General features: G+C 40.6%; 4 protein-coding genes across 4 annotated transcripts; 2 read left to right on the plus strand and 2 right to left on the minus strand.

Moving 5' to 3' along the window:
• Window positions 1-1,165: 1,165 nt before the first annotated feature.
• Window positions 1,166-58,180, plus strand: pde1ca (phosphodiesterase 1C, calmodulin-dependent a). Its single transcript, XM_030079983.1, has 17 exons — window positions 1,166-1,250; window positions 8,279-8,329; window positions 9,846-10,005; window positions 33,236-33,349; window positions 34,084-34,266; window positions 35,035-35,101; window positions 36,358-36,474; window positions 37,180-37,320; window positions 38,074-38,174; window positions 38,474-38,602; window positions 38,788-38,889; window positions 39,039-39,159; window positions 39,382-39,463; window positions 39,739-39,859; window positions 41,421-41,596; window positions 43,570-43,866; window positions 58,020-58,180. Exons 1-17 carry the CDS (start codon window positions 1,166-1,168, stop codon window positions 58,178-58,180), a joined length of 2,208 nt encoding a protein of 735 aa, XP_029935843.1.
• Window positions 58,181-59,423: 1,243 nt separating this feature from the next.
• On the minus strand, window positions 59,424-62,743 carry ppp1r17 (protein phosphatase 1 regulatory subunit 17). The gene is made up of 4 exons (XM_030079799.1): window positions 62,705-62,743; window positions 62,063-62,155; window positions 60,260-60,424; window positions 59,424-59,561 (listed from the first exon to the last, which is right to left on the minus strand). The coding sequence occupies exons 2-4, from the start codon at window positions 62,130-62,132 to the stop codon at window positions 59,491-59,493; spliced, it is 306 nt and encodes a 101-aa protein (XP_029935659.1). The 5' UTR covers window positions 62,133-62,155; window positions 62,705-62,743; the 3' UTR covers window positions 59,424-59,490.
• A 5,375-nt stretch (window positions 62,744-68,118) lies between these two features.
• itprid1 (ITPR interacting domain containing 1) lies at window positions 68,119-99,637 on the minus strand. Its single transcript, XM_030079874.1, has 17 exons — window positions 99,476-99,637; window positions 99,159-99,267; window positions 98,013-98,064; window positions 96,264-96,301; window positions 94,152-94,205; window positions 90,478-90,526; window positions 87,001-87,078; window positions 86,626-86,828; window positions 84,359-84,870; window positions 83,257-83,317; window positions 81,633-81,745; window positions 76,612-79,080; window positions 74,795-74,922; window positions 70,851-70,962; window positions 70,039-70,332; window positions 69,540-69,590; window positions 68,119-68,331 (listed from the first exon to the last, which is right to left on the minus strand). The coding sequence occupies exons 2-16, from the start codon at window positions 99,244-99,246 to the stop codon at window positions 69,543-69,545; spliced, it is 4,299 nt and encodes a 1,432-aa protein (XP_029935734.1). The 5' UTR covers window positions 99,247-99,267; window positions 99,476-99,637; the 3' UTR covers window positions 68,119-68,331; window positions 69,540-69,542.
• An 18,704-nt stretch (window positions 99,638-118,341) lies between these two features.
• Window positions 118,342-125,600, plus strand: neurod6a (neuronal differentiation 6a). The gene is made up of 2 exons (XM_030079984.1): window positions 118,342-118,422; window positions 124,818-125,600. The coding sequence occupies exons 1-2, from the start codon at window positions 118,342-118,344 to the stop codon at window positions 125,598-125,600; spliced, it is 864 nt and encodes a 287-aa protein (XP_029935844.1).
• The last annotated feature ends 18,579 nt before the right edge of the window (window positions 125,601-144,179 follow it).

Consider the following 144,179-nt stretch of genomic DNA (forward strand, 5'->3'; position numbering starts at 1 on the left):
TGTAAAAGAGATCTCACATTCACAGTGGGACTTACCTGCTTAAATAAAGGCTAACTAAATAAGATTAAAAAAAAAAAAAAAAAAAGAATTTAAACAATCCCAGAGGGGTATTCATAAGTCACATTAGCATGTGACTGTGTGAGTAAATGTAAACTACCAGCAGGTCAAAACAACCTTAATTGAAATCTATGTACATGTGTGTATGTGTTATGTGCATGATGTTGCATGCATGTGCATGTGCACATGCACACTTGATAGCTCTCTGTGTATGTGTAAACTGGTTAACTGGCAACCAGGGAGCAAGGCTGTTGTGAGGTTTTGTGCACAGATGACCAGTTACAGTACATGATGACATCATTACGCACACGCACACACACACACACACACACACACACACAGCTGCTGTGCTTTGACAACACTGTATGCACAGACACATGAATTCATCACATCACAGAGAGCCTTGAATATAATTAATATAAGCAACACCGCTATTAGAGAAACATTTACATTCATAGGAAAAATTGGAAAAATACAGAGAGCTAGACATGAATAGAGCATTGGAGGCAGGTACAGAAGTGGAGATAGACAATGGCAAAGAGAGGTAGAGAGCTGGAAAAAGAGAGGGAGCTTGGAGAGAGAGGAGGAGTTTTAGAGAGGCTAATCACCTGACTTTAGCATAGAAGTGGGGTGGGCCACACAGAGGACCACAGAGGATAAACAGAGAGAGAGAGAGGGGTCTCTTTCCCTCTCCCTACATTTCTCTTGATTCTCCTGAAGCTGTGTTTAGTGCTGAGAGTCAGAAAAAAAAAAAAGATGTAAAAGAGAGCGAGGGAGATACAGTGAGAGAGCTGTCTATTGTCAGTGCCCCTCCAGGATCACAGTGGCCTTGAAGGATGAAGAGCAGGGAGGCGGAGGAGGAGGGAGTTCAGCCTTCCTCCTGAACACAGTGAGCTAAACCTGCACAGCACTGCCAGCCTTCACCAGGACTATCAGAACAATCAGGGCCACAGACACCTAGGGAGGCAGGCTCTGGCTTCACCCCAGCAGGCGGCACCTCTTGCGGGAGAGCTCCGAGGCAGAGAGCATATTCCCTCTGCACATACACACACACACACACACACCTACTGACAAAGCCTGGAGACAGGACTGGACAGAAAGAGCTGAAATGACAGAGCACACATCTAAGAAACAGGGATTTAAAAAGTGTCGGAGTGCCACTTTCAGCATTGATGGCTTCAGCTTTACTATCGGTAAGAGGTGGTGGCTGTCTGTGTGTGCGTGTGTGTGTGTGTGTGTGTGTGTATGAGTGTGTGTGTGTGTATGTGTGTCTTGTTAGGTGCCACTGTCTTGCTGAACAGATGGTGTTCTTTGCTCAGGTTTTATTGTATCGTTAGTATGTGTGCTCAGTCTCCTGCTATACATCTGACTTTACTATCCACAGTCTGCAGCAGTTCTTTGAGCCAACAGCATCGGTGACTTTATATCATCTTTCATCTGCACTCTAAATGAAAACTAGATGAAAAATGCAGTAATTTTGCCGTGTCTGAGGCGATACTTTCAACACTGTCATACCTATGGTTATTTATGGCATTGCTGCTTTATTCAGTAAAGTATCAAAAGAAAATGGGAGAGAGAGAGAGTGCAAGGTTACACGCTATTAAACTACAAGATACAACACAGATAATACACAGTGTTCCTCTGCAAAATGATGGGAAAATAGATCAATCCCAGATTGGTGCTTCAAGCAACCATTCAAATAACGCACGAGCAATCTCAGTAAAAATACATAAACAGCTCTACACAATTTCTGACATCATACTTTGTGATTATATGGAACGTAATTCGTCTTTCATTTGAATTTAGTTTTAGTTTAGTTCAAATTCCAGCTTTGCATGTAAACAAACTTATGATAATATAAATATTTTCTGCCACTTTTGCTAATAATTATAATGTATATAAATAATAGTAAATGCTGCATTCAATTCATTTTATTTTTATTTTATTTGACCTTTATTTTAACAAGCATAGTCATTAAGAACGGGTTCTTATTTAATTCAATAGGATACATCAAATCAGATTCGAGTTTACATTAGAACAGAGGCTTTGAATTTGCGTCCCAAATCCCTCACATCTGGCTGGAACATGGAGATCCACTGGAGAATTAGTTAATGATGTCTACATACATAACCAGGCTAGAAACAACAGAGCTAGCTGAACAACATTACGCTGTGGCTGTGGATCCATTCAGTAACACTCTAATTAAAGGGAAACTGCCTGATAAGGTAGATTTGATTTAGGTTTTACTGTATCGTGCTGACACACTAAACAGTGTGGTCCTCAGCGCAGGTGTATGTTAGCCCCGAGAACCCACTGCACTGCAAATTCTGGAAATGCAAACAAAGAGAAAATGGTACATAGTAGTAATTTGAGCATTACGTGTTACTCTTTGTGAGCCTCTCCCGTGAGAGGAACCCAACCTACTTTGATGAATTGAGAGTGCTTGTGCAGCCTGTGTGGTGGGATCGACAAAACTGCATTTTCGCCGCTGCAGACTCTCATTCTAATCAGTTCCACATACGCCCTCACACAAAACACCTTTTCATAGCAGCCATTTTGATGAAATAGCAGGGTAAACACAGGTCTTACCAATAACTTTAGCTAAGATTCTGTTCCATTTAGGGCTAACAGAGCCAGGGTCCTGCTATGGTTAATGCTGGCACACTGAAAGGGCTCTGCCACACTTACATGGGACAGTACCTTAATTCAGTGGTTCTCAAACTTTTTTCAATAATGTGCCTTTGAATACTTTTTTAGCCACTGTAAAAAATGAAAAAAGGATCCTAGGTAAATTTCTTTCTCCTTGTTTTCAGTGGTATTGCTGCTACATTTCAAACACAGATCTGTTATCTTTTGTCTGGCCTCCTGGTCATAGTGAACAAATGTCTTCCACTTTGATTTAACACATACACACATTTCACACCATTGTTTACCCTGCTGTTTCATGTCAAAATGGACGCTGCAAAAAGTCCATTCCCCAAAACGAAGTAGACTCTATTACTTATGCAGCTTTCCACTGATGGAGCTTCCCACCTCTGTGTTGAATGGATTCCATTGCAACCAATATGGATGCCCTGAAGAAGATAGAAAAACTTTGATCTATCCACTGCCATTACCTCGCCAATGAGGGTCAACAACAATGGCTAACATTACGTTTTTGCCATTTTATCTAGGTGGGTAGGCTGGAGCTGGGGCTCTCGTGACCCTGTTCATTTTGAGTTGGTGTTGCTGATTTTTGCATGCAGGTGTGCTGTAGGTCTGGACAGTTTTGTGGTTGTTTCTCAGTGAAAAAAAGCCACCTCTAACAGGAGAAGAGGACAGTCAGATAATGCCAGCAGCTAGGGACTCATGGCTGTATTTTTCCATGGCTTCATGTGCTGGACGGGACAGATTATGCAGACGACTAGAGGGCAAGGGACACAGTCTTAGGAGCATTGCTCAGGCAGGGACAAGGCTCTTTGTCAGTTGAAAACCTCCTCTAGGACATGGTACACAGCAGGCATGGAGGAAAGGCTGGGGGCGTCAGGCAGTTGGAGAGGCAAAACATGCCCCAGCTGAGACAGTTCTGGAAGCCCAGTTGATATGGGGGTTGTGACGCTTAAGACAGGGTCGGCCCAAAACAAGTGGCATATGCGGGGAGTAGATTACATGAAAGCTACTGGATTTACCAGACAACCGGAGAGGAAGGAGCACAGTGTGGTGGGTGACACTCGCCAACAACTGGGGAAACCAGGTTGACATACTGGAGGCTGATAGGATGACGGCAGGCAGGTGAGCTGCGGACACGCCCACAATACACACAAACACACTAAGACAGACGGGGGACACTGAGTAACACAAGGGAACCAGGGAACACAAGGAAACACAAGGAAAGACACAAGGGCACATGGCCCTTATAGTTACCACACAAACAAACATCAAAAGCACATTTTATTTTCTACTGAGCCTCACCACTGCGTCCTGAACCTTCATTACTTTTATTCACCTGACAGACTGATACCTGTCCTTTACTACACACCTAAATAAAACAAGTACATGAATTTCTACACTATAACCTTTACATTCTGTTTATCAGTTAGCTCTCAGAAATAATAACAGGAAATGCTTATGGAAATGTATTTTGTGTCAAAAAGTGGGCCATCTTTTACACTATGTGAGAAAAGAGTAACATTGGACTTTGTTTGTAAAGCTCCTCTCCAAAGACTGCCATCCTATGTCCACCATGCTTCTTAAAAGTGCACTATGCAAATACCAAAGGTCAATGGAATGACTGAAAAAAAGGAATGAGCACACATCAGTGATTCAGACTGACAATAACAACCATTCCATCAAATCCTACATTTATTCCACATTTATCCAACAGTTCCAACAGTTAGTGCTGACCAAAGAAAGACCGCTCTTACATTCAGTGCTCCATTTGCAGAGAATGAATAACAACAAACCATTATGCTCCATACTCTGGTTACAATGTGTAACTTCAGAAATCTTACTAATGTCTCAGCCCACGTTACACATTAATAATCTGTGACAATCAGAAATGGAAGAACTATTGCTACTGTACCGTGCCCATGTAGGAAAAAAACCCTACTGTATTCACCATAAAAAATATATTCACACATGTAGATAATAATCTATCTATATTTACTCATTATAATTTTTTTTTTTTGTGGTAGTGTTGGGGGGTGGGGGGGTTCTTTTCTTTCTTTCTTTCTTACTTTCTTTCTGTTTTTCTTTCTTTTGGTAATTTTATGTAATTTTTGCCGCTTTTTTTTTTTTTCCTGCCGTAATTTGATTCCCAAAACATAGCTAATTATAAATACGGACTTTTTTATAAAACTTTTTTTTTTTTTCTTACCAATTTCATGGCTGTTTTGGTAGTCTGAATCTGGGAGCAAAGCAATCCTTGACTCTACTTGTCCAGTGGTTGGACTGCCCTTGTAGACCTTGGTGTTCGTGTGTGTGTGTGTGTGTGTGTGTGTGGACTGATTACAGTAACTATGGGGACCAGCCAGAGATCAGAACATCGTCATGACTGCTGCAGATATGTGTGTGTGTGTGTGTGTGTGTGTGTTGTCAGTTGTTAGGGTGTTGAGCACAGGGAGTCATTATCACTAATGAAGTGGCCTCTCCCATCACTGTCACCCAAATGCACACAGGCTGCTCTCTCCCCCTCCACTCTTTCCTGGCTGGTCTAATGATTGGAGAAAAGCCAGGATGCAGCCACCTTCCCCTATCTCCTAACACACACACACACACACACACACACACACACACCCTTTAACAATCAAGGTAAGATCCTGAGTCTCCTGGGTCACTATGGTTGGCTCAATACTCTCTCTCTCTCTTTCTCTCTCTCTCCCTCCCTCCCATATTCTCTCATCATATTCTGATGACTTTCAGATCCATTGGACAAACTTGTTTTCGTTAGTTATCACAGGTTTTCTGCTATTTTAAATTCTGAGCAAAACATATTTTTCTCTGTCTCTCCTGCACACAGTGTATATGGACTAACCTTCCACCCAGTGTTGCTATGATAGACTCCAGCCCCACCAAACTGTTTAGGAATAAGTGGATATTTGGACTTCCTAGAGCAGCATTTTGAAAATACAAACAGGAAGTGAGGCTTATTTCTTACATGCTTACATGCTAATTCATCCTGCTCAAGCAGTCATTCACATGAATGTTTGGCCTTGGTGTTATGAGATGACTGAAAGAATGCATTAGATGACATTAGAATTTGCACCATAGTATCACTGTCAGGTCAACCTTGCAAAACATGTTCATTTTAGTGTTGACATGTGAATCGATGTGCTCTGTAATATACACAGCACTAGAGAAACCTTTTTATTATTTTTTTATTTTTTTATTTAAAATTTTGCGTGCACAGATCATAAATTTTAGTTTTTCTTGTGAATTGAAATGCCAGTAGGTCATAAAATCAGAACTGTCCATAAAAGTAAAACTGTAACTTTCTGTGTCTGTGTTGGCCTGGGACACCCATGGTGCCAAATGCTCACACCTTTTTTGCTGATCATCTCAAAACATTGTACAGTCATAGTTCACATTTTACTCCAGGGTCTGGCATAGATGAGCCTATGAGACCTCAGTGCATAGAGGGTTAAGAAACGCACCTTTTCTTTTCTTTGCAACTAAGTTGAGCATGCATCAGCAGCCCCACTGGGCACCACCAGCTTCTACCTAGGGCATTCTGCAGCACACTAGAGGGCGCTGATGGAGGGGTGGGGCTCATTGGTTGAGAAACCTCAGTCTAAAGAACACGTGCCCATGATTTACAAAATGGAAAAAACTGACAGCAGCTATCTGTGTAGTTCTGGACAGAGGGTCTTTGATTTCGGTGCATTATGACATGGGGATGCATTATGGAGACATATTAAGAGGCTCTCATGGTGTTACAGTAAGCAGGAGGATCCTGAAGGTGCATGAACTTAACCATCAATACACTGATTTGGATCAAGTCAATGAATTCTTTGTAAACCAACTTCAAGGCAATGGCAGATTGCATGACTATAGATGGACTTAATACAGGTGCACGACCAAAAGAGGGTCCACCGGAGAGGAAAAAGGGATCTTTGCAAGCAACGGTAACACAGGACAAGCACTGTGCTTTTTTATAGTGATTTGAGGCGTTGTCTGCAGTAAAAACATTGTGATTGGTCACAGATGCACATCTGTATGATAGTGATTGAATGTGTATGCAGGCCTGACAAAGAAATAAAGCGTGCAGTGTTTCCTGTTTGATTCAACCAAGGCCAGCCACAGATAAAAAGAAGCATTGAACCTGGTTGTTCCTGGTGATGTAGTGTTGATGGAAAAATACAAGGATACAAGGAAGCTTATTGGTCATTATACAACAGTATGTATAATGAAATTAAAATGTGGTTCCCTCTTGATTGATCAATTGATTGTATAAAATATAAAATTATTAAACATGGAGGAGTGCAGATGGTGCATTTAGTAGTCTCACAGCCTGAGGGAAGAAGCTGCTCTGTAGTCTGGTGGCACGGCAGTGGATACTTCCGTATCTTTTGACTGATGGCAGCAGAGTGAACAGGCTGTGGCTGGGGTGGGTGTTGTCTTTTAGGATCCTTTTGGCTCTGCGCAGGCACCTCACCTCCCCGATATCACTGATGCTTGATAGATGGGTGCCAATGATGTTTTGGACAGTTTTAACCACTCGTTGCAGAGTCTTCCTGTCCTGGGCCGTGCACATCCCATGCCAGTTTGTGATGTTTCCAGTCAGGATGCTTTCAATCGCTCCTTTGTAGAAGTTGACAAGAACTTGGCATGGGAATTTTGCTTTCTTAAGTTTCCTTAAGAAATACAGCCGTTTCTGAGCTTTTTTAACCAGGGCAGAGATATGTGAGGTCCATGACAGGTTCTCTGTTATGTTGATTCCCAGGAACTTGAAACTGCTCCCTTGCTCCACCTCAGCTCCATTGATGTAGACAGGGTGGTGTGTCTTTGTCTCCTTTTTTCTAAAATCAACTATCAGCTCTTTGGTTTTGCTGACGTTGAGCAGTAGGTTGTTTTTTGTGCACCATTCTGCAAGATGGTTGATTTCCTCCCGATATGAAAACTCATCATTGTTGGAGATCTGGTCGATGATGGTGGTGTCATCTGCGAACTTCACAATAGAGTTCTCTCCATGTCGGGGGTTGCAGTCGTGGGTGTACAGCGTGAACAGGAGGGGGCTGAGCAAACAGCCCTGGGGTGCTCCGGTGTTGAGCACTAGAGTGGAGGAGGAGAGACCGCCAATCTGTGCTGACTGGGGTCTGTTTGTGAGGAAGTCCAGTATCCAGTTGCAGAGAGTGGTACTGATGCCCAGAGTGTTCAGTTTTCCAATCAGCTTCATGGGGGAGATCCACCCTATAATCACACCATATCTATGTTGTTGTTTAATTGTATATTTTTCTTGTTTTCAAAGATACGTTCTGTTGAGATATTTCCCGCGCAACTACAAGACAGCTAGCAGAAAATGTTTCAGTGATCTCTCTGCCACTTGAGTCAAAGCATGCAAAGTTACACAGTGTACCTTTAATTCTTGATTTTTTTCAGTCAGTCAGTTGGCATTGAACATCCTAAATGCTTTGAATAAATGGCCAGTTTTGTTCCTTCACTTTCTCTCTTTATTTTTTCTCTCTATTACACTTGACCTCTTGGATTTGCTTTTGAATCATTTCTCTGATCTTTCTCGTTACAGTTGCCAATGAAGCTGGTGAAAATAATCAGCGAAGGCTGGCTCGCTTCGCACGTGAGTTCACCCAACAGTTTGCCCGTTTCTGACTGTTTACCAGGAGGGAAAAGAAGCCATGATGTTGTTGCATGTTGTATCCACTTACATAATAAACCAATAACACAACAACACTTCACATAATGTGTAGTTCACAACATGCAATAACCCTGTTGACATAATAGATTTCCCATTAATAAGACAAAATTACCAGCTCTTAACATATATTTCCTATCAATCCAACTGACATCATAGGGTTTTCTTCACCAAAGACATCATCCCTTTTTTAGACCTTGCAGTGTACTTGAAAATCATATTTGTGAATGAGTTATTGTTGGGTTCATTTTTTACAAGTAAAAGTTTTAGTCCTCTCAGTATTGTACTCCAATCGTGTAACAACTATTACATAAAATGTGCGGTTGGTTTTATGAGTTTGACAGGCGACTCAGTATATTCGCAGGATTAACCACAGCTTGTGCAAATCGTTATTATGTCAAACGTTCATTAAATCAACAAGAAGTTACTTTATGATCAGCTGTAACATACAGTATGTAACAGTCAGTGCAATATGCTCATCAGAGCCAAGCCCATGCAGGCCAGCTGTATTAGCTCCAAATGGTCACTAGAGGGCAGCAGACATCAAACATTTATGTAATGGTGGCAGTTACCAAAACACAGTGCCAAAAACACAGTACCTCTGTAAACTATGGTGAGAGTTATTATCATTGTGGTTAACCATGAATGGGTCCTATTCACTAGTTAGTTATATGTCATGATAAAGAAAAAGGTCTTTAAAGAGTGTATACACACCAGTTCTGTTGCATTGTTCTCCAAAGGTTGAAACTTTCAGCCATGCTGCACCTCTGACCGGAGCCAATCAGTGAAGTCACAGTGAGAATTTTTTATCAGGTGTCAATGGAAAGGTTCTCAAATCTGCTCAGTCTATAAAGGAACATGTAAAACTTCAGACGAAACTTGAAAGGCACTGAAATGAGGAGTTATGACATTGTTAACAGTGGTGAATGCTGACATGCACCATAGCATGGCCCTTTAAAGCAGTGGTTCTCAAACTTTTTTCAAAGATGTACTGCTTTTGAAATATTTTTGTCAACCAAGTGCCAGTGACAAAACTAAATAAATAAATAAATAGGAAAAAAGCCTATATAAAGAAGTCCAATCCAGCTCCATTAGTGTCTGAAACAACAACCTGATACTGATATTTGGAATACTAAATGTAAAATGTGGTTTATCAAAATTACATTCACATTTTTATTGAACTTATTATAGCATAGGCTAATTATTTTAGGAATTATGCATGACTGATATTTTTTAGTAATATTGTAAAAAATCTCATGCACCCCCTGCAGTACTGCAGCATGCCCCTATTTGAGAACCACTGCTTTAGAGCCCTGTAATGACAGAGAAAACTCATGTTAACTTTATTAACACTTAAGCGTTTTATATATTGACATTCATTGTGAAATATGTGTGAGGTAAAACATGTGTTTAAGATGTCTGTTTTGCTGATACTGCCCAGGCTCCCAGTCCCAGAATGCCCTCTGGAATGCTGTCACAGCTGGTGTCGGCATCACAGAAGGAAGAGGAATTCTGATCGATCCACGAAGTGCTGAAGAGATCCTGGCTGACGAGCTGCCGACAACTGATGCTCCTGATGCCATGGAGAAGACAGCTATCAGGTCACACGCTCGCTCACTCACTCACTCACACACACACACAAACACACACACACACACACACACACACACACACACACACACACACACACACAGAAAACAGAGACAAACAGAGACTTTGGAGACACGGCCGATCATGTACTGGGTGAGGGGAGCTGTTTTGAGGTGATACACAGACAAAGAAGCTCCACCAGTTAGCATATCTGTACATATGTGCTTTCCTTTGGTCTTAGTGTTCTCCAGCTCTATGGGAACCTGAAGAATATGTTCCGCAGCTCTGTATTCTGGGGGTTAGGGTTAGGATTAATGTATGTTAACAAAATGCTGAACTGGGGAATATAGCACCCTGGGACCATAGGACCTGGGAACATCGAACCTTGGGGACATAGGACCCTGGGAATATAGGACCTGGGAACATAGAACCTTTGGGACATAGGACCCTGGGAATATAGGACCTGGGAACATAGGACCTGGGGACATAGAACCTTGGGGACATAGGACCCTGGGAACATAGGACCCTGGGAACATAGAACCTTGGGGACATAGGACCCTGGGAACATAGGACCTGAGAACATAGGACCTGCAAACACAGGACCCTGGGAACATAGAACCTTGGGGACATAGGACCCAGGGAACATAGGACTGGGGAACAGAGGACTCTGGGAACATAGGACCGGGGAGCATAGAACCTTGGGGACATAGGACCCTGGGAAAATAGAACCTTGGGAACATAGGACCCTGGGAACATAAGACCCTTGGAACATAGGACCGGGGAACATAGAAACTTGGGGACAAAACGACTTCAGGGCAACTGGTAGAGAGACAGATAACATCCAGCTTGCTCAAATAACTGGCAGTTCTTCACTAAGATGTTTCACATCATCTAACACAGAAACACTGATCATAATGATACTAATTCCTTGTGAAAGATTAGCCATAGCACGGTTGTTTTGATTGACCATCAAGGTGGTGGAACAATGAGTTGGCACCTAAACCACCTGATAGAAAAACCTCCCTATGGGTTTATGTTAACTGGTGACACAGGTTTAAGCCTAATGGATACCTGTATTTTATAGCAAAAAAAAAAAAAAAAAAAAAAAAAAGAAGAAGAAGAAGAAGAAGAAGAAGAAGAAGAAGAAGAAGAAAACAAGATGCAGAGTCCTTTTTTAATCCCTGATTTAAATGTGTTACCTACCTTTGAAACACTGGTAGCACTATTTGGCTATCACTGAAGGACATTCTCCTGAAAATAAAAAAAAAAGTGATTTAACTATCTATAAAGATGAAGAGGGAACATTACATGCTATTATCTACTGTGCTGTCGTCTGCTCAGGGCAGACGAAAATCACCATAAACACCTTATCAAAAATACTGCAAAGGGACGAATTCCACCAGGAGAGACTGTACTATAAAAAGAGAATTTTAAATAAAGGAAAACACATGAAAGAATGCTTTACCCCAAGAAGGACTGTTCCCTCAGGCCTCTGCTTCTCCTGTTTTCTGTCAGAGATGAAGAGTCTCATTTTCAGACTTTGACATTTTTTAAAGAGTGATCCCACACAAAGACGTTTGCTCATAACCTCCTCTGTGTTCTTTGAAAATTTTCAGTTTTCAGTAAAATTGTCTCTTCCCCTGGAAGAGGTGATATTGTTAACAGGCTGTTGCAGAGAGGCATACTGGATTCACACCCTCAGTTCTGTGAAGCCCCTTTGGACATAAAGGGATACTTAAGCCATAATGCATGACATTTACGACAAGTACTCTCCGTGGGCTGCCGTCAGTCCCAGCTGAAGAAAGTTTTGCTCACAAGCCTTCATGATGAACTCATTCCAAAAATGCCAGCCTTCTCTGATCCAGTGGGAAAACTGGGCCCATAATTTTACAAGAGCAAAATGCCATCAAAAGTTTTGTTTAAAAAGCTTAGGCTCATATGCACATAACTTCCTAAATGCACAGCTCAAATCGTACTGCAAAGATTACCTCCGCAAAATAATCGTCTCATGTCCAGCTCCCTTTTATCGAGTGAGTGAGGGTCAAAATGCATTACATTTATATTTACATCCCAAGAAATACTCATGTTGCCCCTTGTGACGTGCTTGTCCCGTACACATACAATTGTCACTACAGGTGAGATCTGTTGCACACACACACACACACACACACAGATAATATATACCTATTCCTCATGCATACACACAGACGCACCCTTACCCACATAGACAGACTGATGAACACACATTAATGCACACAGAATTTTTTTAAAAAAAGGGTTCCTTAAATTTAATGGGTGCTGGGTGGTTTTGCAGCTTCACTTCTCTACACAAATAATATTTCATTAATGTTTTCTATTTGTAAAATGTAGGTGCATTCTTATTTTTCCAGTTTTGCAGTATTAGCTTCTTATAGACAAATGACGAGAAAAGAATCTTCCATCCAGTTGTGTATCTTATAGTCACAACATTTTGAAGGAGATTAATCCTTTGTGAAAACACAACACTGTAATTCCAGATTCTTGCCATCCAAATTTCAATATCCTCCCATGGCTTTCTAATCTTCTCACAGAGTCACTCTGTGTAACACATTTTGAACATCTATCAACTTGTGTCAAACTCATGAATTTTGTCTCTGCTATAATAAATTATTATTATCAGTTTATAATGAATTAGGTGCAGGTTTTCATTAGTGCAGCCCTGCAGTGTGTACAAGCAGACTGAACAAGCAGCTTGCACAGCTTTAGCTTTCTTGCTAACCGTCTATTTTCTGTTGTGAGTATTAGATTTTAACCAATCATTTATGCTTGTTTATTCACATTGTATTGCATGGTATGCTGCCATGGCCTTTGGTAAAGCTTGTGTCGGTAACTTTTTAGAGTGGGTGGTTGTCAAAAATTTGACACATGCACAGAAGCGGAGCAGGTGCACAAAATGTGATTCAGATTCAGATTCAGGTTCAGATTACCTTTATTTGCCATTTTATGATGCATTTTAAATGCTGGTGCAAAGACGGTTTAGGCCTGCTAGTAGGAGAAGGGGAAAGGGAGGCCTGAGTCATTCATCAGCCTGGCAGCTGATGGGAAAAAACTGTTTCTGTGCCGGGCCTTCACAGCCTTCGGCAGTCGCAGCCTTCTGCCTGAAGGAAGCGGGGTGAAGAGGCCGTGACCAGGGTGGGAGGTGTCAGCCATGATCTATCTTGCCCTCCTCAGAGCCCTCATGTCGTACAGGGACTTGAGAGAGGGCAAGGGGCAGCCGATCACCCTCTCCGCTGAGTGAATCACCCGTTGCAGTTTGGTGAGGTCCCTGTTAGCTGCAGCAGGGAACCAGGTGATGATGGAGTGGGTGAGGATGGACTCAATGATGGCAGTGTAGAATTTGACCATCATGGTCCTCGGCAGCCTGAATTTCTTCAGCTGCTGGAAGAAGAAGATCCTCTTCTGGGCCTTCTTCAGGAGGGCCACGCTGTTGAGATCCCACTTCAGGTCCCGACTGACGGTCATGCCAAGGAAACGGCATGACCGGGAAACGGATTGGACTGAGATTGTGATGCTCCCCAACAGACTGTAGTAAATGAGATTACAACCCCAGGACGAATACACAACTGTTGTATTTTTTTCTGAATGCATTGGGCAATATCATTTCAAATGGGAGTCCTTGGTGTATTAAAAGTCAACCTTGGGGTCCATAAGATAAAAAGGTTGAAAACCACTGCTGTAGACCAATCATTACGTTTGACTAGGCTTTTGTTTTAGTTGGTATAGTGTTTTCTTGTGGCTTCATGAGAGACGGACACAATCTGCTTGTGCCATTGCTTAAGAATTTTTCTCTGTTGGCAACACACTACTGAAAAACTGATTGGTGGGCACATGACCATGTGAGGTGTTGTGTTTCGATCCAGATCAGCAGCTGGGGTGGTTATGTGCATTCTACAAGAGAGCCACAAGAATAGCAGAAAAGAAAAATGTGCGTTATGATCAATCAATACAGCTTTTGTGAGGTCCCGTTTCAGAACGTTAAGGTTGTCAAATAGTACATATAAGCCAGTCTGTGTAAATCTGTGTAATATGACCCTGCACATTGCCAGACAGCCTGGTTACACTTTGATTCTCTGTGCCATGATCGTCTAACCTGTCTCCATCTCTCTACTTCACTATTCTCTCATTTATTAAGAGGTGGAGCGTGAAGGATCCCTCCCTCCTCTCTCTTGCCTCTTCTCTCAGCCTCTCTCTCGCTCTGAGTGTTCAGAGCCAGCTGAGCCCCGGACACACAGAGTCTAGATAGTGGAGCTGCGGCAGAGAAAAACAAGCTGCTCCACTGGAAGAGAGGTGGAGACTTAGAGAAACAGCTAGGCAGACAGAAAGGGATGTGGAGGGCAGGAGGTGCCTCCTGTGTCACTGTAATGGAGGAGGGATGAGGCGGCTGAGAGGATCAGGGAGAAGGAAACAAACTGGTCACGCTGAGCTGTAAACTGGCCACTGTGACTTTTTGTGCTCCGGTGCTGAGCTGACTGCAGCTCCATGTCTTTCTGCCTGGTGGATTTCTTTGACATGGATTCGCCTACCAAGGAGATCGAGGACTTTGAGAGCAACTCGCTCAAGTATCTGCAACCAGAGCAAATCGAGAAGATCTGGCTGAGGCTACGGGGACTGTGAGTATTTTTTATCACTTTAACTTTCACTGAATACTATGACAAAGTTCATCTATCAAATATTGTAATGCTGATGTACATCAAAGGACAGGTCAACTATGATAAGTTCAAGCCAAGATGTAACAAAATGGTGATTCCTATCATTTATAACCTTACATACTGTAGCACAACCTCACCAAACTTACCTCCTGCTGCAGCTTCTTGCTAGGCTTCAACACTATAACATTTACTTTTTGAGAACACGACACTCTCAGCAAATTCAAATATGTCTCGCATCCCCAAAATTGTTGTAAATGGTGCTTTCTGACAAGTTTTATTTCGCATTTACCACGAGTCAAGTCAAATCAAATCAAATATACTAATAAAAGCTGCTACAGCTGGCCAAAAGCCAAAATCTAAGTTTTTTTCAAAAGAATGAAATAACTGCATAATAATAACAATCATAAAATCAACAGTACAATCATAACAAATCACAAAAATCAAATATCAGCATGAGAAAAAAACACAACATGAAAAACTCACACACAGTATACAAGGACAGTAAGACTGCTATACATGCACACTGCCCTGCTGCTGACTCAGCTAATGCTGTGTTCACTTCAGCTGGAATCTTGGAATTTTCACCTTGCAACCTTTCGGCCTGTGACAATGCAGCGTTCATGCTGTCACCTCAGGACACATAGCTGCTTACATGAAGAAGAAACTGTGAATCCTCCAAAGAAAAGAGCATCCATTGTGATTTTGTGTTCACCATTTGTGTGACTGCTGTCTGTTCTTGCCACATCTTTCTCAGTGTGTGCACCGGTCAGGAAATAAAGTTATATTGAAATATACTGACTTTTTTGGACAAGACATTGCGATAATTATTACCAATTATTACCACAGTAAATGTGAAATTCAACAGGTTAGAATACACAAGATTGTGCTATGTATAGTTATGCATGATGAATGTCAACACTATGTCTTACATCTTGGTTTGAAAAATACCAATTCTGTCCTTTAAATGTATGACTGCCTTGGCAAGTGAGATAAATTAGAAGATGTATACAAATATTTGGTGCATTTGATCAGTTATTAGTTGTGGATCACCAAACTGACTTACTAACTAACTAGGAAACATTTTCGAGATATGACGCCCAAATGCTTGGTCTTTGTTCTGTCATGTAATGATTAAAGGTTTAGGTCAAAACCAAATAATCGACATCCATGTTGTACATTCTCATACCAATTAGTCATCCCTAAAGGCTTGGGGTGCCTGTGTGGTACGGTGCAATGAGGGTGTTTGTTGGACTGAAATTGTGTGCCTGTGTTTGCTTTAAATATTGTTCAGTCCTCTGGGTTTGGACGGGATGGATTCAATTTAAATCTTTTTAAATTCATTTTGTAATCCAGACACGGTGTTGGCCCAAATAGTGAAGCCAGAATCTGAGGTTGTTCATCAGCATTGATTTCCAGAGGGTTTGTCCTCTCCAAAGAAGAAAAAACAGCAAGAAGAAACTAGAGGAAACACATATACAAAGGCAGTTTTTCTTCATTTAACACTCATCAGTTAGCTTACAAATTAAAATGAATGCAAAACATCCGGGTAAAGCCTTAACAAGAATACTCCACTTTCTCATTGTCACTCCTGAAAAGAGAAATCTGTAGTAAAACAAATAGAATAGAGCAGATGTTGGTATCCACATGGCTTCTTTTCAATGTCTGATATTGCTTGGGTTTGTAGCCCTTTCACCACCTCTGTTGCCGTGCTTAAGCCAGCATTAGCTTGCCAGACCGCCCACTGGCCCCTGGACACTTATCCCAAAGGGAAAGTTCACAAGGCAATAAGGTTAATGTAGTGTAAAGCAGGGGGCACACACACACACACACACACACAAGCATGTTGTACATGCTGATTTGTGTGTGAGAATGCTGTCGTTTCACAACAGAACACAGTTACGGTGTGGAAATAACACGTCCACATCCTGTCTATTTTTGTGTATTCTCCAAATAGCGAATGCACACAGAGATAGCTGTGACCTTGCGTTGACCTTTGAGGAATCACTGCCACCACCTCCCTCCTGTGGCTTTATTGTGAGGGAGCTTGGGACAATGATGTTGCTGCATCTGTTTTGACCGAGTGCCCAGAGTGCACACAGATAATATTTACATGATAGAAGTGTTTTTGTACAAGGGATATGAATGATGGCTGACAACAGCTGCGCACACAGACATGTGCACACACACCAAGGTAACAGTGGTTTTTCTTGTTATGATGATCACACATCAGCTGGTCTGAGCACAGTGGCCTGTTATGAAAGAGAAAAAACAGAACGAGATATTGTTGTACTTGTTTCAGATAGAAAAACATGTATTCAGAGCAGCCACAAAAATGAGGAACATGAACAGCTTGATCAGGTCAAATAAGGCCCTCTGCAGAGAATTAGTGATCCTGACAGATCCTGACAACCACTACATGACGCACACACAACTGTTCACTTCATTCAATTTGGCATGTTGCTAATGGATGGATAACTAGCCCAATTAGTGAATCGACATCTTGCATAATGAACAGTTGTGCTGTATTTTACTGAGCATATAAACCTGACCATATGTGGCCAATGTGATGACTTTGCACAGCTGTAAAATTTATTCAAAATGACCATAAACAGACAATACCAAATATATCATTATTTAAGACTTGAGTTGATCAAGCTTAATGTTGCTTGAAATAGCCAAGGTGTTGGGCTGGAGCAAATCAAACAATAAACTGGTTCTGAATCAGTTTACTACTGTTGGAATAGCCTGAAAGAGTTAATATGGTCGTCTTCCTACCACCACCAGTCACTTCCAAATTTTGTAAAGCCACTTGAAAGTGTGTCAACACGGTTACAAAATCTGCAATGCTAACGCTGCAAAAAAAGTCGAACAACCATATGCAAAACCTAAATCAAATAATCTAACTTAGTAAATGATGTGACTTATCAGGACCCCAGGAACCTTCAAATTAAGTTGGTGCCAGCTTGCCAAAGACTGGCACTGTAGAGAGGTAACGTGTCTGTCAGCCAAGTTCCCAGGCCATCCCATCCAGTCACTTAAAACACAGCAACCAAAAACACTGCAAATTAAATTTTCCTCCTGGGCATGGAGCCAAAGTGCTGCAGTAGTTCAATAAACATCACAACATATAAACTGGGACTTGAACAGTGGCTTCATCATCTTATAATCACAGGTGGATCTGCCTGCTTTATGTGTCACTGAGCAGTTATTTTCCCTGTTTTGAACACCTCCTCCTCTCTGCGCCTGATTGAAGCAAACACGTTGATTGAGGGGTTATGAAATGGTCTCTGCAGAGATCACTTTGGTTCCCACGAGGCACTTCTCGTAATTGGATGCGTTTTCATATCAGCCATCTCATCGCTGTAAAAGCATGTGTGCATTTGACACTCCACGCTCAAGTGTTTTCTGCAAAATGCACATTAGCATTTCACTGTCAAATTGATCATTTAGAGCCTGCCCGCTGAAACCTTAACCTCGTTTGGCGTGATTAAATCAATTAGATACAACTTCTCTCATGAAAGCCCTTTGAGACTGTAAATAGTGACGAAGGGCTATAAATAAACTTGAACCTTGACACGAAATGCTTTGTTTTATTGTAATCAGGTGGCTTTAAAGAACAACAGTCATTCTCTGTAGCAGCTGCACTGGCATGATCATGAAGCGTAGCTAGCATGTGTATTAGAATGTATAACAAGGGCACAAAACAGTTTTTTCAGTTATTTGTCCAACTAACCCTGAGGAATTATACTGCACCCATTAATAACCAGTGTTTGGTAGTCTCTAGACATATATCCATTGATGGATTAACTAAATATGTGGGCTATATGGATGATAGGAGGGGACATGGATGGATTGATGATAGATGGATGCATGAAATATGTTGGAGAAGGGATGGATGTGTCTATGGAGAGAGGATGGATACATGGAAAATGCATTCCAATCAATATGTTTGAAAAATGAAAGCTTGTGGTTCATGCTTGAAAACTGATGAGTTGCATCCCTTTTGTCCCGCAGGAGGAAATACAAGAAGACGTCCCAAAGGTAAGGCTGCAGGAGCATGTGGACTACTTGCCTGCCCCCTCAGATGCCTCAAGAGGAAAGTAATCTGACAACCCTGACATGAGCAATAAAACAATATCAACATTTACACTGAGTTGTCTGGTAGTCAATCTGATCCTTTACTGCTGCCTGTAGGGATAGCTCGGGGATGGCTGAGGTCAGAGGATTCTGTGTCTGGCTCAAGGGGCCGCGACTCCATGCAGTAAAAACAGTTTGTGACACTGCTTTCGTTAGCCGTGTAAGCGCGATCTTTTCTTATAAAAGATGCTCTTGGTTCTCGGTTGCATGCATCCGTGTCAGACGCGCTCCAGCACTATTGTTTTTAAGTGACCATAAAATCCAAACACTTCTCCTCGGGTTCAAGGTATTTATTTCCAAAAAAACTTAGGGTGCTTTCAGACCTGTGGCCCGTTTGCTTTGTTCCGATTCAGGGGCTAAATCGACACAGTTGTTTCGTTTTTCGTTTGGGGCGTTTGTGTTCACAGGGCAACCATCTGTAGCGGTTCAAAGCTGTAAACAAATGCCATGCGCGAAAAAACTGTTCTCTCATTGGTCAGAAATTAGCCCGAAAGAAGGAGTTTCCTCTTCCGTTCTTACCCCGGAAAAAACAAAAACCATGGAGCATCTTCAGCGTGTGTGGCTAGTTGGTTTCTGTGTGTTTCTATGGTTAATGTACCGGTGATCTGTAACCGAGGAAAACATCCAGTTCTACCGGGAATCAAGACTGCACAGGGAAAATAATATCATACTGCATCTACTGAGAAGACGTGCCGCGACAAGGAATTGCTGACGAAGATGGGCTCTGACGCTGAACCACAGTTCTGAGTGAGTTGTGTCGGTTGCTGTGTCGATTATGTTCTCACTGCAAACGAACCGCTCCAGGGCTCGAATGGAATCGAGCCGAGACCACCTCTTCTAGGTGATCTCAGCCCGCTTGTTTTGTCCCGCAAACGAGCGCGATCGCTGTGTTCACATATGTCCAAACGAACCGATCTTTAGGGGGAAACGCTCCCTTTTTTGGAACAACTGCTCCAAACGGGACAGGTCTGAATGCACCCTTAGACTTCTTACCACAGAATATTTCATAAACCATAAACCAGAATATTTCATGTTCATATATCATAATTCATCAGGTAAATAATCATAGTAAACCAGATATAATAAAATATTCATCAAAACATAAATCAAACATTTGGCTCCAACAAGCCGGATGGGCCAGATGTTTCACCTCTAGTGTTTCACCTCTAGTGATGCAATCTTCCTTTTAAAGATTTTTTTGCATTTCTGCATTATTAGTCAGAGGCAGTGGAGATAGACAGGGAAGGGAAGAGATGCCATATAGTGAAGGTCCTGCACTGGATTGGAACCCAGACCTCTGCACTGATGTGTGGTACCATCTTTACATGATGACCCTCCAGGGAGCTAATCTTCTGATGCGAATCAAAAGCAGCGTTTTCTCCGGTGCCTGGCAGTCTCACTGACACCACACACTGAGTACGTTTACATGCACACCATATTCCGGTTCGGCTCAATATTCCGGTTAAGGTAACTGCGCCGTGGCAACTGGAATATTCCGTTTACATGTGACTTGGCATGCCCCCGTGTTTCGGTGTATTCCACTCTCTGACGTAATGCAACACTCAGCCGCGGGGGGCAGCAGCACGCGTATAGGCGTCTGGTCTGCCGAAAAAACAGACGAAGAAGTCTTCTTCCTCGTCTTCTTCTTCTTTTTCTTCTTCTTCTGTCGCTATTTCTATGTTTTCTCCCATCTATATACTCCGTGATATTTAAGTCTTTCATTAGCTAAAGGTGGACTGCAGTCTCCTGGCTCTTGCTACTGTTCGCCCTGCCGTTTTCCCCGCTTGCAGGTAACCATAGCAACGAAGACGCCACAGAAGTCCTTGTGAGTCGAGCATGCGCAGTCGTGACTGAATATTCCGGTTCGGGGAGTTTTCCGACTAAGGTGGTTACATGCCCCAATATTCCGGTTGGAACAGGAATATTCCAGGGGGCTTATTCGGAATTCTCTCCAACCGGAATATGACCTTAATCGGGTTCGGTGCGTGTTTACATGACACGTGCGCAACCGGAATATTGCGAATATTCCGGTTAATACAGGAATAAGGTGTGCATGTAAACGTGCTCACTGTTGCAGGATACAGAATGCTGAACTAAAATGCCTGGTAATCATTTACACTGAGCTCAGGTAGTGTTTAGTAGTGGGATTTTAAAACAGAGTTTTAGGCAACCATTCAAACAGCAGTGTGTAAAATAATGTGACCAAGCTCAACATAAGTAAACTGCCATTGGTTGTTCACACAGCTTATTCCCAAACAGTCAGCGCTACATGTTCATGGACTCTTATTGTTGGTGATGGGAAAGACTTTTGGAGACCATGCTTTGATGCACATGTGCAGTGCATTGCTCTGATGATGTCTTGTAGGCCAGCAATTACAGGCAAATCTTTTTCTGCTCTGCTGCAGAATGTGGGACTTTGAAATATTATGGTGCCATCTTTTGTGAAAACATTTGTAGGTACACTGATCATGCAGAATAACCATTCCTCTGCTTAAATGTTCGAATTGTCCGACTAATTTCAGCTGAAGCATTGATGCTTAACTAAAGGTGGTGAGATGCCCACAATGTATCATGACACTATTGTATTAAACGTCATCCCTGCCATTTTAGGGAAAGTGGTGTTGTTCGGCGGGCAGACATAACTAGAGCTGTTCAGCCGTGCAGAGTGACGGTTTGCCACCCCCAAAGGCCACAGGCAGCCAGGACTTGATGTGCCATTCCAATGTGGCAAATAGAGAAGATTTAGTGCATGTGAGGATCAGCACAACATCAGAAGCATCATACATGCATCACTGAGCTTCTTTTCACTTTGCTTCCCATTCATGCTGACCCTAAACCCAATTTGGGCTTTACTGCCTTGCTCAAGGGGCCTTTGAAATTCAGGACTTCATTTTCTAGCCAGCATTAAACCTGCATTAGATGCTAACCAGGCTTAATACTGGCGAGTTGCAAATTTCATCTGGCATTAAACCAGTTTTGGTTGTTTTTGCTGGGTTGGGATGCTCATGGTCTGAACTGAACTTGCCAGCACCAAGACGGGTGGGGTGGCACAGCTGGTTGTGTTTCTTATGCAGATCAGCGGTGATGTGCAATTTTTGTGCCACTTTGGTGTTAATCATTGCCTTTGCCAGCCAATATCAGGCTTTACTGAAAGCAGTGTGTACTGTTTTCCCAGCATTAGGTGACTGAGGTGCAGTAGCACACATATGTTTGCTTGTTTCACACTGATATAAATTCTTCAAGCAAGAGAAACAACTACTCGCATATTAACAACATGATTTTAATTTGATTAAGGTGACAATACCTGTAAAGCTGGTATTAAACCCATAGACGTCTGCAGGCCTACTTGGTTAGATAAAAGTTCAATAAAGTTCTGTCCAGCATCTGTCCTTCACAGCTGCCTATATGATGTATAACAGGCTTCCCCTGTGGTTGATTTAATCTCTGCAGCCATCAGAAAGCAACAGCAGCAACATGCTGGTCTATCCAGATTAATCAAAGTGGTGTGCATTTTCAAATTGTGCAATTGTGCACATGTCATCTAATGTGAATAGCTAGGTAAATCTGGATACACTCCTGATCAAAATCTTAAGACCAGTTGAGAAATTGCAAGAATTTACATTTTGCACTGTTGGATCTTAAAAAGGTTCTAAGTAGAGCTTCAAAATGCAAAACGAAGAAATGGGAGTGAGACCAAAAAAAATTTGAGTAAGCAATTTATTGCAAACAACCATTAAACTGAAATAGGCTGTTCATCAGCTGAACAAAAGTTTAAGACCACTGCCTTTAAAAGCCCAAGTCTTCGCAGAAATATGGATTCAGTGTCATTTTCTGTCAGGTATCCACACTGTCATGACCTCCTGATGGCAAAGGCAAAAAAGCTTTCTTGGTAATCACCTCAAAAATTAGTTTCGGCATGCTTGAGGCTAGTGTTTCCAGGAGGCTAGTGGGAGTGTAGTGGGAGATTTTTTTTTTTTTTTTTGTCTCACTCCCATTTCTTCTTTTTACATTTAGAAGCTCTACTTAGAACCTTCTTAAGATCCAACAGTGCAAAATGTAAATTCTTGCAATTTCTCAACTGGTCTTAAGATTTTGATCAGGAGTGTATATCCAGGTAAACTTGCATCAGCTGTTACAGAGGTTCACAGATGTTTTTGCTTCTGGGCACACCAAACACATTGGCTATAGCTCAAAGTTTATCCACTGGAAAACATCATCATTAACTCTTGGCACGTGCATGAGCCTAATGCCCACCCCCTACAATCAGCCATAAATGGTGATTGACACACCCCTAATTAGCTCATTTCCATATAAATACCTGTTGCCACTCTTTTTTTTTTTTTTTTTTTTTTTTTTTTTTTGGCATGGCAACTAAAAGGACAGCGAGGTCCTTTAACAGCACCAAAGCCGCCATTGCTGTCACAGCCATTACACATCAGCCTATTTATAGCTCATCATAAGGACTATTAACTGATCACAAATGAGCCTCTAAATCAATCCACCCATCAATCTGTGTTATGTGTGACTCAGTGCAACAGACATAGATAGATAGATAGATAGATAGGTATACTTTATTGATCCCAAACTGGGAAATTCACAGTGACATATTGTCACTCATAACTAAATAAAAAAAAATAGATAAATAGGTTTTGTACAAAATCATACAGCACAATGAAATTGGATATTAGGTATATTGAAATAAAAATTTACAGTAATAATGTCACATAAGTTCATCCTGTAATGTTATTTTCTACCACTTCTCCACCAGCCTGCAGCCAAAACTTTGTGTATGCTTGGTGTGAAGTGTGCATTTTCCTTTTTTTTCCTTTCTTTCTTTCTTTCTTTTTTTTTTTTTTTATAAATAATGATATCTGTGCAGAAAATAGCGTAGGCATGTCTCTGTGCATACGTAGCATTTAAACATCTGGCCCCTCATTGAAACCATCTCCAGAAATGTAAATTCACCCTACAATGCTGGTGATTTGTGCTGTACATATTCATGTTTGGGTGCTGTATAGTCACACCAGTGTATATCAGTGATTCAGACTAAGGGAAGAACATAGAGTCATCATCAGTGTGCCTGTAACACCCTCGTGGCCTCAGTTTACCTTCAATCCCTCGATTTTTTGTGAATCAACAAAGCAGAAACTGTAACTACGAAAGTCCACAAGCACTAAGTATGAATGCATAAAATACTGCAACTTATTTTTTAAATTAAAAAATTGGAAAAAGTGGTGAAAACTTTGAATAGTGTCCTTTGGTTCCTCTAAAACCTGAAGGACGTTTCCTCAGCGGTCTTCAGCACCAGACAGGAGCACCTGCACCAGAAAGCTGTCTTGCTGGACTGGGTAGAATAGTGGTCATTATGGTTTCTGTGGATGATGTAATTAACTGGAGGCCTCCCACTCACCAGACTGATCTGTTTCTTGGAAGTGCTGCAAGAGATGTGAGGTCTGTGCTGGTTGCTAGTCAGATGATTTGGTTTTTCTGTGCTTACCAGGGATCACTCTGTTTTACTTTCCCCCCTTCACTGCCCTTTTTCTAAAGAGCCCTGAAAGGGACATTAAAGAGAAAACATTACACTTGTGGCAAAAAGGGAGGTTAAATTAAATACTTTTGCATTCTCCTGAGAAACTTTTGCATTCCCTTGCACAACTATGCGTTCTCCTGAGAAACTTTGTGTTCAGTCGAGAAAGTTTTGTATTCTCCTGAGAAATGTTTGAGGAAGATGCAGGGGTCAAACGCCAAAGCCCCAATGTCTATATGTGAAGCCAAGCCAAGTAAAACTTTACAAGCTGCTGCTTTGTTTACACTAAAAGACATTCTTAAAGTCATCCAGAATGAAGTTCCGCACAAGTCTTAAAAATAAAGAGAAAAAAAAATCACTGGAGAACACGCTGCGACATTCTGAAGAACATTCTGCAAGGGAATGCAAAACTTGCTCAGGAGAACACAAAAAGTATTTACTTTTTTAAAACCTCCTTTGTTTTCTCCTACATGTTATCTTTTCTTCCCTTTGTCCCGTTAGGGCTCTGTATTTTTCCCAATCACTCGCTCTCTCTTGCTCTGCTTTATCATGTGTGAAATACGCTGCAAGCCTGCTGGCTCAGTGAATTCCACATCCGTCTCATTTGTGGCTCTGTTTCAGCATTTTACATCACACACCACTACTTTATGGAAAATAAGGGACAAAAAAAAAAAAAAAACAGTTGATCTTGGTGAGCTCAAGATTCAAGATTCAAGATTTTTATTCGTCACATGCATGATGTTCGGGTACAGCAGCAGTGAAATGCAATTGCAACAACTCCAGCACTGTGCAAGTAAAAAATAGATAAGAATAAAATAGATAAAAAATAAAATAAAAATAAAATAGAAAGTATATATAACACTCCTATATACAATATACAACCTATGTACAATATACAACAATATACAATAAGTCCAAATAAGTACAGAGTAAGAAAGGGAATAAGAGAACAGTGAATGAATGGGAACAATGCTCAACTGACATTTTTGTCCACCCCCTATTTGTGCAACTACAAACAACAATTCATTTTTTCACTCCCAACCACTACTGAGCATCTTATTGTTGCTGGGTGGATCTGTTTTAATATGCCATTTTATTTTACAGCAAAGCTACGCAGTAAAGAATACTGAATTCCAAATGCTAAAAAAGTCTCACCCATCAGTTAGGAGTCTGATAAAAATGTGAGTCGTTCACACTCCTACTTTCCACACTGCGTTCACATCTGTTAGCCCTGGGCTCGCTCCTCACATACAGTAGATCTGGGCTTACAGACGTTTCACACTCATTTGCAAACTTGCAATGTGGGATGTCCTCGCCTTTAGTCCAGGGCTTACACACATACAAACACGTTCTCAGTCAAAAAAAACAAACAAACAATATCTTCCGTCTCCTGATCTTTCTGGATGTTAGAGACGGGGCAAATACAGTTTTAAACAGTTATTAGAGCAAAAATACCATTCATGTGCCCTTGTATGTGCATTTTAATTTTGTAATATTCTCTCAGCTCTTTGTGGGTTTTTGTGTGTCACTGATTCTTGGGAATTTGGATAAATCATGTCCCACTAAGAAAAATGCTATTTCTGTTGGAAATTTACAACATTTTAATGATACAAAAATATGTTTTTCAAATTAAAAAAAAAAAAAAAAAACATTACGGTGACGATGTTGACAAAAACAAAGTAGCCTAATAACTGGAAACGCCTATTTTATGAAAAAAATGCAAAATGAGGAGGTTGCACCGGTACATTGCTGAACAGCCAAGACCTTGGCTTATAATGATATACCTTCAGATTTTGTAATTTAACGCACCTTTTTTTTTTTTTTCAAAATTAAAACCTGTTTTATCCAAATTCCCAAGAATCAGTGGTATTTATACCTGTGCATGTTCACATAGGTATGAAGACACACACACACATGCATGCACACATGCACACACAATCCCACTTTTCCCAGCGCTGATTCTGTCTCTCCTTTCTCTCTCTTCCTCTGTCTCTCCACCTCTCTGTAATGGATTACTAAAGCCCTTAATTAGCCCTTTATCCTATTACATAATGAATACATCCAGTATCCAGACAGAGGCTGTGGGCGGGTCTACAGGCAGCTCCACTGAACACCAGGAGGCAAACAAACCAACAAACAAACACCAACAAGCTAAATGTACCTGATTTTGCCACTGTTTGATTGCAGGGATCACATTGTGTCAACTCTCTCTCTCTCTCTCTCTCTCTCTCTCTCTCTCTCTCTCTCTCTCCCTCTCTCACGTATGCACCACTGTAATAACCAGGTGCAGACTGGGCTGTCCTATGTCTGCAGAGATCAATCAACACGCTGCAGTCAGGCGGAAAAATAATGGCATTTCCCCATCACCGCTGTCCCATTACCACCCCACTACCACCGCTGTGCCATCTTTCCACCAGCAAGGACAGATTGAGGAGCGAGGAGGCCCCTGTGCCTCGCGTTTTTAGAGCAGCATCAAATATTCAGGAGTATTTTGCAGTTCAGTGCGTGACAAATTCATTTGCAGGCAGCTAATTGATGTGATGCTTCCTGTCAGGGTTTCCTGTATGGAATTAGATTGGATGGAGCCTGATGACCCTACAGACCACTGTTGTTCTCTCGCACTCGTCTGTTTCCATCACTCCCTTCTCATTTCTGTATGTTAATGTCTTCCAATCTCTCTGTGCATGTGCGCCTGTGCTCAAGGTCAGCTGGTAGAGGTCAGACTGAAGCTTTGGGTTATTCATGGCTGTTTAGTGTCTTTACACGTGCACCCACTCACGCAGAAGACAAAACAGGCTGCGTCACAGGCATTATGCTTTTAAAGAACCATAGCAGTGATTTTGCATGTTTATTCACAAAATGTATAAACTTTACGCAATCTTTTCCCACAGCAAGAAGTTGTATTGTAGAACTCCCATATCATTTTTCATCCCTTTTTTATCCAGCCATTGGTTTCCATTTATTCCACTATGATATGAATATTAACTTTCATCACCGTAATAACATCCTCCACATCAGTTTTCCTAAAAGCAGCAGCACTGTTGTGTTTTGATGACTTTAAATTGGGCAGAGTGAATCGCTCCCTCCACCAGAGAAAATAGTCCCCTGGGAGTCATTTGCTTAACACAGAGAATTATCAGTTCTGTTTTGACTAATGACTTTGCTACTTACAGAGGCAGAATATTATAAGGTGTGAAAATTAATATTTGAAAGCAGAGGGATTTTGATTATATGTTGTGAAATCGTTAGTGATTTGCAGCATGGTTTGTTATAATGTTAAATGTGGATAACTTGTTGTAAATAGTGAAAACACTCAAAATCACTAGCATGATCCATTATTCTCAGTCATACATCTGTTCAGAATACATCATATTGCCACTGAGCAGTAATCACTGGAATCTGGAATCACTGAATAATGTTAATGTGTCTCATCTGCATGAGTTATGTCTGTATTGTGTAATGAAATACTCCTCGGAAACAATAGCCTGAAAAATGCATAGGTAAAGGCTCAAAATATACCAATATATTAATGTGCGTGATAAGTTATTAAACTGCCTCAGGGTTTAGTGTCACAGGGAATCAGATGCAATGTGGAAACACCTCCCCAAAAAAAAGCACACAAGTGGAAACTGCACAGAGCCAGCAGAGCTACAGCAGCTCCCCGGTGTCCTCAGGGATGCCAGACACAAGAGGGGTGTGAGCTGCTAGAACTGTGTTGAAAATCTGACGTCAGAGTTAACCAGCCAACCAAAATAAACCCCGAGGAGCTGGAGCAAGGACATCACGGGCACTCATGCAAACACACTCACTCACTCACTCACTGTGGCTGAGGGCTGTTGGTGTTGCCTAAAACAGAGTTCCTCTTATTGAACCATCACATCGCTGACTTCATTGAAAACACTGTTAGTACTAGTCAAAGTCCATGGGGTTAACCTGCATCTTAGAAAAAAAAAATACATGTAAGAGATATGAATGAATTTTGCATTTACATTCATTGATTCGTTTACTATGTTTAATAACCACCACAAGGAGATTACAGGAAAATAGGAGCTAAGGCATATGGGGAACATAAGACATAACAAAGAGCTGAACTCCAAACAAGACTTCACACAGACAGAGCTAATGAGCTGGCTGGGAACAGCTGACGATACAGGAGAACAGGAGGAAAGCTGGTTGGCTGAGGAGAAGGCAGGACGAGGGCTGGGATAATGAGACTAACAAGCAGCAGGTGAGGAGAAACTAAGCTGGGCGGGGCTGGTGGAAGACATGGGCGACACACAGGGCACGGCAAAAAAGGCAAAACATTGGAAGCACTGGCAAAACTGAAAATAACACTGTCCACACAGGGGTTGGGACATATACACGATTTCACATACAAAATCAAATTGGAATCAAATCCTGTTATTTTTTTCTGAATAAAGATTACTTTCTATCCTGATCAAGAGCTTTTTTCTCTCATCTCCCAGGCTTCCTCCAAATAACTAACTCTACTGTAGCTATTACACTCGTAACACCATTACCATTTGTACACTTTCTAAGACCTCCGCTGACATCCGTCCTACCCTGAGCTTGCAAGTTATAAATGTCACTGTGTCCTCTTGAGAGATTGTGAAGCCGCATTGCTCCTTAAGGAGTAACTAAACTGCAAAAACTATTTTTTCGAGTTCCTCTGTGACATTTCCTTATCCCATCATTTTAAAGGAAGATGTTTTGAGTAAAGAGAACCAGGGAACACTTGCTACATGGGAGACATATTTACTAGCTGACATTGATGCTTCTGTCTGTCTTTGTCAGTCTAGTAGATTAGTACACATGGGTGTTATTTTGGGGACAATTAAATGGGTGTGTTCAGTATCACATTTTCTTTTTTCCCCAGTTGCTTCCCTTGTCTGCTGTGTGTTGTCTGGAAAATGCTTGTGTGATTTGAACACACAGCCCTCTGATCTGCTAACTGTAATGCTTCTCCTGGCCTGAGCTGACATGAGCTCCACTCAGGGCTTGAACACCCAAAAATTAACCCTGGCAAGTAATTCCAATTCCAGTAATTCCAGCAGGGGGTAAAGCCACATTGCTCCTTAAACAGTAACTAAACTGCAAAACTGTTTGTAGCACATCTGCCTCCAGTTCAGAGGCTGTGTTCACATCATGTCGGGGTCATGCTTTTTCTAAAGAACAGCAGATGGGAACTGTGATAAAGCCACATTTTCTCCTTAAACAGTAACTAAACACCAAACCCAAATCAAAGTGAAGACTGTGCTCTAAAGGTGAAAGGCAGGGTTCCTGGTTGCTACCAAAGAACTGGAACCTTTCTTTAAACCATTAGAGCAACAAAACACCAAAACTACTCTTCTGAGTTACTACATGATCAGCGAGTGTGCAGACTGCCGTCTCGTGTTGCAATGGTAGCACGTCTGATTCCAGGTCCAGCTGTGTGTTCAAATTACGTCCGAGTTCCATTTTCATAGTTTCATGGTATTTTAAAGCGCTGTGTGTTTTGATCGTTCAACTTAGTGTAAAGTCATTTTTATGTTCCATTTTATGTTCTTTTGTGGCTTGATTGCCTTCTCCAGCAACACAGTAAAAATGTCACAGCACGAGCTATGAGACTCTTATGGGGAACTCTGCACATAAATCCATGCTGTTGGCGGATTTTCTTTTTTAAGTAAATCAAGTGAACCCGCGCACTTATTTACATGGTAGAGATTTTTACACAGGTGTTAGGGGAATATAAAGTGGAAGTGTCAACAGTAGAAGATCATTAAGCATCATAGCATCCCCTAGAAGCCTGGCTGGTGTTCTCTGGAAATCACTTGAAGTGATCTTAGCACTACCAGTAATGCTTCTCCTGACCTAAACTGTCATCAGATCCACCCAGGGCTTGACATGAACACTGCCAATTGCAGGCAAAAAAGGCAAAGCAATTGTAACTTCCAGCTGACCTTGATGACACACATTTTGTAGCTTATAAATGTTGTTGCATCTGCTTAATGCAGGGTGAAGCCACATTTCTGAAAAGTAGGGTGCCTGGTCTTGGGTGGCAAGTGATATCAGCTACTACTCTATGGGTGGTGACGTCATGTGCCACCAAAGACCAGAGTAACTAAAGAGTGACTAAACAGCAAAACCACTTTTTTAAGTTACTAAATGATCCTGAAGTGTACAGATGGCGGGACCCTGTGGCGCAACGGTAGTGTGTCTGACTCCAGCTCAGAAGGCTGCATATTCAAATCATGTTAGGGTCAAGGGTTTTCTAAAGAAAGGAGAACTGTGAAACATCACATTTGCCTTTTTTTTGCTAAAATCATTGAATACAGCTGGCATTGGGACAGACATCTATAGATAACCTGCCTTTAATTTATTTTGTTCAAAACTCTTGCTGCTCAACAACAGAAAATACAATCACATCATTTATTTAAACCAGTGAGTGTGAATATTAACTGTATAAAAATGAGGCTGCTGAGCTGCAAAAACTAGGCCCGGCTTCTAATTGAGATCTGCCTTTATTAGTCAAAATGTGTAGTTATGCCCCAAAACTAATCTATCTTTCATTTCCTATTTGTTATCACAGCTGTCAGCTGCTACCATGATCTACCATCATGTTATGTATGCCTAGCAGCTAATACACAGCTAGTCCACTAACTCCAACCATTGGGATAGCAGAAGACATTTGTTTGGGTGCTGGGAAATTTCCCAAAGTGTTGTGTATGCAAAACACTCCCTCTGAGACATTAAAATAGTCATGAAAATTTGCTTCCGACTGTTCTTGAGGATTGGATATAACAGAGACAGCCTGTATCTGGTATATGTGTATCTGTTTGGCGTAGGGACATCTGAGACTAGGAACAAGTAGATTTCCCATCCCTCTCCCTGCTTCCTCTGCCCAAACTTGTGCCACCTGAGTAGATGTTCATGGAATTAGGTCAAACCTGTCCCCATGTGTTCTTCATGCACATGTGCACTCACACACTCACACACACGTGCACGCACACACACACAAACACACATGATGATACCCACGTTAATATTAGTTACACCTAAACACACACTTAACTCATTTTGATGTATTTGCAGACAAATCTCTTTTATTTATTTTTATTTATTATATCTTTTTTTATTATATTTATTATATCTTTTTATTTATTTATTTATTTTTGACGAGGGATTGTAAGCAACAAGCACACACACACATGCACACACATTTCTATGTAAAGAGGGGAATAACTTTTTTTTGTATGACACAATAATATTCACCTGCTTCTAAGATGCACATCGCACTGGAAAAGGTCCAGAGTGAAGTTTAAACAAGTGTGATGATGCTCTTTGGTGTAGAAGACAACGGTTCAAAAAAGGAAAAAAAAAAAAAAAAATGTCCAAGGCACTCTTCTTGCAAAAAGTTTACACGCCTCTATTCAGATGGCTTTCAGAATGAAATTCTTCAAAACATGGACAATAAATGTGCTTGAGCCTAGGACTTCTTTTCCTTGTTTCCCTGGTATTATGCCAAACACGCATGCACACACACACACACACACACACACACACTTCAACCATACATGCAGTTAACTGGGCCATTCGAGGTGAAGAAGGCTGAAGTGTGTTTGTTCAAGTTTACAGTCTCATGACAGGCCAGTAAATATATTTGAGGAGAAAAACCTGTAACAAATTCTAATAATAATAATAATCAGCTAATCGCTAATAAGCTTGTGTTTAGCCAGTTTTTAATCCTTTGTTACAAAGTAACAAAGGCTCATTGACTTTGCCAGGTGCACCAACAAATCTAACCATGTCAATCCACTATGTCTTAAGGATGGAGGGAAATCCCTATTTGATAGAAATTATTAGTTGAATGATTCCATGTGAGAACAGCAAGTGGCCAGGAGTGCTGATGTACAGGAAAACAACACTCATACTATTTAGTGCTATGTATTGCTCTGTTCACTGTGTTCTGTAACTGTTGTTTACATTAACCTAAATAAACTTAACACCACAAAAGATCAAAAATGGACACATTTTGAAAAATGATCAGTGGCATTAAATTATGAATGCTTGTCAGAAGAGGACAAAGGGCAGGAAAGACACCTGGTCACTTTGGTACAAACTTCCAGGTGTGCTCATATTATATCAGCACACCTGGAAAAATAAAAGAAAAGCAAAAATGAAGCTAACACTGTAAGGCAAAGAAGTGTATATGATGCAAGCTAGCCTGCAGTAATGTATAGACCTACACAAAGTAGTGAGCTAGCTTGCAGTCAGGAAACTGTGTTGCTTAGGAATAATTAAGGCACTTGAATTCTGACTATTTGTGTCGGTGGAGCTGAATAAATGATTAAATAAATAAGTCATCGTCTGTCATCTCTTTTTACCTTGTTAACTGGTACTTGATAAACGGTGTTGTTTGCAGAGCTGTTGTATAAAAGCAATATCACACTTGAGATTGTGCTGTTGTACTGAATATGAGCGCTGCTGTGATTGTTTGTAGCCAAATCACAGTCGTGCTGATATGCAGTATAGCAGCACCACATCAAGTGTGATGTTGCTTAAATCATCTGTTCCAGTTGTTTTTCTGTGATCATTTTATCCTTGTACACCTGCAGCAAACTACTGTGTGCAGCATTCTGAGAAATACACATTTGTGAGGACATAACACCATAAAAGTGATCCCTTTTCTCCATTTGTTATCCCTGTTCACTGTTCGGGCTTATTTTACAAATAATGGCTGGCTGGCTTTACATGATACCTTCAGTGCAATTTTCCTTAATTTTACTCTTTAATTTTCAGTGCTGTTATAGAAATATGAACTTCAGGTACTGATTTCCCCCCAAACTGAATAGTCGGGGTTGTTACAAGCTAGCAGGTGAACCTCATGTTCATGGTGGCTCTGTGTTGCAGGTTGCGATGCCTGGTCAAGCAGCTGGAGAGGGGGGAAGCATCAGTGGTGGACCTCAAGAAGAACCTGGAGTATGCTGCCTCAGTCCTTGAATCTGTCTACATTGAAGAGACAAGGTAAGAGGCTTCCTATGGAAACACGGGAGCCCCAGTGAGATAACAGCCAACCTGAACCTTTAAAGTGTCTTTTACACGAGAGAGAGGCCTGGCCATCAAATCACAGATGGAACCCCCTTGCGCTTTTCTCACATTCACTTTGTGTCATGTCCTTCGCAGTTGATTTTAGATTAATAATAAAGGACATTTTTAATGTGGCTGTCGTAATGAGTCTAATGAGAAACAAGATCGTATTAGCTGGTAAATAATGGTGAATATCATGAGAAGGTATATCTGTTTGTCTATCCTCATAAATATCTGTGTCATCCTCATCTTGGTTGGTTGGAGGGTGTGTGTGAGGGAATCTGTCTCTCCTTATCTTCCATTATCGTCTCTGTCTCTTGTCCTGATTCTCTCATCTGTGATCTGTACCACCTTTTTCTTTTTCCCTCGATCTTTTTGCTGTTTATCTACACTCATCCCCCTCTCTTTCTCTCTCACACACAAACACACACATACACCCGGTGGCCCAGATTCCAGTTGATCAGGTTATATAAGGCAGGATGCATGTGGACACTTCTGGAATTATGGGTCACTAGAATAGTGTGCATTTGTGTGTGTGTGTGTGTGTGTGTGTGTGTGTGTGCGCATATGTGTCTGTGTGTGTATGCACATATGTGAGTGTGTGTTTACATACTTCATGCCCTCCTCCTTCATCAGCCATTCCTCCCCTCCCCTTCCCTCTCTCCTTCCAGGCGATTGGTGGACACGGAGGATGAGTTGAGTGACATCCAGTCGGACTCGGTGCCGTCGGAGGTTCGTGATTGGCTAGCTTCCACCTTCACCCGCCAGATGGGTCTGATGCTGCGACGCACCGAGGAGAAACCGCGCTTCCGCAGCATAGTTCATGCTGTGCAGGCCGGGATTTTTGTGGAGAGGTTTGGTCTGGTTTAGTTTGATTTAGCTTTATTTAGTTTGGCCCCAGCAGCCTTTTCTTCAGGGGGTTTGGCTTGGTTAATAGTGCCCTGAGGTCACTATTGTTATTTTCATTTGTTTTCTCATGTTTGATTTGTTTTAGTTTTGCGTCTGCAGCCAAGGCTTCTGCAGGCTAGTTTCAACACAGACCAAGTTCAAGGCTGCTTTAGTCCACAGGCTGTTTTCCCTGTTTAGACATCAGACTTCAATAAGGCTACATGCATGAACTGATGCAGTGATGCATGAAATATTTATGAAGTAACAACTATGAACTAACTGTACACATGTATACACACTGTATACATTAGTAGTTGGTTTTGGTTGAAGAACCAAACATTATAATATTTATTCAGTAATGGCTGAAATAATCCAACTGTCTGACAACATTAAAAAAAATAGCAGTCAGTCTGCTCACTAGCTGTGTTCATGTAAAATCAGCACCGATAAAGCTTCTAAAGGAGCACAATGCTACAACAAATAGACAAACGACATAGAGATGATTATAAATGCACATAAAATTGGACAGTACAAATTCCATATATAGCCTACCTGTTTGACAGCAGAGCTTACATAACAAGGCAAATAAAACACCTTTATGGTGGGTTTAGGGTTAGGCCACTAAAACATTTTAGGCTTTCATCATGGCTAAATAAATTATGTTCTGAAAATGAAAATGTGTGTATGCCAGTGTCTGTGTTAGTGTGTGTTGATGTGTGTTATCTGTTTGACAGGATGTACAGACGGACCTCCAACATGGTCGGCCTCAGTTACCCTCCCAATGTCATCTCTGTGCTCAAGGTAACGTGTGTGTGTGTGTGTGTGTGTGTGATCCAACTTACCCACCTTTTCACTGCCCTTTCCATTTCTGTATCCCACTCCAACATCTGCTTCATTAACACAACAAAGTAGGAAAGCACTACTAAATGCCTTTTCCTTGTTACTTTATGGTACATTATTACTGCCAGTGATCCAGTCACCAAAATGCACACATAATCAGTTCAAATAATTCATATAACTGCCTCCACAATTAATGGTTGATAAAAGTATTTTGCAATATCCACCATTTGAGGAAACACCAACACAGTGGTGAAGAGTGTAAAATAATGAGAAATATGCCATTTTTATTAAGGGTGACATTCATTAAGGTTCTGTTCCATTTAAGTGCAGTTTCCCGTGAGCCAGCATTAACAGCAGCAGGACTCTGGTGCGCTTAAATGCAACAAAACTGTGTTTACCCTGCTATTTTGTGGCAAAATGGCCGCTGTGACAAAGCTCTGCTGTGATCTCAGGAATCCTGTGCAAATCCACGGCAGCAATGAGCTCTTACTGTAGATGCAAAGACAGAGACAAAATAAAACAAGTGATAACTGGCTTAGTGCTTGTTTCAGCCTCACCACCTGTTTTGTTTGTGAAGCGAATCAAAGAAAACAGCTGATGGACTGTCAAACCCACGTACATAAATTATACATTTCCAAGAAGTCCCAGCATCTAGGCCAAGCTGAGGACTGCATAATCCAGAAGACCCAAGGCAACCTGCTTACAGGCCTAAATATAACAGTCTACAAATAAAAGTAATTGCAAAGATATGACAATAATACTTTTATCAAGGGTGGGCAGTGCCGTCCTTTTTACGTTTCAATGTTAGCTAACTTAGGTAAGGACAGGCAGGCAGACAGCTTGGAGAGGCGCTCACCTGCTGCTGTGGCTGTGTTTCCCTGTCTGCAGTGTTTTGAGCCAGAGATTAACAGCTGGAAGGTGTTACTGACACTGGGCACCACCAGAGAGGGAAAACTCTTTCTGTACAATCAAACATTAGGAGGATACTCATGAATAATAGTGTGTTTAATGGTTTAATTGTGTGTGTGTGTGTGTGTGTGTGTGTGTGAGGTTAGGGTTAGGGTGAGGGTTAGGCAGGTAGTGGTTAGGGTTAAGGTTAGGATAGATCTCCAGGAAATGAATGTAAGTCAATGTAATGTCCTCTGAAGTGATGGAAACCAACTTGTGTGTGTGTGTGTGTGTGTGTGTGTGTGTGTGTGTGTGTGTGTCTTTTCCAGCATGTGGACACGTGGTCCTTTGATGTGTTTGCGCTGAACGATGCCAGCGGAGACCACGCACTGAAATTTATCTTCTATGAGCTGCTCACCAGATACGACTTAATCAGTCGCTTCAAGGTACACCACCAAACATTTCCTTTATCTGTGACTGCAGATGAGTGTGTGTGTCTGGGTGTGTGTGTGTGTGTGTGTGTGTGTGTGTGTGTCTGTGACATTTTATTGAATCTGGGCCGTTGGGATTGTGTGTCTGCAGGGAAATTAGATGGTCCTCACTTTGATGAGTGGACGGTAAAGAAAACTCCTTTTCTTCAGTGGAATCAAAGAAAGAAAGGGATTTATTTCTGCCAAGAGTCACATGTGACTTAAGTTTCATTTATGGTTCTGTGCTATTGCAACATAGTAATTCTAATCAGTGTGAACAGTTATAGTCAGCTCTGCTGCATGGGACTAAATAGACCAATGAAATGCTAAATTGGAGTGTCAACTTTCTATTACTTCTGTTCTAACAAACACAAGTAACCGTGCTCACATTTTCCGAAACAGAGAGTGCAATCACGGCCATATCTGTTGGTGTCCAAACCAATGTTTTGGAGTATTCATCACCATAAATTTAGACATATCTTTCTGTAATGTGGGGATTTTATCATTTTCACCATGAACGGAAATCAACCAGAAACACTGGGGAGGGAGTACAAAGCAGCCAAGTGGACCAATCACACTTCTTGCACTGTGTTACCCTAAAGAGATGCATGACCGTACCAGTGATTTCTGCTAAGCTCTTTGTCTTTTTGGTCTTTGTGTGTTGTGTTGCCTCTCTCTCAGATCCCCATCTCTGCCCTGGTGTCTTTTGTCGAGGCCTTGGAGGTGGGTTACAGCAAACACAAGAACCCCTACCACAACCTGATGCATGCCGCCGATGTCACGCAGACTGTCCACTACCTGCTCCTCAAGACTGGCGTAGTGGTACGATTGCTTTTGGTTTCTGCTTATGGAAAATGCACACTGAAAAAATATATCTTCATACACTAAAGTTAAGGACAAAATGCATCTCTAGTCAGATATTCACCACACATCAACACACAACAGGACAGGTCTGCCAAAAACAGAAATGGTGGTACGTAGTTCTACAGTAGTTAGCTGGTTAGCTGGTGGCCAGGTGTGCAGTCTTTAACCACTTGTGTCCAGTTTCCCGCTCACATGCATGGACAGGACTGCATGGCTATTGGCACGACTGTGGAAATACGAATGTTTTTTGTTCTTGCAGCTTGAGGCCAAGGGCTATTCACACCGTCTAACTCCAAGACAGCCATAACTCACAGTGGCACGACAGTGGAAAGACGGCTATTGACCCAGTGTGCTGGAGCGCAGGATCAGATAGCTGTTGTGTGTCACCTTGTAGCTACACAGTTAACTTCCTTGCGTGCCAGTACATGTGATCTTAATCCAAAAAAGTGACAAAACCTTGCAGTGTAACAAATGCAGCTGTCTGGGATGTTGACATTCATTTATCTTGGAGATAAGTGGAATGGCTGATATGAAACGAGAAGTGTGAGCATGTCACTTCCCATGACCCTTATAATGCATCATCTGGAATCTGTAAATGCTGTTAGTAGGGGAGAATCTTGTTTGTCCACTTGCAAACACAGCAGCAAATTAACCTCTTGGAACCTGCTCTCTCTCTCTCTCCCTCTCTCTCTCTCTCTCCCTCTCTCTCAGCATTGGCTGACTGAGTTGGAGATCTTTGCCATGATCTTTGCAGCTGCCATCCATGACTATGAACACACTGGGACCACCAATAACTTCCATATTCAGACGAGGTAATCCCATCCATCAAACATGAAAGCACAAGCATTTAAATTGCTCCAGCCTTTATACTCATGCATTCTAATCAGAAAATTAAAGGTCATCTCGGCTTAAGGGCCACAAGACAATAAAAACAAAGTTGACCAAGGTTGAAATAAGAGTACTCTCAAAAGTCTTCTAGGTCCCCCAAATGTAAAACAGTGAAAAAACTCACAGCAAAACAAATGATTACCCTTTACATATGGAACCTTATCATGTGTTAGAATTAATTACAGCATCAGAAAAGGCTAGATGAGTCATTATGAATTTGCAGGTCAGACACAGCCATCCTGTACAACGACCGAGCCGTCCTGGAGAACCACCATGTGAGCGCTGCCTACCGCCTCCTACAAGACGACGATGAGATGAACATCCTCTTCAACCTATCCAAAGATGACTGGAGGTGAGAGGAGACATTTTACACATTCATTCACTTACAGTTACATTAAAGACAGATCTGCTGTGTCTGTAAAACCTATCACACCTAAAGGAAAATCTGTATTTCCCTAAACTTACACAGATTTTTTTTTTTTTTACTTGTCTCTACACTCTACCCTCTCCCCCTGCGCTGCTCCCTCTGTGCCTCAGAGAACTGCGGGCACTGGTCGTGGAAATGGTGTTGGCTACTGACATGTCGTGCCATTTCCAACAGATAAAAGCTATGAAGAACTTCCTGCAGCAACCTGAGGCGTGAGTACGGCGATGTGCTTTTACCATTTGCCTGATTTATCATTTTAGCAACCGGGCCCCACTTCTCTCTCTTCTCTCTTCAGCTGCTGACCAAAATGCAGTTTCACACCGATGACTAACCTCCAGATCTGTTTACATGCTGTCTGTAGGATTGACAAGCCTAAGGCCTTATCTTTGCTCCTGCACACCGCTGATATTAGCCACCCAGCCAAACACTGGGATCTCCATCACCGCTGGACCACCTCTCTCCTGGAGGAGTTCTTCAGACAGGTAAACACATGTCAGCTCCTTAGAGTTTAGACACCGTACATTTTAGCATAAAGCTCTCTTATTTATCTTATCATGTATTTACAACTTTAGGGATTCAGTCGAACCTTTGTGCCATCTCAACTTCTGTCTTTCCTACCTTGGTTCCTATTCATTTTATGCTTCTGTCCATACTTCAGAAAACATAAAAATCATTAGGCCTATTGCTGTTGCATTTGTTTCTAGGGGGATAAAGAAGCAGAGCTGGGCCTGGCTTTCTCTCCTCTCTGTGATCGCAAGTCCACCATGGTGGCCCAATCACAGATCGGTAAGATACATAATGATGCTGGTCAGTATGGAATTCACAAACATTTTATTTTATTTATTTATTTTTAAATAAATCTAGGATTGAGCATGTTTCTAGCAGACTTCTTGTGAGCTCAGCCTACAGTAAGCCCAGCAGTACCAAGTCTATCAGATCAAAACCATCAAAAGGTCCTAAGGTCCATCCACATTTGCACTTGAAAGAAGAAAATCAAATGCAACACAGCACCCTTTACATTTGACTGAAACTTTTTTCAGAGAGGTTTCTGTTTCCTGCAGGGTTCATAGACTTCATCGTGGAGCCGACCTTCACTGTGCTGACGGACATGACCGAGAAGATTGTGACACCGCTCATTGACGAGGCATCACGCTCTGGACTGGTAAACTTCAGACGCTCCAGGTGACACACAGTTCACCTTCACACACACGCGCGCACACACACACACACACACACACACACACACACACACACCTTCTAATCCATTTTAGAAAGAAAGCAAAACATAATGTTAAGTCACTGTGTTGCTAGTTGCTGAACCGCAGGTAGGGAGAAAGGCCTAGAAACTGGTATGTTACTAATTTATTTACCAACTTATTAACTTTTCAGAACTAACACAGTGGAGCCCCCTAGTGGTGACAACACCTGCAAACTCTAGACAAACTTTATAATGGAGTTATTTTGTTTCCCACCCAGTTTACAGGAATACTGAGATTCTTGGAAAGGTTCAGTTGGTTAAGGTTAGGTTTAGGGTCGGGTTAGAGCTAGAGTTCACCAATCAGAGGCAGAGTAGTGTAGGCTGACATAGCTAACATGGTTTGAATTGGCTTAGCTAACAAAGTGGTTAAGGTTTGGAAAAGATGGTATGGGTTTGCAAACCAAAACTAATCCTAGCAAACAAAATCTAGCGTTAGTTGTAGCTCATCATCAGCAAATGAACACCAGTTTTTGCTTTACATGGGAATCAAACTCGAGTTTTGTGTGTCAAAGTCCTGGTTAGGGTTGACCGTTCAACCACCCCAACCACCTCCTGATGCATATTTTTTTGCTCTTTATGCCACACAACCTGATATATGGCCACAGCAGAATGGCTTTATTTACAGGATAGCTAGAGGTTGCTTAACTTTAAAACATAACTATAAATTGTAATAATTGGTTGCTTGTACAAACTGCATACAGGTCATTTTTGGCAGAGTTTTGCAAATGTGCCACTGCTTTTTCCCGGTTTAATTAAAACATCTGCTTCTAAAAGATGGTGGCTACATGTGAGAGCGTATCTTTGTTCCTAGGGTCCTATGTTCCCAGTGTCCTAAGTTCCTAAGGTCTTATGTTCCCAGGGTCCTATGTTCCCCAGTTCAGTATTCTGTTAACACACCTACAGTGCATTTGGCAATACCTCCAACTTCAATTTTCAACACACAATTGAAATTTGTTGACTCAGTATTGCCCCCTAATGATCTGAAGGTCATTTCCAAGCTTCCAACTTCAAGCTTCCAATTTCCTATCTGCTCCAAAATATTGGCACGAGGTGCAAACTTGGAAGGCCCAACGTCTCTATTTAAACCCATTCATTTTGGCCAAAAATCCTAACCCTAACCCTATGCCCACAGCATAGGGTTAGCTGGGGAACATCTGTTTGAGCTTCCCATTATGTGCTATATAGAGCTGGGGAACACAGGACCGTGGGATCATAGGACCCTGGGAGTCTGCAAAATACATGCTCCCAAAGAGTTTGACTACTATGAACTGTTAAGTGTTTGCACTTGAATATGTTAACATACAGTAACACTTATACATTTACTAGATTAAAACATATACATGTCAAATGTATAGATATTAATATATGTTCACATTTTCCATTCCATATATTTATATGCATACTGAATAAACATTTGTGACTGAATGTGTTCATTTGCGTATGCACATGTTGTGGGTACTGACGTCTTCATGTCTTGTCTGCCAGTCTAAACAGCATGAGCAGCAGCAATGGGAAACATTCCAGTGTAAAAAATCCTGGTTCAGAAGGCAGCGGAGCCCTCAATTGTTCCTTGACCACAGTGGACTTCAAAAGCTTCAAGGCCACATGGAATCATGAAGTTTGTCAAAACAGAGAGAAGTGGAAGGCTCAGGCAGCTCAAGGTAGCCACGCTCACTTGTTGTTATCTCTTAAAAATGGTCCACCTTACAGGACTCTCTCCAAACATATGAAGTCACCTGAAAAAAAAAAAAAACAAAAAAAAACAAATGTGAAAAATCAAATAAAAACATTGATAATATAATATAACACAACCAAACACTTAGCAAGGCCCGCCATGTTAGCATCCTGGATGAAATCCACTTTCTTGTTAGTGGATTTCATGGATTTGGAGTCTTAAATCTGAGCAAGAAGGGTCCAGTTCTTCATTAAGTCCATCAGACAGTGCTTAGAAATCAAAATAGACTATGTGGAGTTACAGGAGGTGATCAGCAGTCCAATAATTTTGATCCTGTCTGTTGATAGTGGTTTTATATTATATAATGCAGCTACAAAGCATTTTGAGGGACAAGTCATCGATGGGTTTGGATAAGGGGTAGATGGAGCAATGTCCACAAGTCTGATGGCTAACAGGACCTGGCAGCGAGTCTAAGGTAACATGATTAGTAATGTGTGTTGTGCATGTGCCAATGAATAGTCTGATCAGGAAAAAAACATAGAATATAAAATAACTAGTAGCTGAGGTTGAAGTATTCTCAGTAACTTCACTAGAATTGACAGCAACTAGAGTGGACAGACAGCTGGGAAAGAGGGAATTCTGGCAACACTTGGCAATACTGAATCAATTTCTTAAAAAAAAAAACAACAACGTCTGCCTTCATTGGAATTTGGCATGAACTTGATGAATGTCATGTTCTATATGGACTTAAAACTACATGGAACATTTGCGCATGTGGATGTCCCAAAATGGCTGTGGAGGATATCGTTTGATTTTGGGCATTGCTTTGAATTAAAATTGAGATGGTATAGTGATTCAACTATTGGTGTTGAGTCAGTTTCTGGGTTGAGAAACCTTTTTGGATTTCACTTTGTTTATGAAGAAGATAATTTAATTTGGGCAAACACATTCTAATTTAATTAATTGAAATAATTTATAAGGATATTTTTCTAAGGTCTGCGTGAGACAATTTTATGCCATGGTGTGGCAGATACAAAAATGATATTGCTTTGGTTTCCTCTCTGTCAGCAAACATCTCTGTCATTGGTTTTCTATGGAATTAGTGGGCATATATAATAATCAATGAAAGTTTGATGTATGTATGAATGTATGCATGTGTAACTGATATGTGTAGAGTGTATTTACTGTAGAAACATCAAGCATCAAATCAGTCAACAGAGAATGGAGGTGGAGATCCACTTTCCTCAAAAGCTCAATGATGTTTTCATCCTGCTGTTCATAAGGTCAGCAAAGTGTGTGGAGGCATTATCACAAAATAATATGGAAACACCATGAGAGAGCAGTGTTTGTCCCTTAGGTTCAGAATCAGAATCAGAAAATTCTTTATTGATCCCCGAGGGGAAATTGGGTTGCTCCTGCTCTTGATGTTCCTTTGCTGTTACCTGCCTATGCACAGCAGACTTAACATCTAATGCCTCCCAGTAGATGGTGCCATAGCATTACCAATCCACCAGGCTTTATGGATTGAGGGCTTCTTTGGTCTTTCTCAAAATCTAAATGTATGTGGATGGAGGAGAAAGAATTGATATGACAGACCACATTACTTTATTCCATTACTCAGGGCTTAAGTTTTGTGTTCTTACACCACACCACCACAACACCAGGTTTGGTTGAAACTGTGTCCCAAAGGTAGATTCAGTTCTGTGGTAATTCAGTCTACAGCACTGTGGTCTGAAAATGTTTTTGACAAAAGCCCCTAAACTCATCCAGGGGATACACCAACCCACGCAGTCTTGACCAACCAAACATCCTAGTTGTGCTTTAGTTACTTCAAAATTCATTCTTTTATATGTAGGATTTCTGTTATTTGTCCACCCACTGTATACAAGCATACCGTATAATTGATGTGTGTGTGTGTGTGTGTGTGTGTGTGTGTGTGTGTGTGTGTTCTACTGCCAGACCTGGCAGAGAAGGTGAAGAAAGAGGCTCTGGAGGCCAGTCAGGAGGAGGAGAGGAAAGAAGAGAAAAATTCAGTAACTACAAATGACAATGACAAAAGAGGACAGGAGACAAAAGAGAAGAAGTTGGACGGGGAGGGAGAGGAGGACGTGGAGGGAGGCCAGAGGGAACAAGTGCAAGAGGATGAAGAGGACAAGAATCCAGTGGGGGCTTCAGACTCCACATTAGAACCAGGCCAAAAGCACACAGACCCCAAGGAGCCTGAGACCCACACAGACAAGCAGCAGATTCACAACGGTATGTGGTCCACCAACTACTAACTCAGTAGGCTGCAGTAGACACAAATACAGAAATGATGACTTATAAGTCTTTAATTGAGTTACACAATCTTTTACACAAAGCAGTTAATCATTAATAACTAAATAAATAACTAAATAATACCAGAATTATGTTTCCAGCATTATAGATGTCATGACCATTGTCCTTTTGGTCATGACAAGCATCTGGTGGTTTTATTGTTAATGAGCATCCGCCACTGTTGTGAAACTTTCATGACACACATCAGACGTGGCCCTAGAAAAGGATTTTTTTAACTGTAGATTTTTCTAAAAGTCCAGAACTTGAGCAGTTGTAAATACCACTACTTTTTGCTGTTTTATCCTCACTTCTATTTTTTTTTTAATTTTATTGTATTTTATTGTATTTTATTATTTTATTATTTTTATGTTGTTGTTATTTTATTTCATTTTATTGTGAAGCACTTTGTAACTGTGTGTTTTGAAAAGTGCTATACAAATAAAGTTATTATTATTATTATTATTATTATTATTAAAGGTGGAGATTGTTACAAATTGTTATAACCAAACCCAAAGATATCAATAGCCGTGTTATTAGTCAAGATGAGTGGTAAAATAAAAGGTATGGTAAAATAGGACATCAGGTCACTGATCACAGAAGGCAAGGAAGAGATGGGATCATCCTCCACTTCAGTGCTTGACACTACATGCCCAGGAAGGCAAAGGAAAATGAAATGGTTGGAAATTGGGGTTTAAACTATGGATAGCAACACTGGCATCAGATAGGGTGAATACCAGGCTATTTTTATTAGAATTTCTTCAATAAAAAAAAAAAAAAAAAAAACAGTAAGAGTGAAGTGAAAAGGAATCACTTTAAAACACTAAAACATAAAAAAATATATATATATTTATAATATACTGTTACTCGGAATCAGGTTGATACTTGAAAGAGAATAAGTAAGTAAGTACGTAAGTAAGTAAGTAAGTACACTTTATTAATCCCACAAGGGGAAATTCCAATTTAAGTTACATCCCGTCCAAGAGACACCAAACGGACATGACAAATACAGGGTTACAGGATCAGGAGAACTTCGGGTCAGCCACCGTGCGCGGCGCCCCTTACATTAGATGAGAAAGGAGGACATTAGGGAAAGAGGGAAATGTGATATCAGTGCATTTCTATCTCAAAACCATCAGGGTCTTCAGGGCCAGGTGAGTACTTTTTAACTGCAACTGGGGATTTATGCCTTCTGCTTTAGACACCTTTCAGTGCCTTTCGTGTCCTGGAGGTCCTGTTTTTGGTGACATAGTTCTGTTTGACTCTCAGGAGATGTTGCTGAGGAGTTAAACTCCCACATCACTGATGATGAGTGTGACTGTGACCTCATCTGAAGGTAAACCAGGATTCACTGAACTCTAAACCAGAGACAGGACAACTAGCACACATTTAGAAAAGGAACCAAAGAATCTTAATTGGTTGAGATGGCTGCCCACCCAGAAGCTGGTTCTGCTTGAGGTTATTTCCCCTCACCACTCTTACCATGTGCTGGCTCATGGGATGAGCCTGATGGTTCTGTGTAAAGTGCTTTGAAGTAACTTTTGTTATGATTTGACGCTAAAATCAAATTCATTTTCAGTGGAATTTAAATTTGGTAAATTTCAGACTATTTGCAAAATTATCTGGAGGCCATCTTTTTGACAGCTTAACTGACAATACTATAGTTGTGTGTTTCATCTCTTGAGATGCTAGAATTGACAGAGTGACAGACTTTCTGCCACCAAGGTTTTACAGTCCAAGCCATCACATGTTCCTTGTGATGTGTGCTAGTTCGCTGTGTCTTGCACCGTCCCAGACGCCTTTCATCAAGCAACCACCTGCTGTTCTCTGTCACAAACCTCATCCCTCTCTTACCTCTCCTCTCTTGAATCCCTCTCTTTTGTTGCCATGGTGACAGTGCTCCTCAAAACAGCTTCTGATCCTACAAGATGTCATTTTTCATTTTGTCCCCTTACACCACAGATAGGTGGCATTCTTTAAGTGCCCCACTCAGCCATGTTGTGAATGTGAGCTTTGTGCCCTCTGCAGCTCCATCAAGGTGACCTCTGTCCAAACCAATTGTGCCATCAGTGAAAATATAGAGCCCCACACTGACTGAGGTTTTTGCAGGGAGGTGTGCCACCAAAATGACCAAATGAAAATGCTATGCTATTCACTAACTGTGTGCAAAGAGTGGAAAGCTTGACTAACAGTGCTGGTGTTGGGGGTGCACAATATTTACAAAATATCATATTTTCCAACCATATTGCGATTTTGATATAGATTTTGATATTCAAAGACTTATGGGAAAATGTTATTTTCGTCTATCTGCAATGGCTAAAAATGTATGTGCAGCTGTGCACTGAAACATAAGAGAGCAACTGGCCAATGAGAGGAAGAAGTGTTCAGCAAACCGCCCATGTTGTCAGTGGTTCCTAAAATCAAATGTACCCATTGCCATTCATCCAGCAAGAGGTGCAAACGTGTGCCTGTTCCTTCTGTAGTAGGGATGTACCAATCCGACTTTTTCAGTTCCGATGCCGATACTGATGCTGGGGCCTTGCATATCGGTCAATACCAGACACTGATCCGATATCATTGTTGATTTAAGAAGCTACAAACCTTTGATCTGTTCAGCTGCTGGAATTCCTTGTGCTCCTTCACGTCGTGTTTCTGGAGGTGCTTGATTAAATTTGTGGTGTTATATCTGGCAGTGCTACCACCCCCCCCCGGCAACATTCATTTTACATACTTTGCAAACTGCCGTCGAGCTACTTGGCATGAAATACCTCTATATCGCAGACCCTTTTGCTCGCTCCATGTTTGCAACTCAACTTAATCAACTCTCGCGGCATGCGGCACACGCCGCACACGTGACGTATGACGTAACCCGTGTTGCAAAGATTTAAAGGGGAAGGATTGGTCTTACAGATCGGCTGCTTTTACAGATACCTGATCCAGGTAAAATGTTGATATCGGCGCCAATATCCGATGCTAATATCGGATCGGTCCAGAAGTATTTGGAAAGTGACACAATATTGATCATTTTGGCCTTGAACACCACCACAGTGGCTTTGTAAAAGAAGATATCAAGATGTGACTGGAGTGCAGACTTTCGGCTTTAATTTAAGGGGTTGAACAAAAATGTAGCCTTAACCTTTTAGGAATTACAGCCAGTTTTATACATTGTAACCCCATTTTCAGAGGCTCAAAAGTAATTGGGCACTTGACTAAAAAGCAGTTTCATGGCCTATTTATTAGAACCCTCAACCTGCATAGACACCAAAGAGGTGTCTATGCAGGTGAAGGAGGCCGTCATTAGGCTAAAAAAGCTTTTAAAAATCTATTACACAAATAGCAACAACATTAAGAGTAGCCAAATCAATGGTTTGGTATATCCTGAAAAAGAAGGAATGCATTGGTAAGCTCAGCAATGCCAAAAGGCCTGTAAGACCACAGAAGACATCTGAAGTGGATGACTGAACAATTCTTTCACTGGTGAAGAAAAAACCCACTCACAACGTCTAGGGAAGTCCAAAACCCTCTGGAGGAGGCAGGCGTATCATTGCCCAAATCTACAGTCAAGAGACATGAGTGAGAAAATAAATACAGAGGGCATACAGCAAGGTGCAGACCACTGGTGTCACTCAAGAACAGGAAGACCAGATTAGACTTTGCAGAAAAACATCTAAACAATCAAACAAACACACAAAAAAATCTAAAAAACACTTTTTTACCGCAATTTTTCAGTTATAGTTGCTGTAGAAACAATTTACATCACCTCTATTATTCAGCCATTTCTTTTTTTATGATTTCAGTCAGTATGCATATTTCTGAGCCCTCTGCATTATGCTGATGGGAGAGGATCAACAAAATATCTACCGCAATGTCTCAACTTCAAAGTGTTTTTTGTAGTTTTTTTGAGTCGCTTTTGCTGTTGTTGCTTGACAAAGAGTAACATCAGGGGAGATTTGTAATCTTTTGCATATTCAAAAAAAGGTGTTTCTTGGGAGGAAATTACATTTCGTGGATAAGGTAAAAACTCTGCGCTGTTAGCTCAAGCAACTGAAACACAAAAAATGCACAGCTTGCCTTTGAATTGTAATGTCAGTGAATCTGGATTTGACTGAATTTGATTTGAGGACACCCTCCACTTTTCCCTCATGCAGCAAAATCCAACATGGATCTGTTCTTGCTTTCCCATTAAGAGTTACTGCACCATAATGAGAATGCTCTCCTCCTTTCATACTAATTAGCTGGACATGTGCTGCATTGGCTCAAAACATTCTTGTGCTGATCCTTCATTTGCAGCTTGGATGAACTCCTCTGGCTCTTAAGTGGCCTAAGTGGTCACTCCTCAGTATAAATGACAGAATTGGAAGATTTGTTCCTAAATACAATGCCCACTGTATGAAAAGTATTTATTCCCGTTCCTAAAAAATGTATTGTTGACAAGTAAAGCTCACATGCCATGTTGAAACCGTTGTGAATAATTACATATATTTAACTGTAAAGCACTTTAAGTGCTCAGAATACCAGAAAAGCGCCATTTAACATAACCGCCAATTAGATACTATCTATATTTTTTGAAATATTGATGAACAAACATTGGAGATCAAAAGAATGGTAATGTAGCCAATGTGGTGCAGCTCAGCTTGTGGGTAGAGTTGTGTATTTAGACAGTTTGTGCCATATTCCCTCTACTTGAACAGATTAAGAGGAAGACAAGGACCAGAGTGATCATGACAGCCCTCCTGATCTCCAACAGCAGCTGCTGCCTCCATGCCCAAAACTAATCTCTGCCTCATTTTCATCAAAAGGACTCTGTTGCTGAGAGGGCACTTCTCTCTCTATAGCTGTCCTTGTTGGTCTAGATTGCCATCCAGAGATCATTTGGATTTCAATTTGGCACATCTCTCTACCTTTCCTGAGTGGACCACTGCAGATTTTCCCTTTTTCTTCATTCTGTTTTTCAACCACTGCCTAAAATGGATGTCTTTGTATTCCTAAGGCCATGGCTCCCCACTGTGATCACTTATAACGCACCCAGAACCTTCAAGCTAACAAAGTTAGCTCATCCATGAAGTCTATATGCTCGACTGATTTTTTTTTTTTTTTTTTTTTATTAAACTTCATTTGATTTACCGCCATGTTCCTTATGGGTGCCTCCACCTCGCACCCGCCTCCCCCAGGCCAGACTGGACTATAATCTGGCTCTTCCCAGCGAGGTGGTTTTCAGTCTGTGAGAGACAGACACATAGAGGTATTGGGACGTGGCCATAAGACAGACAAACCCCTGCCTGGTATGTATGTATGTGACTCAAGAACAACTTTTTGAATGTAGAACCACTTTTTTTTTTTTTTTTTTTTTTTTTTTTTTTTTACATTTTATGAGGATCATTTTCAATCAACAGATACAATCATTCATGAGGAAATAAAGAATGAGTGCATGAATGAATGAATGGTTTGCTGAATTAGTAAATAAGTCACTACATTTTCAGTTCTAAATGTTGTCTATATTGTATAGAATCGATGTTGTATAATGGAAGATTGTTCAAGCTGTGCACCCTTTAAAATCAACATGTCAGTGGCACTCCTGGTCAAACAGCGTATGCTTTTATTGTTTGAATTAAATCTAGAGAGAAAGGCAGAAAGAGCTGCTTTGCCAGTGGAAGGACTGATGGGAGCACAAACCCATGGTGGTGAGACTGATATGGACTTTAGAAGGCTGCTGATTGATATTTATGAAGTGAAGCTGTGGCAGCTACTATTTTGTGCTGATATTGTACAGCTTTAAATTATTCAAGCCAAAAACTGAAAATAAATAAATAAATAAATAAATAAATAGAAAATCCTTTGATACAGCATTTACACCATGGGACATTGAAACTCCCCTCTGAAACCCTCACTAATGGAATTCTTGTTTGTTAGCGGCTCTTTAAAACCACAAGAAACTGGAAACTGTTGTGTTGCTTTGCTACTTTATGGGGTTGACCTTAGCGACCTTACCTTTTGGGGTAAAAACTGCCAATGTGTGAAAAAGAAGCGCTATTCCTATGTGGGAAAATGCCTTGTCATGCAATTGCTTGATTTTCCTCGGGAACCTCCATCTGAGGTCTGCAGTGAGAGGAAATACTCTGGCGCTATCACTCATAATGAAGCCCTGAAAGAAAATCATAACCTCCTCCCTTACTACATATTGAATACAGTTTTTCACCTGCTAACTATAAGGTCTGTTGACTAGCCCTGCTTTTCTTGCTTGCTATAGCCTTTGTTTTACTCACAAACATTATAACTAATCTTACCCAACAGAATTAGCACTAATAGTTAGAGACACAAACTGGACACTTTCATGACAACCCTGACACAGGCGATTCATCATTCACTCGTGTAGATCTCGGATTCTTTGATGGTGAGTGTAAATCTCTAGCCACTATCCTAGTTTATGAAATTAGTACATATTTGACCTATTCTACTTGGTCCTCCATGAGCCTTTTTGTCCTCTGGTCACTCATTTCATATTGTTATGCTATTAAGTATTAAGGCGCAGCAGGGAGAGCTATCAGCCTTTGGGAACTGACTGTTTTGCAAGTTGAACTAAAGTTCAAAAGTAGCATCCTGATGTGGGTGGTGTTTTTGTCCAGGTGTGACAGGGTAGTGGGATATAGTGTTATCTGTATATTGGTATGAATGATGTGCAGACTGGAGGGGATCTATGACACTGGGGAAACTGGACCTCATGAGACCCATGACTAGCTCCTAGCATGTCATTATGACAGGTGTAAGTGCCACAAGGTGGACGTCTTTGAGACAGGTCACACTTATTTTCTTTGGCACCAGTATGATGGTGGCAGCTTTCGAGCACTCCAGGACGAACGCTTGGCTCAGGCAGATGTTAAAGATGTCTGTCAAAACATCTGCTAGTTGGTCTGCCTATTGGGCCCTGCAGCTTTGTGTGAGTAGACCATGCATAAGCTCCCATGTAGACAAAGCATGTGTTCTTCCAGAGGGAGAGTTGTCGTCCTTGGCGTCACATCATTGAGTGCCTTCAGTAAGGAATTCAGAATTAATTCAGCCTGTCTGGGAAAATGGTGTCACTGTCACTGGATAGCCACATAGAGATGGCCTGTCACATACAGCATGTGCCTCTGCTGTAACAGAGGTGGCTGTGGACTATCTGTGTATAGGTCCACTTAGCTTTCCTGCTGGCTTGGGTTGTCCCCTGGTGCTCTGAGGGCTACTTTGTCACCTGATCTGATGGCAGCCCTCGCGTGTTTTCAGTAATGGATGTTTTGCTGTCAACCAAGACCTCTGATTGGCGAGTGTAGTGACAGATTTAGCCATTAAGGTCTTTCCTTTGTACCAATAACATAATCTGAAGAGTTTGTCAAAATAAATGCCCACTGTATCATAGATTTTAGCCTAGCATGGATGCAAGCCTTAATACTGTGATTCTTTTTCCTCACAGTGCTTGCGGCATCTAGTTGTCCAGGCAACATTGGCAGTTTGTGCCACAGTCCTCAGACCTGGTCGCTGCAGCAAGTCACAGGTGTAGTACATCTAGGGGTACAATTTGGCATGCAGGAAGTACAGTGCTTACGTATGTTCGATAGGCTCTGAGGATCATGCACGTGTCCACGAGTAAGACAGGTGGGATGAGAAACAATGCTAACAACACTGACACCAGTGTTTACTGGACCCAATGTCCAAATCAAGGATTCAGGCTACAAGATGATCAAATTCACATTCACTCCAGATTAGTGATTGATTAGTCACACAGCTAGAGATTACTGAGCCTCAGCTTCCTCTCCAAAAACGGTGTCTAGATCTCTTAAAAGGCCTCCCTGGTATTGGAAACTATGATGAATAATAATAGCAATTTTAAAAAATAAATAAATAAAACTAAAAACACTCAGTTGTCACATCAGGTGAAAATGATGCTTATTTAATACCAGTTTCCAAGACTGTAGACATGGATGACCCATAACCACCTATTCAATGTTAGGGAAACTTGAGAATACATTTATTTATTAGTTAATTAACTAAAAAAAAATTAATGGACAGGGCTCGTTTACATAGGGTTTTTGTGTAGCTGTGGTGAGTGAAAGTTCCCTGAGATAAGCAACAGGAAAGCTTTAAAACCTGACTTGAATTACAAACAGGGATAAAACATGATCGGCCCTGGTATGGCAACATAAGCACTTTGTGAGTATGTCAGAATAATTTTAACCACCAGTTTATTACACCAGTGGCAAAACCTTTAGCAGTACTTTCTGATGACACTGTTTAGTGAATAACAATAACAATAACAAGTGATTATTATGTAAGTAAAGTGCTTATATGCTTATAATGTACATATGATGCACAACAAAACATTTAAAGTAAGGTATTTACAAAAAAAAAAAAAAAAAAAAGATTTTATTGATGTCAAGAACTCAAAAAGACTAGTTACTGTGTTTATGGTTCTGATAAATCAGATATGTCCGATTTTAAAATGCTATGCTAACAAAGAATTTGCTCTTGAATGCATTTGTTACTTTTGACATTCACATTTGTCTCATTCTTGTTAACTTGCTGTAAATATATATTAACCTTTTGGCTGCCAAAGTCAGTGGTACATTTTGAATGCATTTTATTGTTTCTAATGCGACTTTATCTCTGAAAGTTGTCAAATTTTAATGCTTAGCTTGTTTACCTACAGCTCAGTAGAAGATGTAATGTCCACATTTGCCTGGCTGAATTTTTATGTGGCTTTTCTTCCACTTCTTACTTGTTAAACTTACCAGTCTTAATAACTTCATTGCTTCTGCATCTATGATTCATTCCCTTTGGCTTGACTGTTTTAAACAACTAGCTTGAGATCAAACATTCATCTTTAGAGACAAATATTACAAATCATAAGACTCATTCATATCAGCCGTTGTTTCTCCAGTCAGGCATTCTCAGTGTTTATCAAGTCAACCAACCACAGACTGCATTATTTGTCTACAGTTCTTTGAACAGCACCCTTACCTAATATTTTCACAAACAGTATTCAGTTCAGTTTACAATCATTAATTCCACAATTATTCCATTTGAAATAACAACAAACTCAGGCCTCCTATCTATTAAACATCTCAATCAAAGAGCTTCAGTCATGCTCCGCCATCTCGTATTTTAAACTTTTTAAGAAAGCAGTTAAAGTTTTGTTTTTATCTCCTTGATTTAATCATTATGGATTATGTTTGTAAACAACCCACTAATAATTAATCACTTCAATCTTATTTAACTTCTTTGGGTACCTGTATATATGTATGTGTGATATGAGTGTGTGAAATCTTATCTTTTTCTCCTTTCCTATTCATTTTTTTCTCTTTCTCGAACAGATCAAGGTATGCACTGCAGAGTGCCTTCATCAGGCCCCTTTGAGGGTTTTTGTCACCTCTCCATCACATTTACTGTTGTTTATGTACATATCAATTTGTACCACCCACATATGTGTAAACAAATCAAATCAAATCAAAAATCACACATAGTGCACACCTTTTTAAAGCACCCCTAACAACTGTGAGATATGAAATCTTAAAAAAAAAAAAAAAAAAAAAAAAAAGAAGAAGCAGTAAAACTGCTGTTGTGATATGGAGAACATTGTTTTGCTGATGTACATACCAGCATACTTGAAATGTATTTTTGCTTTGTTTGTGGATCATGAATGCACCGCTGTACAATATGTCAGAGGTAAAGGCAGTTATAGAGGAAAAATTATGAATAGATATCAGGAGTGACCTCCTGAGACACTGCATAGAAACTCTGTGGCCTTGTCCAAAGACAGAAAATGAAACTTGAGAAGCAAAACCTCTGGGCATGAAGATCTGGTGAACATTCATGTTCGTTTTTGCTCCGCAGAAATTTTTACCTTAAATTGTGTCGATAAATGACTTGACAGTCTGGTTTTGCCTCTGTCCTGCTACTACATAAGCTTTCCTGACATCTAGCTCGATACTCATCAGCTCTAATTGTTACGTGATTGTTGATTGTGTGTGAGCAATATCCCTTGTGATGATTTGGAGATGCCAATCTTTTTTTTTTATTTTTGTATTATATTTGAGTTTGAAGATCAGGGTTTGCATTTTTGTTGGTTAGTTTGTTGGTTCTCAGACCATGTCAAAATTACATTTTTTTTTTTTTGTTGGTTTGCTTTTGTTTTTGTTTTGTTTTGTAAACCTTGTACCCACCACAAGCAAACAATGGCATGAGGTGGTGGCAGTTGTGAAGTGGGGTCAGTTGTTAATTGTATTTTTCAGCCAATAAAAAGCAAGCATGTTCAGTGTAACCAAGTAAAGCCCACTGATAGCTCCCCTTTTAGAAAAGTGTGTCAAGTTCATTGGCATACAGCATTTTGGGTAATATGAATCTAATATAGTTTGTTGTTGTTGTTATTTTTCAGCTGTTATACTTTAAGCAGATGTTTGACAAGAGTTTTTGTTTTAAGGGGAACTAAAAAAAATATATCTCAACATAACAAAAACTTAACTATGTTATTACTAGTAGTTAAAAAAAAAAAAAAAAAAAAAAAAAAAAAAGATTAAATATTGATGTAATTTTGTTTGAGTAGTTAAATTCATTAGCCCGTGCTGTAGCTAGTGGGGGGATACCAGGGCGCTCTCTTGGAGCCAGGCCAGAGTGGTGTGCACATATGATGTTGTGACAGCAAAAGTGCCAAATGGCAGCTTGGAGAACCCAGCCTTCCTAGATTCACTGGGAAGTGTCCTAGTGAAGGCGCCATCTGGGGACTCTGGGGGACAATGTCCAAATACATTGAAGGTGGACAGAGGGGTAGAGCTGTCACCACCTGATGATGAGTTGAATCAGATAGCAGGGAAGGCTGCTGGACAGATTTGTTAAACCCAAGCATGTTGTGAGGGTGAACTGGGAACATGTGGCTGAGGACCCTGTGAGGAAGGTCTTCAACTCACACCTCCGAAGGAGTTTTCTCCCTGTTCCAGAGGGAGGTTGGGGACATGGAGTCAGAATGGCCCTACTCAAAGCCTCCACTGTGGCAGCTTTGAGCTGTGGTCAGAGGGTCATTGGTGCCTGTTGTGGCAGCAACTGAAGGACCTGGTGCTTGATGCCATTGCAGAGGAAGGCCAGCTGACAAAGCTGGCCTTCCTCGGCTAGCTTAGTGGACTCCAGAAGACTCCAGCAAGCCCCTAGGGTGCATCTCTGCTCTTTACTGATGATGTGGTTCTACTGGCCTCAAGTCTGGTTGGTATGTTGGTATGAGGATCAGCATCTCCAAGTCTGAGGCCATGGTCCTCTGCCAGAAAAAGGTAGTTTGCCCTCTCTGAGTTGGGGGTGAGTTATTGCCTCAAGTGGAGGAGTTGAAGTATCTTGTTCATGGTCACTGACAGATGGATTGGGATGGCCGTGGCAGTAGTGCAGTCATTGTTGTGATATGGACAGAATTGAGCCAGAAGCCAAAGCTCTCAATTTACCGGTCAATCTTTGTTCCAACCCTCATCTATAGTCATGAACTGTAGAGACCAAAAATATGAGATTCTGAATACAAGCAGTGGAAATAAGTTTCCTCCACAAGGTGGCTGGGCTCCCCCTTAGGGATAGGGTAAGAAGCTTACACAGGAAGAGCTCAGGGTAGAACCACTGTTCCTGCGCGTTGAAAGAAGCAAGCTGAGGTGGTTCAGGAATCTCATTAGGATGCCTCCTGTGCACCTCCTTGTGGAGGTGTCCCTGGCACGACCCACTGGGAGGAGACCCAAGGGCAGACTCGGGATACACTGGGGATTATATATCCCGGCTGGCCTGGGAACACATTGGGATCCCCCAGGAGGAGCTGGTGGATGTGGCGGGGGAAAGGAACATCTGGGCTGATGACGTCTGCCTGCTACCATTGTGAAAATGGATGGAATGGCTAGATCTGTTATGAACCAGTGATTTCAGAGAACTTGTTGTCTCTTCCTGTTTTGTTATGGCATTTTGTCAAATATTGATGTAAAAGGAACTTCCATACACAGTTTACTGATGTGAATTAATTTCATCATTTACTTAGCAAGGCATATAAACCTAGTTCTAGCCTAGGCTTGCAGGAATGTGGCTTGAATTAAAAAGTTTGTAGTAAACATTAATTTCCAACTAACAACAACCCAGAATAAAGTTATGAACATGCCTGTACATGTTCAATAATTTACATTGATTAGGTTTTTTATGCAGTTTTATGCAGTTGTTTTTTGTTTTTTTTTAGGAAAGCAACTGACACTGCCAACAACTGAACCCACTGGTGGGCTCAGCTGTTAAAGAGAACTCTTTCTGTTTGATCTCAAATTGTGGCATTTATGTTTTTGTTGACTCACATTAACATTATCAACAGCTCATACACATTTATTCACAAGTTATTCACCTGAATATATCAGTGCTCTTGGATAAACAATTAAAAAGTAAAAGCCAAACACCTTAACAACTGACCTCACCCTCCCCACTTCAGAAAGGCATTGATAGAGATACAGTCACAGAAGCCATATTCACACAAGATTAATATAATCTGGGGACGTGCACTAATTGGTAATAGGTGCAAAGATTGTTAGTGTTTTTAATCAAATTGCAACTCTGTTTTGTCTGTTTTAAGCTCTTCCATGCCAACCCCATTTTTGACCCATTTTGTGGGGGCACAGGACTTAAGAAATCCACTGGTACCAATATATTCCTTAGGTCATGTAGTTTTGTAAGTACTATCTTCACTATAGGTTTAAAATTGAACCTACTACCACCTCTGAAAGACAGTATGTAGGCCAAGGACACCAGCATGCCTGTTAGAGTTTAAACAAAACAAAAATCATAGTGTAGTGGAAATTCCCTACTATATTTTGGTGAGAACATGTTAGCTTTTTGGGGCATAATTTATTTTTCTTTTAGACACACAATTCCTATCTCTCCAGTAAGTCTGTACTGTCTTGAAAAACAGAGGCGGTGGCAAAAGGATAGAGAATAGGATTTGAATGCGTTTCAGAGCAAACTCAAATTTTATTACTTGTCAAATCTCAGCTCTATGCAATTCTATCCAGGGTGCCAGTAAGTTCAGTTGATTTCATTATCGCATGGGACGGTGTTCCACAAAATGCAAAGGTTGGGGGGATGATTCACTGATTTTATGTCCTCCATATATGTACATATATACGTTATATGTATTTCATACATAATACTACAATACCATATGAGTAGAGCCATGGGCTGCTTTTAACTCTTTGTGTCCCAGCTCTCATGGCTCATCCCAGTAGGTGACCATGAGAAGATCTTAGCTGCACCACATGGAACTAAGCATTTAATGTCTGTTCTTGTAGAAATGCAACATAGATATTGGAAAAAATCATGCGTGCCAAATAAATTCTTTTTTTTTTTATATGAAAACCATATTTCTCTCTAGTTTATCTCTTGAAGCCATAACAATACCTTGATTGTATTGCAAGCATTTCAAACCTTAACAGTATCTAAAACTGTAAAACTGAATTCAAATCTGTGCATTCAGTGAAATCACACTGTCAGTATCACGTTCATTGCGCTCCTGTTGCTTTGTTGTTTTTTTTTTGTTTTTTTTTTGTTGTTTTGTTTTGTTTTGTTTTGTTTTTGGGATCTTGGATCTTTTGTATAAGAGACTTCATCCCACACAGTAGGAATACTGTTTGTCATGTGACCATGTTGGTTCTGATGCTTCTTTATTTATTGCACTGTTGTGACAATAAACCTGAACTTAAAGGGCTCAGATGATGGCTCTGTGTCTTTACTATCATGATATCAAATTAGAATAGGCAGTTTTGGTAATTAAACCTCTAAGCCAAACCTCTGAATCCTGACCCTCTGTTGTTTTCTATGGCTGGTGGCATCAGCTGCCACCAAAGACCAGGCACCCACCACTGTTAGAGGTCAGGCTTCACACAGATTTGACAGTTTAGGATTTGGGTATTAGCCCCATAAATGTTAAAGTGGATGCTGACATTGATGTGATATTGAATTTTGAACCCACTTTTGAACATTTTAACTAAGTTACCAAATCTGAAACTTAAAAAGGTCCAACAGTAAAAGAACACAATCAGATGAAAGATGAAGTATAATTTCTCTGTCTCTTCCAGATTCTGATGGGGAATGCCGTCTGACTCATTACTACCAGAGACCCAGCTACTGTGCCAGCTCCTACCAGCTGGTGAAATCAAACGTTGCTGAGGTGCAGCCTATCGATGCCAGGGAAAAAGCCAGGCGGCTTCAGCACATCTCCTTACGTTGGGGAAAGTGACATCATGGGGCAGACTGTGACACCACGCAACACCATCTGGAGATATTGTCCCAAGAAACAAGACTTTTATTAACACATGGCAGCCATATTTGATGCATGCCATGTACCATACAGGGCTGAACCAGATGGAAACAAGAAAACCCAACCTTGAAAATTCAACTCAAAACTGAAATATACAAAATTCTTTTTGGAAATTGATGAAAGGGGTGCAGAAAGTCCAAATGAAAGACTTTACCAACTGTATTGATGTTGATAACATTTGCTTTTGTTGGCAATCAGCAAAGTTTAATTTATTTCAAAATGGCTAGTGGCTAATACTTCTGCGCAGCAGCTATTGCACTCCTGGCTGGCCAGGGAGGGGCCCCTCCCCCCAGGGTCCCGCTCAAGATTTCTTCTGTTATTCTCAATTATCTTTGAGTTTTGGGGGTTAGTTTGCTCTTGCCTGCTGTAAGGGTTCAGGTCAGGTGGATTGTCCTGTTGTTTGTTTTAAACTAAAAGTTGTGGACCTGTAAAGCCCTTTGAGACTGTGAATGGCAATTTGGAGCTCTAAACAAATCCAGACTTTAACTTTTACAAAGTATTGTATTTTCCATAACCATGAAAATAAGCGCAAAGCCAATGGGATTTTTAATTGAGTTTGGCATGAGTTTCTTCTCCGTATGAACTCCTTGCCTATGCAACGTATCACCACCTCACTAAAACTGCAGTTAACTCTGACAACAAAGTAACCATAAAAAGTCCTAATCATTTATCTTGCACCCTGGCACTTGACATTGCTTGCTAGTTTGTAGTGCTGCTTGTGCCGGCTGTGCTCTACCTTACTGTTTGAGCTGACTGGTGTTCCTTGCTGATGAGTTAGTCTCAGCCCTCGCCTGGTGGAGTTACCTACCCTGAACATGCCATGAATCAAATATGGCTACCATGTGAGTAAAGGGAATGGACTGTATTAATATTAACACTGAATATCATTGTGTTTCCTGTTTTCTGAGTATGTCAATGTTGAAAATGTTGTAAGTCATGTAGTCATACAATGCCTTAACACTTTCCCCAGCACTTACAGCCTGTCTCGCAGTTTTCAGAGTTCAATGTTTGCACAGCTAATTGTCAGTCAAGTGTAATCTATTGCCTACAAGTGTTTTTTGTCACTTTATGGATTTGCTGCTTTTTTACCAATAAAATGAAAGGAGCAGGAACTTTTCAACAGAATCACTGTGAAATCCCACTTTTTTGATAGTCATTTAATGAAATTGCGCAGATAAAACATTCACAAAAACAGAGAAAAGCAACATTGACCAAAGGCGTAGAGTCCTCTAATCCTTGACATTCTTCTCCTCATCCTCGGAGTGGATCATCTGCTTCTCCCCCTTCATCAGTCTCACGCCTGAAAGGAAGGAAATCCACAGGAGTTGACGTTGAAATATCATCTCTCCCTGACTTTTGACTGTGAATGAAACACATCACTTTATGGTGTGTGTGTTTTTCTGTGTGTAAGCAATTCATATGGGTGCACACATGTGCACACACAGACACACACACACACGCAAATATATATATATATATATATATATATATACAGAGAGAGAGAGAGAGAGAGAGAGAGAGAGAGAGATAGATAGATAGATAGATAGATAGATATAGATATAGATTTTTTTTCAAACGTGCGCGCACACACACACACACACACACACACACACACATTTTTTTTTTCAAATTCAATTTTTTTGGTAATTTTATGGTATTTTGCATGGAATTTAAATTTTAATATAAAGTTTTATTGTACTTTACTTTTAGTGCTAATTTTGGTCATATTTTGCTGATTAAACATTTAATGTTTGATAATGTAATGTAATGTTTTTTTTTTGTTTTTTTTTTACTTTTTCAGTAATTTTGTGGCAATCCTATGGGAATTTTCTCTTTGCTCAGGTTTGAAATATTTCAAAGGGTTATGCCATGATTTATGCCTGTGTGTGTGTGTGTGTGTGTGTGTGTGTGTGTGTGTGTGTGTGTGTGTGTGTGTGCGCGAGCGCGTGTGCGTGCATGCATGCGTGTGTGTGTGTGTGTGTGCGGGTGTGTGTCGACCTGGTATATGTGGAGGGCAGTTGAGGACAGGTGTATCTTTTCTGCGAGGTTTTTTCAGCTGGTCGTCCTCCAGATGCTGAGGGCCAAGAGCATCGTCCTCTTCCTCGTCCTCCTCCTCCGTCATCCCTGACTTCCTGTCCTCCAGGCTGTCCAGCGCCTCCTGGTCTGTCACACAGTGAGACAAGCGGTTGAAAGTCAAGTTCTGTGCAGGCTGTTTTGACCACACCACTCCCTCCCACACCTTCTGGTTTTCTGTACAGTTTACCAGAGGTGGGGTCAAGTCATTGTTTGGCAGGTGAGAAGTTAATCTCAAATCCTGGTATTCAAGTCCCAAGACAAGGCAGGGAAGTCAAGTTCCAAGTCTTAAACTTTGAGGTTGAAGTCCTAAACAAATCATAATTTTAACCAAGTAATTATTACTATTCCGTTTGTACAAGCCGTGGACACTTTAACAAAATGTGAATTTATTAATTTCCAAATAGATCTTGTATTTCCATGGAAGTGCATGCATATGAGAGAGGCAACTGATGTTACAGCTGTCATTCAGCTGTCTGTCAAAAGCTGATCTGCTGAGGTCAGTTAAAGTCCTGTTTGGGTAATTGCCTATTTTCTCATCTTTAGCCTTGGGGAAGGTATCAAGTCTGTCCGAGTCAAAATCAAGGAAGTTTATTTGTCATTATACAACAGGTTGTATAGTGAAATTAAGTTTAAGTTACATCCCGTCCAAGAAACACAAAAAAAGACATGACAAATACAGGGTTAAGGGGAAAAGGCTCAAGTTCAAGTGAAGTCACAAGTCCTCGCTGTTCAAGTCAAAGTTGAGTTGCAAGTCTGTCTCTGATTATGTCAAGTGGAGTCTAAAGTCAACAAGTTTGTGACTTGAGTCCAAGTCAGGTCCAATTCCACAACTATGAAATGAAGTGCCACAAACCTGCACTGGCAAGGCTTTGTGCCATGCCAGACTACATGTAGGCTTTCAACACTTTTTCACTGCTGGTTCACTTTGTTAATACACCAAACCACAATAAATGAAATTACAGGCAGTTGAATCTGGGCCATTGAGCTGCCAGATTGTGTTGACTGTGCTGGGTTGTGCTTTTAAACATGCAGATATTGTCTCCACGGGGGATATTTCACCTATAAGAATATCTGAGGACACCCCCAGAGGGCAACGCAGAGCAACAAAACTGGGCTAAACAGAGTCAAATGAACAGTGCTCTCCAGCAAATCACCTATCTAACTCGTCTTTTTTCTTATCATTGGATTACTTGGATTATTTTGACGTCCAATTAGAAAATGTGGAGAGGCTGCAGACTTTCGGCGACAAGGTGAACTGCTCAAACATCTGGATGGGAAGGATTAACCCTTGCCTGCCCTGCTCAGAGCTCTAGCTGCATGTAACAAATTGCATTAAGCCTCCTTAATGACTTTTTTTCTCTTTATGCTCAATAATGAAATGCAAATAAAGATCAATTCAGATTTTAAGTACATCACAGAAATGACAATAATTTCTGAAATATCAAAGGAATCTTTGCATCTCTTTTTTTGATGTCAGATTTTTCTACACTCTATTTTATGTCTTACACGATGAAATGGTTCATCTCAGTCTGCTTTTTTATTCTGCTGATGTGTTCCTGTCCTTTTTATTTCATTTGGTCCTTTGCTTTATTTAGTTTTTATTTACAGATTGTGCTATTCCTACTTATTTGTGTGAAGTACTGTGTTAATAGTAGTAGTAGTAGTATTAACTGATACCACGCTATTTTGAATAAAGGAGGAGAGGTTTCAGGTCTTTGTGCTCACAGTGTTTGCTGTCTTGCGTTGTCAGTCGATGTTCAGGCTCCAGGGTCGACCTCATCCATCCAGTCGTCATCTCTGAGGCCCTCAGGGCTTCCTCTGTCCGCAGATCACATAACACACACACACACACACACACACACACATGCATGCACACACACATACACACACATGCACATCCATAATCCATTATTCATGACTGGACCTTATGGCACCAACAAAGGACAAGACACTGTGTGTATGTATCACTGAGATTTTGGCTGCACTTGTTAAAGAAACAGCTTCCATACACACTTACATTGGTGGGATTTTCACATTGTAATTGCAGCTGTTTGTCTGAAAGACTTTCATCAAAGAATAAAATCATAAAAAAAAAAACCCTGGCTTACATGACAATTAACAAAAGCAACACATGCTGAGCCAAACAAGAACATAATACATAAAAGAAAAAAGAGCGAAACAGAACCAATACTTTGAGGCAAAAGCAGTGTTAGAAACTAACCAACAGGGTCAAAATATGTGGTGAGAAACAGAAGAGAAGGAAGCAAAGACAGAGACTGAAAGAAAAAAAAAACAACTGAGAGGGGCAGAATAGAAGTCTGAGAGAAAGAAAATGACCAGCAGTCAGAGATAAAGAAGTGCTCCTACCTTCACCTCAGCAGTGTGGCAGACAGACAGCAGAGCAGCGAAGCCTCATCCAAGCCCGGCTCGCTGGCTTATGAGCCTCAGAGGAGGAGCCTCCTATCTGCTTTGCATCCATCAGACGCTGTTGGCATGACGATAAAGCCCCTCTACACCCCCCACTTCTCCCTCCAGGCAAGGGTCCAAGTGGAAGGCCTTATGAATATCAATACATTTCTAATTAGCTCCTCTCAACGGACTGACCAATTATATGAAGACCAGAGATGGAGAAGTTGGCTTCTTTATCTCTCTTGCTCTTCACTCTGTGTGTGTGTGAGTGTGTGTGTGGGGGGGTGGGTGGGGGGAAGGGGTGTGTGGAGTGATAGGTGAGGGTGAGGGTGTGGGGGAAATGAAAGATGGCAGGATATAATGAACAAATAAATACAGGACAAAACAAAGAAATGGAAAAATGCAAGAAAAATGAAACCACTGTGTAGCGGCCACATGGGGGAAAATCCAAATTTTATCCAAACATGTATTGTCATAAGGTCTCATGTACTACTGAAACACAAACACACACTTTCCTGAAAACCTGAAAACCTGAAAATGTTCCCAACTGAATCACTCACATATACCAAGACATTCACATTCATCACTTACGACTTGTGTTGGAACCTCTTTCTTCATAATTTGGACAAATCTCCATTGTAAACAGAGGGTCCGGTCCAAAAAAAAAAAAAAAAATGTCCAAAACAGGCTATAATTGTTGATGCAGTTTGGTCTCTGAACTGCTGAGTGGGTTATTTCAAGCCAGCAGTGTCATCCATTTCATTAGCCTTGCTGACTTTGTCAAAATCAGCTGTGCGCTTACAAATGATTTCGTAATGTTGGGTATTAGAGGTAAGCCCTTAGTGTCACTCGAGGGAGGTTAAAGTGACTGGAGCTGTAGCTGATGTTGAGAGTGTGTCAAAGGGAGTTATTCTGGGATGCCAGAAATCATAACTGACCCAAAGCCCATCAGAAAGAATGCCTCAAACAAACAAAAAAAGGTGCAGTGCAGCCTTTTGGACATCGGGGGCAGTGCTGAGCACTTGCTAAACAGGGTAGAATATACAGTTAAGTCAGTCAGCATGTCAGGGGTAAAAGCTTTAAAATGATCACCTCTATGTTCTGCAACAGTAATAAAAATAGCTTCATATGCATCAATGACATTGTTTTTTTTGTTTGTTTGTTTTGTTTTGTTTTGTTTTTTTCAAAGTGAATTGCACATTTTTTATTCTTCACTGAGACCATTCCTTAATTTTTTAACTGAAATACGGTATGGATTTCAGTGCTGGGTAACAGCAATAGTGGCAGTAGTCGAATGAAAAGGTAAAACCTTTCATTTCTTCCTTTTTTAACCCCCTGAACCCCAAACCCGCGGGCGGGATAGAAAGACATGTATTTTTTAAAAAATCGCCAAAATTCAACCGTTTATCATAGCTGGAAGCTTTAAAAACCTATTCCGACGGTCCCTGAATGCAACATGTCCGACGTCGGTTTAGCGGTAGAAAAAAGGACGAAACTAAGGCTAAAAAAGCGATTTTCATTCGAATCATTTTATTATACATGCTTCATTCAACAATTCGCCAAAAAATAGTCGTTTACTCAATCCAGATCATTCAAAAAACAGAAAATTCTGCGGTCTTCAGCGGATCTGAGACATCTTGATTGATTCAGGTGAGCCCAAAAGTCGCGTTACAAAAATTCACTGAATTTCAGTGTGTTGGCAACAGTAGTAACATGGAAGGGCACAAGGCAGTAAAAACGCCTAAGTTTATACAGGTTGGAAAAATGTTAATATTTCAGAAAATACATCATGTGAAGCCCTACTTTTTTTTTCCTGGATCAGTGACACTTGTGGACACCTGAAAAAATGTTCTGTACATTTATTCCAGTTTTTCTCGATTTTTGTAAAATAAATTATCCAAAAAAATCAGTTTGCCCTTTTTATTTTTTTTATTATTTATGGCACTATAACTCTTTCATACTGTGTGAAAGACATTTTTGAATGGTTTCAGGTGATAGCCACAGCTGTGCTGTTTCCATAGAGGTGCACCACTTGTAGTTGCAGTGAAAAACAAGCCCACAGTGAGCCAAAATGTGAGGGGAGCAGAAAACACCCCAAAACTGCTTGGGGTTCAGAGGGTTAAACTGAGTTTGCCACTAATAAACATCTGCCTTACAGACATGTGACATACTGTTACATAGGGGTATTGATAGAGCCAATACCAGGGGGAAAAAAACAGCATAAAAAAGTTTCTGTTCAAGTTCAGTTGAACCGTTCTGCACCAATAAATATTCGCACTTTGTTCATATTATTTGTATATTAAAACTGCACATAATTATGAAAAAAATCATGATGCACTGCACATTGCTCACCCCTACATGAAAATAAATGGCTGTTTTTCATAATAAAAGTATCAGTATCAGTATTGGAAATTGGCCCTGGTATTACATGATTTTGAAACCACATTTTGCATGCCTGTGCAGCTACATGTCACTGAGATTATCAAGAAATGATACCCATCTCTAACATTCAGAACACCATCCATACGCAGGGAAGTCTTTCACCCCTATAAAGAAAAGAGGAAAATAAATCTACAACAGATACACAAGCGTCATTACACCAGGCTTTAGTGACAAGGACCAGCTTCCCCCACTGCTGCACAAAATAATTGGGACACTTATCTCTCCAAAGATGGGGGGAATCCAGGGTCTTTAATGAACCAACATTTTAATGTGAGCAACAGATTATGTCTATGATCAAGCTCATTGTTCATGTTCTTTTTATTGTCTTATAAATAAAACACTCCTGATGTTCCAATCAGCCAAAAGGCTTTTGATGTCTGAATGAAGGACTGTACCAGACCAAACGGTATTTTACGCTTCACACTGAAGTGTGTACTGTGTCTTGTTGGGCCATTGTTCCAAACCTGCCCTTTGCTATGAGAGGTTTGCAGTGTGATTGGTAGGTAAAAGACAATCCATCAAGCATGTGAATATATAAGAGGTTTCATCACCTAGTGTGAGTGGTTCATGTTTTTTTTTTTTTTTCCCAAGTGTCAGTCATAGAATGTATAACATACTGAATATACAAAAAAAAAAAAAGAGAGAGAGAGAGAGATGACAAATGAAGTGTCATTCATTTTTGTTTGTCATGTCTGTTAGTGTGCATAATCATGGGCAGTGTCATGTAACCAATACAGCCATGAATACAGATTCAATGGCATCGAGTTGCATACAAGAAGTTATGTGGAGTCAATAGAGGCCAGAAGTTGTCATTTTGTGTAGTTTTATGCCTTAGATCAGTGGTTTTCAAAGTGAGGTCCGGGGTCCTCGAGGGTCTACCAGGCCGTTCTTAGCAAAATGAGGAACAGCTTAATTTCACTGTAATTTAATTCACTAGAAATTCACTAGTTAGAATGCATAAAATGTATGAGGAATCATCTTAATGTCTTCTTCTCTTTGATTTAATCTGACTGCCATTCGTTAGTGTTCAAGTATGAAGCTTGCATGAATTCACTTGACAGCTTTCAGAAACATGGGAAGAAAGGCAATTAAAAATTACTGGGAACACGTGTAAAAAAACAAACAAAAAAAAAAAAAACATAATAATAATAAACGTTAAAAATAATAATAATAATAAAAAATAAAAAATATAGGGAAAAAAAGCCCAAAAAAGGAAAAAAAAAAACAACTTAAAAAATAATTAAAAAAATATACATTTTTTTAAATTACAGTGAATTACAGTGCTGAAAGGTAACTTGAGGGTCCAAAGCATGAAGCCTAGATGAGCATTTCTGCCATTTGGAGTCCCTGGAAATATCCTTGGAAAAAAAAGGGGGCTTTTCAAAAAATGCCAAAAATAGCACCTGTGTTAAACAAATATCCACAAGCAACATGATGTTGCTTTCTTGAGATTTAAAAAAAATGCCTGGCATCATCTGGCACAGTTTTGGTGTTCAGAGTGTGACAACAAATCAACGACATCGGACATCAGTTTTAGCCACTGCAATACTCTACATCAAAGACAGCAGATTAGTACTGATGTACTGCTTTGCTGCTAAGGCTATGGCTGGTAATAGAAATAGTTTATTTGACAATTTATAAAACAACATACTCATTCAATGTATGTCACATTTAAATTTTCCATATAGAGTTTGGACTACACACAAATGGCAAAGCTACTAAATTTATAGCCCCTTAAAGCAAACTTGAACTGACTGAAACACAGAGAACATCACTCCATAGTCTCTGCTGAATGAGGTTGCAAAAGCAAGCTGACAGCACAAACTCACTTGGCCATGACCAACAGATTTTTGGTATTGTCCCAACCAGAGGTGCATCTGCAGCACAGATGCTTAAGGGGTTGGATAAGGAGGAATCCATTATTAGTAGGAAATTTCTGTCTGTGCCCAACAAAATTACCACTTAGCTAGTGCAAAGTCACTGTGCTTGATCTGTGCCAGCACTAAAGTACAACCCATATCCATTTATATCAAGGTTTCTATTTCTCTGATAGATACATGACTCTCTAATAGACCAGTTGAAGTGTGTTGTGTATTTTATTATTGATATATACAAATGATTTCAGCCAAACTTCCAGAAATTACATAAGGTGCATCTTATCAGTTGTGGTAAGTTCTAATAAATTATTAATAGGCATTATGGTGACTATATAACCCTGACATGTAATTACATCTCAGACACCAACATGTTGTACTGTTGTAAAGTAGGCTATTCTACAGTGGCTTTATACATCTAAGGCATTGTGCTCTCCATACACAGAGGCATAATTAATATATCTAGACCAGCAACTTATATTAATATTTCTGCTCACATCTGTAACTAACTTAAATAACTGTAACCAGCCAAACCTAAATAATTTAAACAGTATACCATGTGCACTCACTTTATTTCATGTCTCATGTCACATGTGTGCTTTATGCATTATCCATTCATTCTTCAAATTAACATAGGAATACCTTAACATATTGAACATGTTTTTGTCTGCTGGTTTTCTTACCCCATATCAAAGAACTGACAAAAATGGTTTGTTAGCATTGTTAGCATTTCATGCAGGAACTTGTGGCCTTACCCCAGGCTACACCAGCAGTGGTGTGTGCACAGCATGTGAAAATCTTTGCAATGCTGAAGAGAGTCAGCCAAACCACCATATAATACATGGATGTTTCCAAATAAACATAACAGTTTTTATTTAAGTAACTTTGCAAAATTCCAATGTGTAACACATAAAATAATCAATCAATCCTCTGCTAACAAACACCGGTGTAGTGGTTCCAAATGGCAACATATTGTAGCCATGTAGAAAATTTTGCACAGAAAATTTCAAACAGGTTGTGAACTCCACACATGCAGTGTGTTTCTGGTGTTCCTCAGTGGGGAATGCTAACAAGCCATTTTTACCGTAGCTTTAAATAGCAAATGTAGCAAATGCTGAAAATATTCTCATATTGTTATGAATTCCCTGTGCAGCACAACTGAAATTCAAAATCTCCAAGTATTCCTCAAGGTATGGCCTTCAGTAGCTGAATGGAAGACTTCAGACAACAGGTCCTTTTCACCAGGATTTGAAAGCAGCAGTACAATATCTGAAATAAGAGACATTAAAACAATCAGAGTTGAAATAAAGGTACAAATGCTTTAAGAAAAGTTGATTATCCACTGATAAAATACCTGATGAAATACTATTCTGTTAAAGTTCTCCATTCAAAATCCCACTCAATTAAAAGTGATATCTAATTTTGTAAACTGTTCCCATTAAGAGAATCAAAATGACTCATTCTTTGTGGACCTCTCTAGTGCCACATCATTTTTTCAGCCCAAATATGGGATTACGGATCAATCCAGCCCATTCTCTTTCCTGGGTGGTCAAATACACCAAAGGCAGCCTTTGACATCTGATACAGACTCAAAAGGCACCCATTAGAAGCCAAAGGCACCCTTTTGTCAGTATGAGATGTGGGGGATGGTGATGTAGTTGACAAGTGGTGAGTCCCAAGTCCCATTCGAGTCCCACCTCCAGTGAGACCTTCTGTTTGTGACCAAGATCGTGTTCAGTTTTTGTTTTGTTGCTGAAACATACCCTTCCCCTTACCTTAACCAAGTTGTTTCAATGCCTAACCATAATCTTTCCCTGACCTTAATCAAATGGTTTTGCTGCCTGAACCTAACCACATAACACTGACGTGTGATAAAAGTGAGAAGTGATGCGTCTCTTCCTGATGCTGAAGGCTGCCTTGTGTCGGCATGAAACGCGAAAGGGGTGCGACAAAACTGCAGTATTTGACGACTTGGGAATGAGCATGCGTTCGAGCAGTCTACTTTGAAAATGAGCAAAAGTTTAAAATGACTGCCATGAACTATATACACTGAAGTGACTGTTTTCCTGAATTCCTGACAAAGCTTCAACAGAAATCCGGTGGACACAACCAGGATGGCCACTGGTGCCAGTACTCTAGGGTGTCTGGGCTTTAAGGTTTTATTAAATAAGATGGTAACATGGAGCATTTCTGCTGCCTGTGAAACAATTTATCACATAAACTGACTCAATACAGCTTCTATACAAACCCCTCTGTTCTAAGTCATGAGAAACAGCAAATACCAGACAAATGTTGTGATGTATTGTACAATTTGCATTTGCATTGCAATGTAGTGGAGTAAAACTGTCAAGTCTTTTATAGATAAAGGACTTATAAGATACAAATAAAGTCAGTAAGAGAATATTGTTTTGTGAAGAAAACATGAACAACGGAATAAATCCAAAGCCTTAAAGTAAAAGGTCTTCGACCTGACTCACCTTTTACTCTGCTGACTCTGTGTTTGCAGAGTGGCGCAAAGACTCCTTCAACTGGAAAAGAGGGCAGATTTTTTTTTTTTTTTTTTTTTTTTTTTTTTTCCATAGTTGCGTACTGTAACACAAAACCTGTAACAAGTAAACATGTTACCCCCTGTCAACGGTCCTAATATGATGTGCCAAATCTTGAATCAAAATTTTATGGTCTATTCTGCTGGGATGTTATGTGATTTTTTTGCGATAGGCGATGCCCACTGCCACCCCCCCTTTTGACTGAACAGCCTGAAAAGTTAATCAGGTCTTCTTTGTGTCATGACATACCTGCTACCTCAATCCAACCCAAATCTCTAACCTGCTGGGCTGACTGGTTATCTCAAGTCTGTCCAATAAATTATCTACATGAGTTCATTTCATGTGAGTTTTGTTTTCAAGCCCTGATTTGCCTATAATTGGGCACATTGAGCAAGTAACTCTCTGTATGTGAGCTGAGTAATGCTCTTACTCTCTGGAGGAAGCCCACAAAGTCCAGCTTGTCTGTCTTCGTGGGAGAGCAGCCCAGGCCCTCGCACACGCCCTCTGAACCAGAAAGTGAATGTCTGGAGGATTCCAAGTCCCAGGTGCCGCTTGACGGGAGGTAGCCACTTGGCATGTCAGTCAGCGGGAGCCAGGGCAGCAGGCAGCACTGGGTGGCCACTGTTCTGTGGGCCGGGCCAGAGGAGACAGGCGTGGCTCCGGGTGGGCAGAGTCTTAGCTGAGAGCAGAGTAGAGACTGCTCATCCAACAGTCTGTGCATCTTCTACTCAAGCACAGCACCAAGACATCACAACATAGATTACACCAAGAAAAATCACAGTGAAAAAGGAAAATACATTAATTAATTACATGAGTTAAATAATTCATAGTCATCATCAGTAACAAACATATAGAGCATTTTTTGCTAGAGCACTCATTCACTTAATTATTCATTCGCTCACTGTAGTTTTAGTCTACATAAGCAACTGATAATGTAGTACACAATGCAGAATGATGTAATAATGGGTAAAAATGTAATAAATTGGCCCTTACAAAGGGCTTAAAAATAAAATATAACCTATTATCGAAAGAAACTGCTAGATAATCTTATTTACTTTACTTTATTTTATCATTATTTTTTGCACTAATGTCTAATTGAAATAACCAGTAATTATTAAATTATAAACAATGGAGCATTTTTAATGATTCAGTTTCTGTTCAGGTGTCTGTTAATTGTTACCAACACTGCTGGCCAGCCAGCCAGCCAGTGGTGTGTGTGTGTGTGTGTGTGTATGTGTGTACCATTTTGAAGCTGTCATCATAGTGGTTAGCTAGCGCGTCCAGCTGCAGCTCCAGTTCTCCAGCCTCTTGTTTCACCGCTTTCCTCAACTCTGCAATTTCTTGAATCTCTTCCCTGTATGCATGCACACACACACACACACACACACAGAGTGAGAGAGAGAGAGAGAGAGAAACAAAAATCCTCCATCACCACATTTCCCACATTAGTAGAACATTTTTGTATTGAAATAAGTTGTTCTTGTTTTTTAGTGCTGTATTCAATCAGTAATGTATTGGCTGTATTCGAGCTCGGCAAATAAAACAACAGCAATAATTATCACACTATATTTATCCTCAATACAAATATAAAAAATGCTCAATAAAATATTGATAAATCACAGATCATGTGGCAAGAATAGAGAAAAATCTGGTTGCATGCCCGGTTTTGCGTGTGGAGATACACACCACACACAAGAACTGCCCTACACTGTGCTGCTTTGGTGGCTACAGGATATTAACATAATGATAATTATTAGAATTGTGGATTGTTCAGATTTCACACAGGAGCAAATAGTCTTTAAATGTGACATAAATATTATTTGATGTATATCAAAATAATTATTGGTACTGACTGAAATAATGCAATATATCATTGTAACATTTTTGGCCATATCGCTCAGCCCAACCGTCACTTGTAGCAGACTTATTTTTAACTAATTTCATGTTGTCAGTTATCATGTTGTCATAGCTATCTGTAAACCTGTGAATAACAATGTGTATGTTACATGCACGTAAATATTTTGAATATGCTTCTTGTTCTTCTTCGTATTCTAAGGTCCTAGTTGGGACATATAAAATGATAAGTGACCTTTTTTTGCATACCATGTGACAGCAACATCACATTCTAAATACAAAATACATTGACAGTTTACAGAACTTGTGAAATCACCGTATAGCTGCCATCTTTATGGTGGTGGAATGAACTGAAAATACACAGTAATACTAAGAAAACGCAAACACAGTACAAGAAGTGTATGTAATTGAAAGGCCGACACACACCAAACTGACATCAAAGAACTAGTGACGACACAAGTGCGACCACTAGTGGCTACATTGCCTGCATTGGGCCAAACACTGAGGTTCAAAGCAGGTGAAGAGCTTGGACTGGTAGCCAAAGTAGACACCTTATCCACAGACTCTGCACAGTCAGTGAAATGGCAAGGCCCCAGCCTTTCTGAGGGACAGTGAATACAGGATAGAACTCAAGCCAGTTTTCCCTGGCAACACCGAGAAGCATCCCTTTACCACTTCTGCCCAAAGTGAAGCAGGACCTGACTTGCATGGAAAACCTCGGTGTAAACTCAAAGGCTGAACAACCCATGGACTGGTTCGCTGGAATGGTGACTGTACCTAAACCAAACAAAAACGAGGTACACATTTGTGTAGAGCTAACAAAACTGAACAACTCAGTCGACAGACATTTGCTTCCCTCAGGTGAGAACAAACAGGTGCCATTATGTTCTCAAACTCAATGCAGTCTCCGGGTTTGTCAAATACCTTTATCCAAGGAATCTGCTCTCCTAACAACATTCATCACACCATGTGGCATACTGCTGTAATTGCCTGTGTTATGGTGTATCATCAACACCTGGGTATTTCCAAAAGACAATGTCCCTGTTCCTGGAAGGCTTACAAGGACTAGCTGCCAAATGGATGATGTGTTTGTGTATGACAGTGTCAAATTCCTGGGGCAAATCATGGATGTGACTGGAGGCAACGCAGATCCCGACAACGTAGAAGGTGTTACCAACATGAAAGAACTAGTCAGATGATGGGGATGGTAAATCACCTGGGGAAATGCCTTCCAAACCTTGTGGAAATAAACAGAAAAGCTACTCAGAGATCTATTGAGAGCAAAAAACATGTGGACACAGAGAGATAAATAACCGAAAGTGTTTGATCATATCAAAAGGAAACTGGCCACTATAAAGCACCAAAAGCTGATGTCACAGTTTCAGCTGACACATCCTTATATGGCCTTAGACCAGTGTTACTTCAAAGAAAACGGGACAGCCAACTCAAACAAGTAGGGTACACATTTAGAGCCCTCACAAAACCAAACATCAACTCAAATACAATACAATACCTTAGCCATTAAATGGACATGAGATCAATTGTCATAGGACTGGGGATTAGGGATGTCTTGTGCCGCTGCTATTATCAAATAGGAGAAACTGCATGTAGGGCACTGGGGCATAGTAAAATGCTGGAGATGAGCCAAACAATAAGTCTGGTGGCCAAGATTGAGCACATAGCTGCCGGAGATGACTGAGAATTTTGATATTTGTGCAAAGGAGCAAGTTGACTTCAAAGACCCACAGACTTCAAAGACTCACGACAAGGAGGCTACGGGCTATGGTTGGTAGTGATGTTTTTGTTGGTAGCAGACTCTTTATAGATAACATTAAACTCTCCACAACTTCAGCAACAGCTGTAATCACACGTTTAAAATCCATCTTTGCCAAACATACCAGAACTGATAAAAGTTCATGACAGATAGTTTCAGACAGTTTGCAGGAACATTGAGATTTAGACCATCTTCAGCCCTTTATTCCCAACGAGAGGCAGAGTGTGATGTGAAGATGATAAAAACTTGGCTCTGATGGCTTAACACGCCACACCCCTAGCCAACAGAGTCAGTTTAGCAGAACGATTAATGGGCAGATGGATCAGAACTACAGTTCCTGTCATGCCATCTTGCTTCAATCCAACATGGGCTGAAATCTCCAAACTGAAAGAAGCAGAACAAACAGCTGAAGAAACAAAGCAAAATTTTCAAGATAAGACCAGTGCTCATGACCTGTCAGAAATGAGTATTGGTAATCATGTCTGGATCACTTATTTAAAAAAAAAAAAAAAAAAAATGAACAGTGAGGACAAGGGCCAACATACCAAGATCTTACATCACTGAGACACCACAGTTGCAGCTGCCTTGTCTCCACATCAGAACCTCCAGCCAGACCAGCGCACCAACCAGACAAACCCTGACTCCTACAATATTATGTTCTCATACAACTGCATTCTCAATTACATTTTGAGGAGGACATATTTTGTCAGAGATTACATTTGTCTGTAATATATCCTATCCTATCATTTGTGATCACTTAGTTTGAAGTCTGAGACAGGACATAGGCAGGCTAGGGGATGGGTTAAACACATGACTTTCACCTAGGTGAGTTCAAATTCAGTGGGAAGCGACAGGGGTGTTTGTTTGTTCATATACATTACCCTAACCAAGTGATGTAACTTCCTAAACCTAACCCTTCCCTAACCTTAACCAAGTAGTTTTAGTGGCCAAAGGAACTGAAACGGCCTAAATGCCGCCTCCCCGTAGATGTAATTAAGGATGCAGTTTAGTTGTCTGGGAATGTTTAGAAGACAGGGTTGACCAGCCATCTCTTCACCAGACATCTGTCAAACAGATGGCACAGAAGGTCACTATACAGTCCCAGAGCTGAGTGAAACACCACAAAGTACCTGAAAGAATTTGGTGTTTGAGACTAGGTACTCTCAGTAGACTCGGTGATATTAGAATAATCTGGCAGAATAACAGAATAATTCATCAGAATAATCCCTGCTTTAAGATGAAGAATTGGGCAGTCTACTGTACCACCTTCATAGTTTGACTGAACATAGTTCATACACTGTTAAGTTAAAATACTGTTTGATAAAAGGAAAAGCTATGATACAGAAAAATAAGCATGTTAAGTAAGAACAAATAGCTCCCAACAGATAAATTAGGGACGCACTGGGGAATGTATTGTTATAGTGTTTGTGTTCTGGTATGTCACAGCTGTGGACAAATGAGTTGAGGGTTTGAAAAGGAGCTGTTGAATAAAGTTTATGTAATGAGATGCTGCGCTCCTGAGTCCTTGTTTCTCATCTCCTTTTACAGAACCTTGTACCTGTCATGGTCAGAGAGCGCGCTGTACACTGAAGCCTGGTCGTTAGAGAGGTGCTCCTCCATGTTATTCAGCACAACACGGAACTGCCGCAAACAGATCATCATCCCCTCCAATTCATCCAGAGAATACTAAAAAGAACAGAAGGAATGGACACCACAGTCACATAGTGGATATTCAACATTTCAAAAATGTCAAATTAGTCTTGTAAAAGTTTTGAAAAAGCTATTTAAAATAATTAATTGTTGAAATTGTAAATTATGTCCTATGAGATACTCCAGTGTGCTAGACACCCAACACCATCTGTTAATTCCTGCTGGACCCAACCCATATTTTTGGTGAGGTGCAAAAATCCAAACTCTGTCTCAGGAGTCTATGAGATATCCCATGGAAAATTTTGGCTATTGAAAATATTTGTGGGGTATCTGGAGTGATCTGGATAAGTTATGCTGGATGGAACTGGATTGAACAGCTACTGGCTACAGGGCATGTAAGAAGTATTATATGATGAGAGGAACTGAAGAGCTTCTCAGTTATGAGCAAGTGCTTCAAGTGATTTCTGCAATCCTGAAAAATGACATAATTGGTTAAAGTTTCCCATACCCTTATAGGAACAACCTTTTTGTGGATTATTGTGGATTATTGTGCCTTATGCACCATACAGGACATACTTTTTTAAGCCAAGTATGAGTAACCTTAACCTTACTGCCCAATATGAATTCACTTCAGAGTCTATTTGCGGGTGACTTACGTCACCACAGGGCCGTCTCTGAGGAAATACAGGAGAGAAGAGTGGAAGACAGAATAGAGGCGAAGCTCCAAACATGCAAATCACATATTCATATGTAAATCCACTCTTGGCTATGAAAGGCCTCGATCTCAACAATGATGGTGACATGACAACAAATATGTCAACAAGAAAACAAACAAAAAAAGGAGGCTGTGCACGTCATGACTCCTTGGTCATTTCTATATAATAATAGGAAGAAAAAAAACATCAATGCTAATCACACACTGGGCCTTGGCAGGAATTGTGTTGATAAATGTTGCAGTTTAAGTATTGTTGTCCTGTTGCAGTCTTAACTGAATAGCATCAATACTGCATTGCTATATACTGTATTTTTAATAATACATATGCTCAGAGCTTGGGAGAACAAGTGCAGGATGGTCTGGGATTGAATTAACCAGTCAGCTTATCCTCTTATCCTTCTCTTTAGAGAGGGTGTACAGCAAGAAACTATGTAATTATAATAAAAAGAAAAACAAGGTTATTATCTTCCCAAGGTTATTCCTTGGGAAGATAAAACCAAACTTTTGAGGTTTTGCCATTATATCATACAAAGCTAATTTAAAACCAAAAAGTTGAAATTTGGCCATTTATTTGATTTAACCTTGGTTGATTATTATGGTTATTATCATTTATTGATTATTGATGTTTTATTTATTTATTATATTTTATCTAGTCTTGCCATAGGGTTCATACTAAATGAGAGAGAAAGAGACATAAAGAGAGAATGGATGTACATAAGGTAATATTGCAAACCCTGTTCTTCTTGTTGCTTTCTTCTTTAAATGAATATATGAATAAAGTAATTTCAGAAAGTAAAACGCCAGTTTCTATTCTTCCCTCTGAGCTAAATAGAGCAAAAACATCTTTGCTTATTGCTAATTTTAAATCATTATTATGCATTAACAATAGTCATGACTTATTACACAGTGTAGAATTGCAGGAAATGTAAAAAAAAAAAAAAAAATCCATTATTTCATTATTTTTCTCACATCATGATATAACAGATCCTGGCTATAGAGAAGTTACTTACAGTTAAGTTTCCCACAGTGTCCTGTTTGCCGTGACTGTTTTGAGTACAGCATGTACATCGATGGTCACAGGAACAGCAGCAGGCAAAGTTGGTCATCAGATCTCCCTCCCACCGCTTCTCCTCATCTTCATCATCACCCCTGTCTACTTTGTCATCAGGCCATAGACCTGTGTCCAGGGAGACTGACTTTGACCTGAAGCTTCCAGCCGATCCAGGGAAACTGTCACAAGACTGCCAGTCTTTAGACAGTAAAGGGAAGGATGGGGAGGAAGAGAAGATTAATGCAGGTCTCCTTGTTGTTTCTGAGATGGTCACTTGGTTATTCAGAGGATGAAGACCTCTATATTGTGACTTCTTGGTAAGTGCACTTTGTTGAATCTTTAGGTCTGTCCACGACCGGACAGCTCGGAGGGGTGTGGATGTGTCCAAAGTGAGAACACTTGGAGGGATTGTGGGTTTAGAGTCAGTGATGTAGGGAACATCCTTCCTGTGAACAATATGGGAGACAGAATGGGAGCACAGAGATGAGGGCATCTGGACAGAAACAGACCGACCTGATCTGGACCTGCCCGGGCTGTTGAGGTCTGCCAGGGCTGTGGAAGAGGATGGAGCTGGAGTCAAAGAGGGGAGAATGTCTGAGGAGGCACTTTCAGACATGAATAATGCAGCACTTGTTGGGGAGTCCGGAGTAGTTGGCCCTGTAGGTGAGACAGAAGTCCCAAGAGAAGTTTCTAATGTGTCAAAGCTGCCTGATTCCTCTAGCACAGGGGATGGAGTGCAAACCTGGATCGGCTCTGCCCAGTAGACATATCCATCAGAGTCCAGCTCCCGACAAATAGCATCCACATCACCGTATTCACCATCACCCTCTGATCCATCCACTGAGGTTTCAAACACCAGATCTAAACTCTCAATTTGTACTGGACCGGACACCTTTGGTTCCGATTCTGTTCTACCATTTTGTACCATTTCTGGAACCTCATCATGTGATACAGAAGACCTTTTTTGTTCTTCACTTTCTGTTTCATTCAAACCAAAGAATTGGATCTGTGGCTGTGGCTCTGTTTCTGTCTCTGCCACAGAAGCAGATCTAGAATCTTCTGGCATAACTGCAGAACAGTCCGCATCTGACATGTAAACAACAGCCCCTTGAGTCTGCACAGTGTCTCTCAGGGTCTCACCTTGTCTCTCAGGCTCTCCCTCTTTCCTTCCATCCCTCTGAAGATCATCATCTGGGTCCAAAGCAAGCTGTTCAGTCTTACCTTCAATGACATGTTGGACAGAAGAGTCCGGAGCAGACTCTGTATTATGATCATGATGACAAGGTCTGTCCTGCTGGGTGACAGACCATTCTGTTGAATCTGGGATCCCTCTAACAACTTGATCTGTCAAATCATCTGGATCAGGAAAGGCTGAAGGCGGGGAGGCCAGTACTGAACACTGGTCAATTTCAGAAGAAGAAGAAGAGGTAGAGCAAAGGCAGGAGAGTTTCGAAAGATCCTCCTCAGACTTATTGGGGGTAGAAGAGAATGTGGGATCTTCCTCAGACAAATCAGAGGAATGTGAAAGGCTGGGGGGCAGAAGCAATTCTTCTTCTTCTTTTATTTGTGTCTTGATATGAGGATGAGACATGCCTATGCCATCTGAGTCTGGAGACAAAGAGGAGAGAGGTGAGACCTCATTCCTCTCTGTTTGAGAGTCTTCTGGACTCCTGAAGGAGGGGTTACAACAATTAGAATCAGGAGACGGAGTTAAGGTGGGAGGAGGGAGGGTTGAAGATGCCCCAGCTTTGCATTCTAAATTAAGAGAGAGGGATGGGTGAGGAGAGGCCTCACTCCTCTCAGTTTGTGTATTCTTTGGACTCCCTGAAGGGAAATCTGTTTGTGGGAAAGATTTGGCAATGGAGGCAAGGAAAGAGGAACAACAGGCAGGAGAGGAAGGGGGGGAAGGGCTGAGAGGAGGAAGAGACATAGATGGAGAAGTTTTGTCTTCTAATTCAGTAGAGAAAGAAGAAAGGGAATGAAGAGGAACATTCTCTATTTTCATTTGCTCTGGTTGTTCAACAAGTGAGGGAGGTTGTGGGGAAAACATTGGACCAGCATGGAAGGAAGTTGTAGGAGATGAAGAGTGACAGTGAGCAGTGTCTTCTACATCAGTTGAGGAAGAGTGAGGAGGAGGAGAGTCAAACACCAGCAAAGAAAAAGAGGCAGGAGGGTCTGAGGGAGGCTGGGCAAGATCATGATCTGGTGGAGTCTCCTCTTGGCTTTCCGAGGCTGAGTCTGGAGAAGTGGGGGATACTAATGAGCATTCTGGTGGAAAAGATGGTGAAGAAAAGAGAGCCGTTTCAGTGTTACAGGTTGAGGAGGAGAAGGGGAGGACAGAGGGAGAGGTGGGAGTGGGAGGAGCAGAGGAGGCCTCCCTCACCGTGGTGTTGCTGTCAGTGCTGTCTCCTGACAGGACTGAAAGAGCCTGTAACACAAGAAAAAAAGAGAAAGCAGTGGAGGTAGTCAGTAAGGTGGGCTTCACTGTATAGATCATTTTAAATTTCTATTCCATTTTAGGCAACATTCCAAGCAACCACTAGTAAGGAGGTCAATCCTGAATATTAAATGCGAATTTTAAAATATTAAAACAATACACAAGATTGATATGTAGTGATATAATGATATAATGATATAATGAAGCAATATAATGCAAAAGGGAGTACAGTTATACTGTATATCAATACGGCTGTGATTAGTTTGTAGATAATCCCAGCGATGCTGATATTCAGAATAACAACACAATACTCGCGAGTGTGATGTTGCTTTCATACAACATTTTTGTAAATGAAGGCCTTTTTGTGATTAAGTTTTTATTGATTTTTTCCCCTTTTAGGGAGGGGTGTGGGGGACATTTACATAAATAAACAGATATTGTATAAATACTTAGAAGCAGTGGATGAAAGAGAAGGGGAAAAAAATGCTCATTTTCCACCTCATGCCTATCTGTCTAACTCACAATGTAGAATTACATCCAACCAGGAGATAATATGGAAATCACTTAGCGCCCTGTTCTGAGCCAGTAGATGATGTTAAGAACTATGCAGTATAGATTATAATCTATGATAGTTAAACGAAAAAACGATGGCATTTCCCAGTTATAAGCAGCAACACATTATGACTTATTTACTCCATCAATTTATGACTCCGCCAAACAAAGTAGTTCCGTCAGAATTCAAGCTTCTACTGAACTGACATAAACAATTTTCCAACTGTATCTGCTCATGGTCCTTTGTTGCCCAGGCAACGCTTCTTGTCCAGTCAACTCACTCATTCAAATGTTCAGTGACATGCTGGTCATTATACAACAGTCAGATTTGGCCATTTGTTGTTACTTGCCCCATAGTAAAATAATATCGTTTCCACAAATATTGTACATAACTTTTGGTCTGCTTTCGTTCTCATCTTACATAATTTCATGAAAAACAATTTGACACCCCCTTCCTGGATGTTTTCTCTCTTTTGGTTCCTCACTCTTACTCTGCTGGACTATGACTCAGTATTTGATGTGCAGGGGATCCTGACCTACATCCCGTATCTTTATAGGTCTCATTCTACAAAGATGTTTCACTATTAATGACCATTATGAAATACATAAGGTCTTTTTTAATACATCCAACTTAGAGCTCCTGAATGAAATAGTAGCCCACTAAAGCACCACAGACATTACACACTGTGGGCTCTAGTTTCGCAGACCAGGCGAGGCGGGGGCGTAGCGCAGATGCGCTTCGCCAACTGGGTGTGGCCAGGTGGATTTTCCAAGTTTGGCACGCCGTGCTCGGTGGCGCAAGTACTCCACTGTCCCTCCTACCGGCGGAGGGGAGGAGAAAAGGCGTGGAGTGGGTTTGACACAGCCGATTCACATGTAACCAATCAAATGAGCCCCTGTCCTCGCCTTTAAAATGCGCTGCGTGAAGGCGTGATGAAAGTTTACACAGCTGACATGGAGGTCTATTGCCGCAGGCGGAGCGGAGCCCAGGAGACAGGCGCGGAGCGGAGACCGGCGAGCAGTGCGGACACGTCACCAAAACCTCACAGGCAGATCGATCACAATCAGCACATACATATATCTCCATATCAACTGTCCCGTCACAACTGATGTCAGATCAAAGGAGATTGGCACCGTTTGTGCTGATAGTGAGGTTTTGGTGATGTGCGCCAGCCAGCCAAACTTCCACTGCGCCAGCTCCGCTCCGCCTTGCGCTGAAAGTAGACGTGGTTTCAGATGGCGAGCTTTTGGCGCACCTCGGCGAAGCCTTTTGGCACGAAACTGTCACTGCGTCAAGCCGAATCTGTCGGCACCTCCCCCCGCTGCGCTGCCACTCCCATCTCGGCGAACCTCCGCCTGCGAAACTTGGACACTGTCCGCCTCTGCCGCTTCGCCGGTCAAAACTAGCTCTGCGCGGGGTTCGCCTCACTGCGCCGGGAAACTAGAGCCCTGTATCTTTAACTACTGAGCTAAACTAAATGGCTCATTTCCTTGAATGAACTGGCTCCCTACCTTCACCAAAAACAACCATTCACTTGAAAACAACTCAACACTAGCTGAAACACTAGTGAAATTTCTATGTCCAAATTACACAAAAGAACTAAACTGACATTAATTCTTTTAAGGAGCTTGTGCAACATGATTCAAATATTCTCAAGCCAAGTGACTGCAAACCTTAGCAATATTTCAACTGACATGAAGGTGTGTAAATAATGACCATATTGGGTGAACTATTCCTTTTTCAAAATAAGACCCAGGGAGGTAGAAACCATTTGTCTTTGTTGAAACAGCAGTCTCCTTCAGTGAATTTCATGTTCTACAGACTGTACAACTTGCTCTGGAATCAAAACAGATGTTTTCCTCTAATAAACCATCACAACACCAAGATATCCAACACTAATCATTGTCATGACTATTTTATGAAATCTAACTACAGTAAAGTTGCAGTGGATGAAAGTGTGTGAGTGATATGTGAAAGTGACTCAGGAGACCTTGATGAGTTCAGATCCTGGTGACGTCTGCTGAGAGAGGGAGGGGATAAAAGGCTCTTCCAGGAAACCGCTGCTGTCCGACTGGCAGCTATTGGTCCGGTTTACACCCCATACTGCCGAGAAAAACAGATAGGAGACGAGGCAAAAGAGATATAGAAGAAAGTTATTATCAACATTTCAAAAGAACATCAATTTTGCTCATTTTTACCACTAAGACTTTTAAACATGTATAGCATATATAGGTCAAATATCATACTGTCTTATCTGCAAATGATACAGTGGCCAGTGATATTAATAATTGTGTGTCTGCAGGCAATTCTGGCTACTGGGAGTCTGTAATGCAGGTAGTTATGTCATAAGGTGTCATATTTCTCAAATTAGCATTGTGTTATGAAAATTATATGACTTCATCGAAACTCATCTTGTCACTGTTAAATTGTGAGATAAATTTATGAGTAAAGGAAAGTTCACCTTTTCATGACCAGATAGGAAAACCTCTGACATGCTCTGTTTACTCAGCCAGCGGGGATATGAAAATGAGCAAAGCCTCTAATGACCAACTTTGTATTTCTGCACCAGGGTAGAGCGTGCCATGCTGTTGAAACTGTATGGAACACTAAGCGCTGTACATTTCAAAATCTCCAGCCCATGAATTATACGTCTAAAGCTCTTCTCTCTCCAAGTAAGATAGTGAGGGTACATAAGAGGTAATGGGGAGTGAGGGAGAAACATTGAGAGGATATGGGGACAAAGATGAAAAAGAAGGAGTAGACAGGAGTCCCAGTTGAAGAAAGGAGAGGGAACCAAATTTTGTATATAGAACAGAGAGCCTGTTTAAACAAGTAGCACTTTAACGCTTGAGTCATGAAAGAGGCATCCACCCTGGAATACTTCCCTTTGATATGTACACTATGGACAGACAACAGATACTCAGGTCTCCCCTGGCTGGCTACTGATCTGAGCTGCACACGTCAACCCGAACAGCCGTCCAGACCATGATCATTAAAGCTCCACTGGGACTTTTCATGGGACAACAAGGGCAAAAGCAGGGCTGAACGTACAGTATTTACAGCATCCACTTTCTTTACATCACATTTTAGGCTACCGCTGCAACATTGTGATAAGTAAGAAAATAAAAAACAGCATTAATGGGCTTTCCTTGTGGTATTGGTCCATCTTCTGTTATTACTAAAATGCCTTAAATCTGGCCTTTATAGAGTGAAACTGAATTTTATAGAATAAATGTAGGCTTTCACTAAACTTCAGCATTGAACTTGGTTGAGTGTATAGTTAGTCCACAGCCAAACAGCTCCCATAATAACCCTATCACATTAATAAACACCAACAAAACAAATTATGCCAATATAAAAAATAACATGTCCTAGTAAACATTTTTTCCCCTGTAATTACAATTATTTGTGAAAGCACTATCACATCTTCCTGGTGCAAGGTTACTATGTGGAAATTTCCTGCAGACGAATCTACTGTCCAATTCAAATAGCAAAATAACAAGAAAAGAGCTGTTTAATTTCCTCAAAAAACAGGTACTGGAATTTGTTGTTTTATAGGCATAATCCGCTCTCTATCAATCTCTACCAGCATTCAATTTCAGTTTACGGCCTACCTGTATTTTCTGCTCCTGCTGTGAAGCTCCCAGCAATACTGCTGTCATCAAAACTGTGAATCTGCAATGAGACCCCACAGAATGATGAAATAAACTGCTACAACCTCAGTCATGCCTGCAGAGAAAACAGGCTGAGGCAACTTTTAATATTAGAATACAGCAGAGTAAAAGGGAAAAATAAGAATAAGAATATTTTTTTTAAAAAAATGGTGCAAAACAAACAGTTACACTTCAATATGGAGTATTAAGTAGGAACGTATGTGAAGATTTTTTTTTTATAATTTATCTTTAATTGATAGTGACAGTAGAGAGAGGCAGGAAAGTATTTTTAGTATTTGCAAGACAGAATACGCTAGATCTCAACAGGCTGGCATTAAGACAAATATATTATCACTGGAATAACACAATGAATTGTTTTCTTATCCTTCCTTTTAAAAAGAATGTGCTCTGCATAAACACATTGCCATTTTCATGACTGTGTACTAAAACTTGCGGTGCTGTTAGTTTCTATAGCAGCTGATTTCACAGCAAGAGCTCATGTGAGCAATTTAACTGCTTAATGTTGTGCTTTGTTGGAGTCTTTTCTCTCTTCAAATCAACGTGGTCTGACTCTGGTATTTTGTTTGGTAAAGAAAAATTTTTTATCCCCCCCCAAAAATTGCATAATTTACTACTAAGCAAGAATGGGAGGATTACATAGTGAATTTTACAGGCTTGGACTAATGTTGCACCGAGTGTGTCTGTATTACTGTGAGTTAGTGACAAAGAAGTATTATGTGTTTATAATGAGATCAAAAAAATTAATGCTGCAAACCCTTTCCTCTCTCCTATTTAAATTGATTTTATAGAGTACTACATATTGACAGAAACAGGGCCCTTGGTGTTTTTACTGTCCTCTGTGCTGTACTGTTTATACAGCAAATGTAAATGACAGGCACAAATTATCATTTCCTGCATTTTATTGCTCGTTTATAAGCAATAAAGGTTATCTTGACAGTCAACTTTTATACTTTTATTGTTACCACTTCTGTTACTGTTTTTTTTTTTCTTACTCATTGACTCGCAAGTATAATCTTTCATTAGCCTCTGAAATTATGCTTACCTCTTCCATTTCAAATGATTCTCTCGCCTGCCCTGGGCTCCTCCTTCTCTCTAAGGCAGTGTTGGGTGACAGGGGGTGACCTTCCTTCAGAGGCCCCAGTCTGAGTGCACTGTCCTGGGTTATGGAAGAAGCCTCTTGAGTGTCTGGACCAGGTCCTAGTTCCTCTGCCAGAGGGCTAAGACATACAGTATCCTGGAGACCTGGTTTCACTCTCTTCACAAGGGCTTTGGTGTCTCCGGGGCTGGCTGGAGGCTGCAGCGGCTGGGGTGCAGCGCTTGGAGAGGCGGTGGCCTGAGTGGTCTGATCCTGGGTGCTGCTGCTGGGGATTTGGCTCAGAGACTTCTTTGATGCTCGTCGGAAGAGCATACCCATACGTCGCCTCCTCTCCCGGGCCTCTGCGGGCAGGTCTTTCATCAGCCGCTGTGCTCCAAGGGCGGAGGAGGATGAAGCTCCCACTAAGGAGGAAAAGGCTGAGGTGACCTGCTGCAGAACTTCTAGCTGCCTGAAACGATCTGGCAGGGACAGGACAGGAATGGGGAGATAAGGACAACATTTTGACACCCAAATTACAGCATGTAAAGTAGATGGATCCACTGATAGTAGGGGAATCAATAGCTCACTGACGTGTGAAATACGATAGACCATACATGGAAGACCAGTGTGCATCACATTTTCCAGCAGCACTTACTCTGAAATTCAACAATCATTATATTTAGAATGTTTTTATGTTAGTATTTTATTCCACAAAATTATATTTCATTTATTAATGCCTGGACTAAGAAGTCTTTGTAAATTACAGTAATAGTGCACTGCATTGCATGTAGCAAATTTCTGTTTGGTTTTGTACAAACACACAGTCTCTGAAAAGAAGGGACCACAGAGTTGATTGTTTTTTTAGATCATGGGATGAAATCACAGACTGAGCACAGAGCTCAAGAGTTTGCAGATTTTCTCAGAGGAGAGTACACCTTTTTTATTATATGCAATTTGTCATCAGTAGTTATGTAGGTAAACGAGACTGTCGTCTGTCAAAAAACGACCTCATAGGTCATTTATCCAGCAGTTTATTATGACCTGTAGTTACGTTCTAAAGTTAAGCGACCTCTAGTGGTCTGAGAGCGAAAAACTGTGAGTAAGGGGGCTGGTGGGGTGCAGTAAATGGGTCGATCAACACAACTTTCCCTCAGCCAACCTGGGTTCAACTACAAATGAGGGCAGTGTTTGTTTTTAGATATTTGCGCTCTAACATTAGCAAATGTTAGCAAATGTTAGCTAATGTTCCGTAACCTTATTAGAGTGTGGATAGTGTGGGCTGGGCTCAGACAACATTTAGAAATTTAGAAATGTTCAGGTTCGCGTCAGGTTCGGTTCTGTCTGTTCTGGCCAACTCCTTGTACAGTGCTGGAGTTTACGTGATGACACTGAAGGCAACACGTAGGCTATTTCAGGTGGTAAATGTAACCTAGTGATGGAAGACAAGCTGGGGCTCAGGTCCGCCTCGGACACAAAGACAAGAAGATGCCTGTTGGGTTCAGGTCGGCCTTGGTTACTAAGCTCTCAGCCTCAGGTCGGGTTCACAGCCCGATCCGCATTCTAAACCCTCTCCCTGACTTTGCTGCACAAGCCAGGCTTGGACTCTTACTGTACACACTGTCACTGTTCTCTAAGTTCCAGCTCTGATCTTGGACTTTCAGTTTTGGTACCTTTGCCTGTGGGACTGACCCATCTTCTATGACCTGCTGCTAGCATTTTCCTACCTGAGGGGAACCAAAATACAGTCAGGTGTCCTGTCTGGGTACAGAACGGGGTGGCTCATTACTTCTGTCCCCCCTATTTTTTTATTTTTTATTTTTATTGTTTTTTTTTTGTTGTTGTTGTTGTTTTTTGTTGTTGTTGTTCGTTTGTTTTGTTTTGTTTTTTTGGTCAATGCATTCAAGAGTTAGTTAATTATTTGTATTCACACATCCTACTAGCCCAGAGTTTTGTAATGGAAATATGGGATGTTAATTGTATTTTTTTTTTTTTTTTTCATTTGTGTACTTCATAAATTTTAATTTTTGAATTGATTTAAACAAATACATATGTTCCTCGTCCTGGTCTGGCAAGGGACATGTTCAGCATTTCTGCTGTGTCCATTCTAAACATCTGTGTTCACATGGAACATGTATGTTACATAACTGCCTGAAAGCACCTTTACATTACTCTTCCATGTACCGCTCATGTGACTCAAACCTGCCTTTTTTATTGACTTTATGTGTTTGACTTACTGCTGACGTCTGGATTCTCCAGGTCCAGCCGATTCTTCTGGGCCTCCAGAAACACTTGGAGGTTTATTCCTCTTGCCTGAGACTGATGATTGATGAACCGCGCTGGGATGCGACCTGAGATGTCCGGCTCATCGCAGCCAAAGCCCAGATCCAACAGAACCTCCTCTGGGTCATCATTCCACAGGTTGAGAACATCCATCACACTGGGAAACAGGAGGAGCAGCAATCGCAGCTCAGCGGAAAGTGACATAACTCAACGCTTCACGCCATATACACATGTACATAAACAAGCATTGGCCAATCCTGCTCAATTATATTGCTATATTATATTTTCTCTGTTTGCACACACACAGAGACATACAGCCAGCGTCTAACCTGAGAGGTGTAGAGTGGCCAGAAGCAGCTGAGTTGAAGCTGCTCCACCTGCTAAGAGCTGGTCTTGACCTTGTCCACCTGAACAGAAACCACACATCACGTCAGGTCATGGATTCACACACACACACACACACACATAGATATGTGATGTTTGGACCACACCTAAAATCTGTTCCTGTATCTGTATCTCTGAACCTCTATCCTGTCTGGAAGTCTTTGTCTCTGTGGGTACATGCACTCAGTCATGTCAAGGTTTTAACTGACTGAAGTGATTCTTCTATGGTGATGACGGCAACTGGCCATGTTTAATGTTCAAGCGATGTGCAACTTATTGTTGTGATAGTCGCTGAGCCCATCTCTGACACAACAGAGCATTCTTCCTGACATAAATGCATTTTCACATCTCAAATAACCACAGTAATTAAAGTCCATATATAAGCACAAAAAAGATGCATAAAAGGTTATAATTCCATTTGATATGTTGCAATCCAGCAGGAACCTGACAGGCCCGTGAAAAGACGTGCTCATGTGAAACCATGAGAAACTATTGCAACACACCTCCTCCTTAAATCATGTTAAAATGGCAAGCGCAAATGTGTACACAGCTGATCCCGTTCCTTCTCAAAATACCACACAGACCAGACTTCAGACGAAGGGCACTATGTTTGTGGCACAAAGTATAATTCAATGCCCAGGGTATTTGAAAAGGTAAAAATATGAAACAGGTGATTAGATCAGCCACCTGTTTATCATCAGTCAGACAAACAAACCACGAGGTCTCCTAAAAATTGTAGTGTCATACAACTAAACGTCATTCACGATTAAATATTTTACTTATTTTACTTTTACTTATTATCCCAGGTAGGGAGAGGTTAGGTTTAGGCATAAAAACCACTTGGTCACAGTAACATAACGTAACATATGTTGCTTACAAAAAAACCAAACATCACTGCTGCTTCGTGCTGATCTTGAGCTTGGGCTGCCTGAGTGAACGTCAGTTGTTTGACCCATTCAGCACCCCACCTTCTTCCTAGCACAGGTTTCAGACTAAGTGATCATAGACACGCTTGTGATACGTTACAAGTAAATGTAATCCAATTACAAACTATGTTCCCCTCTAGACATAACTGAGAATGCAGTACGAGTGTGTAATTTTTAGGAGACAAGGCTCTATGTACGTACAGACTCTAAACTTCAGTGTGGGTGTCCCACAGAGGTGTGCTAGCCTACCCTCTTCCATCCATCTATGACACAGTAGGTACTTTTGCCAGCAAAAGGACATTTTAGATGATTTTCAATTCAATCAAATTTCAATCCAAATGCTGGCTAAAGAGTCTTTTCAGTTAAATCTTGTCAACTCCTGTTATCAGTTGATTACGCTACTATCTGAAATTGCCAACTTTTTGCTTCTCTTGTGAATTCGTCGCTGACCCGTGTCCTAGACGTTGGCTGAAGGAGAGCTAAAATGAACAGGACGCACAACAGAAAAATATAATACAGCCAGAATACCAAATCATTGCTATTCTGTACTCACATTTTGCTCCCACTCTTTTTCATTTCAAAGATCCTCAGACTTCTCCTCTGTATTATTTTATGTTGAAGTCATTTTCTCTAGACTGATTTTTTGTGCAGCTGTCTTGCACTGTCATAACTTGATGTAATTCTTTCGCTTTCTATGCAAATTATGGCGCGTATGCTGCGTGGAGGGAGGGAGCTGATCTTTATTTGCATGGTAAATATGACTTGTTTGTACATGGCTCCATGTTCAAGTACAGAAGTTGTCCATCTCATCTAATAATAAAGTTCTGTCAATCAAACATATGCTGCAGTAGTGGTTAAATTTAGACATGCTTGGTCTGTGCTATTAAATCTAGTGTCGTCATTGTATTACATACAAAGGGCAGCCGGTGCAGCTGAACCATGGAAATGAAAAAGATGATCTCTTTTATTGGGTCAGATTCAACACCTTTTAAATTATTTTTTGCTATTATTTTTACTTTGATTATATGTTTTATTTAAATCCTATTGCAGCCTACTCAGCTATATTTTAAGTTATACTGCTGAATACAAATTTTGTCCATCCTGTGCCAGAATAACTATGGTGCGTCATTATACACCACCAGTGTTTTTATAATATTCCTTTGGCAATCACTCCACTTGTTTAACACCTTCAGTTTGTCCTAATTGTTGAGCCCGACTGCTTGTCAGCACATAATAAAATAGAGGCCTAACTACAAACCAAGAGATCAGTTTTGGATGATTAATGTTTTATCTTTCAGAATAATGCAAGTCAGATGGTATTCATGCTCAATGATTCTTCAATAGCCAGAGATATCTTCATCATGTGGTTGTATAATGGATTTTAACAGAGTGGACATTACCTTGTATTTAATTACTTTGCCATTGGAATCATATTTTTTCATACTCTCCAAAATGTGCATACAGATGAGTCAAAGTTGCCATGGACCTGTGCAGATTGTCACAACAAATTTTTGCGCAGAACTCTGGAAATCTGCCTGAGGAGTGGCATACACTGTTTTCAGAATGGTTTTGTGGGTGCACAATGGTTATAAATGCAGCCCCTAGTTTTTATTGGGCAGATGCATGTAAATAAATGTAACTAAGTCCCAGAAACCAGTAAAATAATTTTGTTATCGGTATTCAATTTGGAAAATTAATCACGCCCCTCAAATGTTTAGGCTATCTGACCCAGCACAAGCAACAACAGACATTTTCTGTTTGTGTTGGCATCATTTGTCTTGAAACGAGGAATAATACAAATCACATTACTGTGATCAATGTACAGCCAAACATTAACATTGCCATTGATGCTTTACTGACACTAGCTAGCTAACGGGCTCACCATTCAGAAACCCGCTGACCAGAGCGATGTTTAAAATATGGCAAACCCTCATGTTCTCCATCTCAGGCTCCTGAGGTTCAAACATGTCATCTGTTGAAAATAGCAGAAGCTTTGGAAGAACACGTTCTGTCTGCAGGTGCCCTACGGCTGGACCTGTCGCATGTTGCTACCTCGCATGTTTCGCGTTATCCTGACATATATCGTATAGCTGGGAACTGTTGCTACATGGAAATATTTACGAACAACATGTTAGATAATAATGTAAGGTATTACTATTGATGAGGGTTTGTTAGACACTCAGGGAACATGATAATCACACCATGTTTATACACCAACGATGTATTCATCAATCACGTCTGATGTATCCAACTCTATTTCTGACAACTTTCCCAAACTCTGCAGCCCTGTGGGTTAGTGTTCTGTAATAGGATGTAGCCTATTTTTCACTTTCAATGCACTTCCTACAGCTACATGGGTAATAGTTGTGTTAGACTGAATTCCATGACCCCATGCTTCCTGATAGTGAGGGCTTATCCTCACACTACACAACTGGCTGTTTGACTTCTGAACAGTTTGACAGGAGACGAGAACGAGAAGAAGAGAGTCTTCCTTACCGCAGAAATTCCTGGACGGTCCTCAGTCCCTGTTTACCATATAAAGACGCTGCAGGGGAGAAAAAGCAGTGTTATCTGGACGAGGAACCACAGCAGGGGGAATATTTGGAGCCATAAATGACAGAAGCAGGCGGGAGAAATGTCAGGGGGAGAAAAGAAGTGGAAGGGAAAAAAGAAGAATAGAGAGCATGGGGAAACATCTCCTTGATTTTCTGTTGGTGCAAAGCAAGTCAGCACATCCTGTCCAGGGCTGGTGTCAAGACTCCACTAGCTATATTAGGCAAGTGTTTCTCACTGCCCTTCCTTTCTCTCGTCCGCCCTCTCTCTCTCTCTCTGTCTCTCTCTCTCTCTCTCTTCCTTCAGAGGGTGTTTGGGTTTTGGCAGTTGTCTTGAACTCCCTCTCCTAGGCTGTGACTCTATTTGATGCTGGCATGGTGTCAAGGACAAAGTGGTCTTTCTCCCTCTGCACCACCATACCTTGTGTTTTTTATTTCTTGCACAGACCATTTCTGTCAAAAGCCTGTCGAAACACTCAAGACTCTCTATCTTCTTATCCCACCAGCATCTCCCCACTAAGAGCTTTGCAAGCTTCCTTAAAAAGGCAAATGCAAATAAAGTGTTCCCTGCCCGGCTGGTAATGACTGGTGGCTGGGTTTTGTTCTGCTCTGGCCCACTGTGCTCTGGCCTCTTTTAAGTCCCGTGTCATTTGCTCTTACATAAGAGTGGCTAGCTCTTCATCAGTTGATAGGGTGGCACTGGAGAATACAAAGGGAGCACTTCCTGTCAAACCACAGACATAAGGCATGCAGTCTTGTAAACCGACTTGTAAGATTGTGAGGTCAGCTGTTGAACATTATAGAGCCTCAGGAAATTTTGGCAGTCCAAGTTGCTTTTAGTGAATTCAAGAACCTCTTTTTTCACTCTGCTTTTGCAATAGAGAGGATGCCAAGAACATTCTGGATGAATGTGTCCAACTTAAATCTCCCTTGATCTCTCTCTTCTTTATTTAGCCCTCCTTGTTAAAGTCATAATAACCCACATTTTCAAGTAAGTCAGTGACATAATCAAAGACAAAAATCACACATACAGAAGCTCAAAATTCATCAACAGAAAGTGCAAGGATAAAGATGTCTCAGTACTGAAATGCATTGCAAAAACACCATATTAACAAATGGCTAAGTAAAACAAATTAAATTAAAAGAGAGAGAGAGAGACAGAGAGAGAGAGACAGAGGGAGAGAGAGGGAGAGAGCTGGTGAGGATCACCTAGTGCTGTTTGTATTACTATAGGTCTCCTGTGTGTTATGCCAAGGACATGCACAGTATTCCTTAGCCATATTTAGAGCCTGGTTGGTTTAACTCCCCTTGTCTCTCAGACGGATCCATCCCTGCCCTTAAACATCACGCGCTCCTCTCTTTATCCCTCCAGCCTGTCTAGGTGGCTGCTAAGAGGTAAACAGAGCTGCTTAACACACACTACAGAAAGCAGATCCAAAAATCACATAACCAACAGAGATTCTGGCCACCAGGGGGACCAGTCATCAAAGTGGATCCCTGTACAACAAGGAAAACACTTGTCATGTGGTTTTCAAACACGTGTAGACCTGCAAGTATTCCATGAGCATGGGGATAAATTGATTGCCCAATATTTAGAGAGAGAGGGATGAGGGCCTGTGTACCATGCTCATTCAAGACCCATGCTGGCAGAAGAAATAGGCACAAGTGACTTTGGGAGAGGAAATAAACAAAATTTGATTGTAATGTTGAGTGGAGAAAACGTGTGGATAAAAGCTGACAGTAAGAGAAAGTGTTTTATAGCAACTCAGATGTAGCATTTTGACTGGCAAATTGGCTTGCTAGATAGTCTAGCTACAGAATGTTTTTTTGTGTGTGTGTTTGTGTCTGTAACATCCACATTTTGTAATGACTTGTTGCATTTTGTAATAAAATCATAATGTAAAATGCAATAACTTTTCTCACATTTTGTAATAAATATGACTTATTACATAGGCATGCAGGTTGCATTTTGTGCGTAATAATAATTCCTTTAATAATTCAGTCATAACATGCTAGAGTTGCTGTCTTCACTTACATCAAGTGCCAGATATTGTGCTACAGTGCAGCAAATTGCACTATTCTAAAAACGTTTCTAGTAAGCGTCATTCCCTTTTGAGGTTGATTCCTCACTTTTTTAAGAGTATTCAAATGCAACTATATCAAACTACAAAACAACCCCCTCCGAACCACACCCACATCTGCTGAAACCACGCCCACACCAGTCCGGGCCACGCCCCAAAGAATGGTAAAGTGAGGGGAAAGCTTCTTTTTTTTAATATTAATATTTTTTTATTTTTCCAAGACAAATCCAAACAATAGAGCATAACATTATAAGCTGAGCGGAAAGCTTCTAATACAAGATCATCCCCTCTCCTGCACTCCAGATCTTACTATTACAAAATGCATGAACATTTTTAACATTTTGCATTCAAGGTTTTTATTGCAAAGTGTGGCAAGTGTTTTCAAAATGAGGATGTTGTTACAAAATAAATGAAAAAGTTCTTACATTTTGGGGAGTCATTACATAACGCGGTATTATTATGGAACGCGTTGTTACATTGTTTCAGTATATTAAGCTGGAAATTCTAGTACATGATGATAAGTATAATTCCTCTACAGCTGTTTACACTGTATAATGAACGATACAGGTTTAGTGGGTATTTCCTGATTTCACTTTCTTGCCATACTAATGTAAATGTATGTTGACACGTGAGCTCATTCTTTGCCACCCATATGCTGTTCACACTTTACCTGTGTTACTGTGGCACTGAATGAAGACATGCAATGTAATTCAGCACAACAAAGTGTCAGCATCTTCTATTATCCAGCTTGTACAAAGTTGCCTTCAAAGTAAAAGTTACGCATTCCTAAGTGTGCTGGCTACAGCAATCAATTTAAAGAGACCTAAACTAAATAAATAAACAAATAGCGTAAATAATGAATATAAATCATATGTGTTATACAGTCATATTTCAGCCACGTTCCCACAAATGATTAAGCTGCCAAATAAGGCCTATTTGTTCATGTTGACCACTCCCTTGGTCATTGTTGGAGACCCACCTTTTAATTAAGTACTTACTTCTATTTGAGGAAATACAGTATTTAGACTCAGTGGCCTGCTCGCACAGATCCCACTACACATTTAACCAAGCTTACTGCAACCAAGACTGGCAAATCAATCTGACACCTTCAAGGAACAAAGTTAGCTGAATGAGGAGTAGATAACTAACAGGACCCTGAAAAGACTGGCTTTTGCTGTTCAGAAAAAAAAGAGAAAAAAAAACACTTAATTTGAGTTGCCAGTCTGAACGTAGGATTGCATCTCAGTCATCCATGGTTAAGAACCATTTAGATCATCCCACTGTGACTTGGCACGGCAGTGAGATTCGGAGTTAGAGAGGAGTACACAAGCAAAACTCTGTGCCAGTACTTCAGCCTCTACAGTGTAAGTACATAGAGGACCCTGGCAACCTTTTCTCCTCCATGTATACTGGATGGCGTTGCAAGCCTCAGTAAATGTTGAAGATAAATCATTGAGAGTCTGTGTACCAGCATGTGTCTGTAAAGCATTCCTGCTGAGCATGGCACCTTACAAGAGCAAGCAGAGAGGCTGTTTACCTTCTACACCGAGGGCTAGGTCATCCTCACTGCTGGGGTTTCTCCTCAGAGGCTCTGCAGGGGACCGAGGACACAAAAACATACAACTTAGAGGATAGAGTCATGGAAAACATCACGAAACATCATGAATAAGCAACATAACTTCAACAGCATGGTCGCATGAAATGTTGTGATATGAGATCCTTACGATGCATATAACATGCTTCATGTACACACACGAAAAATGAGAGAAATCTGTTTCCCCACCAGGAAAGGATTACATGCAGGAGATGCCACGGGCATGAAGTAGTTTTACACAGAGGAAGTGATTTGACATTGAAATAGTGTGGTGGAAAGTGAGGGAGTGGACATCAAGCCAAACAGCCTGGGTTCAATTTTCAACCCATGACGTAAATAAGTAAACCTTAATTGTCAGAGAAAAAGTTTTCTGTTGAGCCACAACCAAAACGTTGCACTAACCTAACCCAAAGTGTTTCAGGTGCCGAAACTTTCTTTCTTCAAACATCCATCATTCTCTTAAAACTTTTAGAAACAATCAATTAAAATGAGACAAAATATTAACTCTAGGAGGAGGAGGAGGTCAAAGTCCTGAAAATACAAAAACTATAGGTTTAAAGAATGAATCTGCTATTCCTGTCATAATAAATATTTTTTTCTTATCATGAAAAATAATGGCAAAATAAGCATGTAAAACTGTTTTTTTTCCACATGATGCTTCAAACACAGATCAGAGGCATCGACATACTCCATTGGAAATCATAAAGTCTTAGTTGTCTAATCCCAAAAACTAACCCTAACTTTAAACCTATAACAACCCTAACAGAAGTTGCTTGAGTCACCTAAATTCACCTGTTACATAATATTTTCATACGAAAGCAGGTAAAGATGATGTGTGTAATTTATGCCACTGGCACATTAGCCTCTCATGTTGGAGGAACAGCACTGAGGCTCCTCCCAACCTGGACTGAACATTCTTTTATCCTGGCTGACATCACATCCGAGCAGGGCTGATTCACTGAGGGGTGATGGGAGAAAGCAGGCAGAGGTGTAAGGAGCAACTTGCCGTTCCCATGGTTTTCCCTCAGCCGTCATTTGCATACCATTTGAATTGGCTGGCCTCAGGGCGGGGTGGAGATTATGCAATGCACACCATCAAGTGCAGTTTCTTGAAATTAATCAAAGTGTTGCATTTCATTTGACAACAGTTTACTTCCATGAACGCAGGAAGTCGATTTTTAATTCCAGCCTTAAGTAAGACATGTGGAGGCGCACAGTACTCTTGATAATAAAAGAATGAAAGGGACGATGTATGGGAAAACTACAAATTAGTGGAACAGCAACCTATTCCTACACCAGGGGGTTTGATGGTCATTCCTCCAAGCCTCCATTTGAAGTGATTTCGCCAGAGGGACCCTAGACATTTGTCTAAATTGTTTGGATGTCATACTTGAACACTGACAAGTAGTAGTTTTGAAGTGGTGGGAATAAAATATAATGTTAAAATATTCATTTACTCTTTTATTTCATTTATTTCTTCATTTGCTTATTTATTGGACCATGACTCCCTGGAAGAAGACATGCTGTATCTCAGTAGGACCTTCCTGGATAGATAAAGGATAAATACATTAAAATAAATACCTTGATTTTTTTAGTATTTTAGTATTGTATTTTAGTATTCTCCTTAATTAAATGATAGTGGAATTAAACTATTCCCCCCTGAGTGTGATTTCCATGAGCCGTGCTGTAAATCTATATTTCCTTGCACATCAGTTGTGACACTTTTACCCAAGAATGTTTGCATTTTCTTGTATTCACTGGTGACATGTGGGACCAAATGCCCCCAGACAAGAATGTGCTCCCTGTTCTCCACTCAGCAACCCGAGCTGGCCAGGCTCTCACCAGCTCATGTTCTAACTTGACTGCAGCCATTCCTTACTTCATTTCAGCCTAAGGCTAATTTACTGAAGTGCTCTGAGACACACAGACCATGTACTCACCGTCACAGGCAGTCGCTCTTAAAATGACAAGAAATAAAAGGCAAAAAATAATGTTGTGACAGGACAGAGTCGACAAGGAACACAGCAGAAAGCGAAAAACTTCCTTTTGCCGTACCTGCAGAGTCCCTGGGCAGCACATGCTTTGCATCCTCTCTGAAAGCACAGGTCACATTTTATTAGAAGGTGGGACTAAGGACAGGACAGAATACACACACATACACACACACACAGACACACACACACACACTGGAAAATTCTACATTTTATCTTGGTGTAAATTGTGAAACATAATAAACAAAGCTCTCACATCATTAGTGCTGAGATTTGACCAGAGCTGAAATTTAAGATTTATGTTTTCATAAAAAAAAAAAAAAAAAAGACCATAAAATGACCTCTCCCACAAAAAGTTTAAAAAAGGGAAAAATTGCAAGAAAATAGGCATAAAATTGCGACATTAATGAACAAAACATTTTAAAAAATTATCAAAAAATTGCGGAACACACTTAATAAGAAAATTACTGCAGCTGTAGAAAATAACCTAAAGGATGACCAGAATATGCTCCAAATGCTAACTGTTAGCCTCCTGCCATTGAGCTGGACCTCCCCCCAGCTAGCATTTTTAAAAATAACTGCCTTTTACTGGATCATTCTTGATGCTGATAGCAGGAAAAATACAGTTTTAAACAGCAATTTGAGCAGATAAATTTAAAGTAATGTTAAACTTTCTTTTAATGGATTAAGGTGGTTATTTTTAAGAAGATTAGCTTGGGGGAAGTCCACCTCAATGGCAGGAGGCTAACAGTTAGCATGTGGAGCATCTAGGGTGGCCATACGTCCGGATTTAGGCCGGACAGTCCGGAATTTAAATGCCTTGTCCGGCGTCCGGCGCAGCCTCAAGCCGGACGCTTATTTGTCCTCCTTTTTGGAGTTGCACTTGAACGCAACACTGGCCCGGACTGTACATCGATATCAGTCATATTTTTCGTCATAGACTTTTAAATTACAATCCAGAAAGTGCATTAATTGGATGCGCGTTAGTTTTTCTCCTCCTGCGCTGCTGTGTGCTCATGCCGGAGTGCGTGTGTGGCGCTGTCTGAAGTCTGAAGTCACTGGCTAACAGCAGCACACTGGCTTAGCTTGTCTATTCAGAGAAGAGGTATCACTTCGACTAATTTTTCAATCTATGTTATCACATGCATACTACTGCTCATTCATTGGTAGCTGAATTGCTAGGTCTGTTTGATAAGTAATTTACATTTTTAAAATAATAATTTAAAAATATTGTTAAATTTAAAAAAAAAAAAAAAAAAAAGCCAACCTGATGCAGGTCAAAGACTAAAAAAGAATATTGACTAAAACTATTGACTAAAACTAGACTAAAATACTTTGGATTTTCTTCGACTAAAACTAGACTAAAATGCCAAGACTTCGTCGACGAAAATGTGACTAAACAAAAAAGAATTCAAGTTGACTAAATATGACTAAAAGTAAAAAGGGCATTTGACACTAGACTAAGACTAAAACTAAATTGAAAACAGCTGATGAAATTAACACTGGTGGACCTGACTCGACCCCCCCTCCCCCGGGCCCGCATCGCCACCCCCCAAAGTGTCCTCCTTTTTGGTGTTGTGGAAATGGCCACCCTAGGAGCATCCAGCCAGTATCCAGCACTCAGTAACTCAGTAAATGAGAGGAAGATAGCAGACAACAGTGATATGAAAGTTACATGTTCATGACAAGAAACCACATTATATAATGACAAAAGTTAATTAATACTTTTATCCACTTGTGAAAAGATTTTAAGCGCTATAGTGTTTGCATCAGTGGGCAGCAACACAGTCTGTGTCCCCATTGTGATACTCACTCACTGACAGCAGTGGTAAGCCACTCTCTGACACTGTCCTGGCTTGAATTTCCTGTGGTTGACATGTTACAGCAAATTATAATATGATAATCAAACATCGATACCACAAGACTACAGACAACAACAACTGATAAACACACAGTGTGAAGTTTCCACTGAGAGCTGGCAGTCACTTCTGACAAGCCTCATATCCATTTCTGCAGAGATGTTAGTATGAATAAACAAATAATAACTATATCTTCCAAATATTAATCTTCTATATAAAAAAAATAACTTCAATGATTGTTCAAAGTGAGTTTTACTTGACAGACAGTAACAGTTTTAACCAAGTTGTGTGTTGCATTTTCGTCTTAGTTGACAGCGTCCTAGACCCAGCTGCTGATAAAAATATAGGATGCAAAGCCGAGTCTACCTGAGGAAGGCATCTACATGCTTCCTGTGTATCTCACTGTGGTCTACTGCCCGGTCATGTGGTGGCACATAAAAAAGGAGGGGAAGCTATAATCTCAAATTGGTGATCATAATAAGCAACCATGAACAGAAACATATTTGAAAGTCCTGAAACAGAGAAAGTTCAGAAAAACACTCATTTATGTTTCTTTATCATGAAAAGACCCAACTTGCTTGCAACTTACTCTGATTATACTGCATGAATTTACTTCCAAGAGGTGCATGCTATCCTCTAAGCTGGTAAACTTCATTTACACTGAATTTGGAGGTCTGTGCTGCATTCTGTGTTACGCAGCTCTCTCACACAGAGCCGCTCACAAGAAGGCAGTGTTTCTGTGACTCTGGCTCTGAAGGTTAAATACAGCCTAAGTGTCTTTCATTCAATCAACACAGTCCTAACATGGCCAAAGCTCTCGTCCTCTAACCTGCCTGGGCAAAACAACACTTTCATTTCAGAAGAGATAGATATCTATTTCACATTTTTGACATTCCCTCTAAAAAATGACAACTGGAACAAAAGCATACCCCACTATATGGCTGAAGCTTTCTCCCATTTATAGACACTCCCTGGCCTGTATGTAATACTGCTGCTTCAGTAAGAATTTTTACTAAAATGGATTGAGCACTTTGGCCTTAATTCCTTAGTTTCAGTCTAGATCTTAGACTAACAGAGCATCCTTGCCACAGGTTCCGTACCATGAGACTCAAGAAGCTCCATGTGGCTCCAGTGGACCCGGGATGCCAGCAGGTTGGCTCTCTTCTCCACAGCTGCTTCAGAGGCCATGGCAAAAAAGCTGGAGCGGTGCTGGAAACATAACACACAGGCTCAGCACATTCATTCTGACTGACAGCAAACACCCATCCCGAGGAGGGCATCATCAACATCATCATCATCATGCAGTGAATGTCCTGCAGTTTACCCGAGGAGCGGATAAAGTGACAGCCAAAACGTGCAAAACATGCATGAACAGCTCTGCTCATATATCACACATCTTATTTCCACTCACACCTACCGTCTTGTGATTCCACTGGCCAAGATAACTCCTTGTATTCACATTGTCCCGCTCGGTGTGGAACCCACGGCAGCTCAGCTCATCCCAGCAGTGAGGAGCCTCTCCGAAAGACAAGGGGTCGCCTTGAAATTCCTCCAGAGCCGAGACAGACAGGCGGAGCAAGGCAAACAGGAGTTATCATTCAGCTCTCTTCCTACTCAGTAAACATGTCAGAGCGGAGGGAGGGAGGGGGATGCAAATTACTTGGTTTGACTTCTCAGCCCTACAAGGAAATATGACTTCCTGGCTGACTTGTTTAAAAGCTTTCATTGCTTCCTCCTCCACTTTTTATCAGTTTAAAACAGCTCTCTCTCTCTCTCTCTCTCTCTCCCTCTCTCTCTCTCTCTCTCTCTCTCTCTCTCTCTCTCTCTCTCTCTCTCTCTCTCTCTCTCTCCCTCCCTCTCTCTCTCTTGCTCACTCTCTCTCTTGCTCTCTCAGTGGCCAGTGGGGAAGACACTTCTGAGGGACTGTTTTGATATTCCCATTTTTTTTTTTTTTTTTTGTTAATACGAGAACAAGAGTTTTTGGCCTCGTGATACACAGCCTTCACAATCCACAAACAAACAAAACATACATTTTGATTTTGTAAAGAAGAGAGAAAGCCACAAAGACACAAAAATAAGGGCTAAGGCAGTCACTTACACCGTACAGTGAAACTCTTACTTTGTTAGTCCTGCTTTCATGCCAAAAATAAATAAATAAATAAATAAATAAATGCGACATTGTTGTTAGGAGGACAAGACAGTGAAATGGTCTAGTTAAAAGGTAATAAGAGGTCGTGGTGATGCTGCTTTGTCATTTGCTTATTTAGCATTTTAATTTGGGATTGGGAATGCCCTGAAATTCCATTGAAAAAAGGCAAAGTGTTCTGTGGAAGTCAGAAGAAGTTGAGTGAATCGGAGCGTTACTCTGTGTCTGCAGGGTGGCTTCACTCTCCTACAGTGCATTATCTTTGCCATCGCAGTACTTTGCATTACTGTTACAGAGAGAGGGCCTCCAGCTGTCCAGGGCCAGGAGCTGATAGGCTGCCATTAAAATGCAAATCTTCCTTTTCCAAGGATAGCTTTTTTTAGATGACATTACATGTGTCCTGAGAAATTAGAAAGAGGAAATTAGCAGAAATAACCGCTTTGTAATAGTGTAAACCCACAGAACCTGTTATCCTGTTATACCTGTTAACCTGTTACATCCTGACACTGCTTTGTGGAAAGAGCTTTTGAGAGGTTGAGCTTTGAGTTTGAGATACTGTATAAACCAAAACCAACCTGTGCAAACCAGCCATGTTGCTGTAGTAAACCCTATTCTCTTTTCTTCCCTTTCCTCTCCAGAGTTTGCTGTCAAAATCCCGGCCAGATTCAAGCTCAACTCTGTTCCTTCTCCACTGTTTAAAAGAAGTGACCTCCGCCTCCCATTCCTGGAAATTCATGATGATGGAGTCCATGAAACAAGTGAGAGCACATAATCTTGTGGGGATTATTCTGAGGACAATGCTAATTGTTTCTATATGATCTTATAAGAACAAGAGGAGAGAGACAAGAATGGACAGAGAGAGGAGTGGCTTTGCAACAACTTTACATACAAAGTTGTTGCTGCTCTCAGTACTATTAAGTACTATTAAGTGGTGAAATATCTTTAACTTTATATACAGTTGAAGGCTTTTTGCTTTCTGATTTTCCTCTCTGATACTGGCCTGCAGTAGAAGTAGAAGCACTGTTCCTCTGCTGGTATTTGACTGCAGTACAAGTAGAAGTACTGTTCCTCTGCTTGTATCTGACTGCAGAAGTAGAAGTAGTGCAGTAAAAATCTACTGCAGTAAAAGTACAAAGTGACTGAGCTCCTTTTTCCAAACAGTAACTGTGTTAGCTGGGATCTTTTCCATGCAGTTAGAAAAGGAGGAGAGAGCACGCTGCACACTACATGCTTTTAAAGGGACATTATGCTCAACTGAAGTGAGGACCCTGTAGACTCAACTGACAAATATGGAATAACCGTAATTATACCTTTTTTGCCACTTGAGTCTAAAAGTTCCTTGCTGCAGTTTTTCATAGTGAAGCGTTTATTGTGAAATCTGGAAAGGACAAAAAGTAAAACCAACAAAGTAGAAACAGGTTCCTCTTCTTATCTTTGCTGCCTGAGCTTTTATTGTGAAAGGTTCCACAATCTGTTACTGATCACTTGTTCTCTCTGTAATGGATGTGGTTTAAAATGTAGTGCAACACTCAAGAAAAACATGGACTAAAACTAAAATCACTGACTTTAAAAAATACTCAAAAAGCACAAGCAAACAAAAAAGCCAGTCAATTACAGTAACATGAGCAAATTAAGTAGCAATTAGTTACCTCCACCTCAGATAAAATAGAAACATATCTAAAAGTCAGGTTGCTTTGTGGTTTCCATAAAGTGGTACTCATCCACTTTCCTTGTAGGAGCAGTAATGCCTTCTCTTGAAACAGTACCACCTTCATACCACTAGATGTCTCTCAAAGTCTAATCTGGAGGAGCTGGAGTCCCACAGAGAAGGACTTGGAAATCACTATCACACATGTAATGTAGTAAAGAGTGTGGTGGAAGTGTTGGAGACTGACAACTTTCAAAATAATCCAGTGTTAATGACCCGATAAAGCAGGAAATTCCACACGATGCAAGGGGGCCGTGTGTGGCATATAATCCATACTGAAGTAGATCGACTCTGCCACTACATATCTTCATTAATATTCAGCATCTATGTGCATTCAAGCACATCAGTGTGGCTTCAGATGAGGTGCTGCCTCCAGTAATGCCCTTAGTCCAGTGTTTCCTAATGAAGGTTATTCTGAACTGAGTGAGGAGCAGTAAAAGTTGGGGCATTATAAAGCAGATGTACCTGAGGCTGAGGCGGTGATTACAGTGGTGTCATATGCTATGTCTGAAGACAAGGGTAAAAAATGAGTTTCCTTTGAGGTCTAGATGCTGTCCCAACAAGAGGAGCACTGTCAGAGTTACACATTTACGCAATTCTTTTGTGTACCTTCTAGGAAAATCATGTTTAATGTATTTTCAATTTATAATGGCTTCTACAGTGAAGTGGTTGGTATTTTGGACTCAATCAAAGTAAAAATCTGTACTTGCTTTTCATTTCCTGTTGTATCGATAATCTCTCCTGTTCAAAATGTACTTTTTTCCACCGTTTTCCAATGTCCCACCCACCCAATTTCTCCTCAGGGATCAATAAAGTATTTCTGATTCTGATCCTGATTCTGATCAGGTCTAACCTCTGATGCTACTTTTAAAGAAATACCTTTTTTTTTTTCTATTTTCTTTCTTGCTTCTCAGAAGTTTTTTCTTTCACCTTTTTAATGTTTATTTTTAATGTTTTTGTACTTATATATTTCATTCATTGTGTACATGGATTCATTAAGCTACCCTGCAACCTTAAAAATATTGTATAATGAGTTATGGGTATGTTACTGTATGTAAGTATGTTGTACATGTACAACATACTGACATACAACATGTTGTACAACATTTTTTCCTAATGTACCTGTACCTAGTGCTAATTTAAAAATATGAAAATAAATAATAAAATAAATAAATATAGTGTAATGGTAGTCTGCTAATTCCTTGATTTGTATTATTTTGTGTTTACATTTGGTGTCAGACATTCATTACTGTGATGCTTTTGCACTGCACTTCTCAGACATCACTTATGAGTAAAACTGTAGCCACTAATGTGGCTGCAGTCCTTGGATTTTGTGACTTCCTGTAGGTGGCACTCTTTCCTCTGTCTGCTCAGCTATGGTGGCAGCTCATGCAAACAGACCGCCGCATCACGGTCTTGTGTTTATTGCAAACAAACCAGCAACATAACGCATCACTTCCTGTATGCCAATGGATTTTTCCCAGGGAAGACTGACACCTGACACCTGGTGTTTAGAACAGCAAATACAATATAAACACAGGCTTTCATGAACTGGATATAGGTTGTACAATAGTACTGTATTTCTCTCTCCCTTCCATAGCAGCAAGTGTTTTACTTCACTGTGGAAGTCAATGGAGAGACAGAGATACAGGATTGTGGATTACCAGTCCATTGGTTTTGCTGCCGATGGTTGTGTGAGTGTATTCTTCCTGCTGTGATCTTTAGCCTGATGCGTTCACATTCTTCATGGAGAGCAGCTGACAGACCACAACCAGGCACTTATGGGCTGCAGGAAGATGATGGGGTGTAAGTGAGGGGCTCAATAGTGGAGAGGCCAAACTGTGAGCGCACAAAGACCTCACCATCATAACTCATAGCTGGTTAATTATCCCACCAACTACTTGACAAAACAGTAGCTGACGTGAAGGGCTATCAAACAACTGTACAACTTTTGCAAATGCAGCTAGAGTCCATAGCTAGAATAATAATGTGCCCGGTATTTGGAAGTTATGCCAACTGATGTCATAATTATTAGCAGAAGCAGGAATTACACAGATCTTCTGAACAGGTTAATATGTGATGGCTGAATATTTCATCAATGACAGGTTGATAGGTTGATTGTTTTGCAACTGAATTTGTTTTGGTTTTGATGATACCGGGAGTAATTTTTTATATGTATGTCCTCAAGGTATAGCAGTATGGATGAATTAATTTGTATAAACCCTTGTCTGAGAATGTATATGAGTCTGCTTATGAACATGTCTCCTCTTCATCCAAGGTAAAAAGCATGAATAAGTGACTAATCCCCTGTCAGTCATACAAATGTGCATCACTGAGATTGTTTCAGTGGAACTAGTGTGCGTGTATGTGTTGTAGTATGTTGATGTTTATGTTGATCTGCATTCTCGCCAGGATGCAGGGAGCTGGAAGCTGTTAATCTTGGCACACATCTGCAGCCATTTGTTCAGCTTTCCATAATATAAGATCTGTCTTATACATTATTTTGTACAGAAATCACAATTATATCCGATTAAAATATGATCAATTCAGTGCAAATACACTTCAGCTGTAATGTAGCAGGCAAGCAGTTTGTAAATTGTTGTTTTTATGTAAATTGTATCTTATAAAAAAAAAGTCTGTGGCCATTTTCCCTCATTTAAAAACACCATTTTGTTATACATATTCATCACTTTTATTAGAATACCAAATGTCTTCAAAGACGTGGGTGGTGATGCTCATAGACATTATGTGTTTAGATTTTATCCTGCATGCTGTTTTGTCCCCGGTGTCCCAGCAAAGTTGGGTGACTGCTTTTGTTTGAGAGCCAAGGACAACCGTTGGACAGTGGTGGGACCTGAACACAGTCAATTACCAGCCATCGCCATGTCACTTAGCATTCTGTCATAGAGACAATCCATCTCACAAGGTTGAATTAATTGAGCTTCACAGTGCTAATTTTAAACTGTTATACCTACTTGAATGAATGGATGATTTTTTGAAAATTTAAAAGAAAATTTATATAAACTTGCTTTTAGTGGCAGAACAATCCATTTGAAAACCAGCTGGTATTAAAAAAGGCTTATTTCCATTTAAATGTACAATATGTAATACTGGTGGTTGGAGGGATGTTCATAAGGATGATGTAACATTGTCATATCACTGTGACATGACAGTGGTCATAAGCATAAATGAATGCTCTAATACTCTGTTTGGATTTTATGCAAATGTTAGTGCTGAATAATTTACATTTAGTCAAAAAAGAAATTTGACAAGTGGGCAGGCCAGGTGCTGACCTGGTAGAGCACATACCGTGTTCCATGAAGACGAAGTCCTTGTCATCGCTGCCTGGCCCTTGGCTTCATGTCATCCACTACACCTCCACCTCGTCTTTCCAGTGTCTTCACAGAGACAGGAGGAGATATTCCACCTATACCAGAGCAGCTGAAGCCAGCACCGGGGGGTGACTTTCAGTGCTGTTTGGAGTGGATTGCTTCCAAATGCACTTTCATTGAGTTTTTATGGAATGACAAATGAACAAATATGGGGATCATTTGTTTGTTTGTTCTGTCAATGCCAAAGGTTGCAATATGCATTTTACTGCTTACAGCACACTCTCAGAAATATTGTCTAGTTTTCCTTGATTGCACTGGATTCTTCTGTTGGTTTAAGTGCCTATTAACAAAAAGAAATTAATAAGGATTGACACATGGACACATATGATTTTTTCATAATTTTCCTGACAATCAATTAAAGCCTTTGTGGGTCCGAGCACAAACTGAATAATTGATTATTCTTTCATATCACCCATTGATTAGTGGACCATGAAAAGTGGGGGTTGGCACACCCCTGGTCTCTAATGTAATACTTCATGCTGTTATTAAAGCATTTGACAGTTTAATAATGCTAAATGGCACCATTTTGATTAGAAGAATTTATTCCATTGTAGTAGAGGTCAAGGACAGTATTCATGACACAGTACCATTGGTGGCATAAGAGCAAATATCAAAATCATCCAGATATGGCAGTTACTGTCAATGTAATCTGAACACCAAACTGCACTTTTGCTTTTGAGTCATTAGATCTTATGCTAGAGTTGAGCTTCAGTTCATTTGTTTTCAAATTTGAGTCACATATTATTAATACCCAAATAAAGACCCCATCACCAAAGAGTTAGCTACTCATCCAAGTCAAATTTTAGGCTGGGCAGTGATCCGATCTGCTACTCCAAGCCCAGCACTCGAGTACTACAGCACATGTATGAGTCCAAGACACTGCGACATCCAAGACACTGTCAAGCTTTCAGGGCCAGTAACTGACCGAATGATAATACATGACAACAGTCCCAAATAGTCATTCATGTTCAAGACAGCTGTCATGCAATGCTAAAGGGAGTGTTGGCAATCCAAGAGCTTAAAGGTATGTGTATATTCTACTTTTTATTTTATTCACTTTCCACAAATATGGGGAAGATTTAAATAGGCCTACATAGTTCTCTGTTTAATTGATTTCAAAGTAGGCCTGTGCAGTTTTTTCTCCTTTTCATATAAGTATGGTGTTTTCCTTTGTCATAACAGATAAAAAAATAATAATAAAATGTCAGAAATTTTAACTATTGTCTTTCTATAATTTCATAAATAAAACAAACTATAGCTTTTGCATGTACGATATAACTCTATATACACTACTCACAAAAAGTTAGGGATATTCGGCTTTCGGGTGAAATTTCAGGATGAACCTAAAATGCATTATAACCTTTACAGATGAACTTAATGTGACCGTCTGTAAACTTTTGAATGCACATGTCCAACTGTTCAATGTTTCAGTACCGTTTGCACAAATTGTTGTTCTCTAACAAGGAGTTTAACGGCAAAATTCACATCAGGTGTTTGATGCTCCAGCTCATCGAGGTCGTATCATTAGGGAACGGCTGCTGGAGACTGGGGTACCTCAAATGGAGTGGCCTGCACTTTCTCAGACCTGCATCCCATAGAAAACCTATGGGATCAGCTGAGTCGCCGTGTAGAGGCTCGGAGCTCTGTACCCCAGAACCTCAATGTCCTGAGGGCCGCCCTTCAAGAAGAGTGGGATGCCATGCCTCAGCAGACAATAAGTCGACTTGAGAACAGCATGAGACGTCGTTGTCAAGCTGTAATTGATGCTCAAGGGCACATGACAAGTTATTGACACTGACATTTTTTGTTGTGGTATATCCACCACTGTTGTTGGCTTTTGTTTCAAGAAATTGTTTGAGATGAGGAAATCACCAGTGTATGCTTCTACTTAAATGCCCTACTTTCATGATATAATATCACTGTAGCGTGAACTTTTTATATTTTCCATAAATTTCACCCAAAAGCCAAATATCCCTAACTTTTTGTGAGTAGTGTATGTCTCCAGGTGAATTTTATTTGGTGGAAGAGGGGGAAAAAGGCTCTTTTGATAGGAAAGTCCGCTGACCTCTGGTCTAGACACAGATCCTGTCCAGTAGAGCTGCTATGTTAAGACCTGATATTAGTCAAGTGGGATGGTGCCCAGGATTATGCAGTTCCTGTAATGCCAAGCTGAGGGAGGATGGAGAGGAGGAGTTGGCGGTCAACTGTGTCAAACGCAGCAGAGGAGTAAACAAGTTAAGTCTGGAGCCTGGAGACAGAGAACTAGGTCTGGAGAAGGAATGGATTTGTTGGTGTTAGGGACATGGAAGGGGCCGCTGATGTCCTCTGCCCTCTTGATTTTGCAGAAGGGAGAGCCCCATACCTCCACCTGTCTGCAGCACAGATATCATACTGTAATGTATAAGTCACCTCCATCTATAGCTCCTTTCTGAGGCCCATCTTCTGCCACCATCTAGCATCTACAGTTATCAAGTCTGAGTTGGAACTTTCCACCTGTGTGCTGAGTGCCTTCCATTGAATTACAATCTCTCTCAAAAGTATTGCATTACTGATTACTTTACTTTTGTGTTGCTTTCTAAAATCCAGATAAGAGGGATTATCCAACTGGACACCAAATCATATGAGCATAGCTGAGTCAAACTGTCGTGAATATTGGCATAACCAGGGTTCGAAATAAGGGGGAGCAAAGGGGAGCACAGCTCCCCTGGTGGTGACATGAGCTCCCCTGGCTGGAAACATTGTGAAATTTTGGGGGAGCGGTGCCTGCTTGGTGTGTGCGTGGCCACCCTGTCAGGTCTGCCAGATCTGGTTGATTATTATTATCAGTTGATTATTGATTGTGCAATGCCACGATTCGCAGTTAATCGCGCTGTGCACATTAAACAATTTCGCGCGCTGTGTGCGTGACTGTGCATGTGCTCGTGCATGAGCGCCCGTACCGTACTGGAGCACACCCCCACCAACCGTGCCAGAGTAATTTTAAGTTGATTTAATTAAACAGTCAAACGTTACTTTGGTGGTCCATGGATTCATTTTTATCATATGGACTGAAGTTTGTGTAGCCCATATAAATGCTTGGGAAATCTGTTGTTCAAATGAAATTAACCTGATCCATCGGGGCGTTTTATGTAAATATCCTACATTAAGATATTAATGGTATCACCCGTGTACAACGAATTTTCTCTTTATAATAATCCCATGTCTGTTCTGTTGTAGGATATTAATGTAACGACCAGCAGTTATACAGCGTTAGTAAGAGGTGTAGGCTATTAATTCAGGCATAGGACTGTGTGCAGTACTATTGTTAAGGTGTGCATATGAAGTAGTTCAAACTACCCATTAAAATGCATAGAAATGCAGGAAATTGAATGGTGATGCTGATGTGATGATCGTCTGTCTCAGTGGAAGTGCTGTAGCCTAGTGGAGTATAGGCTACTGATTGATGATGATCAAATGTGCTCGAAATTATTTGCATATGTGAAACATGGTGCACAGTTGAATTTGCATTGAATCATGCAACATATTTGTTTCCACCAAAATGCAAAGTTGACTGTTTATATTATAAGTTTTATATTTAAGTTTTATTTCACACACTTGGGTATGGCAATGATGATTTTACAGTATGCTGGCATTGTGGCCTTTGGGTTAGAGGTGAGTCCTGAGTTCAGGAGATTAGGGTTTCCATTTCCAAAATGGTGATATTGATGTTGACATTCATTTTATTGATTATTGTTTATTTTTGCCCCATTCACCTTAAGTTAACAACAACTAAAACGAAAACTTCCAAAATTCCCAAGCTTAAATTTCCATGAAAACTTTTTAAAAACCTCATTCAAATTGATGACAATAAAAAAAACAAAAATTCCCAAAATTCCTGAGCCGAATTTTCAGGGGAACTTTCGGAAAAATTAGAAAAAAAAGTGACAGCAAAAATCTTCAGAAAATTTCCAAAATTCCAGAGTGAAAATTCCCACGGGAATTTTCAGAAATTTTCCACCTCTTTGCAACACTAATCATAGACCAGCAGACAGGAAACAGACTGGGCCACCACCCCTGCTCACTGTACATGTTATCTTTTCCCAGATGAGAACCCAGATCTTTCAAAAAGTCCTGTGCTCAAGTAATTTTATTACCAAAGTGACTGTAATGTGATTACTGAAAATTAAAATGCAATTTAATGTTTTATTTTGATCCCTTATATCACCTTGTAACTGCGAATAGTAATGTAGTCACAGTAATCTGAGTAAAAGTAACCCTCACCCTAATTACTCCCATCACTCTTACTGAATGAAGCACATAGGTTATTATATAGTGCTATGACTAAATCAAATAGATTTTTATATAGCGTTTTGATGTTATGGATACATCGGCCTTTCACCTTGATGACCCTCCATTTGCTTTTTTTGTTTTGTTTTGTTTTGGTTTGGTTTGGTTTTTTGCTAGATAAAATTATTTCAAATGTTGCTCTGCATTGTTGTCAAGCCAGCCAGCCTTTGCAAAGCAGCCAGCAGACAGTGTTGTGCATCTCTGAGTATTAAATAGGGAGTATTCTACAAACTATAGCGTCTCGGATTTATTGTAGACATGAGGCCATTGGATTGGATGTTCAGCCAGGTCAATTCTGTATTTGTTCACTGGAAACTTTATGAACATAGCCAAAGTATGTCTCTCTCAGAAAACTAGTGCTGTGTTTTTGGACACTATAGCTCTACATTAGTGTACAGTATCTGTGCTCGTTATAGGTGGAGGTGTGGGCTGATGATGGAGATGGAGGGTGGCAGTTGTGGAGTATCCTTAAGCCGGTTGTGGTGGCCGGGTGAAAGACCGTGGCTGTTTTTTATGTCCCACTTGGTCCCTGGTCAGACTCTAGCAGCATACTTTGACATGGTAAAGGACTGCAAGTCGTTAACATATAAATCAGCCCTGAACTTTCTTCCTGCTCCACATTGTTCCAGATTGGGGCTAAAGACTTCTCCGAGGAGGCTGCGGTGTGCACAGCTTGTCTGTGGGTGGCGTGTACAAGCACCCATGGGAGTCAGTAGGGGGGTGGTAGGGTGCAGGGGCCCGAGTCCATGACTAATCAGCACCTCAACCAGACTGCCAGATGGGCCTATGGGATCATCTGTGGCCACGGAAGACAGCCAACAGCCAGCCAATCAGAGCAAAGAACGACAAAGTTAAAACCTGCGGGCACCATACTGTTGTTACATAAATTCTTTGTTGATGTCTTATTTTTTGGTTAATTTTTTCTGTGCCAAACCTGCCATGTTTGGTGTGGGGAGGGTGCATGTCGTGTCTCGGGTTATATCAGTGTCTGTTGTGCATTACACAACAGCTACAGTTAGTCGTTGTAACTCATTTAGCACTGTCTGATGCTAATTTGTCTGGAAAGTCAATTCTCTGTGCACCATATTAAAATGTAAATTCACTGTACTGCTCAGCATCTAACAAAATATAGAAACTGCTGTTTGGATAAGGAATTTCTTGTGTTTTAGGGTGAACCATGTAATATTACAAACAGATTAGAATCCCATTACAAGCTTTAAGAAGTTCTGTTTTTGGTTTTTTGTTTTTTTTTTGTTTTTTTTCTCCAATACAATTATCAAACATGAGAAAACTGCTTTTGGTTTAATGTTATGTTACAGTTCAACATATTCCCCCCACATTGTGTTAATCTAACATTCTCTGATTATAGTAGTCAACAGGTGGTAACACTGTGTTTATAGTGTACTTAGTATGAACACGTTAAAAACAACATCTCACCTATAGTATCAACTGATGTTGTGGTATCACATTGCACAGATTAATTTTAAGCACATATAAGGATAACTTTAATATTTAATAGAAAGCATTGTTTGGCATGCTGTCCAAAACTTTGAAATTACTATTTCAAGCATGTTAAATGCCCATGATATCCTTATATATTTGTTTACCACGATGTTATTATATGTTAAAAAGCATCTGCTAACTATGTATGCAGTATTTATAAATGTTTCATGGATTAGGGATTTCATGGATGAGTTACACACAACATATGTGTGTGTATAATGTTTAACACAGGGAACTGCAAGATAGAGCTCATTCAGCATCAGCAGAACCTGGCCTACACCACTGGGCTGTATGAGTGTTTAGCTATAACACACAAGAAAGGTGACAGGACAACAGGAGGACCTAGTTTTCCTTTGAAAGAGAGAAAGTGAGAGAGACAGAATGAGAAAGAGAGAGAGAGAGAAAGAGAGAGAGAGAGAGAGAGGGGGAGGCAAATATGAAATTATGAACTAAGTGGGGACAGCTGTCTGTTAAGCACCAAGGACATTTAAACCAGACCTCAGAGGAACCAGCGAGTCCAAACAGCATTTCAACCCCTCTCTCTCTCTCTCTCTCTCTCTCTCTCTCCCTCTCTCTCTCTCTCTCTCTCTCTCTCCCTCTCTTTCTCTCTCTCTCTCTGTCTCTCCCCAGCAGGGCGGACAGAGGTGAAATTAGTAACATCAACTCAGTCATTACTGAAGCCAGATGGTATGGTGTTTTAAATCAAAAGAAAGTGTTCATTCTCAAACTGCTAACTGGTATGAGTGCTGTACAGTAGTAATGAGTAAAAGTGATTGTGTGTGTGTGTGTGTGTGTGTGTAGGTGTGTGTGTGTGTGTGTGTGTGTGTGTGTACAAAAACCAGAGAACTCACTGAGCAGTGTTGAGGTCTGAATCTGAGGGCAGCTTCTGTAATCACAAAGCAAAAGAATCATAAAAAACGGTTTCAGTCAGTTGTGAAGCTCGTGCCTCAAACCTGAAGTGAGCTGTGGCTTTTCTCTGCAGAAGTCCCAACAAACTTTAGGCTCCTGAATTCTCTGCTGTCTTTCAAAATGAATTAATTTTTTTCGCCCCAACACTTCTACTTATTTTTCGCATAATAGACTGATGACCTATTTGAAATAAAGTAAAGGCAGGTTTATATGGTAATGTTTTAAAACAAAAACATAAAGAGAGACTTGCATGGCATCTATGCCTGAATGTGTGTTTGAAGTTTGAATGTGAGGCAGAAACTGTCGTTTTGAGTGGCTGGTAGATTAGAAAGGCACTTCCATTTACCAGAACACAGTAAAAAAAAGAAAAAGGATATATTTAAAAAATAAATAAATCAATAAATAAAGCATTACAGGATCATACTGACTTGGATACATTTTCTTGAACACAGCCACACAGTTTCTGGTCTTTGCTTTCAAGGCATTGTGAAGGTGAATCGCTGTAAGTGAGGGGGCACTCTGGATCTGTTGCTTTAAAAATGTCAAGATTTATGAAATGTAAAATGATGATTTTTGAAAATGTATAACAAGTTGTTTTAGGTTGTTTGTTTTGATCCCAGATGAAGACATAAGTCATAGTGTTGGGTTTTGATTCAGCACAGTGCCGTTCAAATGGGGAAGCTGATGAAAAGAGCAAGTCTGTGTGCAGTCCTACTCTTTCAGCTCCACAACAGATGCAACCAACATTTCAGCACAGGCCGCCTGTCTTAGTTGGAAGCCCGCTCACCATGACAAGGAGCAGGCCATGAGTGGGGACACAGGACAAGGGTTAAAGAACATGCACAAATGGTTTTAAGATTTTGTAACATGCTTAATATATCTACATAACATTATTTTTGTTATTAACATTATTTACAACAGAACAGTCACTGAAAACATAAGAAGGAACAATGTGCAGATCATAACAATTTTATATTGAACATCCACCGCATATATCAAAAAAGACATAAAGAACATTGAACTTATTTTGCACAGAGTTGTAGTAAAAGGATTTATTCACAAGGGCTAAAAAATATATACATATATCCATAACAATATATATCAACAACGCACCATAAATATAACATCGCAATGTAACAACGTTTTATGTGGACATTTTCCTTTTCTCAAACTGAAATGAAAAGAATGCTTTTTAAACTTGTATTTATTTTATTCTCCTTTTTTGCATTCATAATCATAGCCAAGTATAACAGTTAATTTAAGGAACAATGTGCAGGTGATTACAGCGTAGCAACCAGCTCACACATCAAAACGATGATACTGAGTGCATTCAACTTTAAACAAGCTATAAGAAGAGCAACAGCACCTTAATGGCTTAGCTACACTGAACACATTAAAAATGGGCAAACTATCCCTTTAAGGTCTGTTTGTTACAAATCAGGAAATGGGGTGGGATCTTAATTTTGTTTTCATTAGTATGTTCCAATGCAAAAAAAAAAAAAAAAAAAGGCCACTGATTTCAAAAGTAAATTCCTATAGGGAGCCTTGACTTCACTTATTTTCCTCACAGTGCCACAGAGAAAATGCAGGAGAAAAGACAGAGAGGTTGAGTCTCAATTGCTGAGATCTTAGTTCTGTTTTGTTTTGTTTTGCTTTATTTATTTATGTATTTTAAGCAAGCTTTTTTTTCTCATTTCATTTGTCTGTTGTGGGACAGAGAGGGGAAATAGAGAAAGAGAGGAAGACCAGAGAAGAGTGTTCCATTTCTGACTGTTTTGCACTGTTTCGCCAAAAATATAAAAATGCAAATCAATTAGAATTTTGCGCAGTATTAACCAAGTATATTTTCACTTTTACTTGAGTAAGTTCCCCAAACGGTAGATTTCACTGTTACCTGAGTATTTTTTACGGGAGTAATTTACTTTAACTTGAGTTTGAAATTGAGATCCTCAGCCGTCTACTCACCCCCGTTTTCTAGGCTGGTAATATATTTGGCCATTAGTTGTGCACAGCTAATTATGTAGTGAAGCTCCACAGTGGAGCCAGACCTAGTTTACATTTGTACTACAGCTGCAATGACAATATAGGAAATATATCTAAAAATATGGGAGGCTTCATTTTTGGGAAAAATCACATTTGCTATGGTAATGGTAAAGGTATAGCAAATGGTAAATAATTTGATTTTATTTTTCCAAATGGACATTGCCTCAATGCAGACTGTCATGTCAACATCTTTCCACATCTGGCTGCTTCCTGGGACATCGTAAACATCTGCACACACCTACACATTTCTGTATGTGTACACCCTCCTTCTTGTTCCTTCCTATGGCAGGCAGATCTTTCTTTACAGCAACAGCAACACTCTCCAAACAGTGTGTGCACTCAGGCTGGCAGGTTTCTTGGCAGCCATTAAATGCAATAGCAAGCTGTGCCATTTGCATGTTGAGATCAGCCCTACCCAGAAGATACTCAGTTTAACATGGATCATTAACCAGTTCTATTAGAGAACAAGCACTCATAATAAGACCAAAGAATCAGCATGACCCTGGAAGACAGAGACAGAACATGTGTCTCTGTATGTGTGTGTGTGTGTGTGTGTGTGTGTGTGCGTGAGTGTGTGTGTGTGTGTGTGTAATAATGATTTAAAAAATGCATTCATACAGCTGTTACCAAAAAGCAGTGTATTCGAAGTGCAACACAAAATATATAAATAAATAAATAAATAAATAATATGAAAAGCGCCATTAAATGATGAGTAAATTGGTTAAAAGAAAAACAAATGTGTGAAAATAAAGACGATAAAAGACAGTGGAGATCACAACAACACAAGATTAAGAGTGGGCAACATGAAAGCAAGTGTATGAAAGTTTATTTCAAGTCATTTAATGCCGGTCTTCAAGCCTAGGTGTCAAAAACACAGTCACTGTTTGTGTGTGTGTGTGTGTGTGTGTGTGTGAGATAGCAAAGGTTTATACTCTCTTTATAGGGCTGGAGGGGGTTGGTGGTGGTTGAGCAATTCTTACATCTGAATTCAAAGACCAGGAATCCATCCAAACCAATATTTCCCACAGTGCCTTGATGCCGTATGACGGGTGGGGGTGGGTATACTAATTTAGACAATTAGGAACTAGAACAGGACTTTGAAGGCACATGATGGAATGAGTTTCCTACTGCAGCAGCTGAGGTCCACACCAGCCATAACCTGCCACCAACATGACTACATGCCTCCACACAGTTGGAAGTGGTTCCAATCACACCTCCCTTTGAGCATGCTGACAACCCTTTGTATTGTAGATACAATCAAGTATTGTAGCTAGTATCAAGTGTTTCCAAGAAAAGACAGTTCCACAGTGCTTTTATTGTAAAGTTGCAACCCAGACATTGCGCAGTGGCTGAAGTTTGAATGAAAGGACAGAAAGATGTTGTAATATTTATTAGCCAAAGCCTTTGTACACCATTGGATATGCAGGGGTGCTACAGATGTAGCCTATACATAGTCGAGGGAACATGTCATGGCATATGTGGGGGAGCCCTGACTTCTTTTGAACAATGCAGCACAGCACTAAACAGACTTCTACAGCACTCTTAATAGACATGTCAATGATATTTGATGCTGTTGACCACAGGAATCTCAGTGTGTCCAAATCAATAGGCTGATTGTGAAATTAATTTTGTCTCTAGAGATGTACCCCAGGGTTCTGTACTAGGTCCTCTTATATTGTCTACAAAAAAGGTCCTATTGTTTTCACTTCTATGCAGATGATATAGCAATTTATTGCTTGGCTTCCACTGTTAAAAAAAAAAAAAAAAAAAAAAAAAACATTTGTATTTGGCAAACTCCCTCCAAATTTGGACAAAAAAGAAAGGGAAAAAAAAAAAAAAAACTCATGTCAACACCTCAGATGCAGCAGTCTGTGCTGTGCATCACAGAAACTTCATCCCTGTGCCTTCTGCTAATGGTGACAATAGCAGGCAGAGTACAATTATGGAATTGGAAACCCTGAACTGCTGGTTATTAAGGTGTTCCTTGAGGAGTGATCATAGGTTTAAGTAGCCCTAGCAACATCCTTTGTTTTCAAACCTTTATTTACCTGCTGAAATTGTCCAGTAAAGGCATTTTGAATTTGGTGACAACTCCTGCCAAATGTGTGTTTTTGCTGTCCTCGCAATCCAGCCTTTTGTCACAAATTGGTATTTCTGCCTCCTTTTTGATGGATTTCTCTCTTTCTTTGACATTTATTGTTTAGATCTTCTATGTGTGGTCAATTAACCATGGAAGGAAGAAATTTGCACTATAAAACAACACAGTGGTCACAATCACAGCACAACACATTCAGAAATACATCATGAAGACATCCTAGCCAAGTGTCTAATCTATCACAGAGTTAACTCAGAAAGATTGACACTCACAACAATGGGCAATTTAGATTCTCAAAACCACCTGACTGTGAGATGAAACCCAGGATAACATAGGAAGAGACACAGTACTTGCCTGCTGCTGTGTTAACAATAGTGTATCAAAACCTGCTTTGTACTTGCCATTTTTTCAGTAAGTAAACTCAATTGAGCTCCGTGTTCTTTTCTAGAAACACTCTGTTTACGTTCTTACAATTGGAGAAATTCATGCTTGCAGCTGTAAGTACAACTACAGCCTTTGACTGGTGGCAAATGGAAAGTGCCCAGTATAGCCATAGTCTTCTGCTGGTGGTCAGTAAGCAGCTCCAGTAAAGCAGCAAAGGGTTCAGTGCCTTGCTCAAGGGCATCTGAACAGGAGTTGTTGTGGGAGGGAAGAGTGCTACTTATCTTTCCCTACAAATATATTGAGTCCAGTGGAGGGAGTAAGCTTTTGTTGGTCTGCTTGACTTTAATCTAATCATTACTTTTCTGGAACAATGATCACTTCATAAATTCATTATTATTTAGATAGATAGATAGATAGATAGATAGATAGATAGATAGATAGATAGATAGATAGATACTTTGTTCATCCCGAAGGAAATTTGTAGTGATAAAGACATACTTGCACTTAACAAATTTTGACACTTATCCCCCACAGCATGAATACCTCCTACTAAAGTAAGCCATTTGCATTAGGATTTGGAACAACATCCTATGAATAATTTCCACCTCTATATTTCCAGAGCATTGCAAGGCAAAGGGGTGTGACACCTGGGTCCTCACAGTTTGCCAGTCTTCCTTCTGTTTGTTAGTAGTTTTACCTCAAGTTTTAAATTTCAGACACTTGATAATGCTTTCACACTTAGGGGGATACAAAAAACTTCCATTAAGACTTTTAATAATATATTATAGTTGTTATAACTTTTTTTTTTTTTTTTTTTAGTTTTGGAAATCAGTATAGGGAACAGTTTAAAATGTCCAACTTTGGTAAAGAATCAGTCTTGGTATTAGTTGCTCCTGCCTTCTGGATAGCAGTTTTCAATTTTATTTAAGGAAATTTTCCCTAAAGCACAGTTTTTTCTGTATTAGAAAATCTTGTGAACACAATTTCAATCAACTCAAAATTACTTTTAAATAAATGTATTAGCTTTGGTACTTTACATTCTAGGTGATCAGGGACAATAATAAGATAATTAAGTCAATGTTTGATACTCAGTATATGAGGGGTAAACCCGGACACTGACAAAACAAACAAAAATGTAATAACTCTTCTCTGGCCAAAAGTACTGACAGAACACAGCACACGTTTACACTGAAAAATATGTCTATATAAGCAAAAAGTAGGCTTACAATCACTATACATTTTAAAGCTCCCTAAACCTACACAGCCATTTAACGAGTACACAGTGGCTGCAAACCTTAGAATATTAAAAACAGTAAATTTGTGCTAAACAAAGTGTTAAGAGTGCACTGTCAAGTCACTCATATTACTCAGTTCACATGCGGTTCACAGTTCATGTTTGCCGGGTCACTCAAGCAGGCTGGCCAAAAATGCTGAATGTCCCTTAGTCCATCCATCCAGGAGTGACACCTGGTTATTGAAATGTGCATGCACAAAAATCCAGGCAGAGCTTGAGGCATTGGTATTTGGCTAGCTAATGGGATTCACATGCTGAAGAAATAAAAGCACTGAGTGAGGAAATGTTGAGCACATTCACAATGGCAAAAACTAGAAAAAGAGGCTCAGTTCTTCTTTAAGTTAGGGTGAACAACTCTTTGATCATGAGGTACTGATCTTGATCAATTCCCCACTGCCATCTTCACTGTCTCTTGTTTAGAAAAAAACCTGGTGAAAGGAAAGTCACTGGTCAGGACAATGCTGCAACATAGAGCTATCTGCCATGCTAAGCAAGCAGCCAGCTAGATGTGAGTGTGGACCAAACAGAAAACCAAAGAGTCACAATGAACACACAGGAGAACATGTATCCAGCTCTGTATTTTTAACCCTTTCAAACATTCTCTTAATTTTTTTTGAAAAACATTATTTAAAATTAAATTATGCAAAAATCACCATAAAATTACCACAAAATTTCCAAAGAAAAAGAAAATAACCAAAAAAATTATGGAAATGAAAAGAAGTACAAATTAAAAGATGGTTAAAAGAAAATTAGCAAATAAATTATTGGAAGATTATGATAAAATTGTCCAAAAAAATAAAAATTTACAAGAATAATATACTTGAATTTATTATAATTAATTCTAAGAAAGTTACAAACAAACAAACCCCAGAAATATAAAAAGAAAAAGAAAAAAAGTTAACTTTGTTGGGACAGTGAAGTTAAACCTTTCAAAATAAAAGCTCACCCACAGGCTCCTGGGCTTGACAGAGTTAAAATATTCTGAATTTTAAAATGAATATTCACAGTCCTCTGCTTGAGTGAACCCTGCCGCTACTCAAAATGCCTCCATGGGCCATCTCATAACTAGTGAGCAGCTCTTTCTTTGGATTTAGCAGCGGAAAAGTACACGATGCATAATAATAAATCCAAAATCATGTTGAAAAGTCCAAAAATTTCCAGTTCTGACACTTATCAAACTGTTATGCCATATCTGAAGCAGTGTGATTTATGTTTCCACTAACACAGTGAGAGACCCTCACCACCTCGGATGCGGCAAGCTGAGCCTGATTCATCTAATTATGACTGTCTTCTGGCACTTTGACAAACACATTGAAGGAACACCTTTGCTTCCATTAATACCGGGGAGTGTGAGCCCATCTTTGTGGTGTGCACACCACTGTCTTCACTGACTCCGTCTTTAAGAGTAAGGCAACGTGATAATGAAGTCGGTCTGTGGAGAACTGCTAAAAAGAGAAGCTGATCACTGTGTTCTCCCCCGCCACTGCTTTCAATTACACTGCCTTTTCATTGCACAGCAGTGTCTGTCTGAGGGGTTGGGGGCCTTTATCACCCACAATGTGAGCACGGGGGCTATTTTGGGGGTGTGCATGTATGCATGTGTGTGTGTGTGTGTGTGTGTGTGTGTGTGTGTGCGCACGTGTGTGTTAAATTTTTATGCTGAAATGGTATGGGGCATGCTATTTCTCTCCTCTCTGTGCTGCACAATGATTTATTGCCCAAAAAAGACCAGAGAACTAATTAACAGAGTAATTAATTAATATAAATTTGCATATTTGCATTTGCAATTAGTGCAGTGAAGTGATTAGTCTGAGATGGGGAGTTAGACTCTTCAGATGTTGGTGTGTCTACTGGACCAGAAAGACCCATGCCAGCTGAGGCATCCAGGGAGGCGGGGGCTCCAGCATACACCATAGATGTCTCTGGCTTTGTGTGTATATGTGTGTGTGTGTGTGTGTGTGTGTGTGTGTCTGGGCGTGTGCGTGTGTGTGTATGTGGCTGGTCATAAGTGTGCGACCAGTTCAGCAACACAGAGCTGGCCTTAGGAAACTGGATGATTTCTAAAAAGTACACCAGCCATATTTTCTATTCTTTTTGGCAGCTGCACTTTGCAGATAAATGAATATGGAAATATGATACAGGCATTTCATATAAAAGATACTATTAAACACTGACATGTCGTTACAGAGGCAGTAGAGGTCCATGATTACTTCACACCATTTTAAAGTATCATTTTCTACCAACATCTGTTTTAGAAATGATTTTAGGTCCCTCTGGCAGATATTTATATGGAAAATCATAGCAACAGGCCAACCTTTTTGTATAGATATGATGTGATATGACATAAACAAAAACAAACACTATTCTTTTTTTTCATTTTTTCCCCCTTTCTTTTTTTTTCTTTTCTTTTTTTTTCTACTGCATTTCAAGTAAGCAGTTTAAGCGTTCCAGAAAACATTTAAAATATAATGACAGGTTTATAGGTAAGTGTACAAAATCAAAGCTTGGAATTGATCATTCTTATTTCAAAGAGGAGGAAAAGAGGGTGACTGATGGTGCCAGCTGAAAAACAATTAACTATATCCAGGAATTCCTGAAAAATGGCCATGTCTTGTGACCCTAATGTAAAATCTAATCTAATAATCAGATTTTGTATTAACTGTAATATTAGTACAAAAAGGATAATTTATGGCTCTACACCGGAGTTGACCATGGTGGTGCTAGATAGCAGTGAGACATTTTGATCACATCTGTGGGAAAAAAGCACGCAAAAACTGAAATAATCATGTCTACACTGTCTCAGGCAGTGTAGACACGATTATTTCAGTCAGCACTTTACCATTTGGGGATGTGAACTTCCTTACTTGTACCCTGCCACTCACGTCAGTGGCTGTGTCACTGCTGTGCAACTGAGTTTTGTTGAAACCTATAGAACTTTATTTTATACTGGATTAGAGATGGTAAGTGTTCTGTTAAAAGATACCAATATGTCCTGCTGAAAGATATGTGTGTAAAGTAATGCACAAGAAATCTAGATATTCTCTATTTGATGTAATGGTGCAGTGATAAAACAAGGTGGCTTGGGTTGGAATATTTCACCTAACAGAAGTGTGATGTAGCTTCAGTGAAGCACTGCAACCAGCAGATAGAGAATATGTATGTGACATTATTGTACAATATGGAAAACGATGTTTTTTCCCCTAACTTTGCAGTCACTTGAGGGAACATTTAATGGAAGATAAGGGTTTAATTTGCTAGCGTGTCTCTTTGGCTCCATGCTGTCTTCAATATAAGTGGATGTCAACCAGAAACACATCAGGGGGAATGCAAAGCGGCCTAACTGACCAATCACGGTTCTTGCAGAAGTGCGTGGCCCTACACACAGCTACATTTGTGAAGAGTTACACGTTATTTACCATGGAGATCTCTGTGGGCTACGTTGGCAGTGACTCCTGTGGTGTAGCTATGGTGGCATTTTGATGCCTTGTCTGATGAGGCAAATTGGCCTCCAAATGTAAGTCAGGCTTAGTGTGATACTTCTCTTGAGTCGTATGGTCTATAATCTAAAACACCATGAGCTGCATGACAAGAGACAGCTCAGTTCGGCTGCCCTGAAGAATTGTTACCAGGGCACTAATTTAGCAAAGCAAATGGTGTTTATGTTGTTTTTTAAAAAGTATTTTTAGGGCATTTCTGCTTTATTAGATAGTCACAGTAGAGAAAGATAAGGCAGAGAGAGTGAGGGGATGACATGCAGCAAAGGGCCTGGGTCAGATTTGAACCCAGGCTGCTGCAGTTTAACCTTAGTACTACATGGTACATGCTCTACATGGTGAGCCACCGGGATGTCCCAAGTGGTGCTCATGTCAATATACAGCTACTATCCTCTATTACCTAGCTGCTATCTATGTAAAGGTAGCTACTGTGCAAATCAAATGCCTTTCCAACAAGGTAGGGATACTTAACTGAGCAGATACTATGGTTAGTTTGCTAGCCATATCCACTCATCCTTCTTCTACAGCTTATCTGCGACTGGGTTCTAGTTGCAGCAGACTTAAGAGGAAAGCCAAGACGTCATTTCAATCAATCAATCAGACTTTGTTTATATAGCACTTTTCATACAAATACATGCAACATAAAGTGCTTCTTACATTAAGACAACAAAACAAATATGACCAAAACTATATATAGACATTCTCTGTAGCCCTCAGGTCTTCAGGAAGGCGGTTCCAAAGTCTTGGACTATTGCAGTAAAAGGATTCCTCACCGTGGGGTTTTGTTCTGATTTCAGGGAGAATTAAAAGGCCACTACCAGAAGACCTGAGGGTTCTATAGGATTTTCATATGCTAAAAGCCAGTCTGATAAATAGAAACTAGAGCATTACAATTGTCAATCCTGCAGGTAATAAAGGTGTGCATTATAGTCTCTGTGTTGGCTTTTTTCCTCAGCCACATCCACCAGCTCCTCCTGGGAGACCCCAAAGCTGGGATATACAGTACCCCCAGCCCGTCCTCGGTCTGCTCCGGAGGATCCTCCCACATGACCGGAACACCTCCACAGGGAGGCGCTGGGAGGCATCCTGACTAGATGACCAAACCACCTCAACTGGCTCTTCTCAGTGCGCAGGAACAGCGGCCCGACTACGAGCTCCACCCAGATGTCTGAGACCCTCGTTCTCTCCCTAAGGGTGCACCCAGCCACCCTGCAAAGGAAGCGCATTTTTGTCACTTGTATCTACCATCTCATTATTTTGGTCACTACCCAGAGTTCATGACCACAGGTGAGAGTTGGAACAAAGATCAGCCAGTAAATTGAGAGCTTTGCTTTCAGGCTCAGATCCCTCCTCATCACTTCAGTCTGATGGCAAAACTGCATGACTGAAGCCATTCCCCTGCTGCGATAAATTTATATCTAAACCCAAAATCAGATGTATCTGTGATTAAGTGATCAGTTCCCGGTTCCCATAGCAGCAGAAACCCTGTCTATTCAGTTCTTTGCTGTGATGACTAAGTTGCAGTCAGCTTATCTCAGCAACTGCTGCCAAGAGCTGAGGACCTCCAATATGGACACTTGAGACTGCATTCCTTTGTCAAAGATGCTTTATTTTGAATCCCAATACATTCCTCAGCAAGGTACATCTTTGTTCTGTGATTGGTCATAAAATTTGTTGCACCTATTGCCTACTTGCTACAACTGCCTTGACATGACACAAAATCATCAAATTGTTCCACAAAAACACCACATTGTACCCACAGACTAATTTTGGTCTGATATTTGGCCTGAACTCATCCTGTCAACAATTTGCAATCGGTTTACGTGTCATTTTTATTAGATGTAAACAATTAGATTCGCATTATGATGGACAAACAAGCAGGAAAGTGCAAATGTATACCTATTTTAAATGTACATGTTATGCCAGTTTTGTTGTTTTTATGCAAATCACAATGCCTCATTGGCTACATTTGGCCTGGCCTGCAGTCAGTTTGTTTACGTGTGGTATTTTCCTGGGTAACACGACTGTTTCATGTTGGTTCACATGCATGACGACAGCACAGAAAGCTTATTAAATGGGAATAAGCTGGTATAAACAAATCCACCAGTATCATCACACCACAACATCATATAACTGTATGAGCTGCTCAGGCTTTAATCTATAAACTCAAATTAATCTACTGGGGAGAGACTGGCACTGCATCCCAGTGCATTGGCCAGACTGGGAAGAGTGGGGGAAAGAGAGAGAGAGAGAGAGAGAGAGAGAGAGAGAGAGAGAGAGAGAGAGAGAGAAAGTGAGAGAGAGAGGGAGGGAGGAAGGGAGAGAGAGAGAGAGAGAGAGAGAGAGCTACAGAGAGTATCCCTAGAGAGCCAACCTGCCAGGTGACGTCAGCAGCAGATGGCATCAATGTCTTTTCTCCTGAAAAAAAAAAAAATAGGAGAGACAGAGGAGAGACGGAGGAGAGGAAGGAGGGAGGAGGAGGAGAAGGACTGATATTTGTTATCTAAACCCTGCCTGAGTCTAGGAAGCTTCTGGAAGATGCTGTCTGGAATTTAACACTCGAATCAGGTAAGACACTAATGAGACAAACCACTGAGGAAAGGATAATTAGACTGGAAATCTACAATGCCTTGTGTGTCTGATAAAAATAATAAAACAACAATAATAATAGATTGTCAAGGGAAGTGGACTGCTCACTCTAATATTGTTTATAGTGACATGTTGTGCTGTGTTATAATATAAAATATAAAATAATAAGTTGACATTATAGGTTAACTGGTCACTTAGTGAAGTCATGGTAAATAATAATAATAATAATAATAATAATAATAATAATCTCTAATATCATGGAAGCACTGGTCACTGTCCTGTCTAACTGATTAGAATAATAATAGTGTCACTGATGAGAATAACAGCAATTAACGTATCTAAAATCTAATGGACAGTATGAAAGGTGGGCTGGTCACTTTTCCCTTACTTGGTCATCATAACAATGTTCATCACTGTTTGTCTAGCTGATTATAATAATAATTATTTAATAATAATAATAATTACTGGTAATAATGCTAGTCTGAGAGGTGGGTCATCACATGACAACAACGACAACAACATTAATAATAATAATAATAATAATAATAATAATAATAATAATACAGCCTAATAACTGTCTGCATGTGGATTGGTCACTATTTGTGTAATTGAAATAACATTGTTTATAGTAGCCTAATAGAATAAAAGGTTCAGACCGGACATATGACTGTTCTGATGAATATTTGTGCAGCCACCAATTAAAACTGAGTCATTCCCCACATAGAGGACGACATGCTGACTTTACCATTTGAGGAAGCCTCCTGCAACCTGCCGGACAACCCGTACAGAGCCAGCTGGCCCAGTAAGCCCCCGATCAAACCGGTCAAACCAGAGCCCAGCACCGCCCTGGAGGACGCGCATGAGTGCGGGAGAGAGGACGATGAGAGGGATGGCGAGGAGGAGGAGGAAGAGGAGGAAGAAGCCGGCATGAGACGGAGAGGTCCTCGCAAGAGGAAGCTGAGCCAGGCCCGGCTGGACCGGGTCCGGCTGCGGCGCATAGAGGCCAACGCCCGGGAAAGGAACCGGATGCACGGTCTGAACAACGCCCTGGACAGTCTGAGGAAGGTGGTCCCCTGCTACTCCAAGACGCAGAAACTGTCCAAGATAGAGACCCTTCGCCTGGCCAAGAATTACATCTGGGCCCTCAGTGAGATCTTGAGTACCGGGAAGAGGCCGGACCTGCTGAGTTTCGTTCAGACACTCTGCAAGGGTCTCTCCCAGCCGACTACCAACCTGGTGGCCGGTTGTCTGCAGCTCAACGCCCGCAGTTTCATCCCGGAGCCCGGTGGGGAGTCCTTCTCCTTGTACCCAGCTTACCACCACCGTGGAGCCGAGGCGGTGGGCTCCAACTCGTCTGACAGCAGCAGGCCCCTGCGGGCCTACGGCTCCTACTGTGGCCCCTACGAGGCTCTGTACGAAAGCCCGTCTCCAGACTGCTCCAGCCCCCTGGACGGAGGGGCCCTCAGTCCCCCCATCAACTTCAACGGAATATTCTCCCTGAAACACGAGGAGCCGGCGGACTATCGGAGCTGCCACTACAGCCTGCGTTACTGCTCTCTCAGCCAGGGGCCCTCCGCAGACATTGGGCCCTACGACATCCACCTCCGGGGCCAGTTTTACCCCGTGCAGGACGAATTAAATACGCCTTTCCATAATTAATGAAGCAGACAGACAGAGATGTTGATTAGAAATCAAACTAATCAGCCCTCTGAGAAGGGAAGAAAAAAACATTTATTATTTAAGAGGTGTGCATTTTTGCGGGCTGCTTGGTCGCAGGCCATCTTTTGTGCGATCATTAATTCATCTTAATTGAATGGTAATTGTCTGGAGACCCAAACGCGTTTAGTCGTGGAATGCTGTGGGCCACGAGGAACATCTACACTGTGGTACACACACACACACACACACACACACACACACACACACACACACACACACACACACACACACACACACGTATACACGCACGCACGCACACGAGGCTACGTTGTGCTTTGCTTAGGGTTAAAGCTGATATTATTGCCATAACTGACCAGACAGCAATAAAAGAATAAATGCATAAAAAGCAAAGGGAACTATGCAATCCAGACCAGCCAAGACACAGCATCAAATCGACCATGACGATGCCGCGCACACACACACACACACACACACACACACACACACACACACACACACACACACACACACACACACACACACACACTAGTTTCCCGTTCCCAATTTCTTTAGTTTAATGTCTGTGGGTGAAAAGGAATTGACGCACTAATGTTTTGTTCTGCTGCAGTGTCTGGTTTTGTGTAAATTAGCCTATGTGAACTATCAATTGAAAATATGTACAGATAATGTATTTACAGATTAAATGTTTGTATATAAAGGGAAGCTGGAATAATTCCCGACTGTATTTATACAAACAAGTTTCACTGAACTGAAAAGCCTATAGCCTACATTCATTTAGGTGCCGGTGTAAAGTGCCGGTTAATTCAGGCCATAACGGAAATAAAGGGAAAGCTGTTCATGTAATGGCCCGAAGGCTCAGACATGATTAAACAAATATTTTATGACCAAATTAAGCAATTGAGAACATGCACAAATATTCCGATTTTCAACCTTCCTTTCTTGAATCAGAAGGTATGCAATGCTTTTTTTAAATTATTATTATTTTGAATTTTTCAACTACACTTCTCAAAGTAGGCCTATAGAGGAATTTGCTGTTGAAATGTGATATTGATATTTCATCATCAATTTCGTCCTCAGTGAGTGTAGAGGTGCTGCTTTTGTTTCTCTCCTGATTTTCCATTCACTAAAAATGTCCTTGCCTTAATTTTGAATTGTTTGTATCTCACAGATGAATTTTTGCGATGCCATGTATGTTTCTAAATGTGGCTTTTTTCTTTTCTTTTCTTTCTTTTTTTGTGGGTGGGTAAATTATAATCAGCGGTGAGGTGAATTTCCGCGGGAATGGTTCTGTTAGTGCACTGTTGCTTCTCTTCAACTTTGTCACAACGTTGTTTTATACAATAAATAAAACGTAAATTAAAACAAAAACACATATAGCCTATATAATTTCTTGCCTGGGGAAAAACATGTTGATTAGCCTATTTAAGGTAATTTTGAAGGATCGGGTCAATCGCCATTAATCGGCTTTTGTCAATACAAAAATGGATTTGATCTTTTTTTTTCTTTTTAACGAGCTACTGAAATGCAAAAAATGTCATTGGCCGCGCGCGCGCGTGTGTGTGTGTGTGGCGCTGGTCCAGATCTTCCATGTGTCTGTGTTGTCCATAATCAATCTCCTGATGATATCTGGAGAAGAAGATATCAGAAAGCCACATTTTTTTTTTAATTTTCTAAGAAGTATATCTTCACTCAGTCATTCATTCAGATTCATTTGTGAGTGAATGAAACACAGCATTCTTTTGCCCCCATCTAACCTACACCTCCAATATAGACGAGTCAAAGCGACAATTACCAAGAAATCAAATGATAGAAATGATGCAAAAAGATGCGAGAAACGGTTCACGCTCTCTAAAATGTTAGATGTCATAGGGAAGCAGTCAGGATAAAATAATCCTGTTAGAGTTGGTGGGACCTGGTCAGATCATCAGCTGCAGTATTTGTCTCTATGATGATGATAACAAGGAAATGGGAATTCATTGTGCACTCTAAAATTGTATCTCAACTCAACCTGTATTATAGTATTGCTCTTACGTTTGACAGCCATTTGTGCTTAAAAATGCTGTAAATATAATAAACCACAGCTATATGGGAATCAGATTTTTTTTTCTAAATATCTATTTTTTTGACAGAAGCAAACATGACCAATAAAGTGCATGAGGAACATATGCACAGTATCTCCTGTAAAAAAAAAAAAAAAAAAAAAAAGCATTTGACAGGAAAAAAAAAACACATATAGCCTACTTTTGCAGAGTTCTAGTATACAACCCATTATGCAAATTTAGTGAATGAAAAACAAATGTATATATTTATATATAGATATAGATATATAGATATGTATAAATAACAAAAAAAAAATTGGATATGATCCAAACTTTGGAATAAATAAAATTACGTTTGGAAAATTCATTACAAAAAAAAAAAAAAAAAAAAAAGACAGGAAAACAATGGCGTAAGGCTGAGCATATGGCTGTTAGGTGTCACCTCTTGGTGTTGCAGGCAGCCGGAGCCCCAGGGGTCTTAGATGAGACCCTGATGAGCTCCATATTTGTCCGGCGTGGAGCTTCAGAATCTACACCGTATATCTATAAAGGAAAGCTCGCCATGCAGTTTCCTGTCAGCTATATGTAAAAATAATACCTGCGAAGTGAAGCGCTGGGCTGGATGAGCTGGTAATAGCTGATTAGCCGGCGGGGAGGAGGAGTGTCAGCTCATTGCCACTGGAGTGCTATTTCACACCACTTTCATCCATATGCACTTCACTGTCTGACAGGGTGACAGCTAGCACTTCACTCTTCCCACCTTTAATATGTCACTTATGTCAGCATTAGCTGCACCATGTCTGCCTCTGAATAGTCAAATAGAATCAACACATCCTATGAAATAAACCCCCCGTCTGTACCATCTGTCTTTGACCAGTTTTTCTTTTTTGCATCTTTGGGATGTCAAGTTAAAGAAAAATTTCCACAAGATATTTTGAGATGAAGTATTGCACATTCTTTTTTTGATGTACCTCACCTGGTTTATTAACCTGCCTCATCTGCTTCTGCTTTAGTGAGTTCCCATCATGGCTTTGCACAGAAAAGGGGCATTAAGTTGTTTCTCTCAATTAAAAGAGGCCTCTGGCCGTATCAACAAATTGAACTTCTCATCATTCTGCTGCTATACATGTAGCTGCAGTGAGTAAGAGCAAGAGAGCAGCAGTATTGTGATGGCTTTGCATTCTAGTCTGTTTTTTTTTTTTTTTTTTTTGCTACTTTGGGGGAAATTGCTAGCTTTGCCTCTTTGACAATGGGTCTCCTATTGTGAAACATTAGCTCAAAATGGCAGGTTTAGAAAGAAGCCCTTACCTGACGTTTTCCATGTGTGTTTTAGATCACTGAGTCATATTATGCCATTAAACTCCACAGTAGCTGCAAATGACTGGACGTGATGTCACTTTTCCATGTTCTAGAAATGCAACGTATATCAGATCATCAGCTGCAGTATTTGTCTCTATGTTAAGTTATTTTTATTTTATTTTTTGACCTCTTGGTGCACTTTATATGTGTACTTTATATTCTTGGTCATGCATCTAAAGCAAATTTGAACTTTGGTAGAATGTTGGGTTTTATATACCATCTCATCTCATCCTCACAGTCTACATGGTGGTGAAATCTCCTCGTTAGCTGCTCCATGCTCCCTTCAGTTGCAAATTCACAATACTGCATTTCTATCACTCCATTCACTTCCATAGTGCAGCACAACAGCTCCTAAAATAACACTTTAAGAGCATAAACAAACACAAAAAAGTGGATAATGCCAATATAACAAGACCCACTACCCATTTTCTTTTTGTCTAATCACATTTATTTGTGAAAATATTTACTGGCTTTTTTTTTTATTCCAGGTGCAAAGCTGCTATGTACAAGTTTTCCTGCAAATACTACCTGCCAGATCTGCTTTCCAATTCAAATAGGGAAATGAAAAGAAAAGAAAAATGTGTACTGGCATTTGTTCACTTTATATTTTATACATTTTTATATGCTTTGTTCATGTTCGCCTATGCACTAAAATGTTAATTTGGGAGCTGTTTTGCTGCAAGTGAATACAGAGACAGAAATACAGTATTGTGCGTACACTCAGGGAACTATATGACCCCAAAAGTTCAATTTTGCATTAATGATGAACAGTACAATTCATTCCTCTCAATCAAATTTTTAACACTGACCTCAAGATTATACACATCCTGAATAAACAATGTCCATACAGCTAGGTATGGTTGATACAGTGACTCTGAATTATGATTTTTATTAGTGAGCTGTCCTGACTTGAACCATGATTAAGCTGGAAAGAAGTTCAGGTTACTATGAATGTGGATATTTAATTAGTAGAAATGATAAATGATTGGACATAGGCAACCAAATTATCACCTTGCAGGAAACACTGGTACTTCATGCTCGCTGATCTGATGTGACCTCTGTAGATTTGGCTTGTAAATCTATGTTTCTAACACTCTTTACTTTTTTGCTGTCTGTTATGATGATGAAAACTACAACATCAAAAATGAAATCAGTACAAGGAAAGTGTGCAAACTTTGGCATACTCAACCGACAGCCACGTTCACAGCCCCGCTATTTGATTCTTTCATTTGACGGTGGCCAAGTGGTTTTAGTCGACTTGCTCGGGGAGACATCCACGCTCCATGCGTGCTGCCCTCCTTCTTCCTCCTCTGTGCTGGCTTCAAAAAGGATCCATCCTGTACAACCTCTGTTCTGACAGAGGGCACTTCATGCTACTAGCTGTTGCTCCTCTGATTTCACTCGACAGGCTCCACAGTTTTTTCCACACTTGAGTTGATTTATGCCTCTAAAATCAGGCTATCTGTTAAAACTGATAAAAAATAATTGACTTCAGAGTTTACTACTGACCCCAACAATAGATGCACCTCAGAGAATTTGCAGACACCAGGTAGGAGTCAACCTTTTGTCCGTCCTTTTCTTGCCAGACAGAGCTACTGTTCCCAAAATGAAATGTCATTGGTAGGAAAACTGGGAAGCATCGACATCTGATTAGCTGTTAATGGCTGATGATAAAAGATTGCTATTGAGAAACTCTTCTCACCCAGCAAGCTTGTTGACCCTCCACACACTGGCAGTTTCCCTCGCCACTCAGCTGTATAGGAAATGAATGGACTTAAGCTGTGTAAATGCATACTTAGAGTGACTAGCCTAACATTAACAGGTATATAGTTCAATTTATGGCCAATTAATAGGGAGCGTGAACCCCACTCATGTCTGATATGTGAGACACTGTGAAAGCACTGTGAGCCCTACCATTACCACAGAACATGGTGGAGGGGTAGTGCCAGACATCATACTGGGGAAGTGCATCGCCAATGCTGCTGAGGCTGATGAAGCTTTTCATCAACTTAAAAGCGGAGAAGCGGAAATGATTGCCATGCTGGAAATCGTCCTCACCTTGTGCCGGCATGCTGCAGCTTATGCAATTTATGTGAATCTTGTGGAGAAGAATTTTAGCAAAGGGCTGATGGACTGTGTAGGTACAGCTATTCCTGATGGCAAGACAGTGAAAGTGGTATCTCCTCAGGCATTTGTAATACCTTTGTATGCCATCTAATATGTAAATTAATGTGTAGACTCAAAACAGTCAGTTTTTTCAAGTACTTTAAAATTTAAAAAAGTTGCATGTAGCAGTAGTGAAGAAAAAAAAAGAATTCAGAGGCCCAGTTTCAATCAATAAAAGTTATCATATTCTATACAGGATATGTGAATTTTTAGTGTCCCATGATTAACTTTCTCTCACTGTGAATAAACGCACTTCAATATGCTGTTATTAGGGTTTCAGTTTATCTAACAAGATATTACACAGATTAGGCTAAGACACAGTAGATATTTAGGAAGGCATGAGAGTATGGAGAAAAACAACATAGTTTGAAGAGTTTGACCTGAATAACATAAACCAATTTGATGTTTTTGGATGAAATTTGAGATTATTTGTTTGAACCTGAAAACACAGAGGACAAAATCAAGCAACACGAAGAACAACAGGAGGCTTGAGCTCGGCAAGTTGAGTCAGGAAATAATGTGAGAATAACTTAGCAACTGTTTTCCCTGGACTCCTGACAGCTCCTCATGGTGCCTAATGTTATGTCAAAAGTGCCCGGCCATGCCTATGAAGAAGGATTAACTGTTATCTTTTTCACCGTGGGATGGGATGGACAGCTCTGGCTCATGGAAATGGCTAAAAAGATTAGTAAAGGCAGCAGGCTTTGTGTGACAGAGCAGGCATTTTTATGTCCATCATTGCAGCTGTTATTCTGGTCCTTGCAGGATGAATTGGAGTTAACCCGGGCACAAAAGTAAGTCAACCAAATCATCTGCTGTACATGGTTAGGAATTGTTTCCAATACCACCTGAGCTGGTAGGCTAACTGTGGAAGCTGTATTGTTTTGCTCAGCAGACTTGTCAGGGATATCCTGAGCAGGCGAAGCGTAGTGTGAACAAGGCTTCAGACTTCCACAAGATTTTTTAGGCATCTCAACTGCACACCACTGTCCATGTTCATCAGTGGCTGGGCAGCTGCAGGTTATGTTGCGGGCTGCTCTCATGTGGGAAGTGGCGTGCATCACTGTAGGTTATGACATTTTATAGAGGCATTTAATGGACGGACCTTTCCATCTTTCCATTTCCATAATAATTTACAGCAGGCAAAATTAGTTGATGCAGACAGTTGGTCCAATGCACCGTTCTTATTCTCACAATAATCAGTCTCATATATCTCAGGAGAGGCAATGCAGATTTAAGTTTTCCTTTGCCAAATAAAGCCAGACTTACATTAATTTAGTTAAGGCTATGGAAATCCTTCTCCAAAATAAGCTGTACGTCATCTGTGCAGTGCACCTGAAAGGCACTGTGTGAGAAATACAAAATGAACTATGACACTGACTGAAAAAATGAATGAATGAGTAAATTTTCAAAGAATCACCAATACCTCTCATGGATTTTGTACTACTAGCTTCTGGATTTCTCTTCTGGGTTTTGTTCATTTTACCTCTGTTTTTCAGAAGTATTGTGTTAGTTTGTATGTGTGTGTTGGTGTGTGTATCTGTCTGCAGCTAATCTTGGAAACTACTGGGCCTATCAGCTTAATATTTTTCCTGACTTTTTATCCTGTCTGTATGATCAAGGATCTCTCGTGGTTGTGGTGATTCAAAACCTCTGAAAACCTATTTTATACCACAACTGAGTGCTAACTCCTCAACTGGTGGAGATCTGTGCTTTGCTGAGGGCACTCTTGTATTTGGTTATTTAAATCTCTGGTACTAAGGGCTCACTGTTGTGTTGACATTTTTGCCACAGTATTTGGTGGTAAAAGCTCTTTGCTGTTTTTATTTTCATGTTTGTCTTCATCTGTGATGCTAAGGGCTAATTGCTGCAGTGTTATTGCTCTACACTTCCCAGGGATCAAAAGACCAGCGCTGTAACACCTCTTCAGATGGATTTTGGAGGTAACCTCTTCAGCTGTGATGGGTATTGCTGCTCATGCCAACCTACCAAGTGCTTTTTCTACCACACACACACTGGAAATGAAAAATGCACCACTTCCTGTGCACCAGAGGATCTTTGGTCATTGAATGTGGCTAACAAGCGTGGGTAGCATAATGGGGTTAACAAGCCAAAAGACACCTGAGTACCTCCAGAAGCATCTCAGTAAATGAATAGCCTGTTAATGACAACCTCTTTGTAATTAGCAGTGAAAAATATCCTTCTCTCTAATGTTGATTTATTGGGCCGGGGGATGATACAGCCAGGCGGCATCTGACCCTCTACACACTAACTCACTTTCCACATGTCAAGCTTCCTCTCTAATTTACACACTCTTAAAAAATGTTCTGTGTGGAGCCAGTTCCTCAGATCATCAACATAAGAGGCCCTGTTTTCATTTCTTGCCAAAATACCTTAAAAACGGTCAGTTCCACCAAGTACCTTTCTGAATGGTTCTTTTTAGAGCTACTAGAAAATGGTTCTGCCTAGAAACTATGTGAATTCCACCTGGAACCCGGACTGGACCATTCTCCTAATCAACAATTATTTATGAACATTGTGGAGGTTTTTATCCAGAACCATTAACTGAGCGTTGTTTGCAGCTGAAAGGATTTTCCTAGAACAACTAATGAAATAAGATTCCTTTTAGCTACTTATTGAAGAACTCCTTCTGTCTCAAAAGGGGTTACAAGTGGGAAAAACCAACAGGAAATAGCATTTGGTGCAAACGTACCCCTCTGAAAACCTTTTTTCTTAGAGTGTATACACAGAGGTACCCATACATATACACGCACTCTCTGTTTCCCTCTGTCACCATTCCCAAAATCCTGCCGCAAGTCCTGGGTCGCAGATGGTGTGGGATGCAAAATTTCCCCCATTAAATTCCTAATAATCTGCTTTTGGACGAAGCGAGTCTTGTGGCGCCTGGCAGAGGGATTCTGGTTTTAATTAGAAGGTTTAAGGAGCTAAGCCCCTCAGAACAGTGGCCCTCAGAGAGGTGGGTGCAGGTGATGCTCCAAAACTGAAGTCGTGCTGCTCTAACAGCCAAGAGCTCATTTGCATTTCAGACTGCAGTCGCTTTGGCATTCATTCTGCTCTCACTTGGCCCCTGAAGAACTCCCCCTATTTCTGTGCTTGGCTCCTTCCCACATTTTGTTTTGGCAGTAGCAGAGGATGATTCCAATGCATGGGGTGGGGGGCGGTGAGACGGCCCTGTAAAGGTTCTGCAGTGAACACTGAAATTATGGGGGTGTCAGTGTATGTGTTATGTTGGGTCATAACTGTAACCGTAATCTTCAGGTTATATTATCTAATTAGAGGGATAAAATTACTTTAGTAAGTCCAGAATATTTTTAAGCCATTTAATCAGCTGTATTGAGTTAATATTGGATTTTTTAATCAATGAATCTACAAATAAAAACACGGATACACAAATGCAGGGGGAAAAGCAAGTCCAATTCTTGAGAGTATGGAGAAAAATTCTTCTTGCGTAGCAAAATGTGCACATGAAAAATTGTAACAAGACGTCTATTGCAATATCACATGTTTCACATATGGGGGCTGAATGAAATTGCCGGTGAAGAGCAACTACCAACAAAGAAGAAGACATAATTTCTTATGTTCCCGATTAAACAAATAGACATGGTGGCAGATTCTGAAGAGAATTTGTTTGAAATAATTTTGAAATTGAATTAACTCTTTTTAGTGGTGATGTAACATGATGTAAAGAAGCCTTTCCTTCCATTTTTAAATCCCCTGTCCAGCATCACATTGACCTTATTTCCCCATGTGGAAAACTGATGTTTAACCTCAGAGCAGATGTACTGGAGTTGATATATTTTAGTGTGCTATGAGCAAACAGCTTGTGTAAGTCAAGTGCTTGCATCCACGTATGTGTTCCCTGTGTAGACCTTGTAACAGGCCGTAGCAGGTCATAAAAACATATGTGAACATGTATACATATATCTGTGCTTAGCATGAATCATCTCAAAACATACAGTTTAAGAGTCTTAGACCCAGTGTGGGACTTCAGGAAATCTCGTACCACGTTTTAGTGTTCTCTTTAAGGCCTGCACTTCAACAAGTGCACTGGTACCTTCATCTCATTTGTCTGCCTGCCCATTAGTATGAAGAGAGAACTGGACATTAAATATGTACGAACTCTTCCTATCTGGACAAATTACATGAAGTTTGTCTGCTCTTGACTTGGGCTAATCAGGGCCACATTAAGAGCCATTTGCAATGGCATGTCACACAATGAGGCCATTTATATTATCAGCTAATACCAAGATCCAAAAAATGCTAATGGCTCCAAAGTCCCTGAAAACGCCATTAGTTACTTCCTCTATCCATTTAGCATAAAAATAAGCATTTAACATTAAAGTCACAGTCTCCTAATTTCTCTTATCAGAAAATTGCTCTTTCTACAGCACTCGGTCTATGTGAGAATTGTTCACTCGTGACATATATCAGATATTAGAATCCCAAATAGTTAACTGTAACTTAAACACATTGTAGAGGAAAATGTCACCAAAAGTAGGATAAAGTAGGTCAGCCTATCACAGAAATAGCATATACCATTTTGCAGTGTATCACTGAATTTCACCATCTCTGATGATGCTCCTAAACTTTGTCTGACCTGGCAATGGTAAGTAAGGGGTGCAGGACTAAGGATCAGCCAGTTCATTCCATGTTGGGATTGATGATAAACTCTGAAGTCCTTATTCTGTTTATTTCAACGAATGCTTCGTAAGTAGAACTTTCTATCTAGCTGTGTTAACTCGTCAAGGAAGTACTGTGACGAAGATTCAGTGCCGAAGCAACAGTGATGCATAACTTGTCTGTTTGAAGCTTTGTGTCTGCAGATGTAGTTGCAGTCAGAGTCTCTGTCCTGGTGACATTTGAGTAGATAAATGAGTAGTCTGAGTAGATAAAGATACGGCAATTCAGTATGAATAGGAGGGAGAGAGGTAAAAGTCAGGTTAGCTCAGTAGCTATAATATTTTCTATAATAGAGTGGACAGCTCTGCTTGTAGGCTGAGCCTCTCCTCTTCACTTGCTGTAACCCTGGTGGGCCGGGCTGCAGCTCCCTGGCCAGAGCCCACAGCCTTGGCACTGCATTTGGGTGCCACAGCAGAGAGCATTTGACCTTGAGCAGCCAGTCATTTGTCAGACATCACTTGTCAAGCCAAAAGCTTGTTCACAACCAGTGCTCCCTCATTATCCCTCAAAATGTGTTGTTGTAATGTAGAAATGGTACAAAGTATGAAATTATTCAGGCCGTTTTAATTGTGATGGAGAAGATATCTGTGTGAATGCGTGTATGAGCATTTGTATATGCGCATATGTGCCTGTGAGCACACAGGCCTTTGTGGAGGGAGGACGTCGCTGCATGTGTGTGTGCGTGCAGCAAGTGTGTGTGTGTGTGTGTGTAGGCTGGGGAGGGTGTGAATGCCCATTTGGAAGTGTGTGGCACCAAAAGACAAAGACCAAATGGTCTCTTGGCAGTCAACCTAAATCTATGATCTGCTGCTTACAGTGGGAGAAAAGCCCATTTGGAATAACTCTGCCAGGCAGAAACAAGCCATTATGAAGAAAACATTACATTATGTTGGAGAACATGCTATTTTTATCAGTTTTACAAATGTGCCATATATCACACAAGGAATACCTCTGTAGGCATTGTGAAATTTACGGTTTTCTTATTTTTGCGGCCGGTTGGCCAAGATATGAATGGTGAGATAGCAATAGTAAAAGGGGATGATAACATGATATTGTGCAAAAGTTGCACTCAAATTTGTCATGCAGCAGTAATGTGGTATGTGGCCAAAGCCTATTGTGCATTCCTGTATTGTTTTTGATTTTTGACTGGCATTTGTGATGAGCAATACTCTAACAGATATTGATCACCTGAGACAGGCAAAAGAAGATGACAGTTGTCAGCGCCAGTATTAGTTGGCAGAATGAGCCAAAGACAAGTACATTTATGAAGTGCCTGTGTTCTGAGTCATTTGCATTTGTCCAGATTGTCCAGAACCTGATCTGACCTGAAGTAGCTGGTGAGCGACAGCATCAGAGAGAAACTGATACCTAATAGGTGGAGTTTTGTTAAATGTCTTATAGCAGCGTGTCTCATTAAAAGAAGACACTGGAAGACAGTAAGACATCAGTCAAGGATTTATTTTTAAAAGGTGAGTAGTCATAAGTGTAGCTCAGCAAGGAAGCTGGTCAGCCTCCACTCAGGTTCATGTCCAGATTCAGTGTCAGCTATAACGCCAACATCCAGTCTGACAATCACCCAAAACCCAAAGAAATTGCAAAGTTAGAAAATTCCACTTCTGTGTTCCCAGAATAATATCTGTCCTTTGTACAATGGAGCTGGTGGGATGTCAAGATTTTGTTTTTCTTGGTAAAATGATCAACAATTGCTACCTACCTTCCAGATCTTATAATCAATGAGCAATTTGGAATGGAAACAGATGGGCGAGGGCAGAACAAGTAGAGGGGGGAAGACAGGCATGAGGAAGCATTGGAGACACAACCTGTGGCAGCAAAGCTAACAACTAAAGTGAATGTTTGGAGCACAAAATCCAAAACGGGAATGGGACAGAACCATGCCACTACACAACAGTTTCATTATTTAGGACGTAGCACCACTGAGTGGTGGCAATGTGGTGGCAAACAGTGGCAACTCTAGCAAAGAAAGATCATTTCTGTGTTTTATTATGTCCACTAATATTGTGTTAGCAATAGTAAGATTGTCATTTCAATATATATTTCACTTTGACATTAAAGGTGCACTATGTTATCTGAGGGTCATTTGAGATTAAAGAGCGTTTAGATTAAGGGGCGTTGGTACCGGGTGCTGATCCACAGGCAGTTCACAGATTGGATATCAGACACTACCCGTCCAAATACTGATATGGAATGCATGTGCTCACATAACACCACCTGCGGTATTTTTATAATATTTCTATAGTTGATCTATCACTCCTGCCTCCACAACAGCTAGTGAACGCAGAGGGTTTCTTCTTCCTCGGCAGTGCCTTCACCGATGCATTATGCTGATTATGGTACAGCGCCACAGTGGAGTATGCAGGTACTGCAGGCAAATCAGAATCAGGTATACTTTATTGCTACCGAGAGGATATTGGCTATTGTAGTGGTCATAACTATGAGCCAAATCTAGTTGCCATAGCAAGTTGGACTCCTACACCTGTTTGTATGTGAAGCCACCAAACCTACAGTTATAATCGATTGCTTTGGAATACGCTTAAATGTAATGCATTTTTGTATATTTTTGATCATTTGGATTTTTGATAAGTTTTACTACAGTCTCATGTAATCTTGCACATAATATCAGCAACAATAATAATAAAGAAAAAAAGAGCTCAGGTATTGGATGAGTACTGGGCCAATGCCTAAAGTCCACGTATCAGAATCAGATCAGAACCAAAAAAAAAAAAAAAAAAAAGTGGATTAGCACATCCCAACATCGACCTCTCCAACAGTCCATGAGCCCCTTCATGTATGTTATGCTTGCTTGTTTCACAGTGACATACAGTAAATTATGTTGCCAACAGACGTGTCTGCTTACATATTAACAATATGTTTTCATCTGACACTGCAACTGCACGTGTCCTCTCCTTTCCAGCAGGTCTCCCTAAAGCAGCACCTGCAGCCCGGCGTCTTATTGCCAACAGAGAAAGGCCGACAGCGGCGACGAGTGAGCACGGCTGTAAACATTTTGGTGACATCTGGTTGTGACAGGACAGAAAACAAGTGTGTCTTCTTAAGAAAACTCCACACAGTTCTCTCTGGAAATTGAATAACAGGTTACTTCAGTCAGTTTATGCCATTTCAATAGCATTTAAACAGCCTACCAGACTGTTACTTTACACACATTTAGTAATTGTGGCACCGTCGTGTGCGTTTAAATATCATTATGTCAAATTGAAGGAAGCCTTTTCATCTAAGGAGAACAAGTTTTATTGTAGTGTCATAATAAAACAAAAGTTCATAATAACAATTTAAGTAAATATATTTGGAATGGAATGAATCATATTACATTGCTGATAAAATAGCGATATCAACAAAGTCAGTAATTCATTCATTGTAATTAAATATCATTTTAGACATGCAGCCACTGTTGAGGCTTGTCATCAGAGGGATGCATCATAAGCCCGTACCGTCACACACAAAAACACACTATTAGGTGAAAAACTGGGAAAAGTTTTCATACTAGCTTTATTACTTGGATGCCTGTTGTCAGTTATTGATTGCCTAGTGTGTGAATGCTGCACTGGTTGCCACTTATTGTCTGTTGTGCGCCACCTGCACTGCACCAACATACCAAGTCAAATTTCTTGCATGTCTGTGTATACTTGGCAATAATACATTTGTTTCTGGAGATCAGAATGTTTTTTTTTTTTTTTTTTTTTTTTTTTTTTTTGGAGGGTAATGGCAAAAACCCTTCAGTGCTGTGTCTGCTGAGGTTGGTAAAGGGGGAGGTGTGTGTGTATATGTGCGTGTGTGTGTACTGGGGTGGGGGCAGGAACACACGATGATGGGCAGACTGGGGTTGGCACTTGGTCATGATCCAACTAAGTGTCATGATGGAGCATGTATCACCAGGTGGAGATGGTGCCATTTGTGTGTGTGTGTGTGTGTGTGTGTGTGTGCGGAGGAAGGGGGGATGCTCAGTGTAGATGTTAAGCCCTGCAGACAGCTCTTAGGAGGAGGAGGAGGAATACATCCATGGTATTCAAAGATGATATTTCCTAAAAAACATCATAATCATTATATTATATTATATTATATTATATATGCAGCTATGATACTGCATTCTTTGACACAAGGCTTGGCTTTACTAATACTGATACATTTCACGCTTAGAATCAGGAAAATGTAAGTGTAGATTCTGTATTTGCACTTATGATCATGATTAGGCTTGATGTGTACTGAGAACAAATTCCAAATGTCGAACTTTATTTCAGCATGGGCAGATGAATATGCAGAGACCATCTCCCAATTATCCCAAAAGGTGATGGCATGAAAACGACAGCAACAAAACAATCCACACTTGCCAGTTACTTTCTGAAGACAACAAAAACCTTTAATGTCATGCTTAGATGGTAGGAAAACAGGAAAGAACTGCACAAAATCCTATAAAAGATGGAGAGATGGGTTGGAAAAAAAAAAAAAACAAGTGAGAGGAGTACACAGGCAGGCAGGTGTTGGGGATGCAAATGAAAGGCAGCACAGATGGCACCGGGCTCCATCACTCACTCTCTGGATAACACATAGAGGTAATCTAATTCCTCAGCGGTTTACGGCCCTGCACCTCTCGGCTTCCCTCCCGCCGAGATCGCCATCAAACGGGTGTGGCGCAGCGCTGCTCCTGGGAGAGGGGGGTGCGGGGGGGTGTGGGGGTGGAGAGGTGGTGGGGTGGAATGCCCTTCTGAGGAATCAACTTCTGAAAATGAGCGAGAGACGCCAACGTTTAACACTGCCGTGGCGGCGAGCGGCTAGCCGTGCAGCCCTGGAAGGCGGCCAGCGCGCCACCCCTCAAACGACGCTTTCCGAGCCTTTTAACCCCCCACCACCACCACCACCACCCCCCACCCCCCCGTCGTGGTCTGGGTTTGAATTCACAGCGAGGAATGGAGAACACGGCGCTTTTCGAGATGCATTTGGGATCCAGCCAGTTCAGCACAAACTGCCACATGCACCGGGACGGGCCAAATACTGCAGAGCGCAGCGGGGACTGTGTGTTGACATGGCACTGACAGAGAAGCCCTGTGAATCTATGGAGCTCTGGGTCAAGCAGAGAGGACCTTTCAGTGAGGACAACACACAGCAGATGACACACACCCATACACAATACACATTTTGAGAAATGTGATATTATTTCTGCTTGTTATGCTGAAAATGGCGCAGGTGGGTGGCGTCAGCACTATATATCCAAAAAGGTGGTGGAAGTAATGTAAGTGGTTTGATGTAATTTTAATACTTCAGTGACCAGTTTCTTGGTTGTCATTATCTGTATGAGTAAATTAAATAACGCTCCATGGGGCCAGAGAGGGGGGATCCATGATATTTATCACAGGGACATTGCTGCCCTGGCCCCTCACCAGATCCACCACTGGATGAATTAATTCACAAAACTGAATAAATAAGTAAATTAAATCAAAATAAACCATATTTGAATAAGTCAAAATGTACATAGAAAATCAAATTTGGGTTATTGTGAGGTTTTCCAGACTTTTTCATGTTGCTGTGGTCAGGGTTGAACCTCCAGCATATGAGAGCTGATACATTAGGCTATTTCTAACAATATGTCCATTTACTGAAGAGCTGTCACACACATACACAGACACACACACACACAAACAGGGTGGTGTTAGGGGGCGGTGCCGACAGGGAGATGGCTGATTGCAGGAATGTGTAGCTGGTATCCTCGGGCTCTGTTGTGCCAGTCTGCCAGTCTGTGCCGTCACACCTTGTTGCCTTTTAAGATTGCCCTGCGGAGACAGAGTGTGCGCGTGTGTGTGTGTGTGTGTGTGTGTGTGTGTGTGTGTGTGTGCGTGTGTGTGTGACAGCCAGCCTCTACCCGCTGCTCCTGCTGTCTACAAGCCCTTGAGATCTCCAAGTCAGGGCCAGTTGCCAGCATCTATACCCAGGAGAGTGCGCTGGCAGAGGGGGTTGGGCAGCCGGGGCCAGCCTCTTATCATCCACATCCTCTTTCAACAATAGATATTTCTGTATTTTCAAATTAATTCATTAAGGTATAGGGTGTGGCTAACCACCCCCCTCTCTCTCTTTCTCTCTTTCTCTCTCACTCTCTCTCTTTCTGTCTCTTTTTTTTCCCCTGTTCCTCCCATCTTCATCGACAAATGGCGACGGATGGCGAGATGTAAATGAGATAGTTATTACAGCAGCGTTCATCAAGCCGGCGCTGGAGCGACTTCAATGGCTTGATGAATATGCATGCAAATTTGTTAATTAAGTTAATTATTCGGCTGAAAATTCATTTGTCTTGCCGAGAAACTTTCTCCTGCAATGGCTTTTAGCGTGTTTCAGTCATTAGTCACTCACCATGCTATTTAAAAAACACTTGGGTCCACTTTTTTTCCCACAAAAAAAAAAAAAAAAAAAAAAAGAGCAAAAGGAAAAGGAAAGTTTGACGGGGCCAAAAATGGAGCGTATGGGTGCTGAGAGGTTAGGATGTACATGTGAGGATGTGGAGTTTTTTGTGATGAGTGCAGCTTTTGGACCTTTGGTGTAAAATAAAAAGGAGAAGAAGCTTCAAATGTGAACACAGCAACACACCTTGAGGATGATGTTGGGTGTCAAAAGCTTTTCAGGAGGTGAGGTTGGGATTATACAAAGAGGTAACATTTGATTCCCCTTCATTTATTTATTTATTTTTGAAGGTATATAGTTTGAGTTTCTGTATAGGTGGCACTGTTTATTTTGCCTGTTCAGCCAGGGTCACCATTCAAGAGACTTCATTTGCCATTTGCACAAGTACATAAGCATGTGCATTGGAATGCTTGCACAGCTCCCTTTATCAGGTTTTATAATGGTTAACTAATAAAAATAAGTACAAATTTTAGAAAGTGGCTAAATAAATACCATCTTTCCACATAAGAGCCAACCCGAGAGCTCCTGGGCTCCAGAGGGTTAACATGGACATGTAAATGACAATCCCCTGGCTCATTACTTCACTCCTCCAGTGTGAAGGCTGCACAGAGACACTTCTGAGCTGGAGAAATAAATGAACCATAAGCTAAACTGCTCCATCACCGCACATCGACACGGCAACATTTTATTTTGCTGCTGCTGCAGACCGCTAAGGCAAAATACTACACAGCTTATGATCTGGGTAGGTTACACTTTACTGGAATATTACAATTAAAAATATAAAAAAGAAAAAGACAGAATGAATGAAAAGAAAATTACTTATAAGTTCTTCAGCAAAAAAGCAACAAAATGAAATTCAAGGTCATATGTATACAAGAGGTGAATACAAATGAATGAATACAAAAGGCTCTATTCCAACTCAATTCAATTCAGTTCAGTCCATTTCAGTTCAATTCACTTCAGTTCAAATCAATTCAGTTCAGTTCAGTTTGATTCAGTTCAATTTGGTTCAATTCAATATAATTTCTAAAAGTGTTGATCGTTTATAGTAATTATGTCCACATATGACTTAAAGGGCAAGTTCGCTATTTTGGAACCTAGGCCGTCATCCTCAGATGTAAGTACCGTCATTTCACCGGTCACGTCAGTACTGATCCTGATCGATGGGGCAGTCGTAAATGGCTTTGAGAAACCAAGAAGAACATAGTTTTTTTGAAACAGGAATGTTGCCGTATACTCTTTCTGCTTTCAGAAAGTTCTAAAAAAGGGTTCACGAATTGAACATTTTGACCATAGCTATGGGCTTAGACAGTAGCCTTTGTTTGCAGCTTGCTTTGGCTGTTTCCACATAGTTTACGGTTTGGAAGATGCGGCATGGTTTGTGAGATAAAGTGGTTCTGTTCCAAATGGAGCAGTTTTGTTGATTTAATGATCGGTTTGAAAAATCTTTTTCAAAAGAAAATTCTGAGTATACACCATGCTCCTTTTAAGTAAGCAGGTATCCTTTTTTGAAAATGTTTGCTCTCAGTCATTTTCTGTGAGTCACTGATCTGTGGATTCATGCACCTTTCACACCAAAATAATAAATTCCAGTTCTATTTGAGGCTGAGACACTGAGGAAACCAAGACAGAAGGATTCTATTTGAACAATGTAATCAGCCAATATGACAGACGATTCAGAGATCAATTCACAGAGAAACCCCTGAGATGCTGCACATCTGCCTGCACCACAAACACATCTGTCTGCAGAGGCTTCCTCCAAGTTTTTCTTATCAATTATGACTCAAGGCAAAATGTAGAGTGAGGAAGATTATATTCACACTTCTGACTGATTGATTTTGCTTTATGACAAGTCATTAACAGCCTGCAT

The sequence above is a fragment of the Myripristis murdjan genome, chromosome 20 (genome assembly GCF_902150065.1).
Source record: "Myripristis murdjan chromosome 20, fMyrMur1.1, whole genome shotgun sequence".
NCBI lineage: Eukaryota > Metazoa > Chordata > Actinopteri > Holocentriformes > Holocentridae > Myripristis > Myripristis murdjan.

Excerpts from the sequence above, each read along its gene's own strand:
- itprid1 (XM_030079874.1), bottom strand. The coding sequence starts at position 99,246 with ATGGCCTCTGAAGCAGCTGTGGAGAAGAGAGCCAACCTGCTGGCATCC. Across the intron at positions 84,871-86,625 it reads GGAGAATCCAGACGTCAGCA|ATCGTTTCAGGCAGCTAGAA; the intron begins GTAAGTCAAACA and ends TGTCCCTGCCAG. Across the intron at positions 79,081-81,632 it reads CAGGATCTGAACTCATCAAG|GCTCTTTCAGTCCTGTCAGG; the intron begins GTCTCCTGAGTC and ends CTTGTGTTACAG.
- ppp1r17 (XM_030079799.1), bottom strand. The coding sequence starts at position 62,132 with ATGACGACTGGATGGATGAGGTCGACCCTGGAGCCTGAACATCGACTG. Across the intron at positions 60,425-62,062 it reads AACGCAAGACAGCAAACACT|ACCAGGAGGCGCTGGACAGC; the intron begins GTGAGCACAAAG and ends ACTGTGTGACAG. Across the intron at positions 59,562-60,259 it reads CTGCCCTCCACATATACCAG|GCGTGAGACTGATGAAGGGG; the intron begins GTCGACACACAC and ends CCTTCCTTTCAG.
- neurod6a (XM_030079984.1), top strand. The coding sequence starts at position 118,342 with ATGCTAAGCAAGCAGCCAGCTAGATGTGAGTGTGGACCAAACAGAAAA. Across the intron at positions 118,423-124,817 it reads ATGAACACACAGGAGAACAT|GACGATGAGAGGGATGGCGA; the intron begins GTATCCAGCTCT and ends TGCGGGAGAGAG.
- pde1ca (XM_030079983.1), top strand. The coding sequence starts at position 1,166 with ATGACAGAGCACACATCTAAGAAACAGGGATTTAAAAAGTGTCGGAGT. Across the intron at positions 39,160-39,381 it reads TGGAGGAGTTCTTCAGACAG|GGGGATAAAGAAGCAGAGCT; the intron begins GTAAACACATGT and ends ATTTGTTTCTAG. Across the intron at positions 39,860-41,420 it reads GTAAACTTCAGACGCTCCAG|TCTAAACAGCATGAGCAGCA; the intron begins GTGACACACAGT and ends CTTGTCTGCCAG.